The sequence below is a fragment of the Syngnathoides biaculeatus genome, chromosome 22 (assembly GCF_019802595.1).
Source record: "Syngnathoides biaculeatus isolate LvHL_M chromosome 22, ASM1980259v1, whole genome shotgun sequence".
In the NCBI taxonomy this organism is placed as follows: domain Eukaryota; kingdom Metazoa; phylum Chordata; class Actinopteri; order Syngnathiformes; family Syngnathidae; genus Syngnathoides; species Syngnathoides biaculeatus.
In genome coordinates this window covers 9,297,405-9,430,563 of record NC_084661.1, presented here as the reverse complement: position 1 = coordinate 9,430,563, position 133,159 = coordinate 9,297,405, and the positions used below count along the sequence as shown (strand labels likewise).

At 41.8% G+C, this 133,159-nt stretch overlaps 6 protein-coding genes and 1 non-coding gene across 16 annotated transcripts in view; 2 read left to right on the top strand and 5 right to left on the bottom strand.

Moving 5' to 3' along the window:
• The window catches only part of fbxw10 (F-box and WD repeat domain containing 10), a 12,260-nt gene extending 2,453 nt beyond the window's left edge, over positions 1 to 9,807 (bottom strand). The window contains exons 1-12 of one of the 4 annotated variants that reach the window (XM_061810072.1): positions 8,816 to 9,807; positions 8,290 to 8,451; positions 7,093 to 7,223; positions 6,915 to 7,016; positions 6,329 to 6,435; positions 5,115 to 5,318; positions 4,699 to 4,820; positions 4,236 to 4,390; positions 4,027 to 4,169; positions 3,054 to 3,215; positions 2,809 to 2,978; positions 1,064 to 1,295 (exon numbers count right to left, since the gene is read on the bottom strand). In XM_061810072.1, the coding sequence (XP_061666056.1) occupies positions 1,066 to 1,295; positions 2,809 to 2,978; positions 3,054 to 3,215; positions 4,027 to 4,169; positions 4,236 to 4,390; positions 4,699 to 4,820; positions 5,115 to 5,318; positions 6,329 to 6,435; positions 6,915 to 7,016; positions 7,093 to 7,223; positions 8,290 to 8,451; positions 8,816 to 9,296 (2,169 nt within the window). In that variant the 5' untranslated portion in view covers positions 9,297 to 9,807 and the 3' untranslated portion in view covers positions 1,064 to 1,065. Of the gene's footprint in view, positions 1 to 943; positions 1,296 to 2,808; positions 2,979 to 3,053; positions 3,216 to 4,026; positions 4,170 to 4,235; positions 4,391 to 4,698; positions 4,821 to 5,114; positions 5,319 to 6,328; positions 6,436 to 6,914; positions 7,017 to 7,092; positions 7,224 to 8,289; positions 8,452 to 8,815 lie in introns of those variants that run through there. The other 3 variants (XM_061810071.1, XM_061810073.1, XM_061810074.1) reach the window with 3 other exon arrangements.
• On the bottom strand, positions 9,616 to 9,686 carry trnag-ccc (transfer RNA glycine (anticodon CCC)). Its single transcript has one exon. It is a non-coding gene; the product is annotated as a tRNA-Gly (tRNA).
• Positions 9,808 to 26,155: 16,348 nt separating the features above from the next.
• Positions 26,156 to 63,725, bottom strand: LOC133495888 (glutamate receptor ionotropic, NMDA 2C-like). Of its 2 annotated transcripts, none has more exons than XM_061810932.1 (16): positions 63,643 to 63,725; positions 62,906 to 63,263; positions 62,474 to 62,572; positions 50,159 to 50,224; positions 48,932 to 49,120; positions 47,914 to 48,254; positions 46,842 to 46,956; positions 45,601 to 45,812; positions 42,073 to 42,241; positions 40,400 to 40,553; positions 40,061 to 40,186; positions 38,822 to 39,051; positions 36,880 to 37,040; positions 34,517 to 34,704; positions 32,947 to 33,179; positions 26,156 to 29,571 (listed from the first exon to the last, which is right to left on the bottom strand). In XM_061810932.1, exons 2-16 carry the CDS (start codon positions 63,245 to 63,247, stop codon positions 28,054 to 28,056), a joined length of 4,143 nt encoding a protein of 1,380 aa, XP_061666916.1. In that variant the 5' UTR covers positions 63,248 to 63,263; positions 63,643 to 63,725; the 3' UTR covers positions 26,156 to 28,053. The 2 variants fall into 2 exon arrangements, with proteins under 2 accessions (XP_061666916.1, XP_061666915.1); XM_061810931.1 differs by lacking the exon at positions 63,643 to 63,725 and adding an exon at positions 63,334 to 63,462.
• Positions 63,726 to 68,158: 4,433 nt separating this feature from the next.
• bhlha15 (basic helix-loop-helix family, member a15) lies at positions 68,159 to 83,349 on the top strand. 2 transcript variants are annotated; one of them, XM_061810595.1, is made up of 3 exons: positions 68,159 to 68,362; positions 70,892 to 71,042; positions 82,184 to 83,349. In XM_061810595.1, the coding sequence occupies exon 3, from the start codon at positions 82,232 to 82,234 to the stop codon at positions 82,796 to 82,798; it is 567 nt and encodes a 188-aa protein (XP_061666579.1). In that variant the 5' UTR covers positions 68,159 to 68,362; positions 70,892 to 71,042; positions 82,184 to 82,231; the 3' UTR covers positions 82,799 to 83,349. The 2 variants fall into 2 exon arrangements, with proteins under 2 accessions (XP_061666579.1, XP_061666578.1); XM_061810594.1 differs by lacking the exons at positions 68,159 to 68,362; positions 70,892 to 71,042 and adding an exon at positions 80,988 to 81,167.
• A 42-nt stretch (positions 83,350 to 83,391) lies between these two features.
• tecpr1a (tectonin beta-propeller repeat containing 1a) lies at positions 83,392 to 93,814 on the bottom strand. Its single transcript, XM_061810593.1, has 24 exons — positions 93,677 to 93,814; positions 92,236 to 92,487; positions 91,974 to 92,156; positions 91,782 to 91,904; positions 91,154 to 91,273; positions 90,906 to 91,080; positions 90,741 to 90,841; positions 89,824 to 89,925; positions 89,591 to 89,730; positions 88,881 to 89,416; positions 88,648 to 88,793; positions 88,363 to 88,518; positions 88,124 to 88,270; positions 87,022 to 87,179; positions 86,683 to 86,913; positions 86,517 to 86,613; positions 86,306 to 86,385; positions 86,164 to 86,220; positions 85,914 to 86,088; positions 85,682 to 85,817; positions 85,481 to 85,573; positions 85,285 to 85,391; positions 84,702 to 84,821; positions 83,392 to 84,455 (listed from the first exon to the last, which is right to left on the bottom strand). Exons 2-24 carry the CDS (start codon positions 92,458 to 92,460, stop codon positions 84,348 to 84,350), a joined length of 3,516 nt encoding a protein of 1,171 aa, XP_061666577.1. The 5' UTR covers positions 92,461 to 92,487; positions 93,677 to 93,814; the 3' UTR covers positions 83,392 to 84,347.
• A 331-nt stretch (positions 93,815 to 94,145) lies between these two features.
• Positions 94,146 to 124,595, bottom strand: baiap2l1a (BAR/IMD domain containing adaptor protein 2 like 1a). Of its 3 annotated transcripts, XM_061810881.1 has the most exons (15): positions 124,435 to 124,595; positions 124,166 to 124,236; positions 120,749 to 120,824; positions 119,713 to 119,799; positions 109,928 to 109,989; positions 108,571 to 108,642; positions 107,819 to 107,953; positions 104,829 to 104,981; positions 104,608 to 104,751; positions 103,024 to 103,147; positions 101,035 to 101,248; positions 99,440 to 99,499; positions 99,040 to 99,190; positions 95,450 to 95,490; positions 94,146 to 95,354 (listed from the first exon to the last, which is right to left on the bottom strand). In XM_061810881.1, exons 2-15 carry the CDS (start codon positions 124,214 to 124,216, stop codon positions 95,282 to 95,284), a joined length of 1,443 nt encoding a protein of 480 aa, XP_061666865.1. In that variant the 5' UTR covers positions 124,217 to 124,236; positions 124,435 to 124,595; the 3' UTR covers positions 94,146 to 95,281. The 3 variants fall into 3 exon arrangements, with proteins under 3 accessions (XP_061666865.1, XP_061666864.1, XP_061666866.1); XM_061810880.1 differs by lacking the exon at positions 124,435 to 124,595 and having other exon boundaries at positions 124,166 to 124,428; XM_061810882.1 differs by lacking the exon at positions 124,435 to 124,595 and having other exon boundaries at positions 99,040 to 99,187; positions 124,166 to 124,428.
• Positions 124,415 to 132,508, top strand: tmem130 (transmembrane protein 130). 3 transcript variants are annotated; one of them, XM_061810883.1, is made up of 9 exons: positions 124,415 to 124,499; positions 125,486 to 125,651; positions 125,713 to 125,783; positions 125,849 to 126,020; positions 126,117 to 126,262; positions 127,045 to 127,129; positions 127,200 to 127,402; positions 129,336 to 129,442; positions 132,118 to 132,508. In XM_061810883.1, the coding sequence occupies exons 2-9, from the start codon at positions 125,644 to 125,646 to the stop codon at positions 132,253 to 132,255; spliced, it is 930 nt and encodes a 309-aa protein (XP_061666867.1). In that variant the 5' UTR covers positions 124,415 to 124,499; positions 125,486 to 125,643; the 3' UTR covers positions 132,256 to 132,508. The 3 variants fall into 3 exon arrangements, with proteins under 3 accessions (XP_061666867.1, XP_061666869.1, XP_061666868.1); XM_061810885.1 differs by lacking the exon at positions 125,713 to 125,783; XM_061810884.1 differs by lacking the exon at positions 124,415 to 124,499 and having other exon boundaries at positions 125,397 to 125,651.
• The last annotated feature ends 651 nt before the right edge of the window (positions 132,509 to 133,159 follow it).

Sequence of the window (133,159 nt, the reverse complement as noted above, 5' to 3'; positions counted from 1 at the left end):
TTTTGCACTTATTATCCATGGACAAGAGCCCTTATACCTACTTCTTTGTTGTTCCCAGCTGTTCCGATGGTGTCAAAGCAAAGGGGGTGTGGGGGTCTTCCACCCCTGATCCTCGAGCCTAATGATGCCCTGGAGGCAACAGGCCAAGAGGGCAGCGTGGCGGGAGGGTGGAGGGGGGGGACAAGAGGTCGGCCCGTTCCTCTGATGATGACTTCACTTCATCTTCCACCAGAAGCCACAGAAGCTCTTCAAAAGATGCTTTTGGGAATGACTTGTGAGGAACGACTGACAGCTTCTCGGTTCAAACGACAGGTGCTCGGTGGCCGGGACAAATGATTATAAAGGATTTGGGAATTCCGGCCTTTCTACTTCGAATGCACGCAAAAGTAGGCAAGGACATTCCGGGTAAATTTGCATAAATAGAAAATAATCAAAAATGGGCAGTGGGAAATAAATAACTAACAAACAACAAACAAGGGATGCATTGACGCTCTAACACTAGCCAGGAGAGCAGTCCAGCTAGCATTATGTGGTACAATGCTGCTATCTAGTGGTACTTGACTGAGCATGTGAATGCTCAGAATCAGGTTTTAGGTATTCCGCAAATATTCCAGGGCTTTGTTCTTTTGAGGGCATTATTGATCTTCTATCCACTGACTGACCATTGATTTCCCCCACCCCCAATTTAAATAGTAATAGCCTGTTTGGGCTGACAAAACTAATTACTTACAGGTCACGAAAGCTCCGCACGTTTGTCCTTTGACGGAGTTGTGATCCGTTGCGAAACGGAGATGCTATTTCACGCTGTTAGGCTGTGAAATTATCAAATGTCACGTTATTGTGTTTTAATGGGCTGGTTATTACATTGATTGGACCTCCTGTTTCGTGGGGCAGAGGTGCAGAACAGCACGCTCAGAGACATTTTCAGAAAATCGGCACGTGAGGAAAGATTTACTTGGTTGTATAATTTAATTTTGTACTTGATAGGTGAGTAAGCTCTACAGAGACCCAACTGCTGTATTTATAGTATACAGTACAATTTACTTGTAATTATACAACAAACCTTCACATTGTATTCCTGCCACTAGGATGGTCTCGCTGCAGATGGGGGAGTCTGGTAGTCAAACTTTGATTGCCAGGCCGCTGCGGGTTCTGGACAGATGTCAAGGGCCTGCGGCGGTGGCAGTGTAGCAGGTTTTTCTCCGAGTGCGGGCTGCTGAGCTTGTCCACGCGCCGCGTTCGCTGGCCTGCGTCAGGCGTCAAAGGGTGAAGGAGGCTTTTCCAGTGCTGTGCAACTACGAGGAAACAAAAAAAAATTATGAGACCGTGCAGGGATAATATATTACAAGGACTTCGGACTAGCCGCGCAGCTTCTCAAAAAATCACAGCCGTCACGCGATCACAAGTATGCAGTTGTTAAATAACAATTACATAACAAATAAGAGAAATTGTACAGAGCAGATAGAATGCAGTCTACCAGGTCTTCAAATTTGCACTGCGGCTACTGAACATGACCGCCGACTTTAGATTACAAACATACAAATGTTGATCAATCAATGTCCAATGCTGAGTGAATTATTAAAGAATAAATACAATTAATGTTAAATGATTAATTGTTGGGTGAATTAAAAATTGGGAAAGATTGTACAGGGTAGACAGACTGGAGTACGTAAGGTCTTCAGGCCGGTGCAGCATTTTGTCAAGATCACATCTATTTCATCATCATCAACATCCATCCATTTTCTTTGCCACTTATCCTCACGAGTGTCGCGGGGAGGGCTGCAACCTATCCCAGCTGTCAACGGGCACGAGGCGGGGTACACCCTGCGGGGAGTGCTGCAACCTATCCCAGCTGTCAACGGGCGGGAGGCGGGGTACACCCTGAACTGGTCGCCAGCCAATCGCAGGGCACATAGAAACAAACAGCCGCACACACAATCACACCTAGGGGCAATTTAGGGTGTCCAATTAATGTCACGTTTTTGGGATGTGGGAGGAAACCGGAGTGCCCGGAGAAAACCCACGCAGGGAGAGCATGCAAACTCCACACAGGCGGGGCCGGGATTGAACCCGGGTCCTCAGAACTGTGAGGCCAATGCCTTACCAACTGATCCACCGTGCCGCCATCATCATAAACAAAAAAATAATTGTGAAGGACAAAAAAAAAACCCAAGAGAAATATTAAATAATGTAATGAAATAATGTGCTCAATAATTTTGAAAAAAATGGAACAGTAGAATCCACTCCACAAAAAAGTACAGCGGCTCCTAAATATCACAGTTGCTTGTCACGAACCTCCGGTACGGGGCTGGACTCAAATGCAGGACTCCGAGATGAGGGCATGATGTTAGGCGTAGTTTTATTTAAAGCTGAGGTCATACAGTAAGCAGTCCGAGAAGGCAGAGCCACAACAACGCTAGGCTCGGCAGGATCCAAAAGACCTGCAGCAAGGTCTGATGACTAGGAGGCAAACTTGGAAACATGAATTAAGATGGGACTAAATTATGGTGGCACAGAATCGCTGACGAGGATAGCTCACACTACACTTTCTCTCGGTGGTGGAGATTCCTGCTGGTAGTGAACGCAACTCACTTATTCAAGGCAACAAATTGGCAAATGCCAGTGACAAAAACTGCAACTTGAATGCCTGTCTAATACAGTCCCAATGTGAAACAGCTGTGAGCGGTGACATGTGTCACCACCTAGAGCAGTGGCGTGGCCACACCCCTCTTGGCAGTGGCCAAGCCTTCCTCATGACACTGCTCTATCATCAGAAACATAGAATCGTTTATTTGAAGCATTACTCACCTTGTTCCACTGTCATACGATTCGCCCTTGCAGATTTGGAGGGAGGCTCCCGTTTGGATGCCTTGCCGCCGTCCGCAACGTTGCTCGCCTTATCTGCCGGCTCGTCGTAATCCCAGAAGACTTTGGCAAACTGGTAGAGCTTCACGCAGGACGTGGCGTTGACTAGAATGCTGGAGAGGAGGAAGCAGACGTGGGAGTTCTCAAAAGAAAGCATGTACGGGTATCAAACAGTGAGTTAGGCTAACTTGTTCTCGCAGAAGTGCAGCGACAGCATGCGACCTGTGGTCTCCGCCTCCACCAGGATGGTCCTTAAACAGTCTCCTGTCAGGAAGTTGAAGATGCGGATCTTTCCGTCCACGCAGCCAGTGACCACTCGAAGGTAAGCCAGCGTCAGAGACTTGACCTCCCTGCAGGGTGCGTCAATCAATTATTCAATACATAGTCAGAATGCCGATTACATCTTTTGAACTGTCTTGAAACCGTACTTTGAAACCCTAAATTGAATGCCTAACCATATCTTGAGAAACTAATTTAAATACCTAACCCAGGGCTCAAAATCTAATTTGAGACCCTATTTTGAAACCCTAAGTCCTAGGTGCCAAACTCAAGGCCCAGGGGCCAGATCCGGCCCACCACAAGACTTTATGTGGCCCGCGAAGGCAAATCATGTGTATCAACTTCCATGATGTTTTTGTTGAAATCTGTACCAAAATTTCAAATAATCACATCATAAATAATAACGATGATATGTTGCAAGCGGTTTTGTGTCGCCATACATCAGCAATATTTGAAAAACCAATTCCCCTCTATTTCTGATTCCAAAACTAGTCCAGAAATTTCATGTGTAAATATGATGAGGCGGTTAAAGATTTTGATGGTTTCAGTCATAACGGCCCTCTGAGGGAAACCTGAACTACAAAGTCGCCCGCGACAAAAATGAGTTTGACGCCCTTGCCCTAAATGCTGTCTTGACTAATTCAATTCAAAGTGTACCCTACATTGCAACCCCAATTCGAAACACTAACCCCATTCAGTAGCCCAAAGTTCCTAGTTTAACTCTAGATTGAAACCCAACACCAAAAGTAACGGTGGCTAAAATCCTAACTTGACACCAGAACCATGTTTTGAAACATTAATCTTATTTTGAAATCCTAACTTGAAATCCCAACATTGTCTTACAACCTTAATTTAATTGATTTCTGTCTACTGAGCACTTACTTTGGATGACTGAAGGTCATGAGGCATCCTTTGGTTTCGCATCTGCTGCTCCAGGCCATCACCTGACCGTTGGTGTCGGCTGTCAGAAGGTGCCACTCGTCCACAAACATGGATCGCACGGCACTGCCGTGGGCGTCGATCACCTAGCCCCCAGCGTAAATCAGCACGGAGCTCTCGGCGCAGAGTTGGGCGAGTCGTGAGACTCTCACCCTGACCAGCGACGCATTTTCGGCGTCCCACAGTTTGACGACTCCTCTGTCGCAGCTACTGAACACAGTGGTGGCGTTGATCTTGACGCAGCGCACAGAACTGCGGTGCTTGAAGTTGAAGTCCTCCAGGTGCTTTTCGGTCTGCAGACTCCACACTGGCAGCGTGAGCACAAACATTGAGGCACACCAATTACTTAATATTCCTTGTCGGATAACAAAAACAACCCCAATTAAAAGACACTTGGTCACCCCACCATGATTTCAAAGTCAGACATGCTAGCCAGTCCAGCAACGCATGTTTGGATGTGTCTGGTATGCAAGTCCTTGTCCAATGACCAAATGCTTCAACCCAAACAAGTAGGTTCCTTCTGTGACGCCAATGTGATTCAAACACACAACCTTCTGACCAAAATCTGTGCCAAATCCTTGAAGGTGATCTTAGCTATAGTCAGTTTGAATTTACCTTTAGCTGTGCAATCTTTGGCGCCGGACACAAGTCTGTCGGCGTGAATGTCCAGGCAGTTGATCATGCTGGAGTGGCCATACAGCACCAACACGCACTGGTCTGTCCTCACACTCCAACACCTGCAAGAAAATGGTGGGTGACATCCATCCACACGTTTTCCGAGCCGCTTATCCCCACAAGGGGTCATAGGAGTGCCAGAGCCTGTCCCTGCTGTCATCGGGCAGGAGGCGGGATACACCTAGAACTGGTTGTCAGTCAATCACAGGTAACATAGAGACATACAGCCGCATTCGAACACCGATCCTCAGAACTGTGAGGCCAAGGCTAACCCTTTGCCGCACCATGCTGCCTGGTGGATGACATTTACCACAAAACGATCAAGGTAGGTGATGCACACACGCAGTCCCACCCACCTGATGCTGGAGTCGCAGCTGGCCGTGATGACGAGATGGCGCTCGGGGCAGAGCAGGACAACACGGATGCTCCCCACGTGGCCCTTCATCAGCGCCACGTGTTTGGCCGCGGTCGCCACGTACAACAGGCGCACGGCGCGATCCTTGGACGCGGTGCTCAGCAGGGGCCCGCCCTTGTAGTCCACTACCCGATGGGGGTCTTCGCTGAAAAAGTCAACATACCACCGTTACATTGCGAGGTGGGCTGAATAAATGTCGGGTCGGCCGGGGAAAGTATGGGCCATGGGCCACGTCGGACTCAAATTGTTCATTCCTCCACTGAGCATTTACAGTACATGATCAAGGGTCAAATAATTTATTTTTGTATTCATTTTTATGTTTTCTCATTGAAAAACTGGTTTATTGAGTTATTGCAAATGAAAGAATAAAAGATTTTTGTAAAATAAACAGAGGAGTGAAAGTCACCTATTCAAGGATTTCGGGACGGAACCTACTCTCCATTATTTGCTGAAAAACTCACCTATTTGCTGTTTTCATATTTTAGCCAAAGCCATGTCTCATATTAAAACACTGCTTTGATGCCAACATGATGCATCTTTGGCCCAGGGAACTATGTTGGAGTGAGGGAAACATCTTCATTCAGGTCTAATTTTAAAATAGCGTTTTCTCCCATCCTCTGGCACTTAAAGGCAATTTTAAAACTTTTTATGACGGCACTAATTATTTGTGGCGGGGGTCGCCTGTATATATATTTAATAATTAAAAATGGTGTTATAAAATAAATGACTAATCAACTATGATTAAATTGACTAAATAATCAAATAAAAAAATTGTTAATAATAATTATATTCTTACTTTATAAGTAATTAAAATTTTCATTGATGACTTGTAATTAAATCAATAAAAAATAACACCAAAATTTGATTAATATCAAAATAAACTACAGTGAAGACTCGATTCTCAAACAAATTGGTTTTCGAACGAAAATTTTGAGATTTTGTTTCTTCTGTTTTCGTACAAAAATCGGTACTTGACGCCTCCGACAAAACCCGGAAATAACAGCGTTATTGTGGATAACGCAGCCTTCTGTGCGCAGACGTAGGACATATCGATTCAGTTTTTGAACAAATCGGTTCTCGAACTACCTTCTGGAACGAATTGTGGTCGAGAATTGAGGTTGTACTGTACATATTTTCTTAACTATTTCCACTTACTCATCAATCAGCACGGAGGTAAAATATGCACCGCAGTAAATGTTGCGTTCCTCCATCCGCACTGTCCTGGTTCTGATGTTGGCATAGGCTGCTTCAAAGGGCCAGAGCTGGGGGGGAAAAAAAACAAAAACAAAAAAAACTTTCATGTCTTAACATGTGTTTACATTTACCTCCAAATGAAAACTACTATTATCAACGGTCAATTAACTAATGTTCTAACCAAGTTTAGCTTTGCTCTCATCATGCTAACTAGCTAACCAACACACACCAACTAAGCGTAGTTTTTTGAAAGTACTTAAGGATGGTTTTGAGAAAGTTATGCTAATTAACAAACATACAAAGTGCAGTATTTGTGTAATCGTGGTGGTTAACTAACTAGTGTACGTAAATGATAACAAAAACAACCCATGTACCGTGGCATAGAGCATTTTGTGATGATCATGCTAACTGATGAACCCAAATTAACATTAACAAACTAAGGGTTAGCATGCTAACTTGCTAGCTAAATATACTAAGGCCATGTCAACACGTACGCTAGTAAATTCAAAGTCCAAACTACTCCAACGTTACGTTTTCATCGCCTTACATGTGTCGACTTCACTTCCCCGCTTTCGTGGCGCTTGGCCGGCACCGCGACGTCCACCATCCTGGCGTAGGAAGGACTCACCATATGAACGCCTTTGTAACGCTAACAAAACGGGTCAGCACAATAACAACGTGCGCGGCCATAAAAATCCGCCATAGCCGCTACATCCACCACCCACCTTCATCATCGCCTCCACCTGCTCCTGGTAGAGCCTCCTGAAGCGCATCTCCTCCATGGTCTCTCCTGCCAGGTGCCTCCAGTGCTTGCACACCTTCATGCAACGCTTCAGCGTCCCCTCGTCAAGCAGCCCTGACTCCACACACAACATCAACATATAATCCAACCTGAATTGTGGGGGGGATCTATACAAAAAACTATTCACATTCAAACCTATGATCAGTCTAGGATAGGATCAATCTAGGATTCTGGTCTGTGAACTCTCGCGTCAAGTGTCTAAGCAAATTGAACTTAGCCTAGCAACAGATGATCGTCAACTTCGGGAACAAGTGACCGTTTAAATTCTTTGTGAACTTCACCGAGCAACCTCTAACCAAACAAAGATGTGACCTGACCAGGAAAAAACAAAAACAAATAATTCTGTTAATATTTGACTATAATTACGTTTCATTTTAACACACTTGGTGACGCGGCGCGTTTTTGATCGCAAGGCAGTTCAGTGTACAACAGCAGCTGCGGTATTAGCAAGGAGTCCGTGCATGCTGCATTGCAACCGTCTACTCGATGCAATTACTGCCACCCTTGCTGGTTGAAGTACCAGTACATGGGACCCTTTAGGGAACAGGTGTCAAACTCAAGGCCTGGGGGCCAGATCCGGCTCGCCACATGATTTTATGTGGCCCGCGAAGGCAAATCATGTATGTCAACTTCTGTGATCCTTGTTAAAAATGGTACCAAAATTTCAAATTGTCATGACATGAGCCAAGCCGATTATCCTCACAACAGTTGTGGGAAACCTGGAGCATATCCCAGCTAGCTTCAGGTGAAAGGCAGACTATACTCTGAACTGGTCACCAGTAAGTCAAAGTCAACACCATCACTGAACGGGAATCGATCCCACGCTGCCCGCACCATCAGTGCCTCCATTTCAAATTGTCACATCATAAATCTTAAAAATAATTGCAAGCTTTTCCACGTTATCAAACATCAACAAGAGTTGAAAAACCCATTACTCTTGAGTTCTGATTCCAAAAGTGATTCATAAATTTCATGTGTCAATATGATGAGTCGAAAAAAGATTTTTATGGTTTCACAGTCATAACGGCCCTCTGAGGGGAAACCGGAACTTCAATGTGGCCCGTGACAAAAATGAGTTTGACACCCCAGCTTTAAGGGGTGTTTGTAAACAGCAACTTACCCAGAATCCTCTTTGAGAGTTCAGCAGGAAGTCCGCCGATGAAGTCTCGGGGTCTGCTGGGTCCGAATGAAGACCTGGAGGGAGGGACTGGAAGGAGTGAAGCAACCGCATCTTCTGCGGAGTCGTCCTCGGTGGCTGGTTGTTTACCACTGTAACGCTTCACTGGAAAAAAAATCCAAGATTTTGTTTTCTATACTAATTTACAATAGTCTGTCTACTTTGTACAGTTTCTTGCCAGAAATAAACTTCCTGCATTGGTACTTGACACATCAGCACGGGCCCAAAATTGTTTAGCCGTGATCGCAGCTGCCTTGCTAATTGAAATACCTTGTGTGCTGCATTCTGTGCACTTTCTCGGTACAATTTCTCCCCGTGTTGCAAGAAATTGACTGCAAAGATTGTATTCAAACTTGGCCCGACTCTAACAATATTTCAGATGTTAACATGGGCCAAACCTGGTCGTGGCTTCCGTTTTTGATCAATTTTCTCCTCATTTATGCCATGAAAGTGTTTGTAACAATACTACCGTCCAGTTGTCGCTGGAGCCTGGTGACCACCACGCCGATGAGATGCTTGGCCATACTCAGCAGCTCCGGGTCGCAGCGCAGCAGCAGCAGGCACAGGTAGCGCGTCTGTACCCATTCCGGACTGCCGTCGAACCACTCCCAGATCTCCCGGATCAGGAGCGACGGCCGCGTCTTGCGGTTGAGCCGCGCGTAGAGCTCCGGCAACGTCTTGCCCTTGGACGGCGCGTAGCTGAGCAAGTTCCACGAGGTGAGGCGCAGCGAGCTCTGGATGTTCTCCAGGACCGGCACACTCCTGCAGCGCACCACCAGACCCACGACGAAGCTCCGGCGTGGCTCGTCCGTAATCTTCCACAGGTCCAGCAGCGGCGTGGGCTGGCTCGGTCTGGGGCTGGAGAAGAGACAGGACGGGCATATGCCGCACGGAACCTCCGCGTTATTGCACGCCGGCTGGCGGACCGTCGAGTTCTGACACTTGGACATTAGGCCTGCTTTGTTTGGGTTGGAAGCGTCGTTACCAGGCGATGCTCGTTACTAACACGCGGCGCCGATTCCAAATGCATTGTAAATGATTTAAGGGAAAGTTCAAACTTCACTTTTTCAACAGTTACGTTCGGTTATGTGTGATGGCTTGCTACATAGAATACGCCACACTTCAAAGCTGACGACTACAGTACAGGACTTGCTTTTCGTATTCCAATTGCGAAGAGAAATCGTGCTGTATCGAGCCGTTTTCGAGATGAAAGTTTCATTTAAAAAAATTCTCATCAGTGACAGAATTGTTGCCATACGATAAAAAGCGTGCGCCGCCCGGGAATCGAACCCGGGTCGCAAGAATGGGAATCTTGCATGATACCACTACACCAGCGGCGCTATGACACCGCTGGACGACTTTAAACTTATAAAAAAGTCTACTCCAACCTCTAGGGTCGTGCTGTGTCTAAACTTAAAAAGATTAACGGTGATGATCAAAGGAGCAGTTTATCAGACGTGACGCTTGTACTCAAAGGAGAACGTTTATTCCGGATGTCTCCATGCATGGACTTCCTGCTTAACACGCAGTCTGTCCGCCATTTTGGGACGGTATCTCGTGTGATGTCATCCCCGTAGTCCCAGTTTGCCGTTTTTGTGGCTTTTGTGGCACGTAAGTTGGTACACTCTGTTTCGTACTTGCCCCGGATGACATTACAACACTAACACTTTTAAAAGTAAAAAATATGCTTAATATATTGTCTAAATTGAGTTTCCGTAAAACCATAACTTTAAATCAGTTTTAATGTTTGGGTAGTGACCACTAGATGGGGGTGTTGTTGTGTAGAAACACCCAAGCCCTTCTTGCTCAGCTAACGGTTGTTCTGTCTTTCTGGTTGTACATATTAAATTATTTCAATAATCACGTTCGTCTTCATATGAAGTGCCTTAGGTCAAATATCTTTCTGTCTCATTAAAAAAGTAAAATTATATATTTTAAAGAAGCTAAAGAAATAAAAGTAAATATGTCACTACCCATATCACCGAAGGCTAGCCACACATTTCCAAATCCTAATATTCTTCCTTGTAATCATTTTCTAGATTCAACATTCAACAGCAAAACAACTCTGACGTCGACATTTCAGAACATTTATTTTCTCATTGTACTTGTTGTAGAACGTAGTGTTTGAATATGGAATAGCTGAAAAGTACAACAAATCACATCAGATGGAATACAAATACTTTGCATACATAGTAATCCAAAAACAATCCAAAAATAACAATACAAAAACGGGAACGAATGTACAACACCCTTATTATTATTACTGAACAATTTATTCATTGATGACTTCCCCAACTTCCAGCTCTCTTACCTCCTTAATTTGCGATATTATTAGTTTTGTTCAACACATTTTGGCACGCAGTTCTAAGGGACAAAGTTCAAGTCTCACCTCCGAGCTTCTTGTGGTGAGGTTTGCATGTTCTTCGCATGCTAGCATGGAGTTTCCTCAGGTATTTTGGTCGTTCCCAAGTGCCAGAAAAAACTGCCCGTAGGTGTGAGTGTGAATGTGCCCTCTGATTGGTTGGCGACCAGTCCAGGGTGTGCCCCGCCTATCGCTAGATGCATTATTGCTTCTCAGTGGCTGGAGGGCTGCTGCGCAATCAATTCCAACTTTATTACTCGGGAAGCCGCTTCAAAATTTAATGCGATAGAGATGAGGCGGGAAAGTTATTTAGGGGTTGACTAGCTCAATTGTTCTCAGTTCAGAGGCCAGACGCTTCAAAAAGGTCACACTTTTAAAGGGTTAATGGATGTCGCGGCACAAAAAGTCACGCCGTGCATTTTAAATCGACACGGAGGCGTTATTTGAGTTTTTATTTGCCAAACACATCGTATTGTGCATTTAGCGAAGGCTAACGTTGCTGTGATGCTGCTTAAATGGCTCAATGGAAGCACTCTGGGTCAATTAAGTGTGTATTTTACCATAAATTATTCATACTTTGGATCGTTGTAAAGGGAAGGAAATGCATTAAATAATGGGGGGGGGGATCAACCTATTTAGCAAACCACAACAAAAACACAAAGAGGACATATATAGTGAAGAAAATAATTATTTGAACACCCTGCTATATTGCAAGTTGTCACACTTAGAAATCACAGAGGGGTCTGAAATTTGCATCGTAGGCGCATGATAATCTGAAAAGAAACATCCAGAAATCACAATGTATGAGTTTTTAATGATTTATTTGTGTGATACAGCTGCAAATAAGTATTTGAACACCTGTCTATCAGCTAGATTTATGACCCTCAAAGACCTGTTAGTCCGCCTTTAAAAGTCCACCTCCACTCCATGTATTATCCTGAATCAGATGCACACGTGTGAGGTCGTTAGCTGCATAAAGACAGCTGTCCACCCCATACAATCAGTAAGACTCAAACTTGTAACATGGCCAAGACCAAAGACCTGTCCAAAGACACCAGAGACAAAATTGGACAACTCCACACGGCTGGAAAGGGCTACGGAGAAATTGCCAAGCAGCTTGGTGAAAAAAAAAGTCCACTGTTGGAGCAATCATTAAAAAATGGAAGAAGCTAAACATGATGGTCAATCTCAATCGGAGTGGAGCCCCATGCAAGATATCACTTCGTGGGGTCTCATTGATCCTTAGAAAAGTTAGGAATCGACCCAGGACTACACAACAGGACTTTGTCAATGACCTGGAAAGAGCTGGGACCACTGTTTCCAAGGTGACTATTAGTAATAGACTAAGACGTCATGGTTTGGAATCATGCATGGCACGGAGGGTTACCTTGCTTGAACCAGCACATGTCAAGGCCCGTCTTAAGTTTGCCAATGACCATTTGGATGATACAGAGGAGTCATGGGAGAAGGTGTTGTGCTCAGATGAGACCAAAATGAAACTTTTTGGTCATAATTCCACTAACCGTGTTTGGAGGATGACGAATAATGAATTCCATCCCAAGAACACCATCCCTACTGTGAAGGATGGGGGTGGTCGCATCATGGTTTGGGGGTATTTTTCTGCACATGGGACAGGACGACTGCATTGTATTAAGGAGAGGATGACCGCGGCCATGTATTGTGAGATGTGGGGGAACAACTTATTTCCCTCAGTCAGAGCATTGAAGATGGGTCGTGGCTCGGTCTTTCAACATGGCCCAAAGCACATAGCCAGGAAAACCAAGGAGTGGCTCTGTAAGAAGCATATCAAGGTTCTGGCATGGTCTAGCCAGTCTCCAGACCTAAACCCAATAGAAAATCTTTGGAGGGAGCTGAAACTCCGTGTATCTCAGCGACAGCCTAGAAACCTGTCTGATCTAGAGAAGATCTGTGTGGAGGAGTGGGCCAAAATCCCTCCTGCAGTGTGTGGAAACCTGTTGAACGACTACAGGAAACATTTGACCTCTGTAATTGCAAACAAAGGCTACTGTACAAAATATTAACATTGGTTTTCTCAGGTGTAGGTTCTGGCGTGGCCTAGCCAGTCTCCAGACCTAAGCCCAATAGAAGATCTTTGGAGGGAGCTGAAACTCTGTGTTTCTCAGCCCAGAAACCTGTCTGATCTAGAGAAGATCTGTGTGGAGGAGTGCGCAAACCTGGTGAACAACTACAGGACACGTTTGACCTCTGTAAGTGCAAAGAAGGGCTACTGTACCAAATATTAACATTGTTTTTCTCAGGTGTTCAAATACTTATTTTTAGCTGTATCACACAAATGTATTTTGTACAAATCATTAAAAAAAATCATGCATTTTGATTTCTGGATTTTTCTTTTTAGATTCTTGTAGACTACAAACGTTTGACCTTTGCTTACCTTGGCAACCTCGTGTCATTGAGCAAAAGCAAAATCACTGACGACTCGTTTCATCCTGTGTAGTATATGAATTGTTAAAAGTTTGAAAAGGAGTTAAAATTGCTTCTGATTGCGCATCGACAACAACAATTTTGACTATTACTCCTTTGGCCGGCTCGTGTCGGATATCAATCATGTTCAATAGAGCTTTTGTTGTGCAGGACATGCATTGCTTAATGTAGAAAAAAAAAGTGCTGTCTTGTCAGCATAAACAAAAGGGTTTCATCACTCGCTTTAATCCAAACGTGTAAGATGAGGGAAGCATGAATGCATTAGTTGTAATATAAATCCCATCAATAATTCAGTGAATTTTTTTCATTATCATACAGTACGTCCTTTTTTTTTCTGATTGTGACTTTGTCTTTGTAAATGAGTGGTTTGAACTTTAATCCACGTGTTGTTCGCGACATAATTGCATCATTTTTTCTCGGAAATTCTAATTACTTCTTCTGCGCGGCTTATTTTTAGTCCCCCCGAGCTACCTGCTCTCAACAATATAGAGTCACTTGCTTTGTGGGCACGTGGAAATTTGACAGCGAACGGCGGGCCCTGAGACACAATAGCAGGATCCGCATACCATCTTTAAACGGTAGCAGCTTTGATGTTAAAGAAAATAAGATGAGGGACGTCTCGCCACTTCTGCTGCGGAAGAACGGGACTGACATGGTAGGCGAGGTCATGAAGTGAGATGTAAGATGTCAGATACCTAAAAACTCAAGTTGTACTTGACGTATTGCCGTCAGGTACTGACAACAATCAGAAAAAAGAGAAGTGTCAAGAGTCTCTGTCACCAAATTGCATGGGTGCAGTGAATGAATGGAAATATTCTTTGTCCTTGCCCGTTTCCACTGATAATACAACTACGGTGGCCAGGGGAATATATGATTCATCCGTGACAATCACGCCATGTTGTTTGTGGTCCAATAAAATAGCTTATGGATAGATAGATCAGTTAATGGAAAGAACAGCAAGGGTCGTGGTTTGTACGTTGTACATACGACCGCATTTTTTGTCACACCAGTTCTGGTACTTTTCTATCGTCACTTCATAGGATGAAAAAGGTCTACCTGAAGGATGTGAGTCACAACAGCAATGGGACAAAGACCAGGTACCTTCCCATGGTGTCCCACGAGGAGCATTGCGAAGCCTATTCACTTCACTCTGTGTCGTGCCGTGGGAGGCCCCGTTTTCCATGTGACTTCGCTTCGATCACCTATACCGCCTGCCAACGGGGGTTCGACAGGACCTTTTCCGGCCAGACCCGATATTCAAAGGGACTTCAAGGCTTCATTTGCAGTTTCTGCTCGGGTTCTCCCCCGCTACCCCCGGTAGCACAGGCTGCGCCCCCTCTACCTCCATATCTATCACCCTGTCATCCTTCGCTCCCGACATTCTCTTGTCATCGTCTTCTACTTCACTCCGGAGGACGACGGAGCCTTCCACATGAGAGTCTCGCGCTTTTGAGGACCATCCTCAGGCGCCTCGAGTGACTCAAAGACCGCAACCCATCATGAGTGGAGCACGCGATTGACATGCAGTCTGTCAGAAATCAATCAAACCCAATAAGGATCTTGTGATACGGGACATTAATTGCTTGAAGATAGAAGATGAATTGATCTTTGCTATTGGTTGCGCGCCAACAAGAAACCTGCATTAGGAAGGAAGGCGCACAGATGGTTGATGGGAGATTATCACTACGGGAGGAAGCGCCAAGAGGCCAATTAGGGGAGTGGATGGAGATACACGGATGGCGGGAGGACCAATGAGAATTTGTTTTACTTAGCCACAGGAGATATTTTGTTTAATCCTATCCTGATGGATAGCAACAATGACGGTGGTGAGCATGGTGCGCTAAACCTGGGGTTTCCTATTCTTTTATCAGATAAGCCGATTTGTCCCCCCCTACTTTACATTTCATATGCTACATAAGGTAACCCTACTTATTAGAAACAGCTCTCAGCACAATCACAGATGAACAGGCAAAAAAAACAGGATCGCAACATCGATAGATCAATAGTGCTGCATCTCAATGACATGTAGACGGATCAATCAATTGAATCAATCCATAGAAAGAAACATGTAACCAATCACAGTGGAAAGTAACATAACAGACTGAACAGGAAAAGCAATCGAGCCATCCTTAGCTCAACCAGGCAGAGTTAAACTTAGATTCCCAGGAAAATCGTTTCCTCAAATGCAAATTTTTGCCCTGCGTACCCACCGGGAAGGCATTTTACCCAAAAAAACAGGCATGACTGACAGTTCCGCGGTGAGAAATATGGAAATGAACTCTTTTACGGTCCCAGGTACGCTTTTGCTGTTGAACTAATTGGCCAGTTAGTGCCAAAAAATTACCCGTGCTTCTGGATCAAAATGGAAGGTTTTGAATATAGTGGCTGTGTGTCTGTAATCGTGCAGGATTTCCAACCTTGCCCTTTAGCTTCCCTTGCATCAAAATGTTAGGGCACCCAAAACAAACTTATTTAAGGCACTGTTGAATAAAGTGAGCCCAATTAGATGGTTAACGATATTTGCTCAAGGAGGGAAGAGTCACAAGACAAATTCCCAGATCCGAGCGTCAACAGGTTCTTCCCGCACGGGCTTTGAGCGCAGGGAGACAAAACTTACATCATCTGTCCGCCGCCTCTTGGCTCATTTCTTCTTCCGACATGTCAGCTGAAGTGTCCGCCCGCCGCTGGGCCCGACAGACTGATGGACGGTCTAGTGAGGGAGGGTCGCTTGCAGTTGTCTCACTCGGGAAGAGTGAAAGGAATTTTCCCCTCTCATTAAGGAGATTCCCTCCCCCCACACATGCAACCTTTCAGACCGTCATGTGGGGGAATTTTTGATGGAAGGTCTTTCAACAACTTTGAACTCTCACAAGTTCTAGAAAAAAAAACTGAGGAAGGATTCCAACTTGGCGCAATGAATTAATAAACAGCAGCGTGGATGGTTTGAATTGAAACAAAGGGAAAGGATCTCCAGAGGAGACGTGACGGATGAGCAACAGGCGGACATGGTTAAGAATTGTCTTCATGAAACATGACAATTTTCTGCTTTCCCGCCCACCTCCAACGGAATAAATGATGAGAGTCTGACAGAAAAGGTGGAATCATTTGGACCCTGTAGACGTTCTGCTGTCGCCCTCCACATCCTTCCCTGTAGAAATCAGGAAGAAGTCGCTCTTCTCTGGGGTGACGCCCACAATTCACCACTGAGCTGAAACAAACGGGCTGAACTTGATTGACCCCTTGGAACTCGATTCAATGTACAGCATATTTAATGATTAACAAAAAGGGATGATAAATGAAGTGTTAGATATATGCACCACCTAATCACTCTTTTACTGAACTGCAATCGACATGCAGGTTGACTATCTGTCACGAACCTCCGGTGCTGGGCTGGACCCAAATGCAGGACTCCAAGACGAGGACATGATGTTAGGCGTGGTTTTATTCAAGCTGACGTGGCACAAAAACAATGTGACGAGGATAGCTCAACAGTACGCTATTTTTTATTGGAGATTCTTACTGTCAGTGAAGGCAACTCACAAACTCAGGGCACAACGCACAATGAACTGGCAAATGCCAGTGACAAAAACTCCAACTCAAATACACTAATTAAAGTCCCAATGTGAAACAACTGTGAGCGGTGATGACACTGACGAAGAGTGATTGACGCAACCAATCAACGAACCACCAGGTACTGCACAATCCTGAAGGCGTGACCTCGAGATTTTTAACATTAACTGGATAATTTTTCGGTGAGTAAATGTGCACCATCAAAAAAGTTCAACGAATGTGCTTGTTTCTCCACAGGCTGCTATCAATCATCCCAAACTCTGGACTGAGCGCTTCCCTGTGATTCAGGTGCTTCCTCAGTCCAAAGACTTGATGGCTCGGTCTTGCCTTGTGAGTTTGAGTCTTCTTTTGGGACCAATTTGTGTGAAGGATTCTTGCTCCTATGTGAAATAAAACAGCAGGGTGCAGGAAAAACAAACTTACCTGACATTTTTTTTCTCAAAAAAAAAAAAAAAAAAAAATAGCATTCACTCTTAGCAAACAATCAAACCGTGGCATCAAGCTATCCTAAATTCAATTAGCCCGAAGGCATAACTGATAGTTTGTGTGTGTGTTTGTGAGCGCAAGCGTGTGCAATCTCGATATTCCCTCCAGAACTATTATGGTTAATAATATGTCATTGGTGATTGATGGTGCGCTAACAGATAACATGGCCTTCATTCGTCCACATCTATGCATCAGTGAGCGCGTGTGCCTTATGGATCTCTTGTGTGGATGTTATCTGTGTGCGTTTACCTATGTCATTTTTTCATACAGTATTTCTCAAGATATTATCACATAAAATCTTGAAAAGGGCCAAGGAGTGAATGCAGTTATTTTTTCACATTACTGATGTGTATCATGGTGTAATATTTTGCTTTTTGATCTCGTAATATGAAGCAGAAGGCCGAGTGCACTAGCCACTGTTATCTTAGCTTGATGCCCATTATTATCATGATTATAACTTTTGAGTGTGTTGACGCTCGGGTAGCTCCTCCGCTAAAGCTCCAGGTATGATCCCTTGGGTAATCATCATTAGCGTCATTACGGGGCCCAATCTTTCCAGCCCCCGAGGCCCTCTCGTTCGCCGTTGCTCCGGTCGTGTCGTCCATCACTGCGGCCGGCGGTAATAACCGCAAATGACAGCCGTGATTCATACGTGCCGCTTTTTGCCTTTTACTCAGCGACAGAAGATGGAATTTAGTCGACGTACGGCTTGATGTTATTTTTTTGTAATGTTAATAAAATGACGTAATTGCTGCAATGAATCAGACACCATGAGTCCTTTGAAAAAAAAAAAAAATCATTCTTCAAACGCTTAAGTCGCTCTGAAGTTCTTCAAAAAAAAGTCCTCAGTGTATATTTAGTTCATATGAGGGCTTAAAAAAGAACTTCAAAGTACCTTTGATGGGCTTCTGTGAGGTCAAAGTGCGAACTAATATTAGTTTTACTATTATATACTTTTCCTGATTGTATTGAATAGACAGACTGGGTGGGTGTATTGAAGACTTGAAAATTGCCCATAGGTGTGAATGTGAGAGTGAATGGTTGGTTGTTTCTATGTGCCGTGCGACTGGCAGGCCACCAGTTTAAGGTATACACCCAACTCTTGCCCAGTGTCAGCTGGGATAGGCTCCAGCACCCACAGGACCCCAGTGAGGATAAGCGGTATGGAAAATGGATGAACATATTCAACACGTTTCCTGGGTTGGAGTTATAGTAGGGTTAGGTTGAGGAGGTTTATGTTTGGGGTGAGGTGTTAGGGTAAAGTTTGGGATTTGATTTTGTTAAGGTTAGGACCAGGGTTAGGGTTAGGGGGGTAAGGTTAAAGGTTGGTAAATTTTACATGGTAAGGTTCAGAGTTAGGAGTTGTTTTGGATCAGGGATAAGGAGTTAGGTTTATTTCTTAAGTTTTGTTAGGGTTAGCAATTAGAGTTCTCTAAAGTTTCAGTGTAAGGGGTTAACTTTTAGCATTTGGGCTAGAGTATGAGTTAGGTTAGGATTTGCAATTATTTCGGGATGCACAACAACGATAACACAGCAGAACACCATTTTTTGTTGAAATACGTTTGCAAGCTTTCTGAAAAAGTATAAAAAAACTTGTGCATCTGTGTAAATAAAACACTATGATGGAATAGTTACAATATTTGAAAAAAAAACCATCAAATGAAATAGAAATTACAATGGTATGTCCATTTTTGCTCTTCCATAGAGCAGAAATCTGCTTAATTCTTACAATGCTAGGTGTTTATATCTTAACAATACTGAGCCATAGGGAGTTGCACACACTTCCGACTGCACTGTCTCAATTGTGACTGCACAAATGAGTCGCCTCGTAGCTGTAGATGAGTCCAATTGTAATCAACTGGCAAGTCTTACTAAAGCTAATCAGGGAATTTTGCTTATCTGCGTCGTTCACATTCATTCCCCAGAGGTGAGGTTGTTTCACCATATTCGTGTGCATGGCGGCGTTTAGCGTTATAACACAACAATGCTCACTTAACATTTGAGTTTTAATGTAATAAGGGCAATTTTAACATTTTTGTTGTCAAAGCATTTTTGGCGTGAAAGGAAAATGTTTAGTCACTCATCAGTGGTAGTTTTAGTGTTAAGTGTAGGGTTTATTTGAAAGGTGAAGGTCACAAATTAGCGCGTTAGCTTGTAGTTTGTTATTCCGGTCTTCATTAGTTGAGCACTTTGGGGTGATATTAAGTCTCAGGGTTTGGATTTTGTTCGGCTAGGTGTAAGGTCTTAGAGTTCAGTGGAGGATTAGTTTAGTTTTGAGGTTAGGGTTGGTTCAAGCTAGGTGTTAGGGATTCATTTAGTGTTCGGATTATATTGCTGGGTAAGGGTTTCCTTTGTTCACTTTTAGGCTTTAAGATATTGTTTGGTTAGCATTAGCAGTTTAGGTTGCGGTTTGGCTAAGGCTTCAGGCCACATTTACCATCTGATGACAGATACTTTGAAATTAGGGTGCAAATATTTGTGTTGAGATGCCGCTCACGGATCTCAGGTTGTTGTCATGATTATGTTGGTCTTATTTATTCATGCCGATTCCATCCCGCACGTCCCGCCGCTACTCGGTGCCCCGCCCTTAAATCAGTGGTGTCGTGCTCATCCATTACAAACCCTGACATGGCGAGTTGGGGGGGTGGGGGTTGTAAATGCATTGGGGATTTTAATACTCCGTAATTCACTGTAATCACATCAGGTGTTGCTCCGTGTTTACCTAGCTCCTCTCATTTCCGAAGCGTGCCGGCTAGCTTCAACCCGGCGAGTCCCGCGGGCCTGCGCGATCCGCATTCAAACCTCGCAGCTTGTGCTTCAAATCACAGAAAGCCCGTTGTTTGATCACGGCGTCCTCGATGAGTCACTCTTTTAGATGTTTCCGCGCAGGTGAAATTGGGACACGTTGACTGTCACGTGCCGTAAAAGGTTGCGCGGGTTGTGTGTAAATGCACGCCTGTGGGGTTTTGAGAGGTCACGGACAAATCGGAGGTGTGCAAATTCTCGCCGAACCTTCTAATGACTTCACGCTCTACATCCCCCTACCCATCTCCCCTGCCCTGGAACCCCCCCCCCAAAAAAAAAAACACTAAATGAGACCAGCAACAGCTACAAAATGGACATTATTTTGAACTCTGCCCCCCGGGACATAAAAAAATGTCTCCTGTATGTTTATGTGCAGGCTGCACAAACGCTTCCTTTAACGCTACATTTCTTTTACTGCATGTGCTCTAAGAAATGTGCTCCTTTACCCTTTTTGCTGATGTTTACCAAATATTTGACATTTAGATACTGCATATATTTTGAGTGTTTAAATTCACACTTTAAAGTCGAATTTCAAATCTGGTTCCATTGCCAACGTACTCGTACAGCAGTTCAGGTTACATCGGTCGGTATTACCGAGTCTGAATGCACTGGGCTGATTAAACTGACGTGGCAGCACTGTGCTGTCCTCACAACACGTTACTATGTGAAGCTAGACAGCTAGTGAACTTATAAAGAAACTCTGTACACAAGGCATTATTTTCTTGCTTTTATGGAGGTCTCTTGTAGTAAATGAATTAACAATTTTGTAACTAAAAGATACAGAAAAATATACATTACACTGTGCACTGTGTGCCATTGGGCAAAGTAAAGGTAGCTAGCTTATTTATGCTAAACATAACAATAGCTGCATTAACGATCACTCGTTTACATCGAGCTCTCAAATAAAACACAATTGTAACCTCACCCTAATGTCTGTGGACATACAATACTTACAAAGACGAAAGTTTCCCAAGGTTCAAACGTTTAGAACACATTCAACGTAGTTATGAGTTGCCTTCCGACTTAATGTCCGCCATGTACATATTCTCACCGGAGACACGTCAAAGATCCTCTATAACGTACAGATCACTCACTCAGCATAGAAACTGAATGATCCTCACAGATCAAGAGGTGTCATTCTGACGCTTTTTCTTTGAACACGTTTTAACACATCGCATCATGAAATAAACACATTTTCTTATGAAATATACAAATCGTTTAACTAAAGACAAGCACAGAGAGTCTGAAATCAAATTTGGGTTAGATAAATAAATATGGACTGTGAAGAATAAATTAATACAGTTTCCATGGAACAAATATAAGAATTTAGGTTCAAAATGTAGGTTAGCGGTTCGGAATTTTAGCCCAGCAGAGAACAAAGTGAATTTTCACCACACAATGGCCCATGCTACTGGTTTTTACTTCCAAGATGCTGCCCAGCAGTTTTTTTTAAGCCCTGAAACTAAAAGTGATTTGTTTCCAACATTCAAGGCAATAGTTTTGGGTTTATTTCCCTCATTTCACAACCATTCAGAGTTTAGGTGCTATTGTAAACTGTCAAGCTGAGGAGATAATAGGGTCAAATTCAACATTGGCTGGTTGTTAATATTAAATTTAGCGTTGCAAAGCGTTGTTTTTTTTTTTTTTTGGGGTGGGGGGGTATTTTTTGTTTCCCCATTGATGAGGTATTGTGTATCCAGTTGAAAAGCAACAACATGAGAGCGCCTCAGGCTAAACAACTGGATTTAGCATCTGGACCAGTGAGTGCAAACGAGACAGAAGGAGGACGAGGAGATGGGCAAGTATTCACTACATCCGGAACACATGCCTGAAAATCACTCCGGAGGGCAATCCCAGCAAGAGATTATTTCAGAATCTAGTTTTGTTGTCATCAAAAAGAATATCTATCATAAAATTTCAGTTGCAACATTGTGATGCAACCTGCCCTAAAAATATATATGCTTTATGGACTGATGTTTTTAATTTATGGCTTTAGTTGTTATTGTTTAATGTACCTTAATTTCTATTGTGTTTGTACTGTTATGGTAATCTCTTCTTTGCCTTGTATCATGTTGAATAAAGAGATGCAGGGGGGGGGTGAAATAGGGAACATGGAAAGTACGGTATGAAAAAAAGGGTGAACATCATCAACACTCAGGATGTCACCACGTTCCTGTACCCAGCAGGTTTTTAGAATCATCTCCCCGAATTTCTTATAGTCACTGGCGCCTCACTGATTTCCTTGGAGGCTCAAAGTAAAATGGACTTTGCTCAATGTTTTTTTTTTTTTTCATTATATGCTGCTCTTTTTGTGCCACAAGATATGTCTACACATCCTATGGTGAAAATACAGCCAGGAAAAAGAATACAGTGAATTATGTCTGATTCTGAGCCACTGTCCACCAGAAAGTTATTTTTCCCGAGGTTTACATATTTGGTCAGGTGCACCAAGAAACATAGATTATGCCAGCAGACACAAGTCATAAATAATCATGTATTTTTGGCCTTGTGTGGGTTAACAGATCCAAGCAAGCTACACATTTTTAGTCATTAGCTGAAGAAACAACCCACATCTGATCGGGTCGATGAAGGAGGATTCATTCATTAAACCTGTGGCCCAACACCAACGCTCAGTCTGAAGAGTCTGGACTGTGTTTGATTTGGGTCAGACCACTTGTGGCTGGGGATATCAGTTTGATTCATTTGAAAAGTGTCCTCACTTCTTTTGGTTTTTTTTTCTTCCTATTTTTGTCCACCACCCTCCAGGTATGGAATCTCATTTTACGAAAGAATCGGTCAAGATATTTGCCCCCAGAAGGCAGCTCTTACCTATCAATTCACATAACAGGGGCCGGTTAATCAGGATACCATTGTTTACCTGTTGTGCCGTTGTCTGTTGTCACCCCATGAAGCGGCGGCACAAGCGGGGCGGAATGCTGTGCCGTTGGCAGCTCACCCTGAGCGATTGTGCCGATGTAGCGGCTTGCCAAAAGGGACCCATAACCTTGGAAGGACGAGAGGAAAATGGACAGTGTAATTGGTGAAGTGTCATTTGCGCCGCACAACACCTGCGACCTATTTCCAACTGGTAAAGTACTTGCAAGCCTCTGAGGTTGAATCCTGTGGCATGTTTTTCCCGCATTGTTCTTGTAGCGTATTTCCGGCTGATGATGGATCGCTCCCGGATGGAAAGCAGGACCTGAACGTGCGCCGGAAAAATTCCTCCGTAGAAAAAACATTGGGAAAGTCGCGTGCTTGGAGATTGGATGGTGTGGTCTAATGGAGATTGTGACAATGTTGACGGATGAAAAATCAGGCCGAATGTCAAACCGATGAAAACACCGTCGCAACAGACGAAGATGAAGATACAGAACCCCGCCAGTGCATCATTTACCATCTGCTGATTATTTAGGCTTAGGTTTTAATGTCATTCAAGGCTTTGATTTGTTAATTAAGATGCAATCTGTCTCATGAAATCGCTTTGCCTCTTTTTAAATCATTAAAACTCCCTGACAGACACATTTCCTCACCAAAGCCTCTATTATCCATCATCACCCTGGCTATTTTGGAGATTGCCAAGGATGTTTAATATTGAAATCGTACGGGGGCTGGGGAGTTTCTCCGGATTCCATCGTTATTGTTCCGCTGATTTGATTACATTCTTTCCCCCGTCCCCGTGCCCTGAATTGGGGTTTGAATGGGAGGCAGGGCCAGGTTTCGAGGGCTGCCTGAATGGGCCCAGCGACGACGAGATGGGAACGATTGTGCCTGAAGATTGGCCAAGTAATTAACGTTCCTGCTGGCTGGCAGATCCAATTGTCTTGGATTGGGAGACAAGCTGCGGCCCAAATTCGACACACACACACACACACACACACGCACGTACACAGACGCACACACATGCATGACACTTTGGGTTTTTTGCTACTATAAACCCCAATAATAACTGTTAGTCCTAACCCTAATTTGTAATGGCTAATCCTGAAGGATGACACAAACCTTAACCCCACATCACATCAACCCTTAACCCAAAATCCTAACCCTTAAACTCTATCCCTTGGTGAGAGAGGTAAAAAACAACCCAAAGACTGTGGCTGTGCTCTAGAGATGAAGTCAGGCAATGGGAGAAAGTTCTAGAAAGTCAACCACCACTGCAGCACTCCACCAGTTGGAGTTTTATGCCAGACTAGCCTGAAGGAACCCGCCCCTCAGTACAAGACACATGAAAGCCTGCATGGAGTTGGCTAATAAAAAACAGAACAATTCAATAGCGGCTCTTGAATGGTCCACCCAGAGCCCTGACTTAAAACCAATCGAGCATCTGTGGAAAGAACTCAAAATCCCTATCTACCAACGTTCACCATACAACCTGGTAGAACTCGACATGATCTGTAAGGAAGAATGGCAGAGGATCACAAAAACCATGTGTGAAAAACTTGCATAATTTCCAAAAAGACTCGTAGCTGTATTAGCTCAAAAGGGTGCTTGACCAAAGGGTCTGAATACTTAGGGCTGTGTGATATTTCAGTTTTTCTTTTTTGACAAATCTGTAAAGATTTTAACAGTTCAGTTTTATCTGTACATATAGGGTCTTGGGTGTACATTAATAAGGAATAAAATTCAGGGGGTCTGAATACACTCCGTACACACTGCAACTCTTGTCTATTACCCTTGTCCCAATTATCACCATTTACCAGAACCCTAACCCCTTATCTTTATCACTCACAATTTCCCTAACAGCTAACCCTAATTTTATTTGTGGAAATAAGTGTCAGTCTCTTTTCATCTTCTTTCTCAAATGAGGTTTGCAGACACCTTTGGAAGGACCTCCAATCAAATGTCCCCATCTTTTCTTTAGCATTGTCTCATTAAAACCCCTCGTCTCACAATCACCGAAATAGATCTCCCGCTCAGTTCCCCACCTGTTCTCGTGCATATCTCACCCTCCTCACATCGCCCCCTTTTGCCGCCCTATCACTTCAGGCCTCCCTGTTCTTATCTTTCCCCCCTCAAAGTCACCTTAGCGTCTCACTCTCTTGTGGTCATGATCTATCGGCACACTTTGCCCAACCCTCCTCAGTTGCCGATGCCCCAAATATTTCCACCTTGTGTCATTCCACATTGTTATCTACTCCCCCCTCCTGCTCTTTTCACTGCACCCCCGCCACACCACATTATAGTCTAACAAGTCTTTTGTCTCAAGGTGACTCAGAGCAGCTGTTGAACTGGAACTGTAATTTATTCGCAGTTTGGAGGTTCAAGGGTAGCGGCCCTCAAGACCCCTCAAAATGACACTTTTCTACATACAAACAGCATCTGGGTACTTGGGAGTCCACGGGGTCACCATATGAACATATAGAGGTTATGTTTTGTTGATGTTGATGTTCTGGTTTTGTCTGGTTTCTCATTAAAATTTTGTACCATTTCCACAGATATTTGTCAAGAGTTAGAATGTTCTTTCATTTAAAACTAGAACACTTGTGTCATCTTCACTCAGAATGAGTAAGAAATGCAGATGTAACCTGAACATCTAACTGTAACCCTTTTCCAAAACTCTAATCCAAAACCTAACCCCAATCTTACCCCCAATACTAACCCTTTAGGTAAATCCTATGATGATGATGATGATGCATTACCTGAACTGCTAACAATTTACTCAAACCGTATCCTGTGTCTTAACGCTGACTTTCAACCTCCAATTGTAGCCCTGACACATAACCTCTTAGCCCGGCTCCTAATTAAAACCTTAACCACTGACCAGGACCTAAATTCTAAACATACTCCCAACTCTAACCCTTAACCAAAACACCGCTCCCTAACCTCAGAACCTTCCCTAGAACTTAAAGCTAATGCTAATCTAAACCACAAAACACCTTAACTCTATTCATAACACCTTACGCACTTTCCTCAAGGTAAAAACCGTACCAATTACTTGGCAATCTGAATCAAGATACACGCGACTCTTTACAAAAATAGACACCCATTTGTAGTCATCCAAAAAGGTTCTTTAATTGGTCTAAGTGATAAATTACAGGGTGAGGGCGATGGGTAATATAGATTGTATAATAGCTTTCAATCACCTCATTTAAAATTGATCAAAAAGCAATTAGAAGTGATGGGGGCGGGGGGGGGGGGGGAAGCAGGGACGATAAGAGAATACAAAAGAGTGTAAGAGAGCAATGAAAATCCAAGAGGGAAATTGAGCGCAATAGTACAACAGTAACAAATATCTTATAACTTTAGACAATGTGCCAGAAACTTGATTAGAAAATTTGTGAATGACTATAAATTCCTATGCCTAAATAGATTACATGAATGACACTCAAATAATATATTTTTGCCATACTAATATAACATTTTTGAATACATATTTTAATTATCGTGAGGCCCCCTGTGTATTCTCTGTGACGTGTTGCAGCCCCAGAAGGAGACCGAGTGAAGAGCCCATGGTTGAATGAATAAGACACCTTGTGCTGGTCAGTGATGTCCAGATACCTTCTTTGCAGATTGTGTTCACGTGGACTGCATTCACAAACCATCTTCTTGAATTTGCATTCCATTTTCTTTTTTTTTTTTTAAAACTCTTTTTGTGTCCAACTTTCAGCCCCTGAAGGAAATACAGGGACCTTGCTGCTACTTGCGTTCATAATTTCGTAGGCTGCAGCCAATCGGCGACAAATTTGGATGGCTCCAAGCAACACCCCAAAAACTAGACAGCGTTACATCGGATCAACACCGATCAAACCGTGACTGACTGGGTTGCACTATGTTTGCTTGTTAGCAGGTTACACCCTGCTTGATGGAGGATGATGTCATGATGTACAGTAGACCCCTGCGTGTTCGTGGTTTGGTATTGGTATTAACTTTACCAATTTGTTAATTTGTGGGTAAGTCATGAAGATCCCCGTTAATTTTTGGTATATTTTGATGATCTTCCACTGATTCACGGATTTTGGACCCGATCTGCAACTGATTTACATTCATTTTCCCAAGGAAAAAATTTAATAAAAATTTGGGGTATTGTAGCGAGTGTCAATTTTCTGTAGAGTTTCACTCTCCGTGGTTTGGGCCTGGTCCCTATCCCCACGAATAACGGCGGTCCACTGTACTATTACTGTGTACTGAATTTAATTTGGACAAAGACCTTTTTAGACTCACTAAAGAATGAAAGTTTAGTCTTTTGGGCTGAGAAGAGCGACAGATAGGCTTAGAGGTTATGGTTAGCATTGGAATTATAATTATGTGTTAACCATTTGAGATTGGAGCATGGAATAGAAAAATTCCTTCTGCACCAAATGTTGAACAGGGTCCTCTGTCGCCCATGCACCACCCCTCGGTAAAACTTAGTGGCTATGTGACAAGCAGTTTTTGCATGATCCTGCTAACAAACAAGCTAGCGTACCAACAAACGCTATCAAAATGTCTAACAATAGTCTTAAACAAAGCCTAGAGATCAGTGTGATCCTTCTTCTTTGACAATAATAATCTACAGCAATACGTTGTTATAAAAATAGCCGCTTTAAAAGTTACCTGATGTCTGTTTGCAGATGTCTCAAACTGATTATGTCATCCGAGCAAAGCGCCGCAGTGTCAAAATTTTCTGAACTCTCCAGGTGCGCATTCTTTCATGACACGTTGCTACAGTGGCTGCTTTGTTTTTCATTTTGTTTTTGTTGACAGTTTGGAAAGATTTGATTCTTTTAATCCTCACTGCTATCGCATCACAGCTAGCGACACAACACCGGAGTCTGAATCTCATCCAGGGTCTACTATGTACACCACAACCATCACAGCATGACAACTCTGTTTAAACTTTGACCATGTAGCCACACCACAGACAATTTGGTGCACACAAAAAGCACAAGCGAGAAGATCCGTCTTGCTCGCTTTCAACGGTGTTCTTGAGGGTTAACAGTGCAGCTTTTCACATCCATTTTGACACAAGACCTCCCCCCAAAAGCAGACAAGCAAAACTTCTCCACAGTGGTCAGTTGTAAATGCTCCTTAGCGGTCTATTTGAGTCACACCTCTGACTCCAAACTGGACACCCGTTTCCAGGGCTGGAGGATACAGGGGCTCCCCGCTGCCTGGTTGACTCCTCCCTGACTTCCTTGTGTCTCCGATTCAGTGTGGGAGCTCTGATAGATCCCATAAGCTCCGTACACACTGTCCTGGTACAGCAAGGCCCGCCGACCCCCGCATCGTCCCCCACCGCAGCCCAGAAGCTGGCACACGGGACTGGCTGCCGGGTGACTGCCTGGGGGCTGATTGTGGTTTTGCAGGTTGAGGGGCGAGTGGTAGAGTGGTAGCCCAGGATGGGAGTTCAAGTAGTGGCCGTATTGTCTGCTGAGCAGGCTGGTGGCTCTCCGTACCATTCCCGGCCCTAACCTGGCTCCGTACCGGACAGCCTCGCCGTATGTTGGGAGATGGGTGGACTGGGAATACCTCAGACGTTGGCCTTTACGCCCAGGAGGTCTCCTGTGATCCTCCCTTATGTGGAGGTAGGCCTGGTTTCGAGGGAGGCACAGGTTGTTCCGGAGGTGGGCTGGGTTGTGGGCCTTTACAGCTGTAGTCGGCGTGAGAATGCATGGAAACAGGTCAGGAAGTGTGGATGGCGACTGACTAGAAAGAGATGACTGGGACTCATCCAGCTGATGAATCTGCTCACTGCCCCACGTGGCTTTCAGGAATGAGGCACGGCGTCCCCTGCGGCTTCCCCTCAGCATGAGGTCCTCCGGGGGCCAGGATCTGTAGTTCTCCACCGGAGGACACGTCCTGCCCACCGAGTAGATGCTCTCCATGCTAGGGGCTGAGATGTGGTTGCCCTGGAGGTGGTTTGCTTTAAGCTCGCTGAGGCAGATTTTGTTCTTCTCGTGATCCTTGTGCTTCCTCCTTTCGGCATCGCCCTCCCCACACTGGAAGCTCTTGGACCTTTGTTTCCTCTGGTGAATGCCTGTCTCTGTGTGCTGGTTTTGAGGCAGGGGGACGGGATGGGAGGTGTAGATGTCAGGCAGCTGCAGGTCGGTGCACGAGATGAACCTCGAGTGTGGGTGGGCATCCACGTAGAGTCTTCCAGTGGTCTGGTAGTGGCGGGGATGTGGAAGGGGTAGCGTCTCGCTGACTGCCAGATGTGGGCTGCTGAGGCTAGAGACAGGAAGTGGGCGCTCGTACAGACAGGAAGTAGAGTGAGTTGGAAGTGTGTAGCGCAGCGGCGTGGGCCTGCTCATGCATCTCTGCGGGGAGATGGATTGCTGTGGGAATTTTGCGTGGTTCTCCATGACATACGCAAAACCTCTAGGTACGGTCTCGGCTGCAACATGCGGGACCCGGACAGGCAAGCCGCTGTGCCGGCTGAAGTGTTCAATTGTCTTCGTGGCATTGTCCAGGGAGCTCTCCACATTGGCGGTGGAGACCAGGTCCTTGGCAGTTCGCAACATCTTTAGCATGTTGGCTTGGGCGTAGTTGGATGTCAGGTCGGGTTTGGCCAGACCAGAGGAACGGCCATGATCCTCCACTCCCTTGAAGCAACTGTAAATACCCTGGAAGAGAAAGACACAGTTATAAAGAACTCCTTGATTTTGAAACACATCATTCTCTAAGAATATTTTTCTGCACATGGGACAGGACGACTGCACTGTATTAAGGAGAGGATAACCGCAGCCATGTATTGTGAGATTTTGGGGAACAACCTTTTTCCCCTCAGTCAGAGCATTGAACATGGGCCGTGGCTGGGTCTTTCAACGTGACAATGACCCGAAGCACACAGCCAGGAAAACCAAGGAGTGGCTCCGTAAGAAGCACATCAAGGTTCTGGCGTGGCCTAGCCAGCCTCCAGACCTAAACCCAATAGAAAATCTTTGAAGGGAGCTGAAACTTTCTTTTTCTCAGCGACAGCCCAGAAACGCGTCTGATCTAGAGAAGATCTGTGTGGAGGAGTGGGCTAAAATCCCTCCTGCAGTTTGTGCAAACCTGGTGAACAACTACAGGAAACGTTTGACTTCTGTAATTGCAAAGGCTACTGGACCAAAATTAACATTGGTTTTCTCAGGTGTTCAAATACTTATTTGGAGTTGTATCACACAAATAAATCATTAAAAAAACATACAGTGCGATTTCTTCATTTTTCTTTATAGAGTCTCTCTCTCAAAGTGGACATGCGATGAAAATTTCAGCCCCCTCCATGTTTTCTAAGTGGGAGAACTTTCAGTATAGCAGGGTGTTCAAATACTCATTTTCTTCACTGTATATCAAATCTAATTCTATACCATTGTAATATTATTTGATTTGAATAATTGTTGAAATTATCAGTGTCTTTCGAACATTGTGAGTCACTGCTTATGCAAAAGAAAGTTGTTGATGTTTAACAAAACACAATTCCGCCATCCATTCGTTATCATTTTCGCTCATCTTCATCAGAGTCACGGGTGTCCTGGAACCTATTAGATTGACTCAGAACAAAAGATAGTATACACCCTGGACTGATTGCCAGCCAATCGTAGGGCACATATACACTACTATTGACACTAATATTCACACTTTTGTATGGGCAACCTAGCCTAAAGTGTGCGATTTTAAAAGGTCACCACGATAGTTTATAGAGAAAAATAACGCTAGGATGAGGAGGAGATGCAACCTCCATACAGGTTTGAACCCCAAAAGTCAACTTTGTCAATGTTGATGCTAAACCAGGACTAAGAAATCAAGTCAAAGTTTATATGAAAGATGTCAAAACCCTTCTGCTTATTGTTTCCCTCTATGAGCACTCAAGCAGTCTTACATTGCCAAAATAAATGGGAGCTCATTATGACTACAAGACCCATGTTGTGTTTATTTTTCAAAGGGAAAATCAGTATTTTTAAAACTCCAGAAGTTCGCACGGATAATGTGACAAGGTCAGTGCAAAAATGATTTTAGCTTTGAACAACATACTCTAAGTAACTCAGTGATTCTGGCAGTTTTCCGTGATCGACGAAGTGTCCAAACAGTTTACGTGTCAGCGAGGAACAGGTGGCTGCAAAGCCAAAAAGCAAGGGATGATTTGGCTTTCAATTCATTATGCATTCTCCCGGGACTCAAAGAATAAGTGTTTAGGCCGAGGGGAAGGAGAGGAACGACCCAGTAAACTCACTAGTCAAACAACGCCTGTGGAACAAACTGCGACGGTATCACTCAGAGATTCTCAACAAAAAAGAAAGAATCTAAATTTAATTTGGCCTTCGGGGGACGGATTAACGATCTGATAGTCATTTATCAGTTAATCTGATAAAAAAAAGAACCCTGATATCGGCTCAATGGTGTAATTACAAAGGAGAATGGCTGGAGTCCATTGACGTTTCAATGTTCGCATTCTGTGAAACGCCGCCGCCGACTAAGCGGCAGGTGATTCGCTCTAATTGCGGATGAGCCTTTAAAGTTAAAAGCTGAGCAAACACCCGAATTAATGTTTGATTTAGCGTCTATCGCCTCCCTACTCTACAGTAAATGTTTTTAATTACACCGCACAAAACATCAATTTAAGATGACATATCGCACTGTCAATGGCACTTTGTGTTCAACATTTCCTACAGAGGCAGTTCTACCGTTTCTTGGAGGTGATCCAATTACAGCAGCCCGATCAGTCAGTCCACAGTGCCAGCATTAGTCAAGCCCCGAAGAACAACAAACAAGTTCTGAGGATGCGGTTCACCGCGCTGGGAAGTCGGATATTTCAAAATGTGACATTGGCCATTGTTTAAATTGTAACATTCTAATTAAAATTCAATTCCAGACATTTAGTTTTGCTTCTCTAAAATGAAGGCCTTGACTGTCATTTAATGTCCACATTTTATTTAAAAAGTCCAATTATTTATCCATGGGTTAATCTGTGGAAACTTGTAACTTGTAAAATCTGCTTTTACAAATCTGAGGCTTTGTTCATAATTATCATAATAAGTTTTATTTGAAAACATTGTTTTAAATATTGGGATTAAAAACAAATGATTCACATTAAAAGTTTTAATTCCAAGGTGTACTTAAAAAGATGGCTGAAATTTTATGAATTATTTATTCAATCCAAAATTAACCCCTTAATTTTGATATAATTTTCAAATTGCAACCATCGACTGTACATAATACTGATTTGGATGTGTTTACAGATGCCAAAAAAGTTTTTTAATTTGACTTGCACAGAATAAGGTTTTAATTTTAAATTTAAAAAAACATCAACATTTTGAGAAAAAATTCAGTTTCAGCAGAGCTTTAAAAAGTCTTATATTTGGTTTTCCAAAATTATCCATCCATCCATTTTCTTTGCTGGTTATCATCACTAGGGTCACGGGGAGTGCTGGAGCCTATCTCAGCTGTCAACGGTCAGGAGGAGGGGTACACCCTGAACTGGTTACCAGCCAATCGCAGGGCACATAGAGACAAACAGTTGCACTCACAATCACAATCACATCTATGGGCAATTTAGTGTCCAATTAATGTTGCATATTTTTGGGATGTGGGAGGAAACCCACGCAGGCACAGGGAGAACATGCAAACTCCACACAGGCGGGGCCGGGATCGAACCCGGGTCCTCAGAACTGTGAGGCCAATGCTTTAGCAGCTGATCCACTGTGCCGCCAGAAATTATTTATTCAATCGAAAAATAAGGCCTTCAGTTTTGTATCATTTTCAAATTGTAACCATCTACTGTACATAATACTGATTTTCAATGTGTTTACAGATGGTTAAAAAGTTTTTTTTTATTTGACTTTCACAGAATAAGGCTTTAATTTTAAATAAAAAAAAATCTGAATTTAAAGAAAAATTGATTTTTATTTTGGTCCTCCAAAATTAAGTATAATAAATAGTTATAAGAAAAAGATATTCCAGGGTGTCATTAGACCCTCATAAAGCAGTCTTTCATTTTGGCTTAAAATGGTGGGCCTCACCCGGCTGATGGCCAACAGGAAGTCCAGCTTGTGCGACTTGTGGAGCGAGTGGCGCAGCTTCCAGTAGAGTAGGTGCTCCCAGGCGAACACCAGCATGCTGAGGCCCATGGCCACCAGCAGCATGTAGAAGACGCCGGCCATGTTGTCGATATCCAGCTTGCTGCTCATCACCTCGTTCTTCTCGTTCTGGCAGATTCCCGAGAGCCACACGGTCTCCAGGCGTTGCGTGTCACCTGGAATTGGGGGGATCCGTATTTTAAAAAAAATATGGCAGCCCCACGGCCCGTTTTATCACTCACTTGTCAATAAGCATTATTATAGCGTCATGAAAAGCACAAAAGAATATGTTTATGGATATATGTTGCGACTTAAAGCTTTCCGTGAAGGTAGGCTATTAATTCCACACTCGCAGTCTTCGTGGTTTGTTTGTGTCAGATGTACATCGTGTGTGTGTGTGCGTGTGTGTTTGTATAATGTAGATAATCACATACTCCCACCATTCCTATGGATTTCATTTTTCACAGAATGCCTGCCTCCTTGCTGCAAAACAAACCGCCGCATATAAATAGGGTACTTTAGGAACCCATATCTGTTCTTTTCTGTGGTTAGAACCGGAATTTGAGGGGGGGGGGGGAAATATATATATATGAAGTACATCTATGCATTGTCATATATTTTAAGATGCATAATAATGCATTGATTTAAGCATCATTGCGAGCGTTACATTTGTGGTCAAAAGTTTGTGTTAATTATTTTTGTACATGTTCACATACTGCCCTGAGGCTGAAGTATGGCAACAGACTGCATTATTGATCGAGAAAAAAGGCCCCGGAATCTGTTATTTATATCATGAATGAGATTAAATTGTATTATCGGTATTGGAGTAAATTGTATTGTATCGTATGGGTGATCCATATTGTTACTGTAACAATTTGTAGGTTATTGCATCGCAATTGGTGTGAATAATCTTGTATGGCTTGTAATTGGGTGAATTGAAGCATATTCCATTTTAATCACACTGATATTAGGCATATATCATTGTTAAAGGTAATCATAATTTACCACAATTCCAATGAGAATGAATTGTAACATCATGTAATTGTAATTGGTGTGAATTTTAAATCTCTCATATCATAAATGAAGTCATTTGAAGCGTATTGTATCCCAAATGGACTCATATTGTAACTGGGATGAATCGTATCAGGCTACCTTTTGAGCCTGATTTACGGTGAATTCAAGCATATTGTAGTGTCATCATAATTGGAATTAATCGGGATGTAATTGGGGTCATATTGTAATAGGAAATAATTGCATCGTACTGTGGCTTCAGCATGAATGTAGGGTATCGCCGGATGTATATTAGGATACATGCAGTATCACGTCTGCCTCAGTGGAGATGAACCTTGCTTGTTCCCTGTAAAAGTCTCCTTAGAGGGAACAAACCCACTGACAAGACTTTAACATTTGCCACTACAGCACAACCGAAGCAAGGCAGGAGTCCGCTTCTCCCCTACACACTCGAGACGAAGGAGTAACAGCTAAACTAAAGGCTTTTCGATCGATCGCTCACCGTCGCCGAGGAACTGCAGAAGCGCCAGGTCGATGAGCCTCTTCCAGCGCGAGTCCTTCTGCAGGGCGATGCCGTAGCCGGTGGTGGCGAACACTTTGCCGCTGCCGATGGTCACCAGCTTGCAGCCTTCGTCCTTGCCCGCCATGTAGTTGAGCACGGCTGCGTCATAGATGAATGCGTCCAGCTTTCTGCAAGCATGACAAGCCTCGTTGGCCTTCTTTGCATGCTCAATGAGTTGTTTCTGAGCCAAACATTTGATGGTTGAAAACTCATTGGAATATACAATGAAGAAAATAAGTATTTGAACACCCTGCTATATTGCAAGTTCTGCCATTTACAAATCATGGAGGGGTCTGAAATTTTCATCGTAGCTGCATGTCCACTATTAGAGAGATAATCTAAAAAGAAAAATCCAGAAATCACAATGTATGATTTTTTATGATTTGTGTGATACAGCTGCAAATAAGTATTTGAACACCCTGCTATATTGCAAGTTCTGCCATTTACAAATCATGGAGGGGACTGAAATTTTCATCGTAGCTGCATGTCCACTATTAGAGAGATAATCTAAAAAGAAAAATCCAGAAATCACAATGTATGATTTTTTTATGATTTGTGTGATACAGCTGCAAATAAGTATTTGAACACCTGAAAAAAACAATGTTAATATTTGGTACAGTAGCCTTTGTTTGCAATGACAGAGGTCAAACGTTTCCTGTAGTTGTTCACCAGGTTTGCACATACTGCAGGGGGGATTTTGGCCCACTCGTCCACACAGATCTTCTCTAGATAAGACAGGTTTCTTGGCTGTCGCTGAGAAACACGGAGTTTCAACTCCCTCCAAAGATTTTCCATTTGGTTTAGGTCTGGAGACTGGCTATGGCACGCGAGAACTTTGATATGCTTCTTACGGAGCCACTCCTTGGTTTTCCTGGCTGTGTGCTTCGGGTCATTGTCACGTTGAAAGACCCAGCCACGGCCCATCTTCAATGCTTTGAGGGAAAGACGTTTTTCCCCAAATATCTCACAATACATGGCCGCTGTCATCCTCTTCTTAAGACAGTGCAGTCGACCTGTCCCATGTGCAGAAAAACACCCCCAAAGCATGGTGCTACCACCCCCGTGCTTCACAGTGGGGATGGTGTTCTTGGGATGGAACTCATCATTCGTCTTCCTCAAAACACGGTGACTGGAATTATGACCAAAAAGTTCAATTTGGGTCTCATTTGACCACAAAACCTTCTCCCATGATGCCTCTGTATCATCCAAATGGTCATTGGCAAACTTAAAATGGGCCTTGACATGTGCTGGTTGGAGCAGTGGAACCTTCCGTGCCATGCATGATTTCAAACCATGACTTCTTAATGTATTACCAACAGTCCACCTTGGAAACGGTGGTCCCAGCTATTTTCAGGTCATTGACCAAGTCCTGTCCTGTAGTCCTGGGCTGATTCCTCACCTTTCTAAGGATCATTGAGACCCCACCAGGTGATATCTTGCATGGAGTTCCACTCCGATTGAGATTGACGTTTAGCTTCTTCCATCTTCTAATGATTGCTCCAACAGTGGAGTTTTTCTTTTTCCACCAAGCTGCTTGGCAATTTCTCCATAGCCCTTTCCAGCCGTGTGGAATTGTACAATTTTGTCTCTGGTGTCTTTGGACAACTCTCAGGTCTTTGAGGGTCACAATTCTAGCAGATAGACAGGTATTCAAATACTTATTTCCAGCTGTACAACACAAATAACACACACACACACAAATAAATCGTTAAAAAAAATCATACATTGTGATTTCTGGATTTTTCTTTTTAGATGACCTCTCTCACAGTGGATATGCACCCATGATGAAAGTTTCAAACTCCTCCATGATTTCTAAGTGGGAGAACTTACAATATAGCACAGTGTTCAAATACTTATTTTCTTCACTGTATTTTCACAACAAGTGAATGATTTAATACATTTAATAACGGGTTTTAACCTCAAATGTTTTAAAATCATGTGACAAACACTACAAAATTGTATCAAATCCACTCTGTGAGATTTTTTTTTATGCCATCTCCCACTAAATTTTCTTGAGAACATTGACCGAGACATCAATCTGTCTTTTTACGCTGTCAAATATAGGTCATTGGCCCCCCCACCTAAAAAAAAAACAAAACAAATACAGGACTTTGAAATACAAATGAAGCATGAGAAGTGATTTTCTTAATCTAAAAATAAATCCCCCGCATTCCCGAAATATGCGCTACTAAAAAAAAAAAAAAAAAAAAAAAAGTGTCATCAAATGTTCAGCTGTGAAGTGGCAAGAGGGCGAGTTAAAAATAAGTCTTTTATACAGGACAGAAAAACACAAAGACCTGTACCCGGTTTTTAGGCTGTCAAGCGCCTCCTCCACCCCTTTTTGGTTGTACTTCATCATGTGTGTGTGCATGTCGGGATAGTTGCTGCGGATGTTCCGCTCCGTGCTGCCGTTCGGGACCGTCCCGAAGCGGAAGGGGGGGTAATGCTCGTGTGGCTTCTGGAACTGCGGGGAGACCAAAGAGACGTGATGACGGGATGAGAGGAAGAAAAAAAGAGGAGAGGAGAGGGACTGAAGGGAGGGAGAGTGGGAAAAAGAATAAGGAATGCGTGAGTAGTAAAAAGACATGTAAATGAGGAAGGGGGTGAAGTGAGGACTCTGAGGAAGAATGGAGGTGAAGAAGAGGGGAGGCTGGGGGCGGGGAACGGATGAGCCACTTCTCACTAAAATCCAATATTAGAGGCATATTTTCTTCACCGCCAAAACGTGTCGCTTTGTTGCTTAGGCCTCGAGGGACTGCATGGTCACAAAAAGCTGTATGGAGCGCGCACAATCCCGAAACAATCCTATCTTGCCGGGAGAACAAGACTACAAATGTACCCATCAACGTGCACACAAATGAACTCACAAACGAGCCAACAAGCAAATGATAGTATTTAAAAATTAACTAAACTAATAAAAACCAACAAACCAACTGATGTATGAGTGAACAAACAGCTACTTGACAAAATAACTACTGAACGAACTAATAAATTGAGAAAATGAAAAATTGGCTGTGTAACTAAGCAACAAACGTACCAACAAAGCCACAAATGAATCAACTAATGTGAGTGAGCAAATAAACCAATGATAACATGTATAAACTACATTTTGATTACATTTCTTAACTTAGGATAAATGTATAAACAGAACCCTTGGATGCTTCCTCTGAAAGGTGGATTTAAAACCATGGAAACCTTTCAAAATCTCAGACCACATGGTGGCACTTCAAGGTTCATATTTGGAAAAATGAGTCATATTTGAGGCTGCGGTCGAAGAGGACATGGCCAAAAAGATTCAATTACTAGTGTCAGTTTGAGAAGGAGGATAAGGGGGTGGGTGGGTGTGGGGGGATAAAAATAAAAAGTCTAGGGGTTGTTTTACAAATATAACTGAAATTGTAATCGTGGGAATTTCGAAAATTCACTGTTATTTTATTACACATTTTCTCACAGTTTCTTCACTTCCTTCTTCATTCCTCTCTTTTCCAGTGCGTACCTCCATCTTTCCAATTGTTCCTCCGCCTGCTCCTGCTTTCACTGCAGATCACAATATCATCTGCGAACATCATGGTCCAAGGGGATTCCAGTCTAACCTCGTCTGTCAGCCTATCCATTACTACCGCAAACAGGAAGGGGCTCAGCGCGGATCCCTGACGCAGTCCCACCTCCACCTTAAATTCTTCAGACACACCTACGGCACATCTCACCGCTGTTCTGCTGCCCTCATACATGTCCTGAAGTGTACTGCTATACTGTACTGTACTGTACTAAACTATCTGACCAAATAACCTACATTTATGAACACAGCAATGCACAAAGTTAACAATGAAGCTTCAACCAACCAACTTACTCAATGACGGACAAACAAGTAAATGAGGAAAAATACTAAAGAAATCATATCAACTAACAAAAAAAGGCTAAATAATAAACAAGCTGACTGACAAAATAACTAATTGATTTTATGATGTACAGTATAAGGCTAGCGCAGTGGTGGTAATCAAAACTGCGCTTATGAGAAACAAAGGCGTTTCCTTATTGACTACATGTGACATTTACCAACGTGTTGTGTTTTTCATGAAGCAAGATGAGAAATGCGCGCACACAGGCTGGAATATCGACGGATAAACACTGCTTACAAAAGTCCCCACTTTGATCCAAGGCGAAATATTGATTGGCACAAGAAAGCCGTCGGGCTCCCCCGCTGACGCCCGGACCTCGAATAGGGCTTCGAGAAGCTCTCCTCACCTTCTTGTCGGAGAGTCCCGACACCGTGTCGATGTACTGCTCCTGGATCATGAAGGCGGCCAGGTTGGCGGTGTACGACGCCAGGAAAATGACAGCGAAGAAGGCCCAGATCAGCACCATGATCTTGCTGGTGGTGCCCTTGGGGTTTTCGATAGGCACCGAGTTGTTGAACACGATGCCCCACAGCAGCCAAACCGATTTGCCGATGGTGAAGGTCGGGCCTCCCGGAGCTGCATGGCACGAGGGACGACGTGGAGAGTGAATCAAGAAAAGGGAAAACTGCAGAGCCCCACCGAAGCCAAAAATTCATCCGTAAACTTACAACGCCATGCAAAACAATTCAATGCATTTTGATCCACTCCAATTTTAATATTACACGTTACAATTTACTCCAATTACAGTGTGATAATATTGATAGCTATGACGCTACGATTGGATGGACTCACACTGCAATGTGACAATGATAAAATTCACTCCAAATATTCCGCAATGTGGTTCACTCCAATAACAATATGAATCCCTCCGATAGTGATACAATACGATTCACTCAAATTATGCTAAAATATGCTCAGATCACGATATAATACATTCCAATTACGATGTGAAACGCTACAATTCACTCAATTGACGATGCGACATGACCCAATTTAGTCCAATTAGGATGTAATACGTTTTACCCCAAATACAATATGGTTCACTCCAATTATTATATGTTACGCTCCAATTCTGAAATGATACTCTCCAATCACAATATAATATGATTTGCTCCAATTACCATGTGAGAGAAGTCACCCCAATTACGATGCGATACGATTCTTTCAGATTACAGTAAGACAAAATACAACGCACTCCCGTTATGGACCGATTCCCAATTTGCTCCAATTACAATTTTGTCCGATGAGGACACACTCCATGCAAGACAAAACATCCGACGTCTTCAATCTTTCGGTTTCAACTTCCAACGGAAAACGTTGTCTCATGCTTTCCATCGCGCCACAGGCTGAGTGGGAGACCCAGAAGTCATCCATCTTACATTCGATTAGCACGCTGACGAACGCTAATTAAAAAACAAGAACGTGACCTTTCAGACCCGTGGAACCAGCCACACTCAGTCAGAAGTGCATGCTGGGATTGATTAGCCGCAGTTCGGGAGGCCGACACAGGAGCTCGGGCATGCAGGCCGAGGTTGGCTGCATTATATTTTTGTTTGGGCGTTTGTTTGATTACCCCAAAACTCACCTTTCGCGCTCACCAGGCTGCGGTTGTAACCGACTGGACTGAAGTACTCGAACACGAACACCGTCACGGCCACCACCGTCAAGCACATGACGAACATCATGACCCACACGGCCGGACTGTACGGCTCTGCGGGAGGACACAAGTGTCAGCAGGCAAGAATCTCAACCGCAATTTGTTGTTTGGGAGCGAGAAATAGGGGTACAGTATTTAGTTGTAGGCTCCAGCTAGCGGCGGGATGAAAGCTTAATAGAAAGTTTTCCTTGGGAGGCAGCGGAGGGAGGCAGTTTTAAAAAGTAGGCCATCCCGGGAGAAAGCGGGAGGAGCCGTCGACGTCCTCACCGAGGAAGGCGGACGGGGAGACGGTGCCGTTGCTGCGGGCGACCATGACGCTGATTCCCGTCTCCACGAACGGCACGGAGAAATCGATGATCTCAGATCGCTCCTCGTTGATGGTGAGGGAGCCGATGGCCATGTCGGCGCGTCTGTACACAACCTGGAGAGACAAGTTCAGCATCTAAACGTCATGGGTCGGTCAGCACATCGATCAGTACACAGAGCACCTGTTATGTTGGTTACCTCGCTTACTCTTTATTAGTCAGTCTACTGCATGTACATGTGGTCTATACGGATCGTGCGTTTTTTGAGAAAGCGGCAATTTTGCAGCGAGGGATAATTTTGTCATCACAGACTTTACACACACGTAGAGATTAGGAACAGGTGCACATGCAAAGCCCCTCTCTCGAAAGAACACCTGCTCCCTCCGCCTCGCTCTCCGCATGCAGCTGTTTGATGCGGCCCATATGCGTGTGTCACGCCGTCGCACCACTGACCCACTTTAGAGTCCATCAAAGAGACGACACTGCAACAAGGCAGGTGTCTTTTGGGAGCCTTTCCATGCCAATAGCGAGGAGGAAAACACCACATAGCGCGTGCATTAGGAGTTTATTATGGAGTGGTTCGTTCTCAAACGGTGGAAGTATTCATTCGCTTTGCCTCACATTAAGAAAGATGTGCGTAGCTGGAAAAAGATGAATGATGTTAATAAATATCTGTTGGTCAATGTCTTTATGAATTGAATATGTTCACTCGCTGCAAACGTCAGTTTTACTGAAATTGGAAGGATATGTCCATCATGAAAAGTATAAAGGGACCCATGGCCAAAACAGAATAGGAAGAAAGCCAATTTGCCGGATGCAGCCAAAGTGGGCAAATTCCACACTTCATATTTTGAGAAACTCCTATATGGGAATTTGCCTCAATGAACCCCAATTGGAAACAGGTAAAAATGACAGATAGGCAATACTAAATTGCAAAGCTTTACGCCATCTAATGTGGTTGGACCATGGTATCAAATTTTTATGACATTTTAAGGATATGCCTTGAAAACAGTGGGACGCGGCTCCATTTCTCATTTCATTGTGGGTTTCATCAGTTTCACCACTTCACATGAAATAGTAGTTTCTAGAACTTGTAACAGGACGTCTTAAAGATCCAATCTCTAAATTGAAGAGGAAGTCGGCCACTCTGCTTCGAGGGAGCCATTTTGGAATGAATTGGTGGACTACGGTGAAGAGGATTTTGTCAAAGTTGATTTTTCTTTTGAGGATTTGCAATTAAAAAGCACCTCTAAGGGCCTCTTTATTACTGCAATAATTTTACTTTCATTTCTATATGTACTGTTTAGTGTAACTATGCACAAATGCTTAAGAATGTAGATCATCCGTTGTTAAAACTGTCCGATAAACACTTTGACAACGTCAAAAAGTTGTTTTGTCACTTCAAAGAAGCCAAAAGCTCCCAGAACGGCAGCGTTTGAGTCTACTCTCGACGGTAACTTGTGACTGGAAGCGAATTTAAAGATGCAAACCACTGTTTCCCCTGAAGGTGAAAGCGCAACAACACTCGAGAATACTGCGGCAAATGTTATTGTTCGTGGAAGATTCAACTTTACGAGTCATTGGAAAACTTTCCCCTGTCTTTCTTTGATGCCTTTCTTGTACAGGACCGCTTACCTCACCGATCATTCCGTTCCAAATGCCACGCACTAGTTTGCCGTGCTTGCCGTTGGTGACCAGGTAGAGATCGTAGGAGAATTTGATGGTGCGGGAGAGCTTCTTCAGGATGTCAATGCAGAAACCTTTGCAGCAGAGCTTGGTGTATGACTCTGAGTGGCCGATGATGCTGAGGGGAAAAGAAAACCTTATTTGTCATTTTTCTTTATTATTAAACAGGGTCCATTTTCTACTGTATGTTTCTTTTGCAGCTACCAGTTTACAGTCCATAGCAGTAGTCTAATCAAGATTAAATGAAGCTATGGATGATGTTTTCCAGGTCTGATGGGCAGATGAAGGGTTGGAGTTGGTGACCTTGGTCAACTAGGAGTCAAGGAGAGGGTCAGAGTAAAAAAATGACACCCAACAATTTTGAGCCTCGTCGCAAGAGTTTTTCAACAGTGAACCCATGTGGGCAAAGAGATGCTGTAGTTTAAATGGTTGGAGAAGGGACGTGAGGGGTTAATTATGATCAATTCAGTTTTAGTGTCATTTAGTTGAATAACCTTTTCAGACATTAGTATCCGCTTCTTGGATAGGAACGTTAACTGCGAGAAGAAATCTCTCTTGTTCTTTGCTCTTGTTGCTATGTTGTTCCTTGTTCTGAATGTCATACCAGGGCCGCACCGACGGGCAGAGAAAAATTCCTTGTGTGTTTTTATACACTTGGCCATTAAAGCTGATTCTGATTCTGAAGTAACTAGTTTCAGAGAGTTGGGTTGCGTCTGCAAAACAGTTTAAGTCAAGTCCATGTTTCCGAAAAATGTCTTTAGAGGAAAGCACGGAGATGCCATATTAAAAGGGGGAATAAAGCGGACCCCTGGGGGAACCCCACAAGAGGGGAGCAAAGGAGGAGAAGACTTCATGTAACTAGAAAGATACGATTTCTTTCCCAGATAATATTTAACAGATCCTAGGATCACATTACTGACACCAGGATTGTACAGTACTGTACTTCAGATGGCCGATAAGGATGTTGTGGTTGACAGCTGAGCTGAGGTAAAGAAGAATAAAAAATGAACACAACCCAGATTCAGCAACATGGAGAAGGTCATTTGAGACTCCCTCCAGTGTGACTGGGTAATGACCCGGGGAATCAAATCCAACTGTGGGATCACAGCTATCAAGAACCAGTAGGGAAGAGTATCAAACAGGCAGGTGGACAGAAAAATGCAACAGTGCGTTCCGGGGTTAGAACAAATATTTCACTGGACTATTTTTCACTGGGAAGAGGGTGGGCAACTTTCAAAGTTAGGTTCATCAATATCAGTAATAAGGTGTTGGCAACTTTCCAGGATCCCATTTTCAAAAAAAAACAAAATTAACTTTTTTCTCATTTCTCAGATGAAATCTCAACTAACTTCACTGGTGGGAAACCAATTGCTGATTTTAATCTTGCTGATACAAATGAGGTGGAATAAAATATTTTTCTTGGACAGGTGTTTGAAGGTAGCAAGTTATGTGATGCTTTTGTCCTTAATTTACTGCCTTACGGTTGCTTTAAAATATTTGGTAATCTTTGGTAAGCTAAAGTGTGAATGATGATTGTGTGTGTGTGGTTTTTTTTTTTTTTGTGGATAGTGAAGTGACCCTAAGTAGTCAAGAATGTCCATCCTGAAACCATTGAAGCTATAAACTGTTGCCGTGAAAGGTTCTGTCAAAGCCACTTTTAACAGGAGTATAGACTTGACAACATTAGTTATGACAGTCATGGGAGGAGTTGGCAATTAATCAATTTCAGCAATTAATCTTTTGTTTTATGCCTGGCCAATTTCAAATCACAATGGCAGTTGGAAATTAAGCTGACATGCATCCTAAAAGCCGTTTCTAAAGCATTTCCTCCATCCAAACTATCCACATCAACCTCGAATGTTCAAGTGACTGATTGATTAAATGTTTAAAAAAATGCAAATGGATTAAAAAAGACAATCATCAAGTGGTAAATTGGCCCTCATGTGGTTGTGTGAGTGGTTGGCAGCGGCTCTGAAAAACGTTGCATCAATAAATTGCGATGGGTAGTTTAGACCACCTGGCGTCATTATACATGCTTAACCACACACACACAAACACACACATATGCACGCGCACAGAAAAAGCAGCACACAGAGTCGAGTAAATGTCCTGGGAGGATTGCAAAAGCCTAGTTAGTGATCCTTGCAAAATGGCCACACCGCAACACAAAAAGTATATTATGGGATGTCAGGGCAGCAGTTAAAAGGAGGGCGTGTGGATGACGGTGATGACCAAACCATTGGAGGCCTCAAAACAAGTGTAGATTTTCACAGACGCATTACTTAACAGACCGCAGTAGTGATGGCAAATGTAGCAGCATTAGCATTCGGTTTTGTTTGTTTGTTTTGTTTTTTTGTTTGTTTTAAATCAGGCAAAAAGAGGATATACTGTGCACTTCTTGATTTCACAAATTGTTTCTAATCAATTAAGTAGTCTCCCAGTACTAAAATAACAGTGCCATTGGTTAGAGAAATCGTCTCTCATGACAAATCCGTGTTGATGATGTATGGAAGCAAAATTAGCAACCTCATTAAAAATATGAAACTCTTCTTTCTGGTCCTCAGTTTTATACAGAGAGGCACAGACAAGCATCATTACGGACGTAAAATCTACTATGTAATGTAATACATAATAAATAGTGCATATCCTGGAGCTGGTCAGAATACTAAATTTGTCCATCATCCAAACAAATTCTGATTTGGAGGGCAGAGGTTTTTGAACTCGACATATTTTGCCTAGCAACAGGATACCAATAAGAATATTTTCATCAATTCTTTTACTTAGGCCATGATCACATTCAATCAATTGCTTCACACAGCAAGGAACAAAAAATAAAATATCAGTTCCACCAGTTCCAATCCTGTAGTCAATACCCCATTTCTCCTGCAAAATAAAAACTGTTACAATTGGATTAGGCTTTGATTGCCCAAATTCAAAAATACCAGGACTAAAAAGCCCACGTAGATTGGTATTTTAACATCTTTTTGCAGCATTTCTTTCATCTTTTGTCATCTGGAAAATCAGCTCCTTACCTTCCCTCATGCCCGGCTCAGCTCTCAAACATCCACACAACTCCCCACAGTTACATTTAGTTCAGTTAAAAAAAAAAAAGGGAAAAGTCAGTCAGTTCCACACAGTTGGCATTTTGATGGTTAATGGTCTACTTCATATCAAAGACAAGCACCCATTCATCCATTTTTACCCAGTATGGCTACCTACAGTATATAGAATGGTTACATAAAAATGTCTGGCATACTGACTCCAAAAAGGCAGCAGTTGTCCAAATGAGAACTCCGCGCATGCCATTTGCATAAAATTGCCAAATTTAGATTCGACTCGCAAGCTTTTTGATCAGCGAAACAAACAAGTGAGCTCCGGGGCTCGCTCTTGACCTCGCAAACAAACAAAACATCATCCCATCTCCGTTCCTGGTGACATGGTTACAGAATAGAACGTAGAGTCCGCGTCTGTACGCACCTCTCCGAATGATTTGACTGGCGCCTGCACGGCACGGTGTTGCGGACGCACGTGCCTGTGCCGGGGTCCACGTTCTCCACCATCACGAAGGGGTGCTCCTCCAGCGTGGCCACAGTCAGGTGGCGATCATCCGTCACGTGCTCCAGGAAGTTGCCGTAGCGCGGCCACACGGGGTAACGCACCTGCAGGATGCCGCGGCTGTAAGTGCCCACCTGAGAGAGGGGAGGGATGTATTTTAAGGGTTTCAAGTTATTTTTCACAGAACCTGGTCCTCAGAACTGTGAGGTGGATGGTGTCATCCATCAGGCTCCCCCATATGGAAAATCAACACTGGGTTCTGATGATTGAAGGAGTAACCTGACTCAAGCTAGCTAAATTTGAACCTGCTAGTAAGCAGATGTGTGTGCAGCTGTCCTGCTTACCGGGCAGAACACAAGGACCACCATTTTTTCTACCCCTCAAAGCCGATGATAAAATTGTGAACAAAAAGGAAGAAATGATTTAACTCACACATGTGCGAAACATGTTCATACACACTTTAGCAGCAAGTTGAAATTGGTGACGTTGATACATGAGGCTGCCTCCAAAGCGGAAATAAACTATTTCAAGTGCAGCTGAGATGAAATTTTACACTGCGGGGATTTTCAGTTGACCCTCCGCAGCACTGCGTGTTACACGATGTGATTTTATGTGCGTGTGCAACAATACCACAAAAGGAAAACAATATTAATATAATCTACTTGAGGAGCTAACATTAATGTTCGGGGGTGGCCTAGTTCAGGTAGCGGAGTGGTCATTTCTCATCTTGTAGGTTCAATCCTGAGCCCCTGTGAAACATGTCCAAGCGCCTTTGAGCAAGGTACCAAACCCCCCGTTGGTCCTAATGCTGAGTCTTCAGTAGGTGAATGATGTTAAACTCATGTTCACTTTTTGGTATTTTCTTTGGGGGATTACTAATTGCTAGCTAGGTTTATTTCACATGTTTGGTTTGCCAATGTCCACTGTATTAGACATATATCTTAAAAATTCCAAACTTTTTTTTTTGTCCCCCAAAATGTTTTGAATATTTTAATTAACTCACAAAAATTGGTAAGTTTAAAAAAAGTTGTGATGGGATAATATTTTTTTTCTCTGGCAGTCAGTTAAAGTGCACATTAGTGGAGCCACCTAACGGGAGAGATAATGTCTTGTCAGAAAGTTACAAGATTTATGAGAAGAAAACTTTTCTGTCTCACACATACCTTATCCCACATTCTCTCTCGATCTAGGGCGATGATAACCATAGAAGGGTTTGAGAGAAACCCCCGGCTGTTGAACGACAGGTCTCTCCTTTCCCACGTAACGTTCAGCATGTGCCTGCAAAAAGTCAGGTTGCGAGAGAGGGGAAAAAAAATGAGAGATCTTATTTCCAATCAAGAAACTTTTACCACATCGTATGAGGGAATTTGCATATTCATTTGTAAGCTCGCAATCATCACTTTCTAATTAAACCTGCAGCTCCCCCAGGAGCCTTCAATCTAACGCCGAATAAGTCATTAGGGGATAATAGGAGGCCGGCAGTGTTGTTTCGACTGGGGCCTTTTCCGCTGTTTGTTAAACGGTGTACGTATGACATGATGCGGGAATGAAAGATTGGCTTCTGACTAAGAAATCAAGGTTAATTTGCATGTTAGGCCATAGGGTAACAGGTACACAATGAATCTTGAGTCAAAGTTTCAAATAAAATACACAAACAAAGATGATTAATGAGTTGGGAAAAAGAAAGTTGGTTTGGTCAAGTTTGGTCATCAAAGATCTCCGCCACGGCCACATGCATTGACGAAAACTAAAATACTTAACAATTTGGCACGATCCATCCGTCGGTTCCAATTTTGATGGGAACTGATGGATGGACCGTACAGGATGAATTTGTCAGTTAAGAAATGGCAAAAAAAAAAAAAAACACCCCAAACTGTCCATAATGAAGACCTTTCAGACCAAAACGGCTGACTTCATGTGTTTTACAGCAGGGGTCCTGGATTTTTTTTTTTTTTTTGCGTCAGTTCCACACCACATCTCAAGCTGTGAAACTGTCTTAAGAACCACATATTTAAACAGGAATTAATGCCCATGTGCATTTATTCTTTATCTGATGCTGTCTAGTTCTTAGACTAAGGAATGCATTGAAAATATTACATGTGTTCGCCGACGGGGGCCCTCATTTTTATGTCACTAGGGAGAAAATTTAATTGAGTATTTTGCAGTAATTAACATCACCCAAAAAGTTTTATACTTATATCTCATGAGTATCGTATGGGAAATTGGAACGTGTACCTGAAGAGCGTGTTGTTGCTGGAGTGCTTGGCGGGCTTGGTGCAGTCGCCGTGTCCCTCGGGGATGAAGCCACGCTGCTTCTTGAAGCTCTCGGCGCCCTTGGCTACGATGGCGACGCCCTCACGCACCCGCTGCCGCAAGCTCTTGCGCCACTGCTCTGTGATGACGCCGATGACGCCCACGGGGAAGCTGGCAGGTGGCGGCACCTCGGGGTTGCCCACGGCCGAGCTGGGCAGCATCCAAATGTAGCCCGGACCCACCAGGCCCACCTCGAATGCCTGGCGGAACAGGAAGTGCGCCTCCTCGAAAGAGCAGTAAACCAGCAGCACCTGGGAGTCCACCTGAGGGTAAGGCACGCTTGAAGTTGGCCGGAAGTTGCAGAGGCATGTCAATATTTTATATTTTACTGCAATGAACACTGGGACGTACACCACGGCTGTGTTCTATATCACTCCCGATTAGCCATGGGAGTTGACGAGAGTTTAGCGATTCCGATTCTCTCGCAATATGGCTTAGTGAGCTCAATTCTTCTGGATTTTCATTGAGTGAAGGAATGAAATGCAGTAATACAAATGATAATTATCATTAATGTAATTATACTGTATACATATATCATCTCCTATGTGATTTTTTTTTTTGCATAATGCTGTGCGACACGGACAAAACGTTATATTATACAGCGAGTCCTCGGTCTAGGATTGAGATCCATTCCTACAGTAGCAACTGAAGTCGAATTTCGACTTAAGTCGGATTCCACCATTAAAGTTAGAATTTCCATCAAAATACTTTGTATAAAAAAGAAATACATTGAAATAAACAAGATAATGTACTTAGCATTACTGCTGAGAGGTGGATGGAGAAGAAGGGCAGGCTGTGCTTAGTTATTGCGAAGGAACCTGGTCCTCAATCGTCTCCATCTCGACAAGTATCAAAGAACCGTGACTTCAGACGTCGATAATGGCAATGCCTGCGGTCCGGCTATAAACAGTACATAACGATTGCATTCTTGTCATCATACCTGTTGCAGAATGCGCCTGGTCCTCATGTCGTTGGCCCCAACGGACATCTCCATTGTCAGGACGTCCTGGAGGTCCCACATGAAGTAGGATGTGTCTGTGTACGACTGAACAATGTCCACGAAGGTGTCGTATCCCGGTAGCAAGCTGGTGATGATGGCAAACTCGCCCCAGTCGTACTCCTCCATGATCTAGTAGTCAATGTTAGGATTAAGAAAATGTCATGACTTCAGCAAAATTGAATGTGACTTGGCTTTTGGACCACATTGCTAACACAAAAACCAAACTTTAAGCTCCGAAACATCTTTTAGCTTTTTGGTAATCTTTTTTTAAATTCCAATTGTCAATATCACCATTTTTTTTTACTCCGTGGTGGCCAAATGAAAACATTTATTGCATGACTAGACCCCATTTTTATTGAAGTTTTTAACGACTTTGTTATGTTTAGCTGACAGCAAGTTAGCCTAGCTTAGCATGACAGACAACCAACCATACTTTGACAGGAACAAGTTTACATTCAAACAGAAAAAAAATCTTCAAAACAAAACATGCATCCAAACTGACCTGTGATAAGTAGCATCAAAACATTTCTTGAGTCTTTAATTCATTATCATTTTTTTTGTTAAACTTTAATCACCACTGATACACACAATAAATAAATAAATAAATATGGTTCTGTAACGAACCTGAGATTTGGGGACGAAATCTGAGTTAGCTTAGCCTAGCAACAAAGAAAAATTATTTATACTTTCATTGGGATGAGTCACTTTTGAGGAGAAAATGAAAAACAGATGTGAAAGTTACACCCATGAAAAGAACACTTGGGTAATTTGTTTACCAGTGCTTGATGCTGAGCTAATGTGGAGCAAATTGGTATTTGTGGTTGGCAAAAAACAGCATAATTTTGCTTAAGAGTTTTTTTCATTTTTTTTTATCCCCAAGTACACAATGAGAGACGATAATGCAATGGAAATTAATCCCGTTAGTGATGACGTTAAACCCTGAAATGCATCAAGGTCAGATCTGTCTATTCCTTAGGGATGCCTCGCAAAGCAATCTGTGTTCATTTCTAATCACAATTTAGATCCGGAATCCTCTCGCCAATTGTCCGGATGTCTGCATATGTCATTAATCACAAATAAATCATCCGATTAAAGAGTTTGACCATTTGGCGGGACAAATCCTTTAATTCCTCTTTTGGTGGTTGACAAGATCCTTGAGCCGCGTACCTTGAACATGCAGAGGACCTGCTGCTCCAGAGACGCTCCCATCTGCAGGAATGACGATCCCTCCGCCTGCCGAGACAATCAAGCCATTGATTACCTCATTCCTTTCTGAAACCTTCAAATACTACGTATTAAAAGCCAAAGATTTCTCAAGCTTCCAGGTCGTCAAGTCCAAGTTTTTGAAGGAAACCTTGACCTTGATGGCTCCAAATAAGCAACAATTGGTCTTCTCAAAAGATTTTGATGAAAACTACAAAATGCACAAATTTAAACAAACAACAAATAAACAAACAAACAAACAAATAAATGCTAAAGAAAAAAGTAACATTTTCACAAGCTGTATATTGATAGTACATTATATAAAATAAAGCTTCACCCTAAAAAGTACATTGTTCAACGATTTTCTTAGAGTGATTTTTAATTGATATATTTTTCATAAAAACTCAAATGTCTACAAGTTACATGGAATTGCTTTTTTTATTGAAAAATAAAATGTTCAGTAACAAAGAAAATATTACACGACATAATAAAGTAACAACAAATCTTAATTGACCTGCTACATTAATGATACAAACATCTTACACCACAATTTCATCATTTTGCGTTAATAGATTAAAATAAAGGCATTTTTTTCAGTTTTTATTTTAAAAAATTATATATATATATTATATTTTAAATGAATTACAAAATATTTCAAAAAAGAAGCTATTTTTACTGTATTTTTTTTAAAACATTACAAATTCATTTAATACATTATTTCCTACCAATTAAAGCACATTGCTTAGTGTAGGAAATCAAGTGAACACACTCAATGACGTTTGGCATTTTATATGTGCTCATTAAGTGTCTCTGTGAACTAGCTGCAGCCTTTCTGTCACGATGTTGCATGTGTGTTAGCATTCGTTAGCATATCATCTGTGCATGAGTGTTTGTGTTAGCATACATTAGCATATCTACACATAAAGATGGGACGTAATCTTTTGAACAGGGATACGCACTGATTTTGTTATTCTTGTGTCATCCACGGGAGTATCTCACTGATAAATAATGAAAGATGAGTGTTATTAAAAAGATTTGGCATACAAATGATCAAATAATGAAAGCTGAGAAACAGAGTGGTTGCTTGAGTTCAGTGATACATTTCTAACTGGATGTATAGTTTTCTTTTTCTGTTTAAAAAAGCTAATTAAACAACGTGCTTGAAGGCAGATGCATCGAGATGACATTTCTCAAAAAGGCTACTCGGCTGCCCACCTAGCTTGTCAAATCTCTCAAAAATCCAAATGATGCTTCCTAATAAGACGATGATATTTAAGCACATGTAACAGGGTGTCATTGGGGACATTTCCAGGACACCCAGGTAAATGCAGGCTCTGCAAGAGACCGTGCAGAAATCTGCGTAGTCCATTAAAATCCTCAAAAATCCAAATGCAGCTTCATTTCGACATTATAAAATTGGATGTAACAGCCTGTTCTGGCACATTTACAGGACACCCAGGTGACAGTCTGCAAAGTAAACCGACTTCCCTTGGTATGGATTTTTCTCGCAAACTAACACGATGGTGCGGTTAACCCGTGAACCAAGATGATCAAGTAAAACTTGAAAATTACATATGGCAGTTGAGGCAAAGCATTCCGATATGATTTGTAATATTTGGTAGATCTGAAGGTGCCTGTGATGTAAGCAGGTGCAAGAAAGACCGTTCTTAATGCAAAATAAATAAATAAATACATAAATAATGAAAATAACTCACAATCTGATTTGCTGCAAGAAGAAGTGATTTCTTTTAATTGCAGCACTACAAGCTCTACATCTACAAGATGTCTTGTCATACATATTCGCTGATAAAAGGAGTGAGGGCGGGAACGTGTAGTGTTAAACTGTCAAAGTGCCTTTTGGGAGCTGACTCTCCGGGGCTCGTCTCCGAGGGCGAAAAGCTGTCATCTCCCCACCCCTCCTCCAAACACACTCGCACCCTTGAGAGCTGTGAGCCTGAGGAATAGCGAAAGAGTATCACAGCCAGACTCGCCGTCATTCAATTTAATCTTAGTCTGGTGTTGCTCGGGCTTCACCCCGGGAGGCTGCGGAGCCGCCACGACGTAGATGCGGGCCTTAAAAATAGTACACAAGCACGTCTGTGTGTCACTAAAGCAGGGGGGGGAATCTTAACAGAGACTGTGTACTTGATACTGACACTTTCAGAAGACTCATTAATCTCCAATTACCTAATCCCAACTATAATCTATCAAAACCCAAAACCAGGTTGCCGGCATTCTAAAACTGATGCATCAATGCTGAATTTTGGACCAAGAAACACCACAAAAATAGGCCAAATCAGAGAGAATATATTGAACCAAGGGGCATGATAAATGGAGGATAAAAAATTAAAAGTGTCGACATAGGTAAACAACTAGTAGTAAACAAAACTACACTCAAACAAGTGGATGAAGGGAGCGGAAGGAAGACCTCCATGTGAAAAATATGCAAGTGGGATCTATTCTTTACAAGAAGAGGTAAGCGATGAAAGAAGCAATGGCGGTGAGCAATCCGTCTCTTTGCCCCTGCTTCTGCCGCACCGAAATACCCTGCCGATCGACACTTGTCAGCAGTTGTGACGCAGGAGGTAGCTAGCAATGTGCCACAATTGCTCACCAAGAAAAAGTCGGGAAAAGCATACAAAACTGCACAACACAGCCATAGAATAAGAAGATTACACTTGCACTCTAAGTGCTCCCCTTCACGTCGCCAACACCTTGGTGTGATTACAAAGACATAATTAGCAGTCCTGTGGGAGAGTGTGCATTAGAATAAAATAAGGGTGTACGACTTTGGTTTGTTTGGTTTTTTTTACTCCTTCTACTTTCCAAACAGCTAACCCACCGTAACCATACACCCACCATACCCTGCCCCATCCTAACCACAACCCCAATCCTAACATAACCCTACCCTAGCCCAAAACCTTGCTACCATAACCCCAAACCTACCCTAATCCTACACTACTGTATTATTACTCTAACCTCAATCTATTTTTAACTATATCCTTACAGTAAAACTACTCCTACCCTAATCCTAAACATACACAAAAAAAAAGGCCCTTGAATGTATTTGTTTCAAATCTATGTACACCAGTTGCACATGATTCAAATTTGTTCAACTAACAAATTATATCATTATCATCAGGAAAAGATGGGATTATTACATCAGTTTAATGTATTTTGTGGTAATGAAAATTAAGTCTTTTTTTTCCAGTGTACCCTAACCCTATGGAACCATATACTTACCCTAACCACACTCTAATTTCAATTCTTTTCTTCAGCAGTCACTCTGGTTTCATTTGTGGCTACTAAGGTGGCTCTTATATTTTGTAAAACAATTAATACATAGTATATGTAATGAATTCATAGTAATGTACTACTCCAACTTGGAGGCGGCCAGTCAGCTCTCGCGTCATACCCAGCAAATGTGATTTTTGTTGTAAAAGCTCATGTCATATAACTCGGTATTTTTGATTGGCCATTACATCTGCAATGTTGCAATGTCATTTACTTGTGATTTTAATTTTTGATCAGAGTAAAATGACTGGGTGAAAAATGGCCATTTCTGCAAAATATTTGCAACATCTCAAACTGTTCAGTTGCATTCCGCCACAATTCTTGAGAGTTGGGGAAGGGACCAGGGGAAAAAAAAATCTGTTCAATTTTGATTCATATTCTTACAAAATGGGTACGCATAAATTACAATTATTTCCCATTTTTAGTATTGTGTAATGAGCAAGGCTGGACCACAGGCAAGAGGGGCGTGGCCTGACCACCGCTCGGAGCGGTTTCATCTCTGACACCTGTCGCCGTTCACAGCTGTCACATGAGGCACTGTGATTACACAATGTATTTAAGTTGGAATTTTGTCACTGGCATTTGCAAGTTCGTTGAGGATGCTTTCCCGCATCCAGGGTTTCTCCGCCACTGCGGAATTATAGTCCAGTCACACTTTTGGTTATGCTCTGTAGTTGACTCATAGTTATCGGACATTGTTTCTTGTGTTCTGGATCCTGCCTTCTTGGACTGTGTTGTTGTAGACAACTTTCATTGATAATAAAACCTGCTGAACATCATGTCCTGGTCTTGGAGTCCTGCATCTTGGTTCGCCCGTGCAACGTTGGTTCGTGACAGTATTGTGTGATTTTATTGACATTTTTCTTTTTTATCTACTCTATTTTTCTGGGACGGTGTTAATCAGATGTTTCCACATTAGTTGTAGAGCTTTTGATGCAGTTCACATGTTGGATCCGATTTGTGAAATCATATATAATGCGTGTCCATGTTGTAGTTGCAATAAAGATATCGTGAAGCACTGTAAGCATCAAATCAGGTCAACTAACTCAAGATACTGGCATGTGACGTAGCCAATTTGCTTTTTTTTTTTGTATTCAAAACATCACATGGCGGTTGTAAGCAGTGATTAAGTTTGAAATAAAGCAGACTGACGGCTTTATGTGTATGATCGAAATATGTGTCCAAGAATCTGTATCTTGTGTCTTTGAGTGTTTGTCACAATTTGAGGCCCCCAGCACGAGATTAACAGTTTGCTCCACTCTTGGACCAGAAGAGATGCGATGGGTCTCACCGGATCACACCGCCCGTTTCTTTTTTTAGGGTTGAGTTATTTATTTATTTTTAACAGGACAGTTTGACCTGCTTTCTCTGTTTGTCTTTCAGATCGCTCATTCCTGCCCTCCACCGAAAAGGAGGCCAACCCCAAAGCCCAGTGGTATTCCCGCCTTAAAAGCATTTTAATTTTTTTTTCACTGGAAATGAAACTTCATTAATTAATTCCAGCCCACCAACAGACTTCAATTCGTTGGCCCGATAATTTGAGAGAGGCGGGGAGGTTTTATGTGACTGGATTTAGCGCACAATTTGTGACCTTGTCACCACTTGTTTGCTAAGAGATGAAATGGATGCTGAAGTCCTGCATTAGAAATGGAGACAAAAAAACTTTTTTTGTGTGTTGATGTACTCATAACAGATAATCCTGGTAGATTTCCAGTCACGAGATGGAACTGACCTCCAAGGCTGGCTTTTAAAAACATTCCAGGGCAATGAAAATTAAAATTTCTTCAAATTTAGCAGCGCCTATCCATCTAATGTGTGTGACTCGCTAAAGGATGAGGAATTATTTGGAAAAAAGTGATCAAAAAATTATTGCCTTGATCCAGAAGAGAAGACTTCCTGCATGACAGCTCGAGACTTTGAGACTCTTGTTCTGACAAATTTCAAATTGTGTGTCGCTCAGTGACTCACTCAGTGAGTGATGGTCCAAATTTGTCCATGTGAATTGCACAATTTTTAATAATGGAAGAGCTTTTGAAACAGTAAGGAAACCCTAACAACAGCTTTAAACCTCAATTTCAAATGGGCAATTTTTTTGAAGGCCTAAACCAGAAATGTAACCCTACTTTAAAACCTTAATGTTGCCTTGAAAACCTAATTTGATGGCCTTAACCTGGCTCGAATCCCTACTTTGAAACCCTAGTTTGTAACCCTGAACCATTAAGTCTTAAAACCACAACCAAAGGTTGAAAGTCTTCAAAACCATAACACAGGCTAGAAACATCCATCCATCCACTCATCCATCCATTTTCTTTGCCGCTTATCCTCACAAGGGTCGCCGGGGGTGCTGGACCGTATCCCAGCTGTCAATGGGCAGGAGGAGGGGTACATCCTGAAATCGCACTCACAATCACATGTAGGAGCAATTTAGAGTGTCCAATTAATGTCGCATGTTTTTGGGATGTGGGAGGAAACCGGAGTGCCCAGAGAAAACGCACGCAGGCACGGGAAGAACATGTAAACTCCACACTGCTGTGACCGGGATTGAAATTGGGTCCTCAGAACTGTGAGGCCAACGCTTTACCAGGTGATCCACTGTGCTACCCAGGCTCGAAACACTAATTTGAAATCTGGACCCTGGACTGAAACGCCCAACCCGGGCTTGGAACTGTACTTTTGAACTATAACCCTGCAGAGGACCCTAAACCAGCATTGAAACCATAACTCTCTTAAACCCCCAACCGTGTCTTAAAACCCTACTTTGAAACTCGAGGCCTTGTTTCAAACCCTAACACTGAGATGAAACCACAACCTATGCTAAAAACCCTGTTTTGAAACCCTCAGCCTAACCCAGTCTTGAAAGCCTCCTTTGAAACCAAAACTATAGCTCAAAACACTAATTTGAAAGACAAACCTGGCTTGAAACCCAACTTTGACAGCCAGGATAAAGATGCCAAAATGTGCTGCATGCTTTGAATGACAAAATATCGTAGTGCCAGCTGTTGGCTTCAGAGTAAAAATTGAAAGTCCAAATTGAAATGTTAACAGAACGAATTCCATTTGATCATAGGAAGCTTTTCTTGCAATCACAATGCCTGTGAGATGAAATGGTTTTATATACTTGCTTGTACTCATTTATAATGAATATGCACCTGAATCTTCTTCTTCTTCTTTTCCTTTCGGCTTGTCCCGTTAGGGGTCGCCACAGCGTGTCATCTTTTGCCATCTTAGCCTATCTCCTGCATTTTCCTCTCTTACCCCAACTGCCCTCATGTCTTCCCTCACCACATCCATAAACCTTCTCTTTGGTCTTCCTCTCGCTCTTTTGCTCTTTCCGCTTCATCCTCAGCAGCCTTCTACCAATATACTCACTCTTCTCGCCTCTGGACATGTCCAAACCATCGAAGTCTGCTCTCTCTAACTTGTCTCCAAAACCTCTAACTTTGGCTGTGCCTCTCATGAGCTTGTTTCTAATCCTATCCAACCTGTTCACTCCGAGCGAGAACCTCAACATCTTCATTTCTGCCACCTCCAGTTCAGCTTCCTGTTGTTTCTTCAGTGCCACCGTCTCTAATCCGTACATCATGGCCGGCCTCACCACTGTTTTGTAAACTTTGCCCTTCATCCTAGCAGACACTCTTCTGTCACATAACACACCAGACACCTTTCGCCAGCTGTTCCAACCTGCTTGGACCCGTTTCTTCACTTCCTGACCACACTCTCCATTGCTCTGTATTGTTGACCCCAAGTATTTGAAGTCGTCCACCCTCGCTATCTCTTCTCCCTGTAGCCTCACTCTTCCCCCTCTACTTTTCTCATTCACGCACATATATTCTGTTTTACTTCGGCTAATCTTCATTCCTCTCCTTTCCAGTGCATGTCTCCATCTTTCCAATTGTTCCTCTGCATGCTCCCTGCTTTCACTGCATATGACAATATCATCTGCGAACATCATGGTCCAAGGGGATTCCAGTCTAACCTCATCTGTCAGCCTATCCATTACCACTGCAAACAGGAAGGGGCTCAGAGCTGATCCCTGATGCAGTCCCACCTCCACCTTAAATTCCTCTGTCACACCTAAGGCACACCTCACCATTGTTCTGCTACCATCATACATGTCCTGTACTATTTTAACATACTTCTCTGCCACACCAGACTTACGCATGCAGTACCACAGTTCCTCTCTTGGTACTCTGTCATAGGCTTTCTCTAGATCCACAAAGACACAATGTAGCTCCTTCTGACCTTCTCTGTACTTTTCCACGAGCATCCTCAAGGCAAATAATGCATCTGTGGTACTCTTTCTAGGCATGAAACCATACTGTTGCTCGCAGATACTTACTTCTGTCCTGAGTCTAGCCTCCACTACTCTTTCCCATAACTTCATTGTGTGGCTCATCAACTTTATTCCTCTATAGTTCCCACAGCTCTGAACATCCCCTTTGTTCTTAAAAATGGGAACTAGAACACTTTTCCTCCATTCTTCAGGCATCTTTTCGCCCGCTAGTATTCTGTTGAATAAGTTGGTCAAAAACTCCACAGCCATCTCTCCAAATTGCTTCCATACCTCTACCGGTATGTCATCAGGACCAACTGCCTTTCGATTTTTCATACTTTGTAGTGCCTTTCTGACTTCCCCCTTGGTAATCATTGCCACTTCCTGGTCCTTCACACTTGCCTCTTCAACTCTTCCTTCTCTCTCATTTTCTTCATTCATCAACTTCTCAAAGTATTCTTTCCATCTATTTAGTACACTACCGGCACCAGTCAACACATTTCCATCTCTATCCTTAATCACCCTTACCTGCTGCACATCCTTCCCATCTCTATCCCTCTGTCTGGCCAACCTGTAGAGATCCTTTTCTCCTTCTTTCGTGTCCAACCTGGTGTACATGTCTTCATATGCCTCTTGTTTAGCCTTTGCTACCTCTACCTTTGCCCTACGTCGCATCTCGATGTACTCCTTTCGCCTCTCCTCAGTCCTCTCAGTATCCCACTTCTTCTTCGCTAATCTCTTTCCTTGTATGACTCCCTGTATTTTGGGGTTCCACCACCAAGTCTCCTTCTCCCCTTTCCTACCAGATGACACACCAAGTACTCTCCTGCCTGTCTCTCTGATCACCTTGGCTGTCGTCGTCCAGTCTTCCGGGAGCTTCGGTTGTCCATCGAGAGCCTGTCTCACCTCTTTCCGGAAGGCCGCACAACATTCTTCCTTTCTCAGCTTCCACCACATGGTTCTCTGCTTTACCTTTGTCTTCTTAATCTTCCTACCCACCACCAGAATCATCCTACATACTACCATCCTATGCTGTCGAGCTACACTCTCCCCTACCACTACTTTACAGTCAGTAACCTCCTTCAGATTACATCGTCTGCACAAAATATAATCTACCTGCGTGGTTCTACCTCCGCTCTTGTAGGTCACTATATGTTCCTCCCTCTTCTGGAAATAAGTGTTCACTACAGCCATCTCCATCCTTTTTGCAAAGTCCACCACCATCTGCCCTTCAAAGTTCCTTTCCTGGATGCCGTACTTACCCATCACTTCTTCATCGCCCCTGTTTCCTTTACCAATATGTCCATTACAATCTGCACCAATCACAACTCTCTCGCTGTCTGGGATGCTCAGAACTACTTCATCTAGTTCCTTCCAGAATTTCTCTTTCAACTCTAGGTCACATCCTACCTGTGGTGCATAGCCGCTAACCACATTATACATAACACCCTCAATTTCAAATTTTAGTCTCATCACTCGATCTGATACTCTTTTCACCTCCAAGACATTCTTAGCCAGCTCTTCCTTTAAAATAACCCCTACTCCATTTCTCTTCCCATCTACTCCGTGGTAGAATAATTTAAACCCTGCTCCCAAACTTCTAGCCTTACTACCTTTCCACCTGCTCTCTTGGATGCACAGAATATCAACCTTTCTCCTAATCATCATGTCAACCAACTCCTGTGCTTTTCCTGTCATAGTCCCAACATTCAAAGTCCCTACACTCAGTTGTAGGCTCTGTGCATTCCTCTTTTTCTTCTGACGCTGGATCCGGTTTCCTCCTCTTCTTTGTCTTCGACCCACAGTAGCTGAATTTCCACCGACGCCCTACAGGTTAGCAGTGCCGGGGGCGGGCGTTGTTAACCCGGGCCACGACCGATCCGGTATGGGATTCTTTAGATGAACGCTCATATTTGTTTGGCACACTTTTTACGCCGGATGCCCTTCCTGACGCAACCCTCTGCATTTATCCGGGCTTGGGACCGGCCTACAGATTGCACTGGTTTGTGCCCCCATAGGGCTGCATTGAATATGCACCTGAATATAGGGCTTTATTAAAAGCAAAAAAAAAACAACAAAAAAAAAAACGGTGCGCTATAATCGAAAACTTTCATTACGTCAAAAAGGCAATTTGGCCTTAAAATAGTTTTTTATGCAGCTCTCGTAATAGATCAGATTACATTGTCCAAGCATACCTAATGAACTGTCTGGTGAGTATTCAAAGATTCGTAATTCGAATGACGCATCGACATCTGGATGGAGTCCAAACACACACACCAAGGCCTTAACCCGGACTCATTAGACTTCCTCTCCCGCCTTCTGTCTCTGTTGTTTGGCGACCCGGTGGGGGGGTTGAGTAGCGGATGGAGGGCCGGGGCGCGGCTGCCGCTTCTTTTCCCCATCAAAGATGTACGTCATTGCACATATTGATAATCAAGCGCCATTGAAGTGGGGAGAATCACCCCTTCCACCTGCAGTATTGTGTCAGACAGCATCTGATAGACTCTTTTTCAGTTTATTGCTAAAAAGAAATTTGAATGCTGAACGAATGTTACAAAGCCATTCTGCTAAATGGATAAGTGCTGAAAAAAAGAAGTTGTGTTTTGGGAGTTTTGCGGGTGACGGATAAGAGCTGCGGGGTAGCCGAAGCCTCCTGAAGGGTCTCATTAAGGCTTTTAATAGGGTCCTGCAGCTCAGACGGAAAAAAAAAGGGGCGAGCAGACGCGCATTTAATTGAATTCCACACACGAGGCATTTACACGTGGGCAACGAGGGAAAAGCTCTAAGGTACGGAGCTACCCCATTAAATACCATGTACTGTAGATATCATGTGTTAAGAGTTGTATAGAATATTAAAATCCATGTAAATGTCATGCATTAGAGGTGTATAGGACAGTGGTTTTTAAACTTCTTACACCAAGTAACCCCAACAGTATCTAGTTCTCCAAGTACCACTGTCATGACCAACATTAAAGTATAGCACCCTAATAAAGAGCATCAACCTGATTAGAACGAGGACAGATTGACTGTAATAGCGCCTAGCTTTTAGACCTCCAGTTCATCAGCACAAGCCTCAAATGCCATAACTGTTTCAAAATCCTGATCATCATTTCCATCACATCTGCCTGCCGGCAACAGAATCCCGGCAAGAACCAATTATGTTTTCCCCATTTCCCAATCTGTCATAATCCTGATTTCGCAATGAACAAAAAAACTTTTCATTTCAACGCATGGGAACAAAGTGCAACTGACCACCTAATGGAGGTGTAACGATTTATCCACTCCTTTGATGTATCATATCGATTCCTAAGATCCAAAGACAATTTTCTGTGCTTAGCACAGATTGAAAACCTACCTTGAAACACAAAACCCCAACACCAGTTTTCAAATCCTAACCAAGCCTTGGAAACCTACTGTGGAACTTTGGTTTTAGGTTAAGTGTTAGCCTTTATTTGAAAGGAGGAACCTCAGCTTGAAACCATTCCTTGAAACTCCAAGTTGGATATCCTAAACCAGGACTGAAACCCTAATTCGAAATAGTTTTAAACCCTTATCAGTGTCTTGAAAAAAGAACATTGACAATGATTCCAAGTGCTGTTGGGCAAGGGACTCAATTATAGACTAATTCTACCACTGTATGCTATTAATGTGCGTCAGAGTGTTTTTGTGTGTCTACATGTGGGAGCGCATGCTAAAAATACAAGGTGTTGATGATGGCGCTTACACAATGAAAGGAAGACGTGTGAGGAGATGAAGAGTCGCTTCCCCCTAAAAGCAGAGCAAGAACAATAGAAGACTTGAACGTCATGTCAGGTCTCTCGCCTTCATCCACCTTTAAATGATCACATGCCCGCAGATGACTGACGATAGCGCCTTCATCGTTGTTTTTCCCCTCCCAGTGCCTTGTTCTTCTCCTCATTCTTCTTCTTCAAGCATCCGCACATTAGATCATCTGAATGAGGTCAAAGGCTGCCCACAAACTGTTGGCACGCGAGGCTCTGACTGAAGAGGTGCCTTAAAACCACCGCACAGCTTCAAGGCCAAATTGCTGGATCTCGTTAGATGATATTTGAGAGATTTTAACCATTCGTTGACTTGGAGATAAAACGCACGCAAGTGTCATTTTGTATATACACCAATAGCCTCTCACGCTTCTCATTACAGTCATGAGGCACCCTTGCAAAAACCAGAAAAAAAGCTCACTTGAAACCCTGAACCAAGTTTGTATATCTTATTTTAATTCCTAAACCAGGCTACAAAATCCTGATTTGAAAAACCTAAACTGATCTTGAAACCCGACTTTAAAAGCCCATCCATGGCTTGAACCATAAAAAAGCTTACCATGGTGTGAAAGATTAATTGAAACTATACTTTGAAACCCAGGATAAACGTACATTGGGCGCATGCTTCGAATGGGGGAAAAAGTATTGAAAAATAATTGAAAAATGATTGGAAAACATCAAAAGTCCAAATCTAAATGTCAACTTAATGGACTTCATTCCTTTATGATCAGTTTCAAAGGAATATTTTTTGTTTGTTGATCAGAACAAATGTTTTTTTGTGGAGCTTTGACATTTTAGATTAAGGATGGAAGAGATGATGATTATATAAAAAATATAAACTGACTGAAATTCATTTCACATGACCAGTTTGCTAAAAAAAAAAAAAACTAAACTAAACGGCACTTTACTTTAGAAAGAGTGCGATCCTACCTTGTATGGGATGACCACCGCTGAGCCGCCGCTGACGCCCACGATGGGCAAAGCCGTCTGTGTTGACAGGAAGTCCAGGATTTGCGCCACCTCAGCCACCTCAAGTGCACCCCCCCAAAAAAAATTGTCATTCTAAATTGTGTCAATGAATCTCAGCCTATGATCAATACCCTCAATGTCACTGTCCTCCACAGCGCTATATAAAAATGATTGTCATCGTCTGATTGATGACAAATAAACGTTACAGTGCACCAGTACCAGTTTGGTGACTCTTTTTGCAACACAACCACCAATAATTCTCTCAACACTTCCCTTATTGATTTGAGTTTTTAAAATTAAGCTCTGAACTATCTGAGTTTCTACATAATGGCGAATGGGTTTGCCTCAAAACATGCAACTCAACGTCACATGATCAAATTAGTCAAGTCTCACCTGTGTGCTGGGCTCCGAGCCGACGTCGTCCTCAAACACCACACCGTGCAGCCTCTCCGTCGCCATGGTGTCGCAGAGGCGGGTGAGCAGGTCGCGCGGGTTGGTGTCGTTGACCAGCACCGTCACGGGGCTCACCACCACAGGCAGGTCGACAAAGTTCTCGCCGCTCAGCCGGCCTCGGACCTCGCTTTGGTAGCTGGAGCCGCTGAACACCACCGCCACGTTGATGGACGAGTGCAGGAGGAGGGGCCGGGCGTGCAGGGTTCCCAGGGAGGCAATGAGCAGGACGGGGAAGAGCGGGGGCCAGGGAGAAGGTGCAGGGTTTCCCCTGGAGGCGGCCATGTTGGCTTTTTAATTCCTGTGTAGATAGTACCATGGCTTTTGGATGGAAGTATCATGAATTAATCTGAGGTGGTAAAAATACTCACACTCTGTACTTGAGAAGACGTGTGTAAAGACGTGTGTAAAAAAAAAAAGAAAGTAAAAGTACAGCTTCCACTCCTCTATTTGAGTGAAAGTACAGATCGAAATTGTTTTCAAATGTCAAGCGTAAAACAAAAAAAGTTGTCAGAAAACGTTATACTCCCATAAAGTAATGCTACCTGAAAAATCTACTTAAGTAGCAGTAAGAAAATTTTTGCACAACCTGTATTGCAAATGTGTACGTGTGTCCATGAGTGTGTGTTGGCGCATGTAATCTGCCTTAATCCTGCCCCCGGTGTCATGGTGGTAATCACCACTGCAGCGCAACGTGTCTACACTGGTGACAGACGAGCCGAGCGGCGGGTCGTTGATCCTCCATCAACAGGATTACGTTTGGGTGACACCACTGACCAAATTCAGGTTTCCCTACTACATTGCACTTCCTCCCATATTTTTATTCGATCATTTGATATAAATGTTTTTGTAAGATATGGACGCAAGTCGGAACTTTTAATTGCGCGCCTCGAGTATAGTTCCATGTTGTGCTGCAAATTGGCAGGCAGCACTGAGGTCTACTGGAAGAAATTCGTACGGTATTTAAAAATAAATCCGTGAATATTGAATGCTCTTTTTTTTTGCTGTTGTTGCTCAGTGTGTGGTTAAGTCGGAGTTGTTTGAAGGTTTATAATTATTGCAATGTCTATACTAATCTCAACTATCCCATCTATGGGTTTTTGCATTATATGTTAGCATTAGGTTAGGAGACTTTTGGCAGCTAGAGCAGGCTTTTTTTTTCTTTTTCAAGAGTAAATACTTTTTTCCCCACAACCCTCTTGAGGATAAGCGACTCAGAAAAGGAATGGTTGGGTAAATACTTTTTTTCCACATTAAACTTGTGTAATATGTAAAGTAATGCAGGGGAACTTTGTGTCAGGAGAATGAAAATAAATCCCAAAAGAGAATCAGTACAGAGGAAAACATACATTCAATATTTTTTTTTTTCATAAGCAAAGGGGTAAAAATCAACTGAAATTGGAAATTGGATTTTCGTGGAGGAAAATAAATTGAAACCTAAATTTATGGCCACATCACCTAGTTTTTGTTTTTTTTCATATAATGAAGGTCCCACCTTGAAGAGATTAACAGATCCCCCCCTTGCTGAGAGAAAAGTGTTAGATTTGCAGAAATTGCCTTCAAACTATATAGTATACTAATATTATATACTATATACACATATCATTTCCTGCATCTGGTGCACCTCTCACATTTCAAAATACATTTTGTCCCACCCCTACGAATTAACCATATGGCGCATCGCCAAACTACATCAAAAGTACTACATCGTGCAAATCAATTGTCGAAACGTCCGAAAGTGACGTCGTTGATTACGTAAGAGCAACTCTACAATCCGGAGGCGTTTACTGACATATCTTTGACTTGACGTTCACTATGCAAGACAGAGGGGTTCTTTAAATTATTCACGAGGTCATCTTTGGGGCTCAGTCGTCAGCGGGCCAATCAAGTGGTGCGTTCCTCATGAATGTTACCAATTCCAAGTGAACGGACGTGAAAGGACTCCCAGGGAAAGCACAGCGAGTGGATCAATTTAACCTCCATCCAGCCATTATCTTGGCCGCTTATCCTCACGAGGGTCGTGGGGAGTGCCGGAGCCTATCCCAGCTGTCAACGGGCAGAAAGCGGGGTACACCCTGAACTGGTTGCCAGCCAATCGCAGGGCACATGGAGACAAACAGCCACACTCACAATCACACAGAGGGGCAATTTAGTGTCCAACTAATGTTGCATGTTTTTGGGATGTGGGAGTGATGTTAATTGTTTTTTTTTAAAAAAAAAAACAAAAAACATCATTACCGTTACAAGTATTAAAATGAAAAAAATGTAAATTTGATTTAACTTTAAAGTTTAGTGCTATTATATTCTGTTTTTGTATAGTATTATTTCTCTGTGATGTCATAGTAGGGTGACGGTATTAAGCGTTGCATTAAGTCAGGTTGTCCCTGTCTGATGGGATCCTAATGAGGATAAGCGGTAGTGAGAATATGCATGGATGCATGGACCATGCCTGATGGAAATGAATCGCCATGCCATTGGTGACCACTGGTCACATGACACATTAACATTTTGCTTTCATCAAAAGTCCTTTGAAGATCTATCCTGATCGAATCAATAGCACAGCTCTTTAATATAGTGCAGGTGGGCTCTCTCATAGCCAATAAAGACTTGGCGTCGACTTTTTCGTTTGGTAGCCCACCGAAGTGTCGGCAACATCCACGGCCATCAGAGACCTCTCGGATAATTAACGACGCATCCCCGCTTTCATTCAAAGCAACAGCGGAGCGGGTTAAGCACGTCCTCACTACTGTTGGCGGCCCATCAATCATTCATCTTAATAAGGTTTTGATGCTCGCGGGCTTTGAGGTGCACAGTGGAAAAACAAAGCGGCGGTTATTAGCTGCGAGATTGGCTCGGAAGGGTCATGCTTAGAAAAGATGGAAAGAGAAAGAGGCTTTTGTTTTTTTGTTTTACACTCTATATTGATTTTCTGCTATGTTTCTGCTACTTGTGATTAGATCAGTGATTCACAACCAGTAGTGTGTGAAACCATGAAATTCCACTTAGTTGCCTCCAAAAAAAAGATTATTTCCTTCAAATAATGGATCTTTGTACATCTTTCTATGTCAGTGATGTACAGTGACAGGCAGAACAAGTACATGTTCTTCCGCTAGACATCAGAAGGTACCATTAAGATGTGTATCCACCCGTTGCTATTCATTTAACAGAGCAATATCTCTGTGTCCAACCAAACAGACTCAGATTTCATGTCAATTGTTTAGTGAATTGAGATGAGATCGTCATTACTACAGTATGCGGTGGACCTTGAAATACAACAGACTTGACTTGAAAGCAAATCCTTACCAAACAATCCGAACTGCCATAGATGGGCTTACAAACAACATCTTTGTCGTAGTAATAAGAGATTTAGGGCACAAATATTTCAACAAAAGTGGTGGAGCAACACATGTAGACAGATACAAGGAGTCCTCAGTCTACGTCTGGAGTCCGTTCCTACAGTAGTGACTTAACTCGAATTTCAATTTAAGTCAGATTCCACCATTAAAGTCGGAATTTACATCAAAATACTTTGAATAAAAAACAAATACATTGAAATAAACAAGATGAAGTACAGTACTTAGCAGGACTGCTGAGAGGCTTTCTTCTTTGGGGCCATAATGTCTAAAAATGCGAAGATACTCCCGGCGCACAAACACGGATAAGCATTAGCCAGGCAAAATGGCGGACGGCGACATGCGTTGTAAAGTCGAAACGTCTTAGGTCGAGACCGTCTTTACACGAGGACTCCCTGTAATATAACAATACTCACAGGCATATATTCTTTATCCTCGGCGAAGAATGAGTAAAGTTTCTGCAATTTACTGAGGAGTTGTTAGCAGCTCCATGCATGTCTGTGTTATACTGCCCCAGGTGGCCACACACAGACTGGAAGGAGCAACACAAGGTCTATTGAATTTAAGCGACAAAGAAAAAAAAAAATGTGGCAAGGGTTGTTTAATTCTTTATATTCTATTTCATTAGCTCATTAATATAAGTTTTTATAAAGTCAAACCAGAAAGTGTTGTTTTTCTGACTATAAAACATTTAAAAATATTTGGGGAGGGCTGAATCGGTTGTCATTATCATTCATGTGAATGGTGAAAAATAAGATTATGGTTATCTGTGTGGTCTCAGAACAAATGAAAATCATATCTCAAGGCACCACTGTGCATTCTTTTGGTGGTATTTTTGCATGGTTTTGTGCAACGTGATATTTCGAATGTAAAATATGCGCCCAGGTTCAGTAAAAGTTTGGAAATACTGCATTAGATAGTCTTTGTCTACATACATACGATCTTGTATGACGCATTCGTAAAATGTCTCCTCTTTCCGGCAAGGTATAAACTAGAAAGACAGCCCTTGGTGTTTGCCAGCACAAGAAGAATAAGCACATAAATGCTGACTGGGGGAGACGGCGAGCAGATCGAGTGCTCCTTTTAACAGATGATGCAGATTACTGGTTTGCGTGTGTGCTGTACCATAAATTGCAATCTTGAGCCCGTTTAATCTGATGCAAACAAAGCACATTTGATGGCCTTTTGTAATGCAACTGTTGATAACATCTACTGGTGCTTTAATAATAGAAGATGGCCTAGTGGCCTCTGATGGACATTTTTATTTATTTTTTTTACAATTCAGCCCCTGGAGCCAGTTTCATTTATATGAAATTTGGTAGGGAGAGACACACAAAAAATATGAATAGGTAATGCTATAAAACCGCAGTCACCTAGTGGCATGTAAATATGAGGATGGGCAACGCGTTACGAGGAATATTTGATGATTTGATGTTGCCAGTTTGTCTTAGCAGCATGAAACTCATTAGGCACGTTTATCATGAGTGGAGACACACACACACACACACACAAAAAAAAAAATAATCTCAACAAGCCATCCCTGACATAGAAAGTAAGCCATTTATGGTTTGAAGCTGCCATTCAATTTTGTCGTTCTTTCAAAGATAAACTGGTCCGAGAGATTTTGTGTGATTTGCGAGCCGTTTAAACTTCGCCGATCACTTACATGCAGAACACGGCGCTGAAGTTTGATAACTCGCCATTAAACATAAAATTGTAGCAATTGAGCTCCACGAGGTCTGTGTGGCCTTTGCAGCCTCTGTTCTTACGTCATGACAACCTGTTGGAGGGAAATGCCGGCAGACGTGTTCAGTTAGCGCCTTGTGGGGTGGGGGTTGGGGGGGGGGGACACACACACTGCACGCCGCAGCACTACACAGCAGTCAAGTCGTTTACGCGCTAAGCTGCGACGTGATGGAGTCCTCATGCTGAGTCTCTGGAGGCTACGCAGAGGAAATGAGCGCAGAGGATCTACTTGACGGGATAAGCGCCACCGTCGTCACAGTCGCCACAGTCGCCACAGATTTCAACGGGTGGCGTGCAAACGGTACCTTTTAACTTTTGAAAATCAGTCAATAGCTGTGAAAATGGAAAATTTATACAAAAAATAGATCAACAATAACGACGTACGGTCATATATTGTAAGCGTTTTGACAATTCACTTAAAAAAATGACCTTTGTGGAATGAACAGATAATTATAGCATAAACTAAGGCCTAACCAATGTTTGTTTGGGCCAAATGATTACGATATTTTGGAGAGAAAAAAAATCTGAAAACCGATTAATTCGCTGATGAAAAGTAATGATTCGGTTTTTTTAACATTATAGCTGTTAATGATAAGAATTCTTAAAATGATTATTTTTCTTGTTACATGATATGAATGGCAACTTTCTATTATCTCCTTTCATTTGTTCATAATACAGTACATACAGAAGTCCTAAATTGGCTCAACCAGTTAATGAATTGTTGGGAGATGAACATGGGTTCATTGTAAAAAATTCATAAATTCATATTTCAACCTTTCAAACAAAAATGTCTGATTGTACCACAAAGAGTTGATGACTGGACCTACACTGTAAGTGACGTGTAATTTAAAATGCAAAAGGTTTTATTTCATGGCGAAAAAAAAACACATTTTAAAACTCATTCAGTAGTTCTCCTTGGCAAGTTGGGGGGCGGGGCGGATCAGCCCCCGTCGTCAGTTTCACCGATGTACTGACGAAAGTGAACAGAAAGTCGGCCATTTTGCTTTGAAGCAGTTTATTCGAGGGATGGTACTTTGATGAGCTTTTATGAGGACATTCGTCCGACTGTGCCCTAATGAGAGGCAGCTGCAGTACACTGATGGGTGACATAAACTGCAAACCTTTTTTTTTTAATTATTTTTTGGCATACACAATCAAATGTATGGGCGGGACATCATCAACATTTGACGATTTCCAGGACTTTAAGCTTGAACTATCACTGTTGCTGTGTCACTAGGTTGAGTTAATATCCCCTGTACAAATACTATATGACAACGCTTATTACTTACTCGACCTGCTCATCCCTCCCATGACCGTACACATTAGCGATTGCAACTATCCCCCAATTTGAATACGTGAAAGCGTTTTACCGGCAACCCCGGGGCTTATTACGGACACACGTCTGTTGTCACGTGCATTTATCACAATTACCACTAAAGTGGCTGCTGCCTCCTCCCTCCCTCCCCCATCACCCCTTTCTGCATGGAGGGTGCCGCTCGTGACGATTTGACAGCTTTACAGGAAATCGTTGTCGGATGCGCAAGATGAGTGACTTTGAGGGAACAATTGGCTCCCTGACACTCAAAAGAAAATTGACACTGAGAGCTCTGCTGTCATGCTTACAAACGCATAAATCTTACTGGGATTTATTAATTCCTTCTTTTGACGAGTTTAAAATTGCATTCTTTTTAAAGCGTGTAAAATGCTCTGTACAGTCGTACAAAAAGAGCGAAAAGATTTCTGTGGATGAGAGGCAAAACCTCGTCAAGGACAACCAGAACTGTCCAGTTGCGATTGATTTAATGCCCTAAGAATAAATCACCTGGATGCGTGAGAATATTCACGGGCAACTATAAAATTTGATAGACATGTCCACCTTTAGCACACAAGAAAGTCTCAAGAACTAGTTCGAAAAGTCTGACATTTTAGGTTAATTTGGGCCATTCCCTACAACGAACTTGTACTCGAGTACAGTGGCAATGTTTGGTAAGTCGCCGTAAAACATGCAACTCTAATAACTCAGCGAGTATCATTTTCAATTCTCCCATTGAAGTGTTTGACAGCGAAAAAATTTGAAGGAATGTCTGTCGTGATCAGACCCACAAAAAGATCCCAAAATGCCACGCCTGACAAGACAGAGGAAGTTAGCCATTTTGTGTCTGAAGTCATTTTGGACAGTTGCAGAGGTCTTCCAGATGCAAACTCCCAGAAGAATCTGTTAGCAGATTTGAACAACGTATATAAGACAGCTAAGCAATGCTATGCTGCTAACCATTTTAGTTTTCATATTTGATCATTTCATTTTTCACCACACGGAAATCAAATAAAACAAATCCACAATGATGAACTTCCGGCATCGAAGTGACTTTCTGCCAACACTGCAGAAATTAAATACTCAGTCGGATAACTTTTTCCCCTCAAACTTTACTGTATATACAGTTCTCCCATTAAAAGTTTGTTTTTATTTTTACGACATTTGCCTTTTTTAACCATCTGTTCGTGGTGGGCATTGCAGTGCATCCGGCGCAATGTGGTACTTCTATGTATTGAGAGAAAAATGAGGGCCGTCACATGAATGAGACAACAGATACAAGCGTGGAACTCATCTGTTGTGTGACAGACGACAGCAGTGATTACCAACCAGGGATTAGCCAATTTATTGTAGTTGGTTCAAATGTGTTTCATTCATTTTAGAGGCAGAACAATTAAATTCTGTTCCACAAGATGGCTGAAAGTAAATCATTTACCTGTGTATCCACTTGTTATGATAATTGCTTTGGTTGTGACAACACTATGCGTTTTTTTTTTTTTTTTTTTCTTTTTTTCTGAGGTGGAATGTGTGCCCTGGTCCAATCAAGGTTGGGAAAACTCTAGTCTACCGCATGGGTGTGTGTGGGCGCGCGCACTCACCTGGGCTTCCAGCAGCCATCCAGCGGTAACTCCCGATACTCCATCCCCTACGTCGACAGCTTTCCTGACAGGTGACGTCGGAGCTCGTGGTACTTGTCAAACTTAAGTGCAAGTATGTGTTGTCACTGTGGGAGTGTGGAATTCTTAATCGCGGGTCAAAAGGGTGCAGACGGGACATTGGTGTGCGTCATGTGCATCTGTGGATCCCAGGATGAGGAAAGGAACGGCGTAGATGGGTTTTGAGAGGGAGACTCCAGTTAACAGCTTGCTCACTTTTCTCCCGCCTTGATTCTCCTGCTCGCTGTACCCCGTATCCGTTCCTTTTTCTGGCTCCGAATCAGCTCCATGGGGTTTGGGTTTGGGAAAAAGTTTTCCATCTTGTACTCCACAGCGGAAATGAGGATGACAAGTTTCCAGAAGACTGGTTGAAAGGAGGATGACGGTTGGCAACCATATGAAAGCAAAGCTGGTCCAGATGTCGGAGCGAAAAGTGAAACTAGCAGGTCGTCATCCTGTTGAATTCTTTTCTTCGTTTTTTTTTTTTTTAATTATTATTTTGGGAGGGTTGGAGCGTCTGGCCGTGCCGTAATCCCACCCGCTTCACCTTTTCATCTTGCCTCCGTGTGCTCCGTCACAGGAGGGGGCTGCATGTGAGTCGGGATAATAATAGTGTGAGGATTTAGCCTGCTCGCTCCTCCTCTCCCCCCCCCCTCCTCCAACACTCACTCCGCTCCGCATTTCCTCAGCATAATTCACCTTTTCTCATCATGTCAGCCCGTCGCCCTGTGTTTTTTTTTTCTTCTTCTTTTTCCACTATATCACCTTTACCTCCCATGCCATCAACAGGTCTGAAATGAATGCCATGAAAGGAATGTGCCCTCCTGGAGCTCCCTGCCACCCCCATACTCCCTCCAAGCGGCCACTGTTTATTAGCGTTTCAATGAATTCAATCTGTTTTCCTGATGGAAAGTAAACAGTGTGTGAAATCACCATAAATATACAATTGTTGACGGTTACTTGGAACATAGCAGCTGGGTAGTCACACTTTTGTCAGCATTTTACTCTCAAAGTAAAAAAAAAAAAAAATCTCCATGTATGCATGTCCATTCCTCCATTTTCCGAGCCGCTTATCCTCACGTGCTGGAGCCAATCCGAGCAGTCATTGAGCAGGAGGCAGGATATGCCCTGAACTGGTTGCCAGCCAATCGCAGGGTCCATAGAGACAGACAACTGTCGCACTCACAACACAAACACACCTAGGGGCAATTTAGAGTCTCCAATTAATGCATGTTTTTGCGATGTGGGAGGAAACTGGAGTGCCTGGAGAAAACCCACGTAGGCACGGGGAGAATATGCAAACTACCGCAGAGGTGTGGCCAGGATTTGAACCCCTGTTTTCAAAACTGCGAGGCCAACACTTGAACCAGTTTCTCGACGTTTTCCACCTACATATAATAATTTTTTGTCTCCTCTCATAGTACCTAACAAAATTGTTAGCTACCTAGCTCCTATGCATTCCAACCTTTAATGCAGCAGCACTATAAATTACGGGAAATGTTAATTTTTACAAATTAAATTTGGCATTGAATCACAACTCTGCATTAAACAGAAAATACATTTGTCCGCTGAATTTCGCAGGGCAGTACCCCGCTCACATAATATACGTGCAACAAACTTGCTGAATGAATGTCACAGTGATGTTTAATTCTAATTCAGTCAGCTCACTTTGGAAGCTTGCTATATTTTTACATTTTATTTGAAAAATTAACTCCTGCGAGACAGTAGAGTGGAAATGTTACAACTACAATTTTGGACAGTTACAGAAAGTGCACTGCATGGGAGAAAAGCCTCTGTGAATGAGCCACATGCTGCTTCACCTTGTCTCAAAACAAAAGACAATACCCTGATCACATGTAGCAGCCTGCATCTGACCCAAAAACACCCATCACCTTGATGCACTGAAAATCAAGACTTCTGGAGCAGGCACCCCCTTAGGGTTTGGTGAAGGTTGTCTGAGAGTAGTACTAAAAAGAAACCATGTTTTTGAAATTTAAGGGCAACCATGACAGAAAATGGATATGAGTAACAGGTTGCTTTAAAGTCAATTTGTATGTAATAATAGAGTCATTAGACCTGTATTATGTACAGATTCCATGTTGATTATTATTATTATTATTATTGTTATGATTATCATGTCACAAATTAGTCATTTGTCTTTAAATGAATATACTTTACATAAACTTCTGATTGAGCCCCATGAACTTTGCCTAGCAACAGGTGAGCAAATGTTATGATTTTGCGACACAAAAATAATCCTCACCAAAATGGTTTTTTGCATTTTCTAATACTTTTTTAAAAACTTGTTACAATTTAACCATTAAAGTACAAAAGGTTCTTTCACAAACATTTTTTTCTATTCTGGAATTATTTTCATTTTTCCATTGGCCAATAGTCAACAAGGGATGTGACCAGGAAAAAGGAGTAATTAAAAAGAATTATAATACTCCATTACAACTGCTTCCGGGGTCAACAGTATTTGTATTGCCCCGCCCCCCAAAAAAACAAACAAACAAAAAAACAACAACACTAGGTGTTCGAGAACAGGATGCACGAGATAGGTTTGGATGGAAAAAGATGACACGCTATGGCGACCCCTAATGGGACAAGCCGAAAGAAAAATAAGAAGAATAAAAAGTCATCAAATCTGGCCTCCTTTGTTGAAATCCAATAGAAAGCATTACAACAGAGGGAGGCAAGTATTTCTAATGCACAAATCACCTGAGATCTGAAAGCATTAAAAAACAGTCCATTACAATAGATTGAGAAGAAAAAAAAATATTGTGACAATGAAGGAAAAAAAAAAAACCCTAGTGTGTGTCTTCACAGTGACAGACAAACGCAGTCGTCGCTTTTATGCTCGTCGTCGTCGCCTGTCACGCTCGCGCCGTCCGACGGGAGTTTTTAAACAGTCGCTTCTTCTGATGAAAGCCGGGTGGCGTGGTCAGGTGACAGGCCTTTTTAAGCTATAAATACGCACATGCCAGCTAAAATAGAGCATTTCAGTTTGGATGTATCAGGCGTGGCGGATGCGGATAGGGGCTGCTTTCACCGGCTAAAAAGATCATTTAAGTGATTAAGAGGTATCCAGTGAACAATATTTATTATCGTGGTTTTCAGTGGTGCAGTGATGCTTATAATAAAATGTTTTGACGAATATTTCAGTTCTAATTAATGAATTTAAGAGGTGGCAGAGGAGGAGTTGATGTCAGCACTATCATCAGCAACTTCCCAAGCGCTCCAAGCTAAAAACAACTACGCCGCCTTCCCAAATGGTACCCGAGCTTATTCAGACGAAGAGTTAGCCACTAGCTAAAAGACGGCGAGCTAATCTTAAAAGTCATTAAAGTCGTGCATAGGCACATTTCTCACTTTGCAAGTTTAAGGGCGGGTCAGTGAAAGTGTCACACAAGAGTGTGTGTGTGTATATGTAAATTTGAACCGTGGAGTGACCAATCCGGTGCTGTTATACAATGTGTAAAGCTAAAAGAAAAAGTATGCAATCCCTTTGCATTACCTGGATTTCTGCACAAACTGGTCGTAAAATATGATCTTATTTAGAACGGATATGGAGCACATTTATATTGTACATGCCATGGAATCATTCACAGTGGATGGTGGAAAAAGTACAGTCTTTGCACAACTAGGCTAATGACTTCCCCGAGAGTTTAATAACAAGTCATGAGTCAGCCAATCTCGAGTCCTGTCAAAGGGACGAGATTGGGTGTTTCTTAAAGCTTCCCTGACCAACAAAATATTTACACCAGTTAAGAGTTTTCCATTCTCATGAACCATTCATTGCCAATTAAAAAAAAAAAAACAAGAAAAAAAGGAACATACAGATTCCAGTCAGAATCCTGACCTTAACACAATGGAGATGCTGCCGCATGACCTCCAGAGAGTAGTTCACACAAGACACCCCAAGAATTCATATCTGTAATTAAATAAAATATTTGGATGAAGTTATTTCTGTCAAAGAATCATCAATCCGTTATTAAATCCATTGGTGCACATACCTTTTCCTCCTAGCACTGTGGTATTAATGGAAACAAATAATTGTTTGTGTGGTATTAAACAATACTGTGTATAAATGAAAATAATAAATCAAACTAAAACAATAAGGCCATCTGCTGGATGTGGTGAGACACTGCCTGTAATGCATACACTAATCTCACTTTTTGAGAGTTCTCCTTTACACTTTTAAGATGTTAAATTAAACTAGTTAATCATATAAATGTAATTACTGTCACATCCCAGTGGTGTGGAGGCGGACCCAAATGCAGGACTCCAAGGCAAAGGCATAATGTTCAGTGGGTTTTATTCTTAACTAAAGGGATGCACAATTACACAGTCCAAGAAAGCAGAATCCAAAAAACGAGAAACAGGGTTTTATGACTATGAAGCTAAGTCGCAGAGTAACTCAGGATGTGGTGAAGCATACTCACTCCAACTTAAATACTTGGTCTAATCACATTGCCTCATGCAAAACAGCTGTGACCGGTGACAGGTGTCAGAGATGACACTGCCCAGAGCAGCGGCCCGGCCACACCCCTCCTGGGAGTGGCCAAGCCTGACTCATGACAATTACTTATTTAGTCACTTGTGCAAAACGAAATACACAAAACAGACTGAGTTACAAAAATCGACACGATCCCTTGGTTAAAAGCCAAGGAATGAAAATTATTTTTTTAAATGCAATTTGAAAATATGAGAGTGAGGAAGATTGCCCGATGTGCAACAGTAGCAGTTCATTCCATGATTTTAAAGCACCGACTGAAAAGGTGCAACCCCTCTGAGCTTGCGGTGGGCCATTGGGACGACTAAAAGCATTTGGTCTGTTGACTGGAGCGAAAGAGATGGGCTGGGGAGTATATCTGTAGTGTAGGGTGATACAAGGCCATATATAGATTAAAAACAAATAAAATGATTTTTACAGTGGAAATGGAAATGAACAGGAAAAGCTAAAGGTCACCCAGGACTTGAATGATGTGCTCTTGTTTATCGGCACCAGTTAAAATGTGGGCAGTCTCAGTTGGAAGAAACTAATAAATACACTAACTTGGTGATTCATCTTAAAATCTATTTTACCCTTCAATTTGTGACAATGCTTACAATTCACATTCGGAGAATTGCTAGATCCTCCAGGTCAAAACAAGAACACATCTTTCTTGTTTTTATTAACATTTCCAATGTTAAGTGTCATCCATGATTCGATGTCGAAAGTTATTTAATGAGAATCGTTGTGGTTTTCGAGGAACAGAAATTTGGCAACCATTCACCTCGCGATGAAAGGCTGTGTAAGACCCTTGACGATCCAAGTAGAAGCATAAATAATGAGAACAATAAGAGACTGTGAATTGAGCCATGTGGGACGCCACAAAGGAGGGGTGCTGAGATGACTTAAAGTTATCAAGGTCAACATGGACACTTCTTCCTGATAGGTGTGTCCTGACCCAGTTACCACCAGTCCCTCCAAGTCCAACCCACTGCTGTAATCAAGAAATAGCGACCACCATGACAAAAGTAAGATATAATAGCTCCAATAGCACAGTGTCCTTCCGATAGCTTAGATACAACCCACCATGAAAGAAAAAAAAATCTAAAACTATGGACACATTTCCAATCAATCCGTCTTAAATTAATTTAACACAGGAAGCTGGAGTACCTGGAGAAAACCAATGCAATGGAGAACATACAAATTCCTTACGGGAAGCCTAGAATAAAGAGTCAAACCCCGGACCTCGGAATTGTGAGGCCCACGGGCTAACCATAATTACACCGCGCAGCTCTTTGAAATCAGATTAATAACAATGTTCGGCCTGCACTCCTTTTGTTACAGCGCTCATGATGCCATTCATCTCGGGCCCAGATTCGTGCTTGAAAGAGAGAGGCTTTAATGGTATCACTAAATCAAGAGTTAATCAGTTTTGTTAACGCCTCAGTATCTGCATTTGCATTTGAGGCTGCTGGACTCTGTGTGTATGTGTTTGGTGTGAAAGAAGTGCCGTGGTTTACCGACGTGACACAAGAAGGAGGTGAACAAGTTGAAGTATATGGTCAGAAAACACCATCTAAAACCCTTAAAACCATCTTAAAAACCGAAGTTACATTGACAATCTGGTGGCGCAATGCTGACACTGATCCTACTTACCAAGTTTTCCTTCGTTTTTTGTTTTTTTTTTATTTGAAATTTGACAGTCAGTTGGCAGGAAAAGGAAAGAAATATTATTTTGATCACAGCTAATTCATTAGTTAGTCTTGTTACTTGGCCATTTAATTTTTTCGTGTTTTAGTTTTGTGTGTTTTGGCGGGAGCAGCAAGGAAACTTTATAGAGGACTAATAATTCCCTCTGCTGGATCTGGTGAGGTACTGCAGCTTAATGCCCTTAATGCTTCTGTGACACTTTTCCAGTTGTTTTTCCTTTTTCTCTCATTTCTTCATTGGGTTCAGGCCTTTAACACTCATATGCCACATGAGGTCACAATATGCCGATTCGAAGGTGGCAACCTCTGCTCGTTACACAGGGCAGTGTGAGGTCATCTTAAATTCGCAGATTGTTTTATGACCTGCTGCATACTGCTGCATATACATAGGTGTGTGTCAGTCTGTCCTTTTACGTCACAGCCGCTGTGAGTCAGCTCCCCCTCTGCCTTTCCTGAGTCACTCATCCAGCGGTTGCCTGGTTACTTGCGAGTGGGGAAAGTTTCCGATTGCGTATTTGTTTCCGTGCAGAGATGGGGCCCTGATATTTATTCAGGCACAACTGTGACCCAATAATCCATGTTTTTTTTGGATCATCTAATGGGCAAAAGCTGACAAATCGGGATTAGAACATCCTGTTGTTAAGCAGGAGGTGTGTGCATTGAAACTCTTTACTAGGAAGAAAGTTAAAGACATTGAATTAGACCTTGTCAGCAAACACACACACACACACACACACACGGCAGGTATTCAGTTTAAGTTAAAGTGAGCTCTGCTATGATTTGCACTCAAGTGGGTTCTTTCCTACTTTAGAATGGGCTTTAAGAAAACTATACCATCAAAATATATGCAGTATATTAGCCTAATAGGATGATATTTGACCTGAGCAATTATTTTGTTAGAGACTGTGATATCGACAATCACTCATCAGAGCAAAGCAGGTTTTGTTTTTACACTTTTTAAAACTAAACACAGGATTCCATTCAAATTACAATTGCAGCTGAGGCAACATCTCTACAATTTCCGACTAAATTCCTGCTCGATGTGAATAATTCATGTTGCGTGAATTACATACACAAATGGTTGGCAATATCAAAGACCTGCAGAAGTATTCTTGGACAAATATAACAGCATTATAATTGCTATCCAACCACCCACTCCCTGTACTGCTTATCCTTATCTGTAACGCACAACTTTATAAGCCACAAGATTTGCCTCTGGTCCTAACGACCCAACATGGACGGCCGGAGGGAATGTCAACACTTTGTCGATTGTTTGACTAAACGCAACTTTTATATGCATTTTAAAACTGCTACCTGTTAAAAATGGAGATCCTTAGAACATAAAAAGAGTACGCTATTTTAATGTAGATGACATTACATTTGTCCACCACCCAAAGGAATAAGATTGTCAAAGTGAGACTGTGAGGAGATGAGGGCAGAGACTACAAACGTTAAAAGAGATCAACTGAACCTGGTTGCTGCAGGTTATTGACAGATTTTGACAGTAAACTGCACATATGTGCACGCAGGTTCACGGTGAATTGCCGACTTCTAATCTTAACAAAATATCGATCACTTTCAGAGTATTTCATCACAATAAAATTTTTGCCACCAACACAGAACCTGGACATCTGATTCCCGGCCAGTGTGTTTCACTGAATCCCCCCCAAACCTGTCACGACCTTGAGCTGGGAGATAACAAGTTAGACACAGGAAAGCACAAACACTCCAGTGAGTTGGTGCTAATTTTTATGACATGAGAGGACAAATTCAGCTTTTAAGAATGTCTGCCTTCTGCTCAAGGCCATCACTATTTTCTATCACCACGGCCCGTCGTGACATCCACTTGTTTTCCTCTGAGACCCATGGCCTTGGGCTGATGGAAAAAGTGACAAGCGGTCCAGATCTTGGCCCACCCCCCCTAATTCATCTCCCCGCCTCCTTGCTCTTTCGTGATGAGTCAGGGGCATCTCTTTTGCTCTCGACCATTTCTATGGATTCGAGGCACCTGCTCTCTGTGACATCACGGTGTGTTCAGCGCACACATGAGTGGGTATGACACGATCACCCACTGCGTGGTGATTACACAGTCGGTTGCGAAAGACTTGCTGGTACCTTTCCAGCTGCACACTGCATCCAGAACTACCGTTTAATGCCAACGTCTGTCCTTGGGAGTTGAGCTGCGACATGAACCCAAAGTGGGCTCAATTTTGCTTCGCTCAAATGTTGTAAATACGTTACTTAGTTGTTGTTTTTTGGAGCCTGCAGAGGCCAATGTTTGCTTGCCTCATTACTGAAGTGTATTCAGCTCCGAATTTATCAAGGCGGTGGTGACTAAACAAACAGTGCAAAGCCTTCGGGCCAACCAAGTTAGAAACTGAACAAACGCAAACTAGTAGATAATGTTTCCACAGAACCAGCATCAGGTGGGTTTGGATTGATAAGATACAGTGTACCTGGGAAGGAGGGGAAACCTGGCAGGACCACTCTGACACATGCGCACAAACAAGTTACTCAAGGACAGGAGGGCTACGCTCTTTAAAGAGTTGGGAGCATCACACCTGTCCCATTTATTCTTCCTCAAAGAATGAACGCACAAACACAAGTAATTTGATGACAATATTATTGGTCAACGTAGCAGGATTTTGCCAAAATGAAATGATGTGACAGGACATGTTTAATTCTGGTTTAAAATGTGGATAGAGAAATGATTTTCTTCTACCGTTTGAGTCCATTTTTAGATCATCAGAAAGTAGCCTGCTCATAAACACAAGGATTCGCTCCCTACTTTTCAAAGAATTGATTCATGAACCCCCCCCCCCTTTTTTTTTAAAGTCATGATGGAAGTGGTCTTTAGTGTCACAGCAGTCACGAGCGGCGTTCCAAGCGGCCCTCGAGGTCAAACGGTCTCTGTTTGATGACGTGTATGTGAAGAGGGGGTGTGGCAGTATTCAAAAAGGCTGATTTTGTTGTCTGTTTATTCTTCATTTGTGGTCTTAAACCCAAACAAAGCCTCTTCGCACTCTCACAAGGTAGTGATGACAAGCATGCTTCAGATGAACAATGATTTTAAAAACAACAGATTCAAATAAAGTAGGGAATGGAAATGCACAATTAAAATTGCTGACTCAATGATCACCCTAAACTTGCATACATATTCTTGGTTATGACATGTTTGCCTAATCATTTGTTGCTAGGCAGAATTGCCTCATAGGCCACTAATAAAATAGGATCCAAGTTGTGCCTACTAGACTGTTTGGATGGCAGATAAAGGCATTTGTTTATATTGTTATTCCATTCAAGTCAATGCTCTCTATTAAATATATATATATTTTTTGCCTGGCTATGCCCCTAATACACAGGTTATTCGTCTCTTTTGCCTTCACCTCTGCAATCACCATTTTAGAGAGCTTTGCAAAGGAACATTTTCTGTCATGACAGAAACCAAAATATATATTTCTCATCCATTTAATTATCTATATCAAGTATTTCCCAACTGTTATATGCCAATGATTAGATGTATACTGTAAATTGTGTGAACTATTTATATTGCCACTATTGACCATCTGTGTATATGCGAACTGTCAAAATGTTTTTTTATAAAAAATAAATATTCTTGGACAAAAAAAAAAAGATTTTTTTTCCAACGAGGTTGCTGCAGATGTCTGCAAGGCCCATTTCCGAGCGTGTCGAGGGGGCAAGATGAGGGCGGAGCTTGTGTTTGCGAGCAACCCAATGATTGGCCGAGGAGCGCGACGTGTACCTCATTCTGTTCCAACTCCCTCACATGTGACAATGACATCTGTGCGTGCCCGCTGCACCGCCATGTAGCGCGGCTTTCTCCTTATCTCCTCATGCACGTATGATGGTGCGTCCAATAACTGATTGCAAGGCCATTTCTCTGTGAACAAGCAGAAAAAAGAGCTGAATTTAAGGTAAGGAAAAGGCACTAAACTAAACATTTTTTCATAAGCTATGTCTACTTGATACATTTTTAAAGAGGTGAAACTTATAGGGGGAGTGATGAGTTGAAGGGACTTTTATAGGTTTATGCAACAGTTTTTTTGGGGAGTGTTTAAATACATACACTTCACTGAGCAGTCCTCGCTCCAAAAAACAAATCAATAGACCAATAGGGCGCATTGGTCATCTGTTTGAGTGCTGTTTGTGAGTCTAACCTTGAAATTGACATTATCTCGGGAGTAGAGGGGATAAGCCAGGCGCACAGTTACAAGCCAACATCGTGGAGTTTTCACACTGCAACAGACTGATTAGATACAACAGGATGCATAGAACTGTTTGGAGACTTACTGAGAAGACGAGGGTATATATCCTTATTGAGGAACACATTGGAACATTGTTAGTCCTGGAAATGGTCCAAACAGTTAAACAAAAGTCAAATAATTAGTCATACGGCCGTTTCCAGTGGTAAAAGATGGAGTGAAAATGTATAGACCAAATTACTCAGCATTTATCTACTGTGTATTTTGTATGAAGCAAATGTTTTCGGGGTTTTTTTTCCCAGCCATTGTGCATTCAAGAAGTAAAAAAGAACTTTCACATTTATGGAAACATATACTGTTCATCAAATGTTTGTGTACCCTTGACAAAGTTTGAGATTATACCTGTACCATAAGAGGCTCATGAAAAAGTACCAAGGGGGTTTGAGCATGTTGAAACTCATAGTAGGAACATCATTGGGGATTTGTACTGTATATTAATTCAGTGACTCTCAGCCAGTGTGTCGTGGTTCAAAAGTTATTTGTATCCTTATTCAACTATGACAACAAGAGCTAAATGGTTCTCCACCAGATAGCAGAAGGTACTTTATTAAACTATGTATCCAGTTTTTGTGACATTTGTTTGGTTGTGTACCCTGAGATTCTTTTCCAATGGAAAATGAGGCTGCGCACATAATTAAGACATCTCATCTGTCACTTTGTCCTTGCAGGCCCGAGACCCCGTGACAACTTTGGAGAATCTGCTTCAGAAAAGCAAGATGAAGTCCAAGGGGAAAGCTGTGAAATCCTCCAGAAGAACCTGGTCCGACCCAGAACCAGAACTTGAACCAGACACAGAAGCAGAACCGGGTTCCAGTGAACAGGAAGATTCAGAGGCCTCTGTGAGGATTGGTTGCTCCTGGAGAGGTTCCTTGAGGAGCAGGGAGGGCAAGCGGCAAGGAGCGGGGGGAGGTCGTCGGTGCCGGCAACACGGATCCACCACAAAGGAGCGCAGCATCCGGCGCCTGGAAAGCAATGAGCGGGAACGCCAACGCATGCACAAACTCAACAACGCCTTCCAAGCATTACGCGAGGCTATCCCGCACGTGAGGACGGACAAAAAGCTCTCCAAGATTGAGACGCTGACACTGGCAAAGAACTACATCAAGGCCTTGACCTCTATTATCCTGGACATGTCGGGGGCCTGCCTCCCCGCTGGCGAGGTCCCCTCTGAGGCCAGCGCCGCCAAGCTGCTCCAATGCTACCAGAAACATCTGGAGGAGGAAGGTGAGGAGGGTCTCACCCAATACCTTACCCATATGCACAGCTTAAGCCAACCAAGCTAACAGGCTAGAAGGCCGGTGGACTTTTGAGGGGGCCAAAAAAAATATAGTTCCTGCAGGTGCACTGCCATGAGATCCAGTCAGGAAGGATGTGTTCTATAGGAGCCCAGTTGACTTCATACAGACGTGCTTGTTGAATACAACATGTGGGCTGCTCTTCATATTAAAAAAAAAGACACAATGAAGGGTGAGCTTAATTTGGACTGTCCTGTCTCTTTTTAACTTTTTTCTTTGGAAGTTGGGAATGCTTCCTTTATGTTTTTGTAACAGTGAAAAACTCATGCCCTTTTGTTGATTACACACAAAAAAAAGAAACCTGCTGCGCATTTAGTCAGAACTGTTGAATCCAGGAAGAGAACACGTGCATTTAAATGAAGTGTTTGCTCATTTGCTCGTGATGATGATGATGATCTCCCATCCCCCTGAGAACACAACTGACTCGTCGGACTTGTCTGCAGAAATGTTGATTCAAGGGTTAGGTTATTTGTAATACCCCGAGGTAGAATACTGTACTGAAGTTGAGCTATCAATAAATGTGTATTTATTGACTGGTATTTGATCATACACTTCATGTGTGGAATGAAAACTTAACCACGGTTAACAGACAAGTTCATAAATTCCTAACATTTATAAATTAAGGGCATATGAATCTTTACCCTATTTTTAAGTACTGTATTTTATTTTCATTTGTATGAAATGTTCTGAATATTTCTAAGGAGAGCAAGTCAACATGCAACAGAAGACTAGACTTTTACAGATCTGTTTAAAAAAAATAGTTGTCATCAAGCCCTCTAAAGGAAGTAAATCCCAGGAAAGTTTTCACCTTTTACATTATGCTTGCTCTGAAGACAATAATGATCAATAGTGGTCACAATAATATCTACAAACAACACTAGACATAATCTTGTTGTGCTAAGAAGTAACCAGCAACTTAATGAGACTCCTGTGAATAAAGGATTTGGTGGGTGGTGCTGAACGACCCACCTCACTAGATCCTCTAACCTATAACTTAATCCTAGTACTGTAGTTTATTGAACTCTTTACACATTTAAAACCCAAGGTTTATTGAGATCTGTGCTTAAATATTTATCTAGACTTAAAAGGTGTCCCATTAAGACTTGATGGATGATTCTGGCACTTTAAAACTCATTTTCACATCACTCCACTGCAACAGCATTTGGACCACTTGACGGAAAACACGAGAACACAATACCCTCAAAGTCAACAGGCAGGGAGGTCAGCAAACACTATTATAAATTAAACTGAAAATTATTTTACTCTAAACACCATACACCTCTCTGTACAAGTTGCATAGTACATACTGAAATGTCTAAGAAGACCGGTGAGCAAAAGTAACAAAAACAAGTCAAATAGTTCTTCTAACGGTAAATAGTGATGTCTGCTTTGAAGGCGAACATACAAAAAAAAGAAGGAACGTCACAATAATAATGAACATTAAAAAAAACAAAAAAAAACAAAGCCAATGTAAAATTAGGACGACTATGTGAATGTAACTGCAGATTTAGAAACATGACTCATGTGTATCTTAACATCACTTAACGCTCCCAGAGACTTGGGCGGAGGTGTCCGCAAGGGCAGAAAAACAGAAATGGGGGGGCTCCATGGCATTACCCCGGACTGTGATGTGGTCCCACCCGCCCTAGATGGCAAAAGGAGAGGAGAGATCACCTTCAGGCACCATAAATATATTTATATTGTGTAAACCTTATTCAGAGCCAAACCCAATTTCTAGCCTTCTTTTGATCATGAGCTTTATCTCAATGTAAATTAGTAATCATCTTTGTGTTTTTCCGGTTTTCTTGCGTTGCCGCCGAGAATTTTGATCTGGGTTCATTTAATCTCACACTGAAGATATAGTTCTGAGGAATGGAGATCAGTTCCTTACCCCAATGCCATAATCCCACGACTGTCCTTTGGGCTCCAAAGGGTGGATTCCGAGGCGATGGCATACTGTTCCGCGACTCAGACTGTGAGTGCCCTGCACCTTGTCTGCTATGATCCAAACCTTAAACCACACCACAGCATGAGTCAGTTACAAAGAAACATATTACTTCATTCAAACTTTAATTACCACTATTATGTTCTTGATGAACATATAACTTGCTTTAAAAAAAAAAGTTTTGAGCAGCAAAGACAATTATTAGTGTAACAATAGTGTATTGTCATTATTGTGGTTGTACACTCCATTATGAGGCTTGTCACGATAATTACGCTATCGACTGATGATTTGATAAATAAAATGTACAATGCTAATTTTTCAGGACAATGTAAATGGGCATTGCTTTGATGAGCCATTATAAGGATCACACAGTGAACTGGCAGAGTTGGATGGCTGTGTCATTAGCCGAGAGTGAGCTCATGGAACTCTGGCACACCGGTATCGGCTTGGTCCAGTCCATAACAAACAGCATTGGTCCATTTGCAGCACGTGGATTCAAACAACAGAGACACTGGATGCATGTACCTACCTGATCAAAAGGCCCAACAGAAACTTTGCGCACATTATTAGACACATATTGCCATGAGGACCCCTGAGGATAACTAGGGGTCAAACCATTCCGGTACCACAAGTTACCTGTACAGAATAAATCAGGCATGGGATTAGAAATAGTAAACAAAGAAATATGACAGCATATACTGTACCTCTAAATACAAATGCCTTACCATTCGCATCAACAGCAAAGACTGATGTCCTTCCAACAGACACCTGGTCCAGCTTCTGCTTGGTTGGGGAAGGGATGTGGTACCAACACTCACCTCATGAGGGAGATAATGTTCATGTTATACCGTTAATTATGAAAATTCATTAAAGGATGTGTTATTTTTTCTCACATGTCCACGATTCTCAAAATTTCTTCCACTGACCTGCAGGGGTCTGAGGAAACACAGATCCTCTAAAGAAGGCTGAACCATCTCTGGCGATAGCCCAAACTTGGCTTGCGGCCCCGATGGAGATGGATTTAAAGGGCTGATCAGTCCCCACGTGAAGCCATGATGTTCCCTTAGAAACAAACACAAGGTCAATAAATACCTTTGAAATTTGTTACGCGCAATTAAAAGAAAAGCCTCTTTGCTCTATAAAAGTGATCTTACTCACAGCAGGGTTTAGTGCTGTGACTCCCAGTCGGCACAGGACATCTCCCTTGTTGCTAATTGCCCACACGGGCACCACATCTGTGGTGCTGTGGGGGGTGCACGGAAGGATGGTCACGTCACTCAGCTGAATGGGCGGGACTTCCTGCCAGGGACCTGAGGTAGTCAGTTTGCACTTCCTGTACAAGAGAAAAGTTTTCCAACTGACCACTGCTAAATAAATACTCTATCACGTGTTTGTTTTTGATGACTACCTAGCCCAACGCCTGCGTCGCACAAAGTCCTTCATTGTTTTGTGGCCATGGTACCAACTGCATGGAAAGTCGAGATCAGCTTGTGTATCACAGTGTCACAAAAGGGCTTGGTTGAGCTCAACAGATGACATTTGAGACCTACGCTGGGAAATCAGCAGCGTACTGCCAGCCCTCTCGGTCTGTCCCCCCAGAGACGCCGTAATCGATGCTCCACTCAGACACCTGAACATCGTCAGGGAGGGAAAGGATTGTGCAAAGTCCATTTTCTGTAGCACTTGTTCATTGCACATTGTGATTGTGCTAATTCAAGCCCGCGGGAAGGGGAAAGGTTTAATTTACTTTGGTTTACTAACCCATGCCCATTGAGGGGATGGAGGCTTGGTGTTCGTTTTTGTGCATTCGTGCAGTCCCGAGGCGTCACTCCACATGTAGCGGTCAGTAGGGAGACCTCTAGAGGAATTTAACAGAAATGTGAATAATTTAACACATCCAATCAAACACTTCAATACAGTATTGTACCTGTTGGTGTACCCGGTGACAGGGTTCCACCTCTGGTTCTCATAGATGTAGACGCTCTTGACGTCAGTCTGTGTGTAACTGTGCTCATTACAAGTAGGAAGGCCCTGATATAAGCCTCCGCCATAGCCCCCAGCGTAGACCCAGGCGTTGTGGTCATAACCAATTCCCCACACAATTCCAACGCTGTTACTCTCCACAATGCGTAGGTGACCTCCGATCTGATGCCAGAACCTGCGTAAACACAGTCCTCATGTAACTTATATGAATTGATGGCTTCAAAAATCTTATCAGTGAGATAAAATTGCAAATGAAATTGTAGCTGCTTTATGCCTTGTTTACATTTGGTCACAGGGCGTGGGGTAAGGCATGGCCTCAAGGCTGGGGGTGGGCTCGCTGACAAAGATGTCTCCTTTACAGGTGATGGACCAGATGGCTTGTTTGGAAGGAGGGCCTTGAATGCCTCTGGAATCACAGCAGGATGCGCTCAACAGTGTCAGCTAGAGCCAGAACAGAAAGATCCAGAAGAGAACTGTGGTTATATCATATGGAAGTATTTATCCAGGGAGATACCAACACCGTGTAATGATCCAAAAAAGATTGACACTGTCACAAATGTATAACAATATGGTACATCAAATCTGAGCATTGTTATTGAATTTTTGATATAGCTCATCACTGATCATTGATAGTAAGTACAGGGTGTCCAGACTGTCTCGTTACGATTTAATAAAGTCATAACAAAAGCAACTGAATACAGAAATCAGTGGATATTATGATAAAATAAGACATAACCATTGTTTTTATGCCTCCTTTAAGAACAGACCACTATACAGGTACCATTAGTTGCACAAAGCACATCAAGAAGGTACACTGGTACCCCTACTTAAATACAGGATGTTTACATTCAGTGGAATTTGGGGGCTGCGAATAGCAGTGCTTATTTTGTCTTTTGTATCCTGAATTTTCCATCGTAACTAGAGAATGTTTTTCTGAGGAGGTGTTTTGTAACCTGAATTTTTTGTCACAAGACATGTTCGTAAGTAGAAGTACTACTGTACTTGATTTCTTGCCATGTTCGCTGTAGTGTAGCCTCATCAATTTTTGATTTTTTTTTTTTCCTTTTTGGCCTAGGTCCTTGCTGACTAGCATCTTTATTCAATACACTATATTTTTCACATTACACCATAAAAGGAAGCCAGGACAGGAAGATATCTGGTGAATAAGGCCATCCCTTCCAATCCAAAAATCTGGAAATGTTTCATTTCTGAACAACAAACATGCAGTGACCAATGTGGCGGTGTAGCATTATTTTTAAAACCCCAAGAACTTTGACAACCATCAAGTACATAATTCTGGTTAATGTCTCATTAATTGCTCCTGTAACATATTTTTATTGAAACAAAGCTTTGTCAGCACTGTATTTTGGATAATCACTACCTACCCAGTCATTCATCTCCTGTTCCGTTTCAGCTGCCACTCGAATTGGCCACCTCTTCTTGATCCGCTCGGGTGTGTAAATGGCAAAAGTGTGTTTGGCGTTGAGTACAGGCACCAGGATTGTCACCTCGTTGATGAAAGCATGGAGGTACTGGAGGGGAATCAGAGGAAGGAGTGTGGGGTCAGCAGGAATAAGCAACTGTGTATTAATCATTATACAGCACATGAACTCTTGCTTTTCACCTTCTTCTCATCATAGTAGTTATAATAGATGAAAAGAATTCCATCCTTGTTCCCCTCTGGTCCTGAAAACTGCTCCAGTGCAAAATGAACATCCACCCACTTGTGTGGCTTCCAGTCCCTCCACCACTGCATGGGACCCTTCTTTACCCACACACACTTTCATGGGGGCAAGCAGACATATGAAAAAGTAGAATGGGGAGGAAACACACCTCGGTATTGATCTCTTTAGGTTCTGCAGGCGTACGTAATGTTGCGGCCAGCGAGTTTCCATTCACTCAGACTCACCTGCTCAATGGCTTGTTCATAATGTCGGAATTCATCCACCTCTCTCTTGGTCCTCTGACTGAGCTGCTCAAAGATTTGTGCCCGCCAGGCAGCCATCTGAGCTGGTGTGACAGACAGGCTCATGGACTGGACAGACTGGGCCAACACTGTGGAGAATAAAACAAATTGTTCTCAAAAGGTATTTTAATCATCAAGATAAAAAAATATTTAAACATTTGATTTATTTAACTGACATGAAGCGTTCATGGTGCTGTGGAACCAGTTCAATTGGGAATGACTGTCAACAGAGCAGCCGCCTCCACTGACCCACGCCCACAGAGGGTGCTCATCTACTCCATAAGGGTCTTCAATGGCTACGGAGTCCATGGCCACAGATGACAGGCTGGAGGTGTCTCCAGAGTCCGACAAAATGCCAGTCTGGGCCTGCTGGCTCTGCGCCTCCTCCAGGTCCACATTACTCCACTGGGGGTCAACAAAGCCTCCAGCCTGACCCACATCAACACTCAGAGTGCTGTTATCTCCTTCCTCAGGGATGCTTGCTACCTGTGGGAGAGCGGCAGAGACTGGCTCTCTGTCAGAAACCAGCTGAGAGATGAAGCTGTCACTGGTGACCTTTGGGATGTGGGGGGTTGGAGTGTCAGTGGCTTCATCAGAGGGTTTGGTCTTGGCATTAGAACAGCTGGTTTCATCTGTGGATCCTTTTTCTGTATCAGACTCCACATCGCTCACCACAGATGGAGGATGCATCTCATTGAAGTAACATCCAGCACTGTTGCAACAAGGAAAACGATTAATATTGATGAACTGTACTTTTGTAAATTTTACCTTGTAATTTTCACTGACAACCATTGTTAATGCATTTAACATGTGGTAGGACTCATTATGCGCCAATAGATTTTGGGAAATATGATTTCTACTGCTGAAACAAAGTCTGTGTTGTCACCTCTGCTGGCTGGCACTGGAATGAGATCGCTCGCCATCTCTGTTCCCAGAGATGGCCCTCCAGGTTTTCCCACTCAGTTCAGTAGTCGTGACGCCCTGTCGGAAGTACACAGCCCGGTCTTCGTGACCAATGGCCCACACCTGTGCAACAACAGTGAACAATTTAGGAAAGATAGCACGGAAGAGAGATTTCTTTTCTTAGGACAAGGAGTATTGTAGAAATTAGTACTGGACCTGATCATTGAGTCCCACGTTGATCATGACCATTTCTCCGACCATGCTGATCCAGCCGGAGCCACGGGGATTGTGCGCGTTAACACCACGGCGGAACCACACCTGGTAAAGCAGTATACAAGTTTAATCTCTTATTTAATTTAAACAAAGTATTTTTCTAAAATTGGAATTATAATAATAGGAATCATCATAAAAGACAATAATTGCGATGTAATTTAAGTCATTATAAATATTTATGGTTATTCTCAACAAACTGTGCTAGATTCTTTGCACTCTGTGTAGACCATGTGGAAAAATCTTGCTGCTGAGCACATCAATTTTGCAGTGGAGCAGTGAGCCACAAAATCCAGCAAATGACGCTGCAAAAGGCCGGAACTATCCATTTCTATTCACGGCACAGAGGCCAACTGGTTTGCATGACCGCCTCATAGTTTTGAGATCACCGGTTTATCTCGGAGCTCCAGCTATCCAGTGTGGAGTACATAGTTCTCCAAATGCTTGCATGGATTTTCTGTGTGTACTCTGGTTTCCTCCCACATTAAAGACTGTAAATTATCCACAAATGTGAATAATTGTTTATTTGTGCCATGCGATTGGCTGGTGACCAGCCCAGACTGTTCCCCACATCACGACGAGAGGTAGATGGGATTTCCTCCATCTTGCTCACCACTCTAATGAGAACAAGCAGTATATCAAATGGATAGATGTTTCAAATCAAACATCAAACATCTGAGCATGGATTCTCTCATATACAACTCCTCACATTGTGAACTTCAATTTGGGCCACTCTCACCTAAGATGGAAATCATTGCATCTAGTCCCACTCATATCTATTTGACAACCCGGATGAATATGACCTCAAACAGATATACATGTACTTAATCTCCACTTGCATCTTAAACTCAACATTGACTTACTTTGTTGTCCTTGGTCAAAGCCCAAACAACATTGACTCCTACTGCCACATGCATGACTCCTACATCAGGACTGGGAGAGTCCACCACAGACCAGGAGGTACCTGGATGAAAGAAAACATATCAGAATACAAACAAAGAAGACTATTTAGATACCATCCACTGTACCTTGGGGATTGTCTCGATTGACACCCTCCCTAACAATCAGCTGGCCCTCCCACAACACTGCCCAAACCAGTTCCCCAGGGCCACAACTGATCTGGATCACTTCCCCAGGGAGGGAGATGTCATGCCACATAGAACCTTCAGGATTGAGATGGTAGATACCGTCTCTAAACCACACCTGCACAGAGAAGAGCGGAGGAGTGTCATGCTGAATCTCGCATGAATTTAGGATTGGAAGTAAGAAGTTCTACCTTCCCCTGCAACGACACAGCCCAAAGTGACAGTAGGCCATGGGGTTCCTCAGTTATCTCCCATCCGCCACAGCTGATGTCACTGAAAGGATCTGGCAGAGAAGTCATCTGTGAGGAGATCTGACAGGAAGAAGGACAGAGTTGAATTAAAATGCAGAGCTAGTAGAATTAGATCTGACCTCACCAAATCGAAAGGAAAGGTCAGACCCAGGAGTGCATCCGAGACCACCCCAGAGAACGGGACAACTCCTAAGTTGGAGGAAGTCAAGGTGGTCCACCAACCCCACTGAGATGCGCTCAAAACCAGGCACCTGCATGGGCTAGGGAGACCCAACACCATCCCCCGAGCCCAAGCCAAGGGGAAGACGGTGTCCCCCGTTTGGTGGAAAGGAGGACAGATAGGGGCACCTGACATAGGAACAATAAGAGGGGCAGCCCACAGAGCAGCCACAGGGCATGAGAGGAGTGCCACTACACCAAGCAGTCATACAGCCAGAGGGGCTCAGCCCAAGGAGCACCACTATGAGTATAGTAAAAACCCACCTTCCCCACTATAACTATGACTGACGTACTCGTTTTTTTTTTTTTTAAACTGTATAAACACAAACACATACAGATGTGGACCCACCTCAGCCCAGGAGTCCATGGCTTTGTACCTTCTGTGACGAAGCCATCGCCTGCGACGGACACAGGAGTTCCACTTTTTGTCCTTGGTGTAAATAGCTGGGAAGTCAATGGAATATGTCCATCCCTGCAAAGCGTACAAGTCCTTAAAAAGTGGCTGAGATATAAATTAGCTTCCAAAATTTGAGAAAGTCACCTCTTTCTCTGTGGGTTCCCCCTCAAAGTTCTCATCCACATACCAGTCACCCTCCCACTCCCAGCTGCTGGAAGGGAGATGGAAACTGGAAGGAGGCTGGTGCTCCAAACCTGTAACATCACTCCACTGCCAGCGGTCACTTGGCAACAAGTGCTCGGAAAAACCATCAACAGGATTCCAGCGCTGATATGACAGATAACGAGAGCTGAGTCCACCTGATAAGATTCATACTTATACACTGGGCCCAGACGCGAACACCCACTTGATTCTCATAGGTCTCCTCCTGGAAGCGAATGTGCACGTCGGAAGCATGGACGTTCAGGTAGATCTTGTTGTCGCAAGCGATGCCCCAGCAGCACTGCTCAGCCGCGGTCACTCGCTTGAACGCCATCTGAGCTTCACGGCATTGCTCCCACTGCTGGCCCGCCGTGGACAGGCTGTAGACTCGCCCGTGCACATCCACAGACCAAAGCCGGGAGATGGGCATGGCTGCCACTGGAACCACGGGCTGAACCTTTGCAGAGGAATAAAAATTGACAGCAGATATTTGGGATACGTCTGAGCAATCAATATGAGTCTGTACTGGAATGTGAGTCACTGATGATGTGCATGGCTTCCGCTAACTAAAGCTGTGAAAAGAGAAAAAAAAAATCACTATTGTTTTTTTACCCCTTGAGCAACTCTTTTCTAAATAAATGTCCCCCCCCACCGCCTTTCCCATCAATGAGGAAACAGACAAAATGAACAGAATTTGTCATTGTTTTCAATTTGACAAAGAGCCTGGTGAAAGGCAATCATGAACTTAATTGTCAAAGACAGGATGCGATCTACACAATACATGGCAAAAGCGATGAATTATCAACATGTTAGAAATTATTGACCAGAGGTATATGCTAAAAATATTTTGCAGCGGTCACGTTACGTGTACAGCTCTATAAGCCGACCTGTATTGGGGCAGCATTACTATACATATGGATCATCCGAGCTTCGTGGTTTTAAAGTTCATTTTATGATAAGAATCGCTTAACAATAATTTTGCATTTGTGTTTTTGACAAAAGGGACTCCAAGAGGGACTTATTTTTATAAGATCTGGAAAGAGAAAAAGAATCTATATTATATTTCATGCAAGAAAAAACAGTCCAACAGGGTGATAAAATGCCTTAACAAAAGAAGCTCTTGTGTTTGCTGTAATTTAATTATGCAAGTTTGCCTTCTGAGGTGTCCATTGGCTGTTCATGCTCTGTAGTACTAGCACATAAAACATATACACCGAAAACACAATTTAAAGCCTTTTAAATCTCAACAAAATAATTTAAAGTCACGTTTTTTTTCTGTTCAACTACCACACCAACTCACTGATGTCAGGTTATGTCGGAATATTTTAGTTTACAATTCTGAATCGCGGCATTACCCGTTTAATTTATCATATATTTTATTGAGGGGAAAAAAAGGATAACTTCCACTTCCTGACATAAACGAAAATGTCTAGCTATGTTAATAACAATACAACATAACAATAACACAGAATTCCAATTAGCGACCATGAAGATGCCCTGACGACATAAACAGAAGGTAGAACAGAATCCCCAAAATCAGCAACATTGAAGCTATCTTGACAACACTCTTATATTTGTCGTTGGATTACAAGCTTAACCTTCCACCAAAGCCCCGCACGTACACGTAGCAGCACACAGTGGCTCACCTCAAAAATCCTCTCATTAACCGGCACAGAAAATAGGCCCCCTCGAAGATATAAGACCCTAATGCACGAGGAAAACCATATTGTTCATAGTTGCTGATTTTGATGACAGGTACCCCCCAGTCTACGTAAACCCGGAAGAGCTGTTTTTTTCTCCCTTCTTATTGGCTGCTTCCTTGGTGGCGGTGTCTGTGACGGTGACATCCAGCAGGGGGTGGTGTTGTTTCATATTTCAGACCAAAGCCTTGTTGCAAAAGTGGCCAAATACAGTACTATATGTAAAATGTTAATATACAAATATGGGTGCGTATTTGGAGTGCCTGCTCATCCAAGTATGATTTTTTTTTCAAAAAAATTGATGTGAAAGAGGATTTATGTACGTCTGCCCCACTTTTATCAAAGTGTGGGGCTAATAGAAACTTCGACTCTTCCTATATCAAATACATACACACATACCAAGACTACATTCTAATATGTCCACTGTATCATGTTTTTATTTAGGAAAAAAAGGCTACATTATGAAGACAATGACAGGGTACACTGAACGTGGCACGGAAGAATAACCGATCACTTATCCATCATAGAATACACATTCTGTAAAGCAAATGCGTGACCAAAGAAAAGTTGATCTCACAGAATCTCATCTGTACATTTCAAAATTATGACCTGATATATTAAACAACGTAAATGTCAACCAGTGAGGAACGTCATTAACATATTGCATAAACTGCACACCTGCCCAAATCACAAAGCGTGAAAAATATTCCCTTCATCAAAATGTTATCCATTTAAAACACTGGCAGTCAAAGCAAAACCAAGCTCGGCTTGAGCACATCGTGGACATATGCCGTACATTATATTTAAATATCTCCTACAAACATTCTGCTTATAAATATAAAATCTTATTTCAGATTGCTGTCTTTCAAAGGACAAATCCTTTATTAATACAGCACCCTCCCTTCATTCTCACAACCTCATCTTTTTTTTTAAATTAAAAAGAGAAGACAATACTGAATATATTAAAAAATAGAAATGTGAATGTTTTCTTTGTTTGTTTTTTCTTTTTTCTGTAAGTTAGGAAGACAATTTCTGTTTACTGGGCAGTTTTGTCAGGAACAAGGCAAAACAAACATTTATCACTGCAATAACTGCAGCACAGAGAATAATAATAAAAAAAACCTCGAGTGATTTGGGGATAATGCTCGCCCTCAGTTTCTTCTGCAAAAACACATTTTTCCTCTAAAGCAACCGGCAGATAAAAGTTTTTTTATTTGACATATACGAGAGCAGAGATTGGCTTAAAAAATGGCCACATAAAAACAACAAACTGTCATTTAGAAAACTTTGTCTGGGGGACATAAACGCTAAAGATATTTGGATTTTCTCTCATTCAGTCGTTTGAGAAAAAACTGATTTTTCATGGATGCAATTCATTGCAGGTATTTTCATTATGAGTACTATTTTCAAATACAGACCGGATGAATAAACAATGCGTTACGATCGCTTGAAAGGACTCTTGCAGGCTGGTGAGGTGAGGTGTCGAGTTGGGGTACAGTTTTCGGGCAGGGGTGCAGGGCGACCATGCTTCCCCTGGACTGGTTTGTTTTTTTAGATGACTGGTGCTGATCGATCATTGGTGACAGTGGGTCTCAGCTTTACTGTCGCAAAAGGATTCCCTCCTCTGCAGGGAAGAAAATTGAAATTGTCCTCAGGTTATTTAGTTATCCATGTTGATCACGACATTTTGGAAGACGTTAGTTGTGTTACATCACTCACCCAAGAAAAGGAGCCTTTGCCGTCCCATTTACTAAAGAAACCTGCAGTGATAAAAAAAAACAAAAAACGAGAAAAACCCTTAGAAGCTACAGAAGACGTACAGTAGAGAACACATAACACACCACCACCACGCAATAAATCCCTCGTAAATCCACCAAAATCCATCCAGCTGTGAAGAAAAGGCTGTGTTACCAAACTCGTTGGATTAGATTACTCATCAGCAACTGCCCTGCCTGATGGTGCCATGTACGGTGCAGCTTTGACATGTGGAACTATTTGTGTACAAAAAAAGCTGCCTGTCTGGAATCTAGCTCATCTTGAAACACCTGAGAATAACATAACACTCGCTGCTTCTCTCTCTCACTCGAGGATGATTGCGGGGGTGTGGGGGGCTCGCCGAGGCCCTTTCTAAGTAAATGTTTTTTTCCCCTCGAGCAAAAATCCAGCAATTTCGACCGATTCAAAAGGTTCATGCTTAACTGGATTACATTTTATATGCAGCAGTGAGCAGAAAAGTCTCAAAATCTAAACTCTTAACAGAAACAAAGAAAAAGTCTCTATTTTCTGAGGTGAAATATTTTTTTTCTCCAGATATATTCTGTCAGAAAGCGAGTCTTTCTTTTGCAATCCCAAACATGCTCTTAGATGAGGAGTTCTTTAATACCATTCACCATTCTTTAATACTACCCAAAAAAAAGCATTAAGAATAATAATAAATGAGAATAAAAATTTCACAATTAAAATTTGTTTATTATTTTGGAATCAATTTACCTTGTTGAATAATGGGATGATTAATTTATTGTAAATAATAAAATAAAAACATTAGCAAAGTCTGCTTCAGCTTCTTCCCACATTCCAAAAACATGCTTCTTTGGTAATTGAAAACTAGATTGCGTGTTCGCGTGCGTGTGTATGTGTGTGTGTGAATGGTGTTTGTATGTCTGTTCTGTGATTGGCTGGATGGCCCAAAGTCTGCTGGGATACGTGCCATTACTGTGAGGATAAGCGGTATTGAAAATGGGCAGATTGATATAGACTTTTATATGTAATGTACATGTAACATTTATTTTTAAAATGATTAATTAATCATAATTAGATTATGAGTATTATTTCAAACATGATGACAAATTATTTTATTTTTTAAAAATAAACTATTTCCATATTTTACATGGATTTTTAAACTTTTACTTTGCTTTTAACATCATGTACATCCTGGATCTCAAACTCAGTTTACTTTGGAGCCACTGGAGACAGAGTACTACTAATTATACAACTCTCCATGGCAATGCTGCTGTAACTTTCACTCACTGAAAAATAATTCTCTGCTTGCATCAGGCCCGGTCAATGTTACACCCCCAAAAGCCAAAAGCCTTGATTGGTAGGTTCGTCAGCTCGAACAGTAAAATTTCATTTTCTGGTGGGGGCCACAATATATTGGCTTGCAGGCCACAAATGGTCCACATGCTACCAGTTTGAGACCCCTGAGCTACTCTTCGTTATCATCAAAATCAAATGTGGCTCTCGAGCACAAATGTTTGCCCACCTCTCTCGACACGCAAGAAAAATCTTTTGGCGTAAACAAAGAAATGATCCAGTATTTTCACTGATTAACTTTCCCCAAATGAAAGCGATTTAAAAACACCCACAACAGATTAAAAGGGTCGGGTTGAAAAGTGACCCAATGGAAAGTTGCTGCGTTAACGATCACAATGTCAACTATCGCCCTACAGCATCGTAAACAAGACTTAAAGCGAGCAGCTCGCGTTCGACCTTTCCTTGCACAACGCTCATGAGGTGAAAAAGAAAATCATAAAGAAGTAGTATAAAATTAGGATCAACGGCAACTCGCCTGGAGGCGGCAAAATCCTGAGGCAGCAGATAGAGAGGACATTGAGTACAGACAAAACGATGAGAAAGTGCAGAGGAGAGCTGCGCCTGGACTTGTTTGCTGCTTGGTTGGGCAGATTTATCCTCTATCGGCGCACATATCACATTCTTACTTATATTGTGACCGGACCCTCTTGTCCTCTTTTCGTGCCTGTGTACAGTATGTTCGTATCATCTCATCGTTACTCCCGGAGAGAGGTGGAAAACCTCAGAGCTAGTGGAGGCCAATAGGTTTTGTATGTAATTTAAAGTAAAAATATATCATTACATTTGTATTTCAGTACATTTCAGTTTGTAGTTTTAGGTGCAGGAGTTGAATCAGGATGTCTTCTGACTTTTTTTTTTCCTACTCAACTATCTGTATTTTAACTCAAGTACAGAGGGTGAGTCGTTTTTCCACCTCCTGTGTTCCAAACACGCCTCCACATATACATATATATTTTTGAAATGCACTACATTCTTGTCACGTGTAACATTACTAAATATCATGACATTTAATATGACTGGCTGGAAAGAATGATGTTCCTAGCTGTGCCTCTCTCAAGGGCGTGGCAATGATCGGCAAGGTGATAAGAGGTAACTAGTCATAGTTGGAAATGTGTCATGACATTTTGAACGTGGGTTGGGTGCGGGTTATGGAGTCACTCTGCAAAAAAAAAAGCCATAAAAAATATTGCTACAGGAAATAATACGTGACAGCCGGTGAAACTCAAACATGGCCACAGCCCTCTTTCAAACGATAAGCTGTAATAAAATGATTTTGGTGTTTTGAAGCTTAAATTTGTCTAAGCTATTCATAAGAAAACAATGGCCAATTTTGTGCCCACAATATATGAACAATAAGGTCACATCCATCCACCTATCCATCCATTTTCTGAGCCCCTTATCCTCACAAGGGTCACGGGAGTACTGGAGTCTATCCCAGCTGTCAACGGGCAGGAGGCGGGGTCCACCCCGAACTGGTTGCCAGCCAGTCACAGGGCAGATGGAGACAGACAACAATCACACTTACAAGCACAACATAGGGCAATTTAGAATCTCCATTTAATACATGTTTTTGGGACGTGGGAGGAAACTGGAGCGCCCGGAGAAAACGCACGTCGGCATGGGGAGAACATGTAAACTCCAGATAGGTGGGGTCGGGATTCGAACCCGAGTCCTCAGAACTGTGAGGCCAACCCTCGAACCAGTTGCGCCTCCGTTCCACCACGATAAGGTCACAACAGAGCGAAATGTGCTATACTATGAACAAATCAGCAAAGGAAACACATATTGCATGTTGTGCTTTAGGGCCGGATAAAGACGTTAGCCTGTTACCACCAGTGTGATACTGTAAAAATCACAAAAATAAAATCTCTGTAATTGGTGTGCCCCACTTCTTGGCCAAAGTCAGATGGGATAGGCTTCAAATTATACAAGTGGACAAATGAAAATAAAATTAAATATTTAAGAAAATTATTCCCAGAATGCCTTTTGTCATACAAAAGCATACAAAATGTTTTGTTAGAGAAAAATCATCTTAACGGAAAATATTTTTAACTATTGAAATTACCTTTATGAAGCAATCCAAATTGTTAGTACAGTTACAGACTGAAAAGTGTCCTGAGCGAGTTTGTGGACATTTGAACTTTCTCCTTTCCACATAATATATACGCTGAGGCACTGTGAGATTTAGTTAAGTTGAGAAAAGATCTGGTACTGGCCATGTTCTGTGGCGATGACAATGACTGGATCATCGTGCTGGAGGGGAAGTCGTCCGAGTAGTCCGGCGGCGGCAGCAACACGGGCTCCTCCTCATCCAGCTCGGCCAGACTGGTAACGCTCGGACTTCGAAAAGGTGACCCTAAATTGCTGCTGTGTGACGTGAAATTCAACCTTTAAACATATGCTATAATAACTTGTATGTACAATAATGACTTTGAATTGAACTCACAGCAAAGCCAATACTTATTCCATATTACTACTGCTTTTTACCCACTGTGCTTACTGCTATTTGCACTGCAGAATATATGGTAGTCTGCATCTATCCCTACCATCAAATGAAGATAAAGGCTTATTATTCTAATCTAATGTACACTAAGGATGGAAATTTTGTTTTCTTACCTATTAGATATGTGAGGCTCGGCGTAAGGTCTGCAGTAGGATGAGGGGAACCAACCACGTCTAATATACAAGACAAATAAACCACAATATTAGACACAAAGCCTTTTTATATTATATACTGTATGAAATAAATCCTATACTATAAGAAATGGAAAGACATAGGGGGCACCTCACCATGCTACAGGACCTCAAATAGAAGAAAATGTATTCGCATCCAGAAGCGCTTCCAATCATTTGGGAAGACTTTACAAGATTGTGTAGTATGTCTGTGGGAATTTATGCAGTTGTTCCTCAGGTTCTTCAACAGCAAACTCATTCAAGCAGGCCTTTATGGAGCTTGCTCTAATCAATGGGGCCTAGTAGAAATGTGGCTTCCCCAAAACTATTCTCACAAAAGTTGGAAGAATTGCGATTTATTGGGAAGTATAGGAACTGGAGTAATTAAGAGTCCTAACATCATAATATCTGCTGCATTTCTATTGTCAAGTGCCTGTATGGACTGCAAAGTTTTAGCAAGTCATTAATTCATCGCAGAAGGGTTTACAGATCTGGCTTAGAAATTACTTGTAACCTTTTAACTGCTCACAGATAGAATTAACAGATATAAGATAGAATTACATTCATTTATAAAAGGATGATCAGTTTTGCCAAGTGAGCGACCGTGACACTATATTTACAGACCTTACTGACCCTTCCACTGGCTATTTTTCAAAACGCAACTTGCAATTTTACTACCTGCTAAATGCAGGAAACGTGAATGGATTCAGGCATGTGTATAGATATAACCTTAGTGGTGCTCTAAAACCGTCCACTTAAAAAGGGTCTATACTACAATTGTGGAGGTAGATTAATTATGCATCTAATTGCAGCTACTCAAAAGGATTAACATCTTATTTCCATCTGGATTTGGGTCCGAGTAGCTGAAGATGGACTTTAAGACTAAATGTACACTTAAGATCCTTGTCTGCAAACAAGTGAGTTATGCAATCATTTAAAAAAACAGGACAGAAACAATACATAACTCAGATGTGTGCTCCTGTGAGCAGAAGTTTTTGTACGCTACTTAAAACATACCTGACATACTCGTGTGTTCCTACACCACGCTTTAACACAACAAAATATATCCCGACAAAGCAAGAACTTGCACTGCCACTTGAGCAATGTGGGGAAAAAAAACCCATCATTGTCAGTTCTGTTGCAAGATTGTTGTAACAACAACACTAACTGTCCGCTTCGCAGAGGTGACGATGGCCATGGACTATTTACTAACTGGTAAGTATTAGAAAAAAAAATTAAACTAAAAAATTAGCACCAGACATCATCCAATTTCTTACGTGTACACGTACCATAAGATTTTGTAAACACAGAAGAGTTACTTTGCAAGGAGTTGGGAGTTACCAAATAATGTTTTATAATGTTGGAGATTTTAACCTACTGAATTGCGAGTGGGCTTGAAACGCATTCCCAGCCATAAATGAGGGTTCACCTTTTTTTTTTTTTAATTCACCACACTGACTTACATGAGTTTCTCCTCATTGAATAATAATGCTAATAATAAAAACTGAGCTAATGAGACAAAAAAAGCGAAAACTTACTGCCGAGTCTTCTCCAACTCGCCGTAAAGCCAGCCGTCCTTCTCTTCCTTAACGAGCAAGGTGATCATGTCGCCCTCGTCGAAACTGAGGAGGGTGCTGTTGTTTCCCGCCAAGTGGGGAAAGACGGTCCTGACGCGAGGCTTTTTCGTCATGTTGAGACCCGAGAACTGGGACGTTGGCCGGGGCAAACTGTCCTCGTTGAAGCTGCCCTGGTCTGAAAAGGTAAAAGGTCATTAAGGTGTATACATTAAAGATGTGACACTGTGAGCCATCTTCCCAAATTCAGATGAGATCCACATCTGTCAAACTGCTTAGTATATGAATAGCAGCTCTGATGGGGTTGAGGTCAGGACCCACAAGTTCTGTAAAACTCATCCAAACATGGCTCTTTTGGACAACGAATAAGGCTCTTCCCAAAACTGTTCCCACAAAAAAGTAAGCAGTCTTAATCACATTCAAGGGGACTAATGGGTGTGTCTCAATACTTTTGTCTGATACTCTTACTATATAGACAAATATACAGTGTAGAAAATAAGTATTTGAACACCCTCCTATATTGCAAGTTCTCCCACTTAGAAATCATGGAAGGGTCTGAAATTTTCATCATAGGTGTATGTCCACTGTGAGAGAGATAATCTAAAAAGAAAAATCCAGAAATCACAATGTATGATTTTTTTAACGATTTATTTGTGTGACACAGCTGCAAATAAGTATTTGAACACCTGACAAAACCAATGTTAATATTTGGTACAGTAGCTTTTGTTTGAAATTACAGAGGTCAAACATTTCCTGTAGTTGTTCACCAGGTTTGCACACACTGCAAGACGGATTTTGGCCCACTCCTCCCCACAAATTTTCTCTAGATCAGACAGGTTTCTGGGCTGTCGCTGAAAAACATGGAGTTTCAGCTTCCTCCAAAGAATTTCTATTGGGTTTAGGTCTGGAGACTGGCTAGGCCACGCCAGAACCTTGATATGCTTCTTATGGCGCCACTCTTTGGTTTTCCTGAACAACAACAGTCACCTTGGAAACGGTGGTCCTAGCTCATTGACCAAGTCGTCTCGTGTAATCCTGGGCTGATTCCTCATCATTGAGACCCCAAGAGGCGATATCTTTCATGGGGCTCCACTCCGATTGAGATTGACCGTCATATTTAGCTTCTTCCATTTTGTAATGATTGCTCCAACAGGGGACCTTTTTTCACGAAGCTGCTTGGCAATTTCTCCGTAGCCCTTTCCAGCCATGTGGAGTTGTACAATTTTGTCTCTAGTGTCTTTGGAGACCTCTTTGGTCTTGGTTTTACAGATTGTATGGGGTGGACAGGTGTCTTTATGCAGCTAACAACCTCAGACTGGTGCATCTGATTCAGGATAAATACATGGAGTGGAAGTGAACTTTTAAAGGCGGGCTAACAGGTCTTTGAGGGTCAGAATTCTAGCTGATAGAGAGGTGTTCAAATGCTTTTTTTTTCAACTGTATCACACAAACAAATCGTTAAAAAAAAAAATCATACATTGTGATTTCAGGATTTTTCTTTTTAGATTATCTCTCTCACAGTGGACATGCACCTACAATGAAAATTTCAGACCCCTCCGTGATTTCTAAGGGGGAGAACTTGCAATATAGCAGGGTGTTCAAATCCTTATTTTCTTCACTGTATATCAGATTCCAACCAATGGATATGAACACGAAGAGGGGTGCTGCAATAAGTGATTTGTTTAAGCATGTCTTTGGAGAACCATTTTGCGTTTCTTTTTTTTTCTTTTTAAACCTATATGGCTGATGCAAGTTTGACAAAATTTGGATTGATTGAACCAAGTTGGCTGCTCCTTCCAATTTCCCAGAATTTTGTGCTGAGCCAAGCTGAAGGTTGCTGGCAGTAACGATTAAAAAAAAAAAATCTTCTCATGCTTTAATCAGATGTGCATGAATAACACACTTTATCAGTGCTGGTAGAGTTTTTTGAATAGACTGTGGTTAGTACCGTACCTGAGTGATTCTCTAAAGATGAAGTGATAGGAGATCTGGGTTCGGGGTTGAACATGTTTGCGAGTGGGCTAGTGTGGGCCTTCAGTGGGGGTGCAGGAGGTGGTACCACTGACTCGACGCTGTTCTGAGGGGAACAAAAGAGAATAGGGAAAAAAAAAAAGATTATGACATTTTAAAATGTAAGTTCAAATACTGATACCCAGGCATGCGTCAAAGTCCGTGTTGAGTTCATAACACGTTAGCTGCCGTTGACGGCTTAAGAAGTCAAACATCCATCTTAACCGGGAAGGCTGGCAGTGATTAATGTGAAGCAAGATTATGATCTTATCTGTTCTTTCCTATACGCCAATACAAACAGTGGCCTAAATGTTCAATAGGCTTTATCAGAAGGAAACAAACCCAGAATCTTCATGGCTGATAGTCAACTAAAAGCCACTCCCCACAAACATCTGACGCGTTAGATCGTGGCACCTTTACGAGATAATGTTGAAACAAGAAATAGATAAAACACTTAAGTTACACAAAGTCATCTGAGACATCCTCTTAATCTCGCAGAGTCGTGTTGATGTCAGTTTTGGTTAGTGGTAAGAAGTCAAGTACAAATATTTTGTTGCTGTAGTCAAGCAGATCTGGAATCTGTACTTTACCTGAGTATTAATTTTTCCAACAACATTTTCAACACTTTTTCTCCCTATATTTAAAAACAGCTATTTTTACTGGTTACATTTTCTGAGCCCAGCCGATAACAAAAAAAAAGAGAGACGCAAAATAAACTGTGGTAGAGATATCGACAGAGATTTAAATTGTGGCAATACACGTAACGTTTTCACCCACTTACAGCAGTAACTGTACCCAGAGTCAAAGTGCAGCTCACATATGTGTAAAACATGTCCGCTAGCATGAGCGGAGGAGTTGAGAGAAAAAATGTACAATATATTAAAAATAAAATCTCAATGCGTATTCATTTCGGTTTCATTCTGCGAGGAAGTGAAAACTGCTAATAGACATTTTTCAGTCGGAAAGTATCGCTTGAAACATCTCACACTTTTAATGAAACAGAAGCAATATAAGTAACCTCCTGTGTTTTTGTGCTGATATATTATTAACAATTTCTGGGCACACGACAGTTGAGCGGCTCAAAAACTTAACACCAGCGAAGCAACAATGATCTCCTGAAAATGCTTTATTAAGATTCGTAAGAGTTTAAATAAGTACAGCGGAACCTCAGATTGCAAATTTAATTTGTTCTGTGATTCCATTCTCAAACTGAAATGTTCGAAAACCAAGGTAACATTTCCCACTGAAATAAATAGAAAAGCAATTAATCCGCCGCGGAAAAACTTTCATTTTACCTGATTTTGATTGCTGTGTCGTGAAAAATAAATAGTGCAATATAAAAATATATGAAAATATAATGTCGGATGATAAACTAACATAGGTTTGCTTGCTCTTAGCCTTTACTGCTAGCCTTAAATGGTAACGCACTAAACATCTATGAAAATTTAATGAACTGTGGCCGAAAAATCTGCACCATTCTACTCTTTGTGTGAAACATGAATGGCTGCATGACAAGCAAATACAAACCCTGTTGTAGCGTTCAGAAAGCAGAGACTGCTCTGGATTGATGGAAAGTCCGTCTATCATGTGTCTGACTGAGTCAGGCACCTTACTGACGTCACAGCACATCTCTTGCCAACTGGGGAGCTTCTCGTTCACCATATCTTTTGCCTAGAGGCACACAGTCTTTGGTAAAAATTGATAACACAGGACTAGCTGTGTGGGATTACTCATTATTCTGCTCTTACTTTATCGTGGAAGTTACTAATGTGATAAGAGAACATGCAATGTTTGTCCGCCAGGAAACAGAAGCGGCGTTTTTCTTCCAGCAGAGCTTCTCTACAGCCATCAGCGATGAACTTCTGTATGTCCATCTGGCGCGATGAGATGGTCTCCATGTACTGCAGACACAAAAAAAACAAAAACCCAGTAATGTCATATGACACGAAATTGGAGATTAGTAACCCGATTAAAAATACCTTACAGAATTAATGTTTTAGAATGTTTTCTATATTTATATTCCATTCTATTTAGCCCAACAGTGTTATTTTTCTCTTAACATGTAATTGGAGGCTGGAAATTCATTTCTATCGGGAATCGTTACGGTAGTAGTTAGGATGTCAACCTCTTTAATCCACGAGTACCTGACGCGCCTAATAGGTTGTACAATGGCCTATAGATGGTACAAAATGATATATGATATGATGTTTAAATGAAGATCCACAAATTACTTCAGTTTAGTAGTTTCTTGGTACCAAAAGGCCACAAAATGTCAACAAAGCAGTGTTTTTGTTTATTTGTTGTTTTTTTTCAACCCTTCAAATACGATACTAATGCTAATGACGTGCTTATGTAGCCACATGTTGGTAGGCAGAATTCAAACAGCACCATCATTTGTGCCCCTGAGAGCCAATTTAAGAAAAGATTTGGCAAACCAACAATTTTGAACTCAGAAAAGTACCGTAATTTCCAGCCTACAAGCCGCGACTTTTTTCACATGGTTTCAACTCTGCGGTTTATGCGGTGATGCGGCTAATTTGTGCATTTTTTCTAACAGCCGCAAGGGGTACCCGAGCGGAAAAGGTAAGAATGAGACTGGTGGAATATATGTGTCGAGGAAGTGACTTTTACCAGCCCTATTAGCGCTGCGCTAGCGTTAGTGCTGTGCTGGCGTGTTGCTGCTGTGTTACTGGCATATCTCAGTGATATTTACCGGTAAATTATATTTTAACCGGCCCTGTTAGCGCTAAATTCTTTCTGTGTACTCTCTTTGCAAATATCTCGTGTTTCAATGTGGAGACTTGCGGTTTAAACACAGCTGCGGCATATTTATGTACAAAATGGTATTTCCTTTACAAATGTACTCGGTGAGGCTCGTCACCAAGTGCGTTCTGTAGGCCGGGAATTACGGTAATCACGTTTTATAGAATAAGAAAAATAACATTAGTATATGCATTGACAAAGCTAGAAAATACCAGAGCATTAATTAACACATCATATCATACCCCAAATACGCCCCCACACCACTGGCCTCCTGTCGCTGGTGACAAATAGGGGATTGCATAAGAACAGTCTGACTGGACACTTCATAAGTGCTACAGTATTTTTCAGGAATGCCATGACATAGAGTAATTGCTTCTTTATTTTTGCCTCCAACCTCCCTCTCTTATCTTTGGATGGAAAAAGCCCAATATTTCAGCACTGAAAAGTGTCTGAGAGGAGACGGACAATAGACAATAGCTAACCTTTGACGAAGATGGACATTTTATTCTCTGAGTTAGAATGCATTGACAAGTGACAAGACTTCTATATTTAGCACCTAGTTCAGTATTTTTTACGCTTGGATCTCATATTTACACAATAAATATAGGATAGACCTCCGCACCCTTGCCTTGCAGGGAAAAATGACTGTGGCCACACCTTTGTGTCTTTTTGATTACATTGCTTTGACATATGGAGGTATTTTTAAAAAGTTGCAATTATCAGTCTGTTAGGTGTTGAAAGGCACCTCTGCCCCACTGCGAGATTGAGAACGATCCTGCTGGTTAAAGAGTACAGATGGCCCACTCTACTCGACATAAGGCTTATAAAAAAAGCCCTTCTCAACCTTCTCTCCGTCCTTTTATTCTTCGACTGCTCCTCCTTTCTCATATGTCCTCCCCAGGCTGTCATGGCAACAATAAAAGCACCCTCTTCCTCCTTACTCACACCTCTTACTTACACCTCCCTTTGACAGCCAGTCAGATGCTGAATCAGTGCTCTTCACTTCCCATTTCCAACAAATTCTCAATTCCACAGACTTGGCGCGCACAAGCAATCATGCTTCTGTGAGCCCTTAAAGCTAAGCCTCACCTCACTTTTGCTATAAACGAGGAATCAACTTGGGATAAGGGGGATTACAGTTTCAGATCAGGGTGTCAATCTCCACACAGATAGCATGTAATGTTAGTGTTTTCAATTCGGAGCAGTGATAAAAACGACACCAAAACCAGGAAAAAAAAAAAATCTCCTTTTACAGTCTGCAGAACAATTCAAGTTATACTTTTCTCAACAAATAGATCTGCAAATGGCCTACAGCCATTTGTGTCTGCACAACAGAACTGTTAACACCCAGCAAAAGACTTGACTTTTATTAGGGTGTTTGCTAATCTACAAATCTCAAGCAACTCAGACTCATTAACTCCAAATCTTCTCAAGATGGGTTGTACAACTTTAAGATATGTAATCAAACTAGCCCCGGGGAACAGGAAAAAGGACAGATGAGACTAATAAATCAAGGAAACATAGTTATATCAACATCTATGAGAATCATACGAGCCAAACAAGAAAACACACACAATAGTACCGTATACCATTACACCAAAGTAGAGACCCGAAAAATACATTTCAGCAAAAACTGTTCAGATTTTGACCTAATAAGACCTGGATGTGTACCGGTACATTAAAAATTTTGAGGTCAAATTGTGCTCACCTGTAAAGGTTATAGTGCACTTTAGGTTCATCTTAAAATATCACCCCAAAGACATCCTTAAGTGTTTCAGTAGTACAGCTCTGAACTTTGCCATTAAGAGCCATGCATTATTTTCGGAGAAAATTAAATACAATTCCATGAACGTCCTTTCATGTGTAAATAATATGCGGGCAAAAGGATATGAATCAATATGAGTCTAGGAAAGGACACTATCTTTTTCATGAGACCTCGTGAAAGGAAGAAGCATCTCTGCGGTTTCAGTCTCACCTCATTCTCCTTGACCTCATACTTGGACACATTCTTGCCTTGACTTTTCCTCCTCAGCTTCTTGAGGTCAGTCTGCGAACGGTCCAGGGAGTCCTGCTTCTGCTTATGTTCTGACTGGTAGCGTTTGAATGTGGCCTATAACATTGGCAAGTACATTTTTTTAGAATACAACTGATGCTCATGGTACAGTAATGTGATGCATTTTTCAATGCAACAAAAAGAATTTAAATATTTTAAAACCCTGGATCAAATAATTAGCATTTATGATATAAAGATGGGAGATTTGGATTGACTTAGCCAATGCTAACTAGATCTTTGTTTGAAAGAAAAAAAAACCATCAACATGTAATGTGATGTTTTGTTCTTAGTACGAACACTATGTAACATGATAAAAGAGGATAACTATTTTGTGTGCATGAAAGTCCCTCCCCCTGTTCAAATTTGCAATATAACTAATTTGGCCGAAACACGAATTGTGTACAACTGACAATACAACGTACATTTACTTTTGTACTTGAGAATATTTCAGTCTGTATGTTTTTACTTTTACTTTAGAACAGAATTTGAATAAGTGCTTCTACTTTTACACAACTACAGGATATAAAAAGTCCACACACCCCTGCTCAAAAGCCATGTTTCTGTGGTATAAAAACAGACAAATGTTAATCATTTATCTGTACTTCAACCCAAGTACAGTGGGTGAGTACTTCTGCCAGCTTTGAAGAAAGCAAAAATTATATGAAGCAGCTTACATTCATGTACTTCACATCCATTTCTGTCTTCTTTTCCAGCTCAATAAGAACCTCTCGGTGGAATCTCTTGAACTAAAATGGAGATACAAACAAAGACGTTCATTTCAGGTCATTTTTCACGCTCCTTTCTTGAAAGACACAGCATGCCTCTATAACGTCCCTATATTATGACAATGTGGCATTATAATAGACTTAAAAAAGCTTCCTGGTTCACGATTTCCTACGACTTTTGTCTTGTAGACCCATTACAATCGCTGCAGGGTAGTCATGATGTGAAGGAGCATTTTAAGATGCCAAGTTTCTTCCAATCTGAGGAGTGTCAGGTTGCATCGTGTCACGACACTAGGTATTCCTAGTATTTCAGCCTGAGGCAAAGCTGCAAGTAACATTGGACCATTTCTACCATTAACAAATATTCTTCCACCTTTTGCAACATCTTAAAAGACGTCAATAGCAAGACACAAGGTGTTTAAAATTAATACAGTGGTTTCAATCATTGCAGCATGAGGAAATTGCAACCTTTTATCTTTAAGATCTGTTATTATGTTTTCTATCTTCTGATGAGGGACAAAGATGAGGAAAACAACAGTAATAGTTTGCCAAGGTTTTACTTTAATTGTTTTCATTCTTGCTTATAAAATGCATGACTCGTTAAAAAATTGTGTTGAAAAAAAAAAAAGGGTGATAACTTGTCTAGGGCCGTAGTCAAGACATGCTTGAAGACATTTTCAAATTCAGGCAGCTACAATAACATCATCAACAAGCAGTATTGGGATTGGTCGGTATGATTGAACTGTATACCGTAGGCCAAATTTACATCATCTACCATGTATACTGCATATTCTGCATAGAAAATCTAAAATAAATCTCAATTCATCCAAAACACAAACATTAAATACAATAAAGAGTTCACAGCAGTGATTCTCAACTGGTAGATCTGGAGTGGGTCCGAAGCCACATTGGGTGTGTTGTGGGCAGGTGACCCGCTCCCAAAATGTAGAGCATAATAATTAATTTTATTAAAGTTGTTACAGTGGCCTTGGTCTGCAGCCTATATTATATATCCAAAAAAGAAGACAAACTATTGATTATGATATTGTTGTACTTTCCAAAAAAAGAAGCGATCACTGTTATACATTATTGTGCACTTAAGGTTCTCTAATTGACACTCAATATCTATGAGTAGTGATGTTCATAAATTGGAGATTGATCCTTTCAAATGCTATTTTTGTCCAGAATGCATGTTCTTGATAAATCCCAATATCTGTAAATGTGTGTCCTAATTTAGCAATCTTAGTTGTTGAGACATTTGAGAACCAACGGTTTACAAAAAAATCCGGCTTTTCGGGCTGCTTACATTTTGCTCCAGCTCAAAATGGACCTTCCTATGGACATCTGCAATCTCCATCAGAACCATACCTAGAAAAGAACAAATGGCAGTAAATTATCTCAATCCTGTAAAAGAGAACTCATTGTGGTGTGATTTGATGATTTTGCATTGCGCTTATCACGGTTGCATCTATGTTCATAGCCACCTCATGTACACAGCAATGACTTATCTTCATTAAGTATTTGAACAGCTGTCAATCTCAGTCAAAACAATCTGTGTGTATGGTTCTGGCACTGGGGTTAAGGGGTGGAGTGGAGCAGATACAGAACCGTCTCCATTCAGATCCCGGCTGCGCCACAGATAGAGCAGCAAACGGCATCAGACAATGGCAGTGAGTCAACACCGTACATGGCGGTGGACAATTGTAAACAAACAGCAGTGCTCCCTCCCTCACAATGGGGCAAAATCTAGAGTCCAGGTTCACCATAGGGTGGTGATCGAGGGTAAACCACTGCACGGTGTTGAGGATCATATGTGGACAATGCAAGGCATCTAGAAAGTGTGAGGTCTTAAAGGTAGACACTGGTATTTTTCTGAAACAAATTCCTCACTCTGGTGTCAAAGAAAAATACTGTTCACAAACAGCAACATATGCAGAATTTCCTGGAGGCTCAATTAAGTCTGTAACCTACCTACCTTTTAATCTATTACTTTGCATATCAAATTTACCATGGCGATCGATTACCCATTGTCTTAAAAGTAATGCATATACGTGTGTCTCACAGTCGAGGCCTTTCTGCATGTTCTCCCTGTGCTTCAGTAGGTTCTTTCCGGCTTCCTCCCAGATTTCCCCCCCAAAATTTACATTATGTTTTTTGAAGATTCTAGATCATGGGGAGGAAAAGTACTGCTCATACGCATAGCCTACTCCGGTCTTTAATGGGCCCATCAAGCATTTACCTAAGTCAAGTCACTGGTTTGTTGATTTATTTCTAATAAAGAATATTACTTGAAAAACTCTGTCCATTTAACAATTTTAATGTATTTGAAAAAATATTCCATTGATGAATTATGATATGACATACTTATTTTAAACTCATCTTCAAATAAACTGCCTCGTCTGTCTCTTGATCACAAAAGTGTGCTCATCCCTTGAAACTGACCAAAGATGTGAATGTGACTTTTTCTATATGGCCCCTGCAATTGGCTCGTGACCATTCCAGGGTGCACCCCGCCTCTTGCCTTGTGTCAGCAGAAATGAGTAAAATGCTAATGGATGGATAGATGGATGGATAAAGCAAGGAGCCTACGTTAAGCCAAAAACTACACAACAACAACCAGTCAAGGAAATGCGTGAAAATCTTGACTGGGGTTTTCCAAACTGTCAGTAAAAAAGCAGTTTGTCTACAGACCAAATGGATAGGAGAAGCATTTTTTTAAAGACGCATGTTCATGTAGAAACGACTAAGTCTATCCACCACCTAAAAGCGCTTACATTCAAGTACATTTGACCTTACACCACCTCTCCATACACCTGCAACCACCCACCCCCACCTTTCCACTTTGAGCAAACAAACGCGACGACCCTTTGATACAGAGCACAACTTCTACCATCCAAAAGGCAGTGTCCAGCTACAACAACATTGCCCTCTGAAGGTCACCAGAAAGTATGAGTAAATGCTGCCTTTGTGCTTCCCACATGGGAGGGCTGGCGGTCCTCGGTGCACGGCTGTTTGTACAGCTCCTGCAACGCACCGCCGCGGTGCGGCACAGGTCGAGACGGTGGATGAGAAGGAGAGAGTGGTTGGGGTCAAGGAGGCTTGAGTGCACCTGCAGGCTTTAATAGGGTGTGAAAACCTGCTGGAGGAGCCGGGGGTGGGGGGAATGTGACAGCAAGATATTACAACTTCTCGATAAAGGATAGCAATCCGTCACTTCTAGTGTCCATTCAATCTGCTCCTCCGGAAGCATTTCATCACCAAGATTCCCCATGAAAATGAATACTCTGTAGTGCCTGTATTACCCATTATCATTTATGAAAGTTATTCCAAAACACTGTACACATGAGTGTTCCACAAGAGCTCATCAGGTGTGCAGTTGGAAATGATCCCATTTCACTTAGTTGTCCCAAAATGATTCTATATGTACGACAAATTAGGGATGGTCAAGTACCGATACCAGGTATTGGTATTGGGGCGATACTGGGCTTATTTTAAGGTATTGGGTATTCATGAAGGCTGCCAACACCAGCCACCGATATTTTCGGCAAAAACTGCGGCGGTTTCAGACTTTGGCAAATCACCATGTGTCTTACAAAAAGAAAATTATGAACAATGACTGACTTCTGTCATTGTGTTAATTAAATTTTTTTGGGATCCAACGGTCAACAGGTAGTTATTTTTATTTCACGAGTCAGAACACATCACAATTGCAGCAAAACAACACATGAATATGTAAACTGGGTTGAAATTTAGAAACTGGTTTTACGTATGTATCAAATGCCAGTCGGACTGGAATGTTAATTGTCAAGAGGGGTGGAGGGAACAACACCCAAGACATTCTTATCGGGTGATATCACTCTGAAAGTGGAAATAGCTTGCAAGAAATTAACTATTACCTATTTGGTGTCCAATAAGGTAATTGTGCAATATGAGTCAATGTTTGTGCCTTTAATCGTTGAATTTACCCTTGACAATACTTCCTCTTTTCACCAAGTACAGTACACATATCATCTGTTCTATAGACTAGTGTTTAGCCTTCCAATTAGATGCATCACTGAGCTTACACACAGCCGTTGAGTGTGCATGTGTGATCCAAAGTGACTACATCCTAACTGCGTCACCATCCAAAGGTCTTCACTGTCGTACACATGCTAGGACAGTCCTAGCGACTGTTGCCACAAACGTGCTACACCCTCTGTTGTAAGAGTAATAAAAACTGTGAAATCCCGACTGACTCAGTGCACCCCGGAAGGCTTCTGATCTCATCTTTCTGCCAGCTATCACAGCAGCTAAGCAGAGGGAAAACACATTGGTTGCCTAAATGGCAAATGAGATGATTTTATCACATAATTTAGGTTTGTTTGAAGTTATTACTGTCAACCCCCTGATTACAGCATGAGATACACAGCGACAGAATCACCACACAAAAATGTATTTCTTTGAATTAGTTATAATGGGGATTTCACCAACAGACAGACTGATACAGGCGACACACACACAAAAGAATAAAAATATGCAATATGGTAGGGACATAAACAATTAAGCCCACTATAGCGGCCCAGTATGCCTACCAGAGGCTAGATAAATACTGATTAACTACAAATAAGCACCTTCGATGTCGTACCACAACATGCCTGTCACAACAGTGATGTACCAAATGTCTCCATCCATGCATCCATTTTCTGAGTCGCTTACCCTCAGAAGGGTCGCGCTGGAGCCTATCCCGGCTATCTTCGGGCAGGAGGCAGTGTACACACTGAACTGGTTGCCAGCCAATCGCAGGGCAGATTGAAATAAACAACCATTTGCACTCACAATCGCACTTAAAGGCAATTTAGAGTCTCCAATTAATGGATGTTTTTGGGATGTTGGGGAAACCAGAGTGCCTGGAGAAAACCCACGCAGGCACAGGGAGAACATGGAAAATTTACACAGGCAGGGGAGGGATTTGAACCCTGGTCCTCAGAAATGTGAGGCAGACCCTCTAACCAGCCATGCCAACCAACGTGATGCCTGTACCGATGTAGAATTAAAAGAACAGAACAAGCAGCATAAATCCCCCTACTAAGTAGATAATGTCCCTGTGAGTATATTGTACTGTTTGGTTTGGTTGAACATTTTCATGTATAAATGTACAATGTTTAATTATCTGTAATTGCACATGATGATGCTGTGTGGTTCTTAAACTCGCAGCTGCTTGGCAGCTCTTCACCCGTCGCAGTTGGGTCCGGGATTAATACCCCACGATAAACGGGTTCATTGTAACAGTTCATGTCAGCGGTGACTTGTGCCATTTGCTGATGTACATAGAACTGTTCATATTTCATGACTGACAATTCAGGGAGTGTCACAGGCAGGTGTATTGAGCACTCATCTTATTAAAAGCCAGTGAAGGTATTCTTGCTCTTGTGGCCAGTGATTATATTTTGACTTACCAACTGTCCATTAGCTATTTTATTCATGCGGCCAAAAACCGCTATTAAAAAAAAAACAGAATTTTCAGCTGGCCAACTGAACCCTGAATCACATTGTTATTTGATAGGGTACATTAATAATAAAGAAAAGCTATTGTACAATGAATCTCGGTGTTTGCAAAAAGCAGACTTTTAGGAAGAACAGTATTTTGATTTGATTTGACAAGAACTCAGTGGGTACAAAAAGCCATCTTCTCTGACTTTTCCAATTCCGCAGTGCTTCTGCTGATGTTTGAGTGTGAATTGAAAGGCAAACTGCTCATCATGCAACACACAGGCGCGCGCAGCCAATACTGTGTGAGTGTCTAGACAGTCAAACAGACTCATCAAATAGCTCCAAAATGTTTAAGTCATCTTGTTAGAGATGTCTGTGGGGAAAACTCTCAGTGTGTCCCCTCCATTCTCAATCTCTATTCTCCGCGCAACAAATAGCTGCATCTGACATTACCATTCCTCTCGTGCTGATAGCCTATCTCCATATTTCAAAACTGATCCATGACAAAGAGCAGAGAGGAAGGCTGAAAGGGGAGGGCATTGCACTATTCTGTTTCTCCACTTGCATTTTCAGTCCCTAAATACCTGCTGCATTTCAGTCATGAATGGCAACTCCCTAGAGAGTCCTCTCACGACCTCTTGCACAAGAAGCTCTTAATTGTTCACCCACTAAAATATGATTTCAAGCGTAGAGTGAACTGGACCAGAACACGAGGAACACCTGCACGGTCCAACACAATTCGGTTTTGATTAACAGTGAGCAATTTATGGATTTTAACAATAATGTGTTTCTTGTGAAAGGTTTTCGATGGTATAGAATTTCACAGCATTAGTGCTCCAAGTATTCACCCATTCTCAAAATTCCCACACAAACACAACAGACTGAAACTAGCAGCTCGTAATATTAAGACTAATCTCTTTATTCTATCGCAATACTCCTTTGTACTGTACAAGTAGACAAATGGGAACAAAGGGCTCAATTTATTTGGTCGCCTTTTGTTATCGAGAGAGACATCAAATAAGCCTCAATGAGAAACTAAGGGCTTTTTTTCTTTCATTATGACTCTCCAAAACTGCCTAAAAGTCTGAATATGACACAAAGTACAAACATTCCAACACTGCCTCGAGAGTCTCGTGCAGTTTTGTGAATTCTAACAGGATTGACACACAAAACTGAAGTAAAAGCTGACTTTATTCACCCACAAGGGGGTAAATTAATTCATGGAAAGAAACAGGCCTGGTTATCTCCAGTATTTATTTATTCCTAGAAACCAAGATACCACTACAGAGGCGCAAAGCTCTAGTTTTGTCTAAATTAAACTACTGAACTCACTACAACATGCTGTAGTTCTTTGACATCAAAATCCCACCAGATGGTCGCAAGCACTACTCTTGTCTAAAAAAAGTCAACGCAGTTCAAAATAGTTACGTGGTACCATGGTGGCACACGATTTTAATTCACAAATAATAAACCTCGATTATGCGGCGTTCTCTGAAGAGAAAAAAACAACCATTTACACTCGCAGATAAAATTAATTTAGATTATTAACTTAACCTAACATGCATGCCTCTGGAACCAGGCGGAAACCTCGTATTGTAAATTACATGACGATACTTTAATTTCTCAAAAATAACATGCAATTTTTTCAAAAAATATTTTCAAAAAGTCAATAGAGGGCATTATATTTATGTATGGATGAAAACTAAAAAATAAAATCACATTGTATTGTTGTATACAGGAACAGTGGTAAAAAAAAGGCATACATAAAATTTCGATATGATATTGGGTGTCTTATTTTACACATGTGCGACACCAACCTAAACTCTGAACTTTGACCTCCTCGTGGGGTGGGGGCAGTAAGCTTTGCATTTAATGATAGTATGGATGAAAAATAAAAAATAAAAAAAAAAAATCACATTGTATAGTCGTATACATGTATAGTGGACCTGCACCTACCTAAAATTTCAGACCCCCCCATGATTTCCAAGTGGGAGAACTTGCAATATAGCAGGGTCTTCAAATACTTATTTTCTTCACTGTACATCATTATGACTGACCAACAGTATCGATTAGTGAAAAAATATGAAATGGACCAAATTCCAGTCGAAGGCCCAATATGAGATTAAAATCCCAAACCTCGGAACTGTGGGGTAAATGTGTTAACCACAACATCCCACTGCACCAGAGCGGTTCAATAAAGCAGAAATACAGAAATGATCAATTCCACTGCATTTTGAGATTCCTGTAGTTTCTACAATCAGACAGACAGTTGGTGGATTAGGGTGCGTCAAACTAAATGCTAGAAGGATTGGTGTGGAGAAGACATTCTTCTGCGCTTGTGTTTATTCAGCATGTTTGCTGTATGACGCCTGCTGCAGGCTGCAAGAGAATTCACACTCTCTCGTTAAATAGTCCCTGCAGAGAAGAAATAGTGCCAGGCTGCGTGTACATTTTTGCAGCGGATCGCTTTGGGGAGACATTATGATTGAGGAATTTGCTGAACTTAAGTGCAATCATTTATTCCTCACGGGTCCTAAGGTGTACAAACAACACCTGTGATGCCATTACCCTTGTATTATTACCCTTTATTTTCAAGGCTCATACAGTATATTAAAAACACCCACCATGCACCACTTTATGACCCCAGCTATACCCTAAAGAAATTCGATGCAAGGGCTGAAATCAAGTTTCTTCCGTGACAAGCATAATAATCTTCGACACGATCAGAAATAGTCCCAATTTAATCACATGTGTTATTGCGGCTGAAGCAAAAGAACCATTTATAGCTCAAAACAGTTCTGCAACGAAACCGAAAATGTTTTGAAACCAAGGTTGGGGAAACATTTGTACTAAAGTGACATATTAGATTTTGAAGATGGATCAGGTCAGTCAAAGATAAATGTAAAAAGTTAAGATGCCCATGTGAAATATTGAAAATTGTTTATTTTAATACTAAAATATAAGTTCAATTTTATTAATTTTTTGAATGTATTTAATGTTAATTAATCAAATAATTACTGTATGTATTTAAAAAAATTTCAATGTGTAAAACGGTGATCAGACACACACATTTGCACTCGCAAATCTGCACAGTCGAGCACGAAAAATCACACGCGTAAAATTTGTAACGAGTAGAAAAAAAAGATATTTAAAGACGTCATTTATTTTGTGGAGCCTTGACGTTAATTTACGTGGTTATTTCATAAATGTTGTTAACAAAACAAGCCTGCTCCTAAAACAATCACTATTCACCCGGAAACAGGAAATGCAAGTTACCTGTAATGCCAAAAGCATGTTCCGAGCTGCTTCACGTACTGCGAGCGCATTTACGTTGAAAATCATCAACATCATGAGCCATGTCAAAGGAAATTCAGTTATACCAGGGGTGCTCAATGCGTCAATCGCGAGGCAGTTTTGGTTGATCGTGTGACCGCGTGAAAAAAAAAGAGGCTAGACTATCATCCACCGAGTCACTTGATTGAGGTGTGGCCAATACGTGGAGCCCACACACATAACGGTGCGTTCTAGCAAGCCGGCTTCCTATTTACGGAAATCGGAGCGATGCGTGCGTGCACCCCCCCGCCCCGCCAATTGATCGCGAGAGGCTGGCTGCTTGAAAAGTAGATCTTGGGGGGGAAAAAAAAATCTGGGCAACCCTGAGTTACATTGAAAACATTTCTGAGATATAACACAAGTAATGTTTCAGTATCTAACTATAATAAGTATGAGATTGTGATTTACTTTGACTTGATCTAAGTTTTAACATTAGACTAGTCTGTCCATATATCTAAATGTGAACGGTCATTTTCTCCCGTGGTACCCCATCATCTTGAAGTTGAAAACTTTTACCCTCTTCATGCTTTAGGAAGATATAGATCATCTACTGCTAGCTTTCATCAATGGATTGACTATAGATAGCGCCGTAAATTACGCGATATTATAACAATACATGATGACATGATGAAATAAAATGATTTGATTGCATGAATGTTTTGTTTTGAAATTGAATGCCTATTGACCTCTTTAAAAATGTCAGACTCAGTCTGTGCAGTGTCAATAAATTATGATTATGGTATTAGGTAACAACTACATACTCGGGTATAACAACTCAGTAAATTATTGTAAGGTCTTGAGATTCCATCCCTAATCACAGCCGCAACTTTATATCTGCAGGCATGACTGGTGGAGCCCACCCGTAACTTTATATCTGCAGGCATGACTGACCACACCCGTTTTTTTTTTTTTTTTTTTAAATGTGAGTGACTGCGGTAACATAATTTAATTAACCAAACGTTTAATCCGAGAAATGAAGTTTTTAAGAAATGAATATGTAAATGTACCAATTCTAGAGCAAAAATGGCTGAATGGCAACAAAGGTGACAGGACTCTTGCTAATATATTTTGGCCCACGTGCCTGTTTCAAAAATTCATACAAATGACATTCAACAAAGACAATTGTAAGGATTTCCCCTGTACAATTTATTATAAACTGTTACATTGTTTCTTCTTCCTGCATGATACACACCCCATTTTTGGGGGGGGTCAGGCGGGTAGGAATACTCTATGACATTTCATCACTTCATATTCTGCAACTATGCAACTATCTTACAAAGCCATGGAGTGGAATAACAATATAACTGTATTGTTCCTGGCAATGGGTACAAAATCATATCCTCAGACTGAAACGAAATGAAAAGTCATTCACTGGCTGCCACATTGCCTCCAATTAGAGCAGAGAGGCAACTTGATGGATCATAACAATATGCATTATGATCCCCTCGAAAATGAGAGCAGCTCAGAATTCCAGCACTTACATAGTAATTGAAGATGAGTCACATGATTGATGAAACACCGGCTTGCACAAACACGGCGGGAGTCAGACTTTCCCCATTACTATGACAGTTAGAACACTGTTGTGTGGTAACAAACAGGCTGATAAAATACTCCTTTTCTTTCTTACAGAGTGGAATTGTAGTATTTGACAGTACTGTGTCCCTCCAACTTAACTTTATTTAGAGAGCATTGTCACACAAAAAAAGTGCTGGAAAAAAAAAACAATGAAGAAACCAGAAAATGAGTCACCACACCATTATAACATGTAAATAAAACAACACAAAGTGTTCAAAATCAATCACTCAATTTTAGCTTAATATGCTTAATATAATATTTGTTCATTGTATTAAAGCTTAAAGCCAACACAAAAACTGCGTATATCATGATATGATCAGGAACTGTTTTCCTTTTTAAAGTTGTTAATTGGTGGAGTATGCGGGTGGATGAATTTGCATGCATTGGACTTCTCAGGCTAATATCGGGGTCTATATTTAGCGCTCATTAATAATGCCTTAAACGTGTTTGGAAGTGCTAATCTTTTTACTTTCTTCACGGTCTAGTTTCATAGCACAGATGCACTAAGTTGCACATTTTGGGTAATGCTTACTTAACATTCATTACTAGAAAGCTCCCGTTTCCTTGATTTGCGTGTATATTTCATTCAATTAAGATGTGTTGATAAACTTCTATTCTATATCTTGATTATCTTTTGAGAGCACATTTTGCATCCAAAGTGTAAAACATTAACTCGCTCCAGGCTTGTTAAAGTTAAACTTGTATACGACTTACCAAGTTCCCTTGAAACTGGAGACAGGGTAGCGTTCTCTCCTATCTTTGTGATGGCATCAAAGTAAGCCTTCCCGGCAAGGGTCATGCCTGCATTAGAGGATTACACAGAATTTATACATCTTGATATGCTGAAAACAGAATTAGTTACTATCTGAAATACCTAATGAGTCATATGTTAGCCTTTAGATAAACTCACACAAAGCAAATTAGCAAAGCAAGTTAAGTTGTTTTTCTTGGAAGATTTGTGTACCATAAAAGTTGTCAATAAAACAATCATGTACCTTTAATACTAAACAGTCAAGTACCTATACTAAGTTCAGCTAAAATTAAACTATTTATTTTTGAATGACATTGATAAAATGTTTATGGAATGTGGGAGGACGCCACCATACCCAGATAGAGCCAAACCAAGCAGTGGGACAATATGCAAATTTCACATAGGAAGCCCAATGTGACTCAAACCCACAACCTCTGGACTGCGAGGCAGACATGCTAACCACTTGTCTTCTGTTGACAATGTCCTGTCAAAGTTGTCAACAAAACAATCAGGTTCTTGTAGTTAAGTTAGCTCAAATTAAATTATTGACAGGCTCCAGAACGGCAGATGTCCTCAGCACTTAGAACCCAGGTGTCAAACTCAAGGCCGGGGGGCCAGATCCGGCCCACCACGTGATTTTATGTGGCCCGCGAAGGCAAATCGTGTGTATCAACTTCTAGGATTTTTGTTCAAGTCTGTACCAAAATTTCCAATAATCATATCATAAATGATAACGATGAGATATTGCTAGCAGTTTTGTCTCACCAAACATCGACAATAGTTGAAAAACCGATTACCCTTGATTTCTGATTCCAAAAGTAGTCAAGAAATTTCATGTGCAAATATGATGAGGCGGTTAAAGATTTTGATGGTTTCACAGTCATACCGGCCCTCTGAGGGAAACCTGAACTACAATGTGGCCTGTGACAAAAATGAGTTTTATACCCTTGACAGATAACATAACAATAACATAAGTGAAATACAAGAGAAAGTTCTTACCTGTGACTGACTTCTCATAACTCTTTCCCAGATTGACCAGGTTCCTCAGACTCGGGTTGAACTGGTCCATGACATTCTGAGAAAAAGTTAACAAGATTGTTGGCAAAGTAACACACGTATACAAAGAACTCTAACACACTTCAAATGTCCATCCATACATTTTGTACATAGTTAGAGACACAGGATGAGTTGAAGCCGAAATATTGATGGACAAAAACGCTTTGAGCGGGACCAAAACACATATGACATCTGTTGTTTATAACACTGTGTACTGTATGTACTCTAAAAGTCAACAAAACAATGAGGTACCTGAAGTAACTTCAGCTGAAATGAAATTGTGGACTTTCTTTTGAATGACATTGACAAACATTTTCAAAACTGAAGTCTATCGTAGCTGACTTCGGTCGAGAGGTCAACAGAAATTTGGCACGCTCCATTTAAGATGTAATTACTTGTATTGATATACAGTGATACCTCGTTTCTCGAACACAATCCGTTCAAGAAAATGGTTTAAGAAGTGATTTGTTCGAAAACCGAATCAATGTTTCCCATTACAATGAATGGAAAAAATAATAATGCATTCCAAGGCTAAAAAATTTGGCTTTTTAAAGCATTTTTTTTAGCTTTTCCTGATAATAAACTGCATAGTAGAAATACATGTATAGTTTAAAAAACTTTATATAATAAAATAATTTAAGAAATATATTTTTATTTTTACTTAAAATGTATGCTTTAGGAGTAGAGTATGCTAGGCTGGAAGTACATTTCCGTATCTGTAGTGACTGGGCCCCCAGCCTTGTAAACTTTTTTTATTAACAAATGGGCAGAATAATTTTAAACAAGCAACTTGGCTTCTTTGGAGCCATAATTGGGGGTTAATACGGTAGTTCTCGATCAGAAGAAAAACAACAGTCACTACCGGGACACGTCTGTGTCAGAGGCTGCGTTATACAGAATAAGAAAACTGTGCTGCTTGCGCCACGCGCGATGCTAGTTCAGGGTTTTTTTGGGGGGCGTTCAAATTGACAACAACAAAATGCGTCGCGGGTAGGTCAACCGCTTGCACCGCCCGCAATGTTATTTCTATTTTTTTTCGGGGGGCGTTTGAATTGACAATAACAAAGCATGTCATGGGTGGGTCAACTGCTTGTGCTGCGAGCATTATGTTATTTCCAGGTTTTTTTCGGTTGGTGTTCGAATTGACAATTACAAAGCCCATCGTGGGTGGGTCAGCTGTTTGTGCTGCGCGCATTATGTTATTTCCGTTTTTTTTCGGCGGGTTTTGTCGGGGGCATTCGAGTACCGATTTTCGTTCGAAAACAGAACCAAAAAAAAAAAAATCTCGAAATTTTCATTTGAAAACCGATTTGTTCGAAAACGGGGACGTTGGAGAACCGAGACTTTACTGTACTTGTATAGACTTTGTGTTGTTACATATTTGGCCATTAAATTGGATTCTGATTCTGATTAAGTTGTATACATCGTTTGTGATGGAGGAGGTGGCACCCACATGCAGATAGCAATAAAACCTTCAATCTTTAACTTGACCTCGCTTGTGTATTCCTTACACTCCCTTGGAAAGAGCGAAGTCCCGCACAAAAGTGTCTGCTAGTCGCGAAAAGAAACCGCCACCCCCCACCCTCTCAATTGAAATGCCTGAGCAGTCAAAGGCCGTTCACCTCCCCATCTAGTCTCCCGGCACACCCCCGGAGGAACAATGAGGAGGCAGGCACGACTTTACAATAAGAAAAGTGCAGGATAGAATTGAGAGAGGAATAAAAGCGGAACAGGTTCCCTGTTTTGTTTTTTTTACCTTCTCTCTCTGTCTCTCTCTCTTCTCCGACCCCCCACCCCGCACCTTTCACTTCATCTGAAACTGTGGCACGTATGGACTCTCACTCCCATCACACACACGCAGAAAGAATCGTGCGGTTAAACCATAACCCAAATTGTTATTTTCACCCTCAAATTCCGTGCTGTCATTCGTCAAGGAGGATGTCAGGAAACATGACACTCATCGCTAATCACGCCACTGATTAGATCAGTGGTGTCCAAATTTAGGCACGTGGGCCATGTGCGCTCCCACAAAAGTTTTTTTTACATTATTTCTAGTCGAAACTCATCTGGATTGAGACTCGTCATTGAAAAAGGTAACCTGTTTTTAGACCATTTTCACATTTCAAGCTAAGTTTCATTTGAAAAATTTGTCATTGTAATAAGTTTAAAAAAAAACCATACTCCACGAATCATTTATTTCTACTCATTTCCAGTAAAAAAATAGCGTGAAACAAGTGAATAATCTAAAAACAAATTACTTTTAAGTTGATGAGTCTTTTTCCCCCCACACTTTTATATACAAGCAGAGGAAAAGAGAGAAAGAAAAGAGAAAAAAGGGAGAAAAAAAATACAATTAATTTACATTCATTTACAGTGGGATAATAATACTAATTATATATAATAATAATTAGAAATGACAAAACAGGAGACTTTCTCTCATCTCCAATTGAGGCTTTTTTGAAGAGTAATCAGATTAGTTTTGACTAGATCTACATATTTTTGATCAGATTTTGACTTTTTGCCATGTGAAAAGTGTTGGTATAAAATAAAATAATAATCACCCATATCTACAACTTACTACTCACAATAAAAATGAAAAAAAAAACATGCAAATACATTATTTACAATTAATATAGGAAGAAAAGAAAGAAATTTTTCTTCATGGCAACCCAGTGAAAACAGAATTATTTTTTGGGGGGGGGGCATAGGCTCACTCACCACTTCACAATTTACCAATAAAAATATATAAAATAAAATACAATTCCTTGATGGATGAATTTGAGCTTGAGTTGAAGAAAGTTACAGTTAAGTGGTCCTTGCATCCTTCGATTTTTCTGGATGTGGCCCCAGCAGAAAAATGGTTCGGTCACCCTTGGATTGTATTACCATAGACGACAAAGGAATAAATAAAAAAACAATCACCCACTGACGGACCACGGATCGCATTTGTGATCAATCCCCAGTTGCAACAAAAAGGGACTGGCACGTTGTTCTGATCACATGCGGCACACTTTCAAACAAACTCGTGCACCAGCAGGGAATAATAACAGGGTGTGACATTCTAGAATGGGCTTGCTTGTTGACAGCTAAATATTCCAGCGCTTTAGTCGAACGTGTTTTAAACAATGTGAACACAATGGCGAGTCGTATAAATAGCCGATAAGGGAGAAATGACAGCCCCAAAAAGTGCAGGTTAGTTGTTGTTGTTTGCTTTGATGAGGTTTGGAAGCTACAGCACTCCCCCTCAATATATTTTTAAAATAGATAAATAAATAAACGTACCATAAAGCGGACAATTCCTCATCTTAAATCACCCCCCTCAAAAGAAAAGAAAAAAAAACCCACTTGTTTTAGACTTACCTTATAAGTTAGCTCGGTGAGCTTGTTCACTTCCTGAGGACCCCCGGACATTATTGTTGGCTGGCGCGTGACTTCTCAAGACGAATGACAGTCAAAATTGACAAGAAAAGGAAAAAAAAAAAGCGTCAGTCAATAATAATAATAATAATAATAACAATCCAGATGTTCAGTCGCTTCAGTCGAGCCCGGAGCAGGAGAACTGCTCCCAGCATGCACTACTCGCAACGTGCACGCGTGTATACTGACAATCTGGCTTGTTGCACACTCACTCGCTCACTGCGTGGTTCAGGCTCGATGGGGCGGGGCTATGACGTCAGAGAAGTGCACTCAGCTGGTAAGTTGATTTTTAATGGCGCCTTCATTTACGAGAGTGATTCGTTGAATGCTCATGCTCGTGACTCAAATCACTCCACGTTCCCGAATTGAAAGGATTGGAAATGCCTCCCAAACCCCAAATCACTATTTTTTTTCATTTTTTTAATGAGTCAAATGGGACTTTCAACTATTTTAATGTATAAGAACATAAAGAAAGACCAAAATAAAACAATGTAAAACAAAAGTAATTTGTTACTAGACCTTGACTGAATATAATCGTCACAGTTTTAATTTGATTTCATTTTAGAATTTTCACCAAACATTTCCTACCCACCGAAACTACAGGAATATATTATTTCTTTGTTAGGAGCCTTGGTTAGAAATAAGCAATTTAGGTCAAATCCCTGCACGAAAATGGCAAGAAAACGCAACTTGAATTTTACTCCAGGATATGCATGCGAACAAGTTGTGGGCGGATGTGTGAAGCTCGCTTGCGCTATCTAGTGGCGGAATTGAAATGTTGGGAATTTCCAAATATGAAAAGGGGTGCTACCTGTGAATATTGTGAATGTTAATTTTTGTCGACCGTATTTTGTGAAAAATGAACTTATTATAGCGGGGTGATGCTCCGTTTCAGGTGGGGCAACGGCTAAAACTTTGCCATTACACATAATGAAACATTATTTTAGAGGGGGTGGGCTTTTTTGGGAATTTTTTAGACGGGCCACTACGTGGAATAAAATCTTCCTAATGATGTTATTCTTTACAATAAGGTTCTATTGTCACCGTGTGCTGGTTTTACAAACCCGTAGGTTTTAGCACCACCTTGTGGAATTATTCGGGGCACACACATTCACATTACAGTATTTCACGTTCTAATTTACTAAAAACATTTTTTTCAAACCACAAAGAAAAACATGAAACGGTCAGGGAGAAACTCCACATTCTGAAAAGAATACTGGGATCTGAAGCCCACGGCTCAAAAGTGGGTTGTTGTCCCTGCAGGGGCACATGACTGCAACTCATGGTGGCAATTTCAAGCCTTCATCCAGATGATGACGGGAATCTGAGAGGTCCTGTGCACGCATTTACTATTCCTCATCATCTGAATTGGATTCCAGTTTTTGGTCCTCACGAGGATCCGAGGGAAGGGACCAGAGAACATGGACAGGTACACTTCTATTCATCTTAGATTTTTCAGATAGTCGCTTAACTTGATTTTGTGTTTACAGAGCACTTTTGTTCCCTATTGTCTTTGTTTTCATGGGTGTGGCGGAGTCTCTAGCGCCTCTGACAGATTTAGGTACACTGATAATCAATTTCTATCTTTTCAGACATGCACCGATGACATTTAATCTTTCTTTTTAGAAAACATTTCCGGGAAGCTGTTTTTCTATCAAATGGATGGCAACGCCACCTATGCGAGAATCACTGGCGAGCTGGCTTCAGATCTCCCCACCGAGACTGTCTTTGAACTTTCTGATCCGGGACAAAATTACAGCACGGCCAAGTTCAGCTACACGTGGGATTTAGGGAACGGGTATGAGGATTTCTTTTCAAAATCCTTCTCGTTTTCAAAAGTTTGGAATTCTTTGCGATTACCGTTTTAATTTTTTCTTTTTTGTGGGGAATGCAGAGAGGTGATCCAGGGGACTGAGCCTCTTGTCCATTACCACTACGCCTTATCTGGAAACTACACACTTCGGTTGAAAATTGGAGTCAATATGACCCAATCCACACCTCCGTTGACTGAAATCTACTCCGAGGATGTACAAGTGCTTGGTTTGTAGTGTTAAAACACCAAATAGCATGTTTATTTGCAGAGATGGGGAAAAATACTCACAGTCTGTACTTAATGTAAATAGAAATCCATCCATCCGTCCATCCATTTTCTTCGCCACTTATCCTCACAAAGGGTCATGGGGAGTGCTGGAGCCTATCCCAGCTGTCAATGGGCCAGAGGAGGGGTACACCCTGAACTGGTTCCCAGCCAATCGCAGGACACGTGGGGACAAACAGCCGCACTCACAATCATACCTACAAGCAATTTAGAGTGTCCAATTAATGTTGCATGTTTTTGGGATGTGGGAGGAAACCGGAGTGCCCGGAGGAAACCCACGCAGCCACGGGGAGAACATGCAAACTCCACACAGGCGGGTCCGGGATTGAACCCAGGACCTCAGAACTGTGAGGCCAATGCAACCAGCTGACTCACCATGCCGCCTGTAGTAAAAAAAAAAGAAGAAAGGAAAAAAAAAAAATATATATATATATATTATATATATATATATATATATTACAAATACTGATTCAACTCTTTTAGGTAAACTCTTCATTACTTAATTCCTCTTCACACAAAAATGACTTCCATACTGCTCATACAGAGAAGAGAATGAATACTCAAGTACAGATACCTGAAAAATCTACCCAAGTACAGTAGTACATGATTTGCGCTTTTTTACTTCCCAGCAGTGCTTATTTATAGATTAAAAAGCAGAATATCCTAATTGTGTGTGAGGTCGTCCTATAATTTGGGGCTAACAAATGTACAACTTGATTTGTAGATGCCATTAAAAGCATTGAACTGAAGGGTCCTGCTGATTATGAGGTGTCTCAAACCACTGGCCTGGCTTTTCACGTGGATGGAAGGTAAGTTACATTTCGTGTCCCCATATTTTTATAATTTCAATGAAGAACCTGAATGATCGTTGCCTCTCAGTCCCCCCATGCAGGTGTGTTGGCGCTTCTTTCCCAAATGTGTGCCCGACACGACGGGGGGCTGCACGCTGACCACGCTGTACGAGAACTCCTTGCGGCTCAACCACACCTTCACCTCGGCCGGGGTTCATTGCCTGGATATCAGTGCCCGCAATGACATCAGCAAGCTGGAGACCTCCTTCAGTCTCTTCGTCAGGGAAAGCAGTGAGGCCCGATCTGACATACGCACCGATACACACACACCAAACCGCCGGGCGAGACCATCAGGAATCTTTTGCATAACAAAACACGCTGGGGGAAACTTACCTGAAAGAAAGGGATTAAATGGCAGAAAATGTCCCAAAGAGCACATTTTATGGTTACTTACTTTTATGTTCTGTGAGAAGAACCCAAAACTCCAGCAGAGATAAAACTCCGCTTTAAAGCACCGGTGTCAAACTCATTCTTGTCGCGGGTCACATTGTAGTTCAGGTTTCCCTCAGAGGACCGTTATGACTGTGAAACAATCAAAATCTTTAACCGGCTGATCATATTTGCAAATGAAATTAGTTTTGACTAGTTTTGGAATCAGAAATCAAGGGTAATTGGTTTTTCAACTCTTGTTGATTTTTGGTGACACAAAACTCCTTGCAATATCTCATCGTGATCATTTATGATCCGATTATTTTAAATTTTGGGACACATTTCAACAAAAATCATGGACGTTGATACACATGATTTGCCATTGCGGGCCACATAAAATCATGTGGTGGGCCGGATCTGGCCCCTGGTCTTTGAGTCTGACACCTGGGCTTTAAAGTAAATTAAAGCTAAGCAAATGTATTTATATAGTGAATTTCACACTGTAGGTAACTCAATGTGCTTTATGTGATTAAATGTCCTGTCATTATCCAAGCCACTTATCCTCACAAGGGTTGCGGGAAAGCAGGAGCCTATCCCAGCTAGCTTCAGGCGAAAGATGGACTGCACCCTGAACTGGTCGCCAGTCAGTTGCAGGGCAGATATTGACACCATCAATGAGCAGGAATCGATCTCATGCTGCCCGCACCAAAGGCAGGTATGTGTACCACTATACCATCAGTGACTTGTGTTTAAATGTGTTTGAAAAACAAAAACAAAAAACAGCTTATAAACATTTTAAACGGGGGGGGGGTTGATAAAAGTACAATTAACAGCTTACTGTGGAAGAAATTTTAAAAGCACTTTGCTTGTTACTAATTGAAAGTCATCTGTCAACAAATCCTTGCTGTGATTAAAATGGATAATTTGTAATTGATTGGATCATTACTGACATTAGAGACACTGATGGTGTAGTGGTACACATGCCTGCCTTTGGTGCGGGCAGCTTGGAATCGATCAGGTTGTAGTCCGCCTTTTGCCTGAAGCTAGCTGGGATGGGCTCCAGCTTTCCTGCAACCCTTGTGAGGATAAGCGGCTTGGATTATGACATGACATGAAAGTACGGCCATTAGTGGGCTATGCCAGTGTGGATTCGGTGTCCATCATTCTAGGAGATACTGCAATGAGTCGAACTACCACAGTCAAAAGTAGCTGCATAATATTTGAGATGTTTTGCAGTGTCATGGGATGTGGCAGACAAAACTTTCAAAGTGCTGTTCAGCTACGTTTGTTCCGCAGGCGGGGAGAGCCCAATGAAAATGAAGGAATGCAACCCTATCGGATCAGGCCTGCAACTGTTTGCTCTGCTGGATTGATTCCCCCTTGTTGCTATGTTACAATTATACCAAAGCATATCGTAACATTCTTTGAGGAAAATGAGTTATCACAACATTTAGCCATTGAACTCACTAATCAGTTCTCTAATTTACGGATGTTTTTTTTTAGTATTACCTACATTATACAGGCAAAAGTATTGAAAACCCCAACAGTTATGCTGACGGGAAGTCAAGATAGAATTCACTCCACTGGGAAAACTTTCCATTAAACTTTGAAGTATGCCTGTGGTTATTTTCATTTGGAGCTTTGACTCACAAACTATTCTTCTTCATTTCAATGTTGTTTGATTTAGTTCTTCTACAACAAACTTCCAAACATCCCCAAATGCTTCTCCCAAGTTGGAAGTGCTCAGTCGTCCCAGAATTTTTATTCTGACAATCTAAAATGATCTTCATTCCAGACACTGCCAACTTGCTCTTCATCCTGTCTTGCGCCGCGATCCTTGTGGCAACCTTCTCTTTCATCACTGTCATCGCCTGCCACCCGCGATATCACAAGAGATCTCAGGTAGAACGACGCAAAAAAAAAATGTTGCATGTGACAAAAGAAGTGATGCTAATGCTTGCCTATAAGAAAGCTGGAAAAAGGTCCATCCATCCACTTTCTTAGCCGCTTATCCTCACAAGGGTGGCGGGGTGCACTGGAGCCCATCCCAGCGGTCAACGGGCATGAGGCGGGTTACACCCTGAACTGGTTGCCAGCCAATTGACCCCTCCATACAGGGCACTTAACCACGCCTCCTGAAGTGACGTCACGCCACGTGCGCTGACGTAAGACAAACAGTAAAAATGGCAAATACAATACAATACATTCTGAACTGAGACAGACTCCATGCTTTTGATTTCATTCAAATCAACGATATATTATAGATTCTAAATACAATACATTCTTAACTGAGAGAGACGCCATGCTTCTGATTCCATTCAATCGTTCACACGTAGCGGTGTTATGCTAGCGGAGAACGTCTCATTCATTTATACGAGACGTGTATTAAAAATCAAATTTAGGCCATATCTTCGTGCAAACACAGTCTGGTTAAGGTTCGGCCGCAAGCCAGCAAGAAATCAATACGTTTGTGCAGTCCGATCATCGCTAAATATCGCTCAGCAAAGAATAAGTGTGTCAATCGTTCACACGTAGTGGTGTTATGCTAGCGGAGAACGTCTCATTCATTTATACGAGACATGTATTGAAAATCAAATTCAGGGCATACCTTCTTGCAAACATATCTGTTCCGGTTAATATTAAATGGATTTAGTTGATGATGCGGTCTTCCACAAAGTTTGATTCATCGAAGGCATTTTTCGTACTGGGTCTTCGGTTTTGGAAAGAGTACGAATCGAACTCCACCAACTAGCCTTTCAGGATACCTGTCGTCACTACTACAAAATCCGTGACTACACCTCTTAACCATATTTTTTGTTAAATAACCAAAATACGCGATAAAACGCTAACTGAACCTATACTGGACCATGCAATGTTGTCCGAGAAAATGGCGGGAGCAAAAACGGGCTTTGGTTTATGCAGATCTCTGGCCTCTGATTCGTCAGTGACGCGGATTGTGCAATATCCACGGAGGGGTCAATTGCAGGGCACATAGAGACAAACAGCCACACAAACTATCACACCCATGGGTAATTTAGAGTGTCCAATTAATGTTGCATGTTTTTGGGGTTGTGGGAAGAAAGCGGAGTGCCCAGAGAAAACCCCCGCAGAGACGGGGAGGATATGCAAACATGGAAAAAGGTCTACTGTCCGGAAATATTTGGTGAATTACTTTATGTTTATTTTTTGGGGTAACATTTTTCAGATCATGTTTAATTCAAACATGTATTCATTCATTTTCCTCATGAAATACTTGGTACATAAATACTATTAAATACTTTTTAAATAGTTTGTTTGTTGCAAATACTAAAATGAATAAAAGAGTAAAATAAACAATTGAATTTATATAAATTATAAAATATATTTTTCGTTTCACTTATTTACAGGCATATTTCATGCATAATATTAAAATTATTATCATTTGCTGTCGGCAGCATGGTGTTGCAACTGGTTAGAGCATTGCCCTCACAGTTCTGAGGACCGGGGTTCACATCCCGGCCCTGCCTGTGTGGAGTTTGCGTGTTCTCTCCATACCTGTGTGCGTTTTTTTCCGGACACTCCGGTTTCCTCCCACATCCCAAAAATATGCAACATTCATTGGAAACTCTAAATTGCCCCTCAGTGTGATTTTGAGTGTGACTGTTGTCTGTCTTTATGTGCCCTGTGATTGGCTTTTAACCAGTTCAGGGTGTACCCCGCCTCCTGCCCTATGATAGCTGGATTAGGGTCCAAGACTCACACGACCCTTGTGAGGATAAGCGACTCGGAAAATGAATGAATGGGTTATTTGTTCTTGTTGTTGTTTCTCAATGGTGAACGTGCTGTTAGGAAACATTATGACCACAAGAGGACAGGCTAGACTCAGAAACTGAGAGCAGCCATTGGACTGCATTGGACAGCTCACTAGACAGAATAGGATTGAAATGTCATCTCTCTGAAAGTTACAAATTTTTGGCACAGATATTGTATGGATCCCATTTGAACTGTACCTAACATGTCCACTAAGTACAAATACCCTCAAGCCTTTGGGTCAGGGTTGTCAAATTTGTTTTCATTGTGAGTCACCTCCTTGTTATGGTCACGCTAAAGGGGCTACTTGTACCGGTGAAACCATATGAATCACTGCCAAAAATCAGGCCACATGGCTGAATGCAACTGAAATAGACAAGCACGAACAAATTACTTGGCTCACAACCGTATACCCCATGATGTTCTTCTAGGAAAACAGCATTTTGAAAATCTCTCGGTGCACCGCCAAACAGAAATGCCACAAAAATATAAATATTTATATCATGCGCGTGTGGTGTACTTTATTTATTTAGTTCTTAGGCAAGGCATATCGCTAAAGGACAAGGCAGTTACACCTCGTCCCTTTGTTTTGTACAGGAACACTAATAAAGATCCAATCATATTGCATAATAGTCCTGTATTTGTGTCTTTATTTTTAAATTATGGATAAGTTTCATAGCTCACGTAAAATTACATGGGAGATCTGGCCTAGGACAATTTCCAATGGTGAAATACATGTTTTTGACATATTGTAATTGGCTGAGTTTTGAATTTGTGTCCGTTTGCAGATGGCAGTGTCCAGCAATGCTTTGTTCCTGAAGGGGCACACCGATGGCCACAGCAGAATTGTTTTAAACGTGCCCCACGGTGAAAGAGAAGAGAAAGAACCACTATGGGTACGGAATGCAACGTACTACTACTCTTAATCATTCTCATCTTTTCTTTTGTTCTTTTGGGGGAGGAATATAATTTCTTGCTTGGAAATTAATGCAAAACAGCACAGGTATTGTACAGACAACAAGAATTTACTTAGCAAAGTGCAATACTTGAAACGAGACAGTTGGTATAATTTGAGGGGGACAGGTGTACATATTTAAAAAAATCAGAGACAAGAAAAATATAAAACAGAGATCTGTCTCTGTTAGAGGAGTGAAATATCCATCTATCTATTTTTTTCCAAGCTGGTGGATGATAATGAACTGAAAACTCTGTTTTAAAAGATGTTGCAAACAAGAGTGACAAGTTAGTCAAAATTGTACTTAAAATTAGCAGTAAGACTAGATAATCTTCATAATTCTTTCTACTCCTACTGAACATGTACATTTGTGCATTTGTTTTGTTTATTGTCCCTTTTCTCTTATATAACCTATCTTGTGTTGATTAGCTATTGGATATACTATTTTCAATGAACGTAATAAACTGCAACAATAAGCAAGTTTGTCTAGTATTTTTGTGTCCCTTGATTGTATTCCTGCTGTTTTCTATGCTGTATGAATGAATCATTTAGTTCCATACAGTATGTTCGCAATGCTGCCAGGTCATATACCACGCGAATATTACATTATTTGTGTGACGTGACGACGATCAATTAGTGACCCACAGCGCTCAAGCTGAATGCCTCATGAATTATTAACTTTCAAAAAGGTCATTTTGCAGCACCGCATGTTAGTTTAAGCTCAGTGGGAAGTGATCAGTGACATATTTTTTTTTGCAAACGTTTTCTTTGTCTTTGTCTATTACTCGCAGAAGAAAAGAATAAAAGATCTATTCCTAGAAGTATTACTTCCAAATGTGTGAGTTTATTTGTGGAATTACTGATTATTGAACATT

Coding starts and splice junctions, on each gene's coding strand:
- LOC133495888 (XM_061810932.1), bottom strand. CDS start 63,247: ATGGCCGCCTCCAGGGGAAACCCTGCACCTTCTCCCTGGCCCCCGCTC. Junction 50,225..62,473: donor CGGTGGTCATCCCATACAAG/GTAGGATCGCAC, acceptor TTGTCTCGGCAG/GCGGAGGGATCGTCATTCCT. Junction 39,052..40,060: donor CAGCCTGGTGAGCGCGAAAG/GTGAGTTTTGGG, acceptor CGTGCCATGCAG/CTCCGGGAGGCCCGACCTTC.
- bhlha15 (XM_061810595.1), top strand. CDS start 82,232: ATGAAGTCCAAGGGGAAAGCTGTGAAATCCTCCAGAAGAACCTGGTCC.
- tecpr1a (XM_061810593.1), bottom strand. CDS start 92,460: ATGCCCATCTCCCGGCTTTGGTCTGTGGATGTGCACGGGCGAGTCTAC. Junction 85,392..85,480: donor CTTTGCTGTTGATGCGAATG/GTAAGGCATTTG, acceptor TATTCTGTACAG/GTAACTTGTGGTACCGGAAT. Junction 84,822..85,284: donor CTGTTGGGCCTTTTGATCAG/GTAGGTACATGC, acceptor GTGTGGTTTAAG/GTTTGGATCATAGCAGACAA.
- baiap2l1a (XM_061810881.1), bottom strand. CDS start 124,216: ATGTCCGGGGGTCCTCAGGAAGTGAACAAGCTCACCGAGCTAACTTAT. Junction 120,825..124,165: donor TCACCGAGCTAACTTATAAG/GTAAGTCTAAAA, acceptor ACTTTTTCTCAG/AATGTCATGGACCAGTTCAA. Junction 101,249..103,023: donor ATCTTTAGAGAATCACTCAG/GTACGGTACTAA, acceptor TTACCTTTTCAG/ACCAGGGCAGCTTCAACGAG.
- tmem130 (XM_061810883.1), top strand. Junction 126,021..126,116: donor ACGTGGGATTTAGGGAACGG/GTATGAGGATTT, acceptor TGGGGAATGCAG/AGAGGTGATCCAGGGGACTG. Junction 127,130..127,199: donor GCTTTTCACGTGGATGGAAG/GTAAGTTACATT, acceptor GTTGCCTCTCAG/TCCCCCCATGCAGGTGTGTT.